At 44.2% G+C, this 144,179-nt stretch overlaps 1 protein-coding gene and 1 long non-coding RNA gene across 2 annotated transcripts; one reads left to right on the top strand and one right to left on the bottom strand.

Moving 5' to 3' along the window:
• Positions 1-70,335: 70,335 nt before the first annotated feature.
• Positions 70,336-124,243, bottom strand: LOC124175665 (iroquois-class homeodomain protein IRX-6). Its single transcript, XM_046556069.1, has 5 exons — positions 122,583-124,243; positions 105,049-105,495; positions 101,229-101,338; positions 73,741-74,045; positions 70,336-73,033 (listed from the first exon to the last, which is right to left on the bottom strand). Exons 1-5 carry the CDS (start codon positions 122,619-122,621, stop codon positions 72,168-72,170), a joined length of 1,767 nt encoding a protein of 588 aa, XP_046412025.1. The 5' UTR covers positions 122,622-124,243; the 3' UTR covers positions 70,336-72,167.
• On the top strand, positions 76,602-77,409 carry LOC124175666. The gene is made up of 3 exons (XR_006869207.1): positions 76,602-76,726; positions 76,792-77,039; positions 77,105-77,409. It is a non-coding gene; the product is annotated as an uncharacterized LOC124175666 (long non-coding RNA).
• Positions 124,244-144,179: the final 19,936 nt, after the last annotated feature.

Genomic DNA, 144,179 nt, shown 5'->3' with positions numbered 1-144,179 from the left:
TTCGCGGGCTTCGACGAGACCTGCGTTCGACGCCGTTTTGCGAGCTTCGTTCGCTTTTTGCGATTCTGTTTCTGTCTGTGATCCTTTTTTTCCTTTGTACAATTCAGCCGATATGGACTCCTCTTCGACCGTCACCGCGTGCATGCTGGACAAGTTTTTACTTCGGCTGTACGTGTATGTGGGTACTATGAAAAATGATCGAACTTATTAAGACTCCTCGATAGCTTCGCACAAACAACACGGGGCTTCATAAGCTGGTGAAGAAGAGAGATCAGAGAACGGACCAGCAGAGGATAGCCAAAAGCGACCGACAAACGAAGTGAAGGTGAAGGTATAGGAAGCGTTGGAAAAAACAATCCTACGAAGTAGCAAACGACCATAACTGGTTCCCCGACTGGGTGCGCCTTTCTCAGGGTTCGTCCTGCACGCACTCGGAACATCCTGCGTGTGTATTACCTCTGAACACGGGGTAGGTCGAGGGTGGCGAAGGAGGCTGAAGGCATAAAAGACTCGACACTCCGTTATAATAAAGTCCACTGCTGGAGGCTTCCCCCTCTCTTTTCTCTCTTTTCCGCCCCATCTTTTCCGTCCACCTTCTTCACCCCCGAGCATTATGCCACCCAACTTACTTTGTTCCTGAACTTTATTAATTTTTCCCTCGGTCTTAGGGGAGCGGCGGCAGGGGGCTCATCCCCCTCGGGTGGCGGGTGTCCGGAGCGAGGGGGTGCGGCGGGTTCCTTGTGACGGGAAATTTTTAAATCTGTCTACGCGTTGTCGAACCACGAAGGAAACTTTATTATTAGCGAGGCCGGGGGCGGGATGAAGGTGGCGATGGTGATGGTGGTGGTCGTAGCTGTGGCTCCGTGGAGGCGGAGAGTGAGAATCCGTGGAGGTTCACTCGCGGAGATATTGCTTTTATAAACTCATTTGCAGCCGCGTTTGGCGAGCGGAAAAGTTTTGATCAACGGTCCCGAGATACCGCGGTATACTCGCCGAGGACGATTTACCCTGCGAACGGCACCACATTTCCAGCCAGTTGACATCGTCGCGGTGATTGATGCGGCCCCCGGACTAAAGACTCACCGATGCCGAATAATTAGGGGCGGTTCTTTGACACTCTGCTCAAGGTGTTTGCCTTTTTTAACTTTTCACGTACACGCACACACGCACACGCGACCCTTGTGGCTACACGTTGTAACCTCGTCACGAACCCTAATGTACAAGTTCAGAAGACGTCCACGGATTTTGGAAAAATACCTTGGATATTTAATTTAATTGTTTACTAAAAATTTTCACGTTCTTTTTCTCGACAACTTTAATATTTTGTTCCTATGTGTGCTCAAATTGTATTCGAGTAGGTTTCAAAGAATCTTTTATCTTGGTAGCCAATCCGAGAGAAAACTCAGTTGAAAAATATCCTGCGACGAAGTCGTGAAATCTTAGCGTCCCGATTTTCCAGAACACCCTGGTCCATCTTTCGAAACAACGAATTACCTTTTCTTTGAAGGTTTTTGTTTGCTTCCCCCTTCCGCAACCGCTATTTTATGGTAGGTACTTTACAAAATGGGACAGTAATCTCTTGTTCAATTGACCACGAACGAATAGCGGATTTGAAGAGAAGTCCCTCTTTGTGTTATACCGTGGACAAATATTGCATATAAACACGGTGATTGTGTCGTAGGAAACGTCCCCTAAGAATTCACCTCTTCTTTGGGTCACTCGGATCGGACGTACGGTCCAGGAATATGGCTACTCCTGCATGAATGGTATTCGGGCCATAAGCCTTGTGGTAGCCGTAAAAGTACCCTCCACTTGTGTCCCCGTCGATAAACTGGCCCCATCAGGACACACCCTTGCAGGCGAGAAATGGCGTACGTGAATTTCGAATCCGCATAGCTCAATATTTGTCGGGCCGATGGTAGAATTAGGAAGGTACACGCGTGGTATCGTTGTAAGTCGGAGTTAGCGTCAGAGTGACAAAGAGCGCGGTGTTAGAATTTGAAAAATCCTCTAGTAGCTGGGAAAAATTGCAAAGAACGAAAGAAAGAAAGGAGGAGATGGTGAAATCCGATTGTGACAATATACGTGTATACCGATTAGCGCCACTCTTTCTTTCTCCTGCGAACCCACCAAGGCAGCATAAATATTTACAACTTATTCACCGAGATAATATAAATGCGATTTAGGCGTTTGCTCTTTTTACCGCTGCACAGAGAGAGAGAGAGACTCTAATCCGATTACCGGCTGAATGCCGGCATCGCTGCATTGTGCGTATTTTCGTACCCTGCATTCGACGATCGGCGCGAGTTCTATTCGCCCGGAGAACCTGGCCGTAGTTGGAAAAGGGGTCGTCCCTCCGTCAAACCGCTGCCTTCAGCGATCCCCGTTCGTTGACGTGGATTTTCTCGCTTTGTGCTTATTGTATCCTACGACGATAAGTTGCCCTACGCTGCTCTTGTGTTGCTCTTGTGTCTGCCATCATGGGCTCGCTGTCCATCCGCTGGGCTGAACACCGTTCACCAGTCAAGCTGGTTATACGCGGTGACAGGCAGGATAAGGCACGAGCACTCGGCTTGCACGCAGGGTTTGGTGCTCCTCGTTACGGTTGCACAATCGGAAAACTCTGGGACGATTACAGGCGATTATTTATACGGCGTGTTGTGTTGAGGATGGGAGGAACGCCCATGCAATCCGAATCGCGTCTGCGGGTGGAATACGAGCAAAACGCGGGTCCGGGTACAGAAATATGGCGAAGCCCTTCTGACCGCGGGTTGGGCCCCGAGGATGCAGGGGGAAAGAGAGAGGAGAGAGACCCGGAAAGAAGAGCGGAGATGGTTCGGAGCCAAAGGCTCCACCTTCTTAATTCAGAGCGAGGCGATAAAAATGACAGAGGCACTGCTTGCCCGCGCTGACTTATGCCCATTTACTACACAACGGGTCTGACAAAAAATAAGAATGGAATAAATAATAGCTCGACGCTCCTCATTCAAAGGATAACAAATGCGTCTCTGAAAAGGCTGTGCCAACAATGAGTAGGGTGGACGAACCAACTCCGTGTCGTCCCGAGTGTCTCTTCTCTGGCTCTTCCTTACTGCCGGGATCACTTTGCAGGCTCTGTGTGAGGAACGAGTCAAACTAAGAATAAGAAAAAGAAGAAGAAGAAGAAGTAGAAGAAGTAGTAGAAGATAAAGAAATGAAGAATACGATGAAAAAAGAGACAACATCCACCGAGCATAGATGGAAGGGGGAAAAGGCGAGTAAATAAAATGAAAATAAAAACGAGATAAGGATAAAAATTCAAGCACCCCGCTATAACACAACCCGCGAAATCTTTTGGAATATTCTATCCCGAGAGTGGAAGGAAAGAGAAATGGAGAGAGATGGAGAGAAAGAGAGAGAGAGAGAGTGAGAGAGGGTTGGCGGGAGGAGGGGGTGGAATCCGGGTGAAGGCGGAATTGTATCACCGGAAATATCCGCGTTATTGTCACCGGGTTTGAACGCGGCTCCTGGAACCGGGTTGAACCGTGTTCTCCTCTCGTCGTCGACGTCTATTTGTGTTCCAGGGGCGGAGAGGTGGTCAAGGTACCGCCGGGAGAGGATGTCCGGCGGTCTAACGTCTTACAGCGATCTCCACTCCGCGGCCTCAATAATAGAAGATCCCCTCGACCGTCTCGGTCCAACCCCTGGTACAACAGTCGACCAGTGTGGTAGCCGCGCTGTTGAAGCGATGTTGCCGGTCGGTGAGTTTTCTTTTTCGCTAAAGTCGACTCGATATCACTCCCTATCCTCCCTCACCCCCCCCCCCCCCTCCCCCCCTTGAGATGGGCGGGGTTTTTCTCCGGGTACCGTGGTGAGACCGCAGGGCTTCGTGTCCTGGACAGGAATCCTGGAAGAAGGTCCCTGTCCAATATCGCGCGCGGAGGATCCAATAACATATTGGACGGGAACGGAATCGGATTGACCGGCTCTCTCCCCTTCGTTCCACCTTCACACCCTTCTTTCTCTCTCTTTTTCTCTCTCCTTACGTTTTCTCGTCGATATCTCCGGGCGCCTTTCGCGGGGTCAGGTCTACCCTTGTCACGGGGATTACGCTCTGGTCAGCTACTAACGTATTTACTCTTTTGCTCGTGGGGTGAGAACACCGCAAAAACCTCTCTCACCAGAGAGACGGAGGTGGAGGAACTTCGCTGGTCGATGCATTTACTCTACAAAATATCCGCGGATTCATCGAACCGTTGCTAAGACGCTATCAATTATCAGGATACTTTGATAAGCTCGTAGTGTAAAGGATACGTATAATGCATATAAACTGCGATCTTAAGTCAACATTCTGAATTATGATTTATTTCTTTTTTTGACGTAAATCCTTTCGATGTCTGTATAATTTTAATTTCTCTTGTAGATCTCAAAGGGGTTTATGTGATATAGTCAACATCAATTTGCCGATTTTTCTTCCCTTGTAGCGAACCCTTACAGTTGAAGTTTGGAAGCTCAGCAAAAAAATTTTATCGAATTGACGATGTAACGTCTGTTAATTCTACACATCGTGCTTAGTTCAAGTTAATCAAAAAAAAAGTTTGAACTGTCCGAATCAACGAGAAACTTTGGCGGTTGACCGCCATTCTGTTGCGGAGAAGTGTGTTGAAATTTACAAGAATTCTCGTAACCCTAGAAATAATTCTAATCTGTCAAAAACAGTTCGTTATATTCTTGACCATACGAAGTCAACTTTCGTAATTCAATTTGGCGAAGAAGCCAAAGAGCCTGTTTAGTCGGCTCCAGTCTGAGAGTCGATCTCTTCTCGCGTTTATCTTCAGCAGGGGGAGGTTGAAGCTGATTCCTCGTAACCGAGGAGGGATTAGCCTCCCGGTAATAACATTCGGGCGCTGTCAGGACCGACGTACCGACGTCGCGATTTCGCACCAGGCTTCAGGACGTCGAAGGAGAGCCGAAAGGCGGTGCATGCAGCGCATCTAGAATCGAGGGATGATTTGGACGCGAAGCGACACACCGCGTCAGCGGTGTAACGCAAAGGGAGAGTCGAGGCAATCGAGTTGATTAAAAGGTGGGGAATCGAGCGAAATAAACGCGGTATTAAACCAGATGAGTCCTCAGCCCCGACTCGACCGGCCGACGCGCATTTTGTCGGATACCTACAAACCAGCAGGCTTTTTCTTCCTTCCCTCCTCTCCGCATATCCGGCGGGATAGCAAGTCGGGGGAATAAATTGATTCCGTCGACTCAACCAGCCGTAACATCGGCATCCCCTGTAGCTCCCCATTTCGCCGTCGTACCAATCCTAAGCTTTGGTTATCTTTATTTAAGCCTCGCGAGAGGATCTCGTCGATGGAGCTGCGGCCGCCTCCGTCGACCGACGCGGTCCTCGCCCTGCGTTTCATGCCGCTGGACCGGAACTCGGTTACCGATATTATCCTGATTTTCGCGTGCAGGCCTGCGAGTTACGACTTCGGACGACGGTCGGAGCGCCGACGACGTCATTAACTCCGTATAGCACCGGGAATAGTGTCGCATAAAACTCGCGAAGTTATTTGGGAAGTTTGGTTATCCGGACACTTGACACCCGTCACCGCACGATCATTGTTAATCCGGTGTGAAAAATAAAGCTGTATGGTTTTGTTATCCAGTTTTCGTTGGTAGAATCCATACAGGTTTGCACTCTTTTCAAAACATCAGACGGAACGTTTTGTGTTTTGTTTTTTTTTTTTTTTATGCAACCACTTCGCGTCGCGCATACCGCGAGTAGTGGCTTAATATATACTTTCGGGTAAGCCGCTAACGTCTGAGTTGAACGTCTTAATCAATACCGTAACGCCACTTCTCCACGCGGTGTCAACCCCTCGTCCCTTCCTCGGTATTCGAAGCTCCACCCGTTGCCACCGCGCTAGTCTTTGCGGAAAGCTCGGGCCACCTTATTTTGTGAGGGAAGTTTGTAACTAACTCCGTGAGCGGAGTGAGAATCTCTAGGAGGAGAAAACGAAACGAGGGAATCAAGAGGCTGATCAAACCTCCGTGATTTATTGGGTGAAAAATAATTACGACGATAGAAGCTAATCAGCGGTAAGTGGCGGGGAGAGAAATAAAGAGAGGGTGCAGAGTACGTGTGACGTGTCCTCGATGCGAGCAGGGCGTGGGCGACGTTCGTAAACTGCAACGATGCTAACGTAGATTTATAATGCGACGGTCACACCCGCGAGTTCGAGGCTTGCGGGACGCTCAGCGTACACAATCAGCGTAACTCCAGGTATTAGCAGGTATTTGCCTCCGTTTGCACTTCGGTCCAACCACCCAGCCGACACGTGTTCCGCGTCGGCACACGTGGACGCGTATAATGTAGGTAGGTGTGCGCTCAAGGAGGTGACAGGTAACGTAGGTATGCAGATATTTGACGCGGTAAACACACTCGCTAACGAGAATATCCAGGTATTACATCTGCTGGATGCTGGAGCGGTCCTGCACCCTTGCCGGGGATGCCGGAGGGGATCTGGAAAATCAGGTTCAACCGGAACCCCACCCGACAATGCGACTTAATTAATTGCACGCTGATCGAGGCTTTGCATCAATGTGTATGTCCGTCGGTGTGACCGTGTGTATGTTCTCCGGACAAAGTTCGCGGGCTAGTTTAAGCCGTTCACTTTAAAATGAAAATTATGCCCCGAAATGCCTTTATTTGAGTGAATAAACTGTTTTTGAACGATTTTAAGATGTTTTGGACATATTTCAGAAATCGATTTTTTTTCTCCAAAATTGGCGCTTTTTTCGCAATGTGAGATCGATTGTACTAAATTAATAGCGGCAATCGATTCGTCAGGAAATTTCACCCCTGTTTTATATACTCGACAATTATTTAATATGCAGTACATCTCGAGGAAATCGTAAAAAAGAAAGTTCAAGATTGTACACTATAGTGGACAAAAAATCTTATTAGATCGTTAGATTTTTTTCTTTTCAAAATCGTGTTTTTCAAACAAGGAAAAAGCATCGGGATATTCTGTTCTGGTCAACATCATTCCTCGTATAATTGCGGAAACTGCAGCTACAATAATGCGCTTCTTTGATCGATAGCCTTGTTGCTGTTGGGCTGTAAAAAAATGCGGTTTGCACTTCTATCTAATATTTTTTTATGCCAATTTAACACTATTGTTTTGATTTTAATCTAATACTACCTGTGGTAAATTTGACACCACCCGACGTTCGAGTTCTGAATTGACCAGAAAAATTGTCCTATAATATTCCACACCGGTCACTTTTGGTCAATTTTACACCGCCAATTTTATACAGTGTGGGTCGTAAAGAAAAACTTTGAGCCCCGTAAAAATATAATTCTCATTTTATAACTGCCAAACTGATCTCGGTAACCAGAAGATCTTGAAGAAACTTCTGCAGTACCTTGAGTTTTATCGATACTTTCTGTTGACTGTCAGTTAAAATCAATTTTTTTAATTGCTCAGGACGGAATGATGTTAGACTTTTTTATAGATTTTTTAAATTATTTGGGTAAAAGTTTGTCCATCTTATAATGAGGTTCTGTTAAGCATAATTAGTACAAAAAAAAAAAAAACGTTTTTAATATCATATCTCTGGTTTGAATATTTAACCTTGTTTGAAACAGAATCATACGAAGGAAGTCAATCTGTGATGCAGTATAAATATAATTTAATATGATTGAAACGATTTTCTTATAAACGAAAAATAGTTATCGTTTGCTGAAAAACCTTGTGAATGTTTTGGGATTCAAGAGGCATACTATTGATAAACTAGACATTCGGTCTTATTTGCGACTTTGGGTATAAATTAAGCGACAAAACATTCCCATATTCATTAGAAAAAATTCAGATCAAACCCAGTTACGATTCTGAAATCCATGACATTGAAGACTCGTGATTTTCGGTGTAATTAAAAATCGATTGCATTCGATTTGACGATGTCTTTACGTAATGACACGATACCCTAATTTCTGGATTCTGATTAAACGATATCGCGCCCCATAACGTGATGAATAAAATAGGAAAGCGTGAGTCGAATACGCGAGAACGTTCATATCCTCGGGGCAATGTTGTATAATATATACGACAGAACGAAGCGGCTGTCATTTCTCAGAGTGTCAACTGCACCAAATTGAAGGACTGGCGGGTGACTAAAAGTGGCAATGTGTGAGTGGTGCGAGTGTGTTCAGTGGGGCGTTGCGGGGTTTGTATACCGGAGTGTTAGCTGCGTCTAACATCCCCGGGGAGTCGTGACCGGGGGTTGTGTAGCTTCATCAACAGATATTAAAGGATTTGCATAAAGTATTGTATTATTATTATTTCGATACCGCACTGCGCCGCTGCAACTCCGGGGATGGGGATGGGGATGGGGATGGGGGTGGAGTTCCCCACCCAGCCTCAAATACGGGGGTGTGAAAATCTCACAGCGATATTATTTCGTTGTAAAACTCCATTCTGACGGCTTCTTTCCCGACTCTTTTCTCCTCTCCTTTCTCCTCCCATCCCTTATATACCTACATAACTACGAACCTGCACCGGTGGCTGTTTGCCGCTCGGTAACGACGGCGGAACCGGAGATAAAATGGAACTCTTTCTTGCTCCGAGGACAGCCGCTCGCCGATCGAGGGAAGAATTGGGGAAGGCGGGGAAATTGATACCGGGATACCTATTTGGACGAAATCCATTACCCACGTCATTGAACCCCCGACGACGAGGACGACGAGGACGAGGACGAAGAGGACGAAGGTCCCCGCGGCAGTTTGAGCCGCGATTCCAACGGATTTTAATATAGGTGGGTATATAATTTAGGCCGACTGGATGAATAACATTAAATTATATAAACCCTCGGCGAAGGTTGGCTGGGCCGCGGGGCTGCTTGAGGGTGAAGGCTTGAAAATAGCAAGCCGCATCTGTGGCCCCGTAGAGGGTGTAGCCGTTATAAGGGCGAGCCGGAGAAGGAGGACGAGGACGAGGGCGAGGACTCGACTACGCGCAAACTTTATTGCGTAGCAATTTGCTTATTAACTCGCAGTTAGTCTCGGCTACGCGTCGATTAATTAATAGGCACCGCCGAGTCGCCAGATGGAGGCATACGCCCCACAGCCCCGAAAAGACCGGGGGAAATTCATCGGGCCGTATTAAACACAGGCCTCGGGTCCCCCCGAACACGCCCAACACCCCGCGAATACTTGATTTCATTTTGTCGCTAAATAAAACACTTGATTTCATTTTGTCGCTAAATAAAACCCGGTGCCATTCGAACCTCGTAAAAGCAAAAGAAAACACCGTCCATCCATTTCCGGCAGCGTATTTATCAGAAAAAATTCTACTCTCATCGCGACTCGTGCCACGGGTGTTCGACTCAAAGAAAACACCCCACACCTACCTCGGGGCGAGAATCGAACTGAGAAGAGATATCAGCGGGGATCCGTTGTAACATAAGGCGCCCGGGAGTTTACAGCCCGTGTCCGAGCCGGCCGGGGGCAGTCGATAAAAAATGTCTCGCGAACGCGGAGATAATAAAAGTGTGAATAAGTGGATGGGTGACCGTTTCCAGGAGGAGGGGGTGGGACTGAATCCACCCTCGGCATCCCCGCCGCCTCGCGCGGTGCTCGGAAATCTTTATTGATTCGAACCCGAACCGACTGTCGGGGTCAGCGCAATTCCTATCCCTTAAATTTACGCGCGCATGAATATAGCCGGGCGGTTTTTCCTCCCCCTTTTTCCGCCTCGGGCCCCGAGGAACAGACCCAGATTTCCCGTCCACCCGATCGGCGGCAGACTGATAAGTTCACCGGTAGACCGAGGTCGGACGTCTTCTTGGCGTATGTCCGTCTGGCCGAGTAATTGAATACTCAGCCCGTGTCCGTCGGGGGTGGAGGAAGAGCCAGTGGAGTCCCGTCGAGTGCCCGGGCGGCCACCCGGGGGACGAGCGAGACATTTGTCAGCGAACCGAGTGCCGAGTGTCCGCTGGTCCACCGCTACGCGGCTGCTGGATACCTACACCTAACCACCTAACCACCTAACCACCTACCCCGCACCCCTTAACCCGCCTCCGCTGCCGTCTATTCCTCCGAGACCTTCCTCCAGGATTAGGTATTATTACCCGGTGTACATGCTCCGCGTTTTATCCGCTCTTCGCGATCAATCTTTCTTCTCTGAACCCAACAAATTCTCCGGCAGACTAGCCGACGACTACCCTCGAGATACTTCTTGTTCCGACGCGAGGAAACCGGCTGGTACTCTACGAGGGTTAACTAATATTAAGCTTCTGCTTATTTAACACTGAAAATACGGAAAGGCTCGTTCTTTTTTCGAAACACTTGCCAACATCGTCATTTTCGCGAGTTCTTTGCATCGCTGATGTTGGTTAAGGTTTGTTTTAGGGCAGTTATTTTTCAATTATCGATCGTAGTTGTGTCAAGATAAAGGAATTATGATTGTTCAGTATACATTCGCTTCGTTATCGTGAGATTAAATTTATTTTTTAATTTAATAGATTTTTGTTACCTAATGGAACGATTCGTATTACCCGATATTGAAACTATTCAAAGTAAACAGCTATAAGTTGTAGAGCAGAAAAACTCGTTGAGCAAATTTTTCGACGAAGATATTCGAAATTCGAATCGAATATTTAAAAATGTTCGATGAAATTCTTGATTTTGATACAACTTATTGATATATGTTTGATTATCAATTAAGTGAAACAAGTTTCAGAAGGACTAAATCTTTATTGGCCGTATTAATACGTCGTTACATTTATTCAAAAGATAAATTTTCTAGTATACATTACTAGTCAAACTGAATTTGACCTATTTTTCAAAGTCCAACCTCGTACTGTGCGATCTTCTTTTTTTTTCGGTGAAATTCAGTTTTTCAATATAATATAAATATGACAAAGAAAAAAATTGCTTTATGCGTACAGGTACAATTCATTATCTGGTAGTAAAATGTTTCAGCACCTCAGTCGAAAAGCTTTTGTGCAGTGACCACCAGCGCTGTGAAAAATAAGTAAACAAGAACTTGAACAACTCCGTAATTTCGAGTGTTGGCATACGGGGTGCTTCGGGCGATCTCGCTCTTCCGCGGAGCTCCAACCCAGAGCACGCTGAAATGGATGTAAATAATGAATTTCAGGATGGTGAGTGGATAGTGACCACGCAAGGGTATTTATACGGCGCCTCGACGCGAGCTCCCGAGCAGCTTGGAGGGGTAAAAGTTGTTACTACGCGTAACAAGGTAGCAGGGTAACAACGTAACAACATATAACAACTCGTAAATTAATTAGTCCCATCCTATCAGAGCCGCTGTTTGTGTTCAGTAAAGCTCCACGCGCCCGCTGAGCGGAGCGGAGACAAACGGCGGTGGTGCGCTATCAGGCCATCTCTCCGTCTCCCCCAAGAATATTCATCAAAACTAAAATAAACAGGGGAAGGAGCGGGGCTCCGAGGACGAAGCGACGCGACGCCGACGTCTCGATCAGGGCAGGCAGTCCTGCCTCTCGTCATCCTCCACCCACCCGCCATGGGAATTTCCTAATCTCTGCATACAGAGGGATAATTTTGGCTCGAGGGTGTCAACGATTCCTCTTACCTCATGTACGCTCACGCTCACGCTTTAGTCTTCGCAGATTCATCTCCTCAATCCCTCCTCCGCTCTCCTGCATGTCACTCACCGACGTTGAGCGAGCCACCGATCGAACCTCGCAAATCGAAGGATTCTTCTTCTTCTTCTATATTTAGACGCTTCCTGTCCAGGATGCGAGGCAGATGCCTGGGAGACTAAATCTGGTACAAGGTCCGGATACAGTGAGAATGACAACTGACAAATAATACATCTAAGTTGGTTATTTTCTTTATTTATTTCTTTTTTGTTCTGATTCTTTTCGTAATGGGTAACAAAACGGTACCAGGTTACCTTCAAATGATAGAGAAACATCCAAGGGAATAGTGTAACTTGTTGCTTTGGGCAATCCCCTGCTCTTCGCGATGAGGTTACAGCAACTTTTTTGAAAAGTGAAAAATGTTTTACGCCAATCAAAGTTGCTCCCAATTTTCCTTACTTGCGACGATTTACAACGGATTTTCCAATACCGAAATGAATATTAATAATGACACAACATATGTATGTACCAACAATCAGTACTTTCCATATGACGCGACCATATTTTCTTTCCCAGTTCTTTGTTTCGCCCTTGCCGAAGAATATTTTCCGGATAGAAGTAATAACACCGGGAAACAAACTGACGACAGTTTCGAAATGCAATTCCGAAGGTTATATCGAACGGTAGGCATGATTTGATAGGATCGAGGTTGCGCGGGTCGGTGGGACGAGGCGGTTCTCGGATCGAGACCCTGCACGTTTACGGCAGGGGTGTGTCCAGGACAAGGAACGGGCGGGTTTCCATTCGTGCTGCTGAGCTGGCTCACCCGCATTCTTCGCTAACATTGTTCCTCCTTTATTTGATTACATCGTATCCGCATACATAGTTTCTCCAAGCGAGCTCAAATTTCCCTCCGTTACATTAAATCGTCTCGCGTTATACGGCCGTGCTACGGGTTTCGCCGTTTAACGGCCGTGCAATACACATACACGCATCCTCGGGGATAAACTGACTGGATATATAAGTCGAGTATCGGAATAGAATTCAGCGAAGACGTACACTCGTCGTTTTGCTTCGTCTAATCAAATTAATCACTTACAATATTGACCTCTGCAAATCCGTCGGCTTTCAAGAATCCTTCCACCTATAATACTTCTTATCAAAATTCAAACTACCCGTAGATATTATACGAATCGCACGTGTTCACTACGTACGCGCGAGATTAACACGTAGGAATCGGTACTGCAGGCATGAGAATATCCGGTCGGTTTATAAATGGAGCGATGTAAGCATACCCCACAGGATCACATACCGGATTCGTAGTGGCAACATATGAGGTATTAGCCGTCGTAATGGCCCGGAGTTCCCGAGGGGTAAAGGGAAAGGATATTTCTACAAATCATTACTTTTAATTTGCTCGTCTCTTTTATCAAGACAAATGTTTGCGGCCGGGCTACTGGTTCAGCCCTGGAGGAGAAGCTTTCCCCGTGCGAATATCGCCGCACATGCAAAGCTCAGAAGCACGCTCGGCATGGGATCAGGCGCGTCTCGTTTACGCGTTTTGCCGGAGCTTACGACGTGCGCTCGAAGGAAGCGAGCATCCAGTGAACGAGGATGAAAACCAGCTGGCTTCGCCGCGGGGTGCATATCTACGTGGCGGTGGGTCGTGTTATAAAATGCATGCTAGTAGGGGTTCGTATAAGGCACGGCGATAATTTTTCAGAGAGCCGAAAGAATGGGGAGGATGTCATTCATTAGCTTCACTTCGGTTGGTTCACACGTTGTTGGTGCTGGCTGTGACACCTCAATAAACGGGCGGTCGGTTGCCACCGCTCCGCTGCCTCCTCTTCGCCATTGTGTGTTGTATTATCCTGATATTTTTGTTATTGCTGAACCCAGCGCGACACCCCGGCGCGCGTTATTATCCACTCCGCGACGGGCATAATACGGTGAAATCTGCTCTCCTTGCGACGAAACGTTTACCATCAAACGCTCGATTCATTCACGGTATTTTTCACTGTTTCATTACGCGCATTTCCAGACGGTTATCCACTCTGGCAGACATCGGAGCACCGGAATGAGGAGAAACCAGAACGCCGACAACTGGCACCGCGTCACGTTGCCTCGGATCCTGGAAGGAGAAGCTCCGCGGGTACCGAGAACCGGAGTATAACATCCCTGTAATAAGCAGGAGAGGTGTTTCTCTTGCAATCAGCAGAACGGAACAGTCCGAGAAGCCAAGGACGGAATAGGCGCGAAGTTTGAACAACCCGGCGAACAGTTATACTCAGCGATGTTGGTAGTGGTAGCAGGCGTCGGGACGGGGCGAGGAGGGGGCCGAGGGATAAGTCAGGGGCGCCCCGTGGAGTGCCATCCGGTAACTCGACACTGTACAGTTTGTAGGAACGAACACAGTCGAACACAAAAACACGCATGAATACGTACGACAATGCCCTGGTCCTGCTCACAATTCAGACCCCCATCAGATAGGTCCGCCGCACTGGTGTGACATTAGATACCATTTAAGGATTAATATCGTCATAAATAAGAGTGACTCCTGGCTTCTGGGCACGAATGAATACCCAACTTCGTTCTCCGGATGCCGTTTCTGGCATGGAAATATTCCCGCAGGTAGGAAGATTGGTTACTTGGTTGGATGGTTGGTTGGCTGGTTCCAGAGTATGCAACACTTAGTTCACGCTCGCTGATTTCGCTCCCTCTTCATGGCCGCTTCTTTCGCGAGATCTCGCTACACGCCTTACAGTCACGCCGATGCTGATATTATTAAATCGGACGAGGAGGCGCCGGGGGTAATATTCGAGAGTTCCTACCGGCTCTTAACACAGTAATAACAAGAGGAACGTGCGAGTCGCATAAAGACGTGAACGCGTAAAACACAGCTGCCGCCACAATCAACGGCGGCGTTTCCCACCCGCCTCCGCCACTTCACCAGTATCGTCACCCGGAGCCCCCCACAGGAATGAGAGACCTGGCGTCGTTCCCCGTTCCTGGAACCAAACCGTTACCCGTTTCGTGCAACTACTTGACACCCGCTCGCTTGTATGCATCCAAGGCACGCCTGCTGATCTTATTATACATACTATTCGACGTACCCTTGTGCTCACGCGGTGTGGCTCGATCGCTAAACATCAACACGGGCCAATTCACTTCCGGTCGAATGTTTCCATCGTCGTTACTGCGACGAAAAGAGGAATGGAAAGAAGCAGTGGTCAATGTTGAGAGATGTAATTGTGTACGAGAGTAGATTAGCCTGCTCCTTGTGTTGTACTTGCGCATGTGTGAATCATAGTTTCATGTAGAGCGCTATAAAGGTGGCGAAGCAACGACTGCGAGAGCGGGCATGTTCCTTATGTAAATCAAGTAAAAAAACGCGCGTGTTTTCAACGAGTTTTAATTATTCAAGCGACAACTTTCCGCAATGAAATTATACCTCGAGGTCGTGACTCTCGACAGCGACTGCTGGTTTTGCTTGGGTCTCTACCCTATCCTTGTACATTATACTCTGGGTACAAGCTCGAAAAAATTTCTCGGAGAAAGAATTGAACAACCTAAAAATTTGTATCATCGTAGTAAACTCGTGACTTTTCAATCGAATTCCACCCCACGATAAAGCGATTGAAAATAACGGTTTCAACTGGCAATGGTGGAGATGGATTCGTTGGATCAAGAACTCGGTTCAGACCTGGCTGGTGTCGCGTATAATCGAGGATCTCGAGGTAACAAAAGTACGGAGGAGTATATCAGCGGGTGACGCGTGTGCTGGGATTACGTGGCAGGGGTATTGTAAACGCGAGCAAAGCAGGTTCGGGAGGTCCGGGAGGTTCGGGTGGGCGTTATGGACGGTCAGAGCGAGCGGTAGGAGATAGCGGCAGTAAGCCGCGGTGATGGATCGGGGCTCCTAAGCGCTAAGTGGAATGAATATAAAATTAAATTGTGTTTATTGTCGAAGTTAATTGGCCATCTGTGACTGCTCGTCCGTAAACAGCCCTCACATCTCTTTCCGTCCAACCCCCGCATGCTTTGGCCTCTTCATCTAGTCCAACGCTGCTGCCGGGTGAATGGCGGAAACGCGGATGATTATGGACCGAATTGTGTCCACCTCGAATCGCTCCCACCGCCAGGGCACCTTCCATGACCCGATCAATCGGAGCCGAGACCACCGCACCGCACGCTCGACCTATTAAATCCTATTATCGGTAGCGTCCCCTGCCCGGCAAGGCTTTAAGTGACCGTACCGATTGTCGCTCGTCGTGCTTACCCGCTGACAAAGGACAGGCCGTCCATGAATTTTCCAAGATTTGCTTATTGATAATTTGGCACAACTGCCAAGTATGATACCTCGTCCCTGCCGAGTCATCGCGACGACGATACGTTGCGACGCGGAAACGGTCTGTTTATTCGAGGTTAATTGGAGCACCGAGTCATCCAGTGTTTGGCAAATTGGTCCATAAAGTGGTCACCGCCGGCCAGACACGCTAGAGTGGAGTTTAACGGTCATCGCGACAGTTGGCTCGGCCTGTCTTCCATTAGACGATAAGAAAAGCGTCTATTAGAGGCCGGGCTGTATTCGTCACAGATTACGGTGCCCGATGCGACGCGTTCCGAGCTTGGAGGTAATTTGCTAAAAGCTGGATGTCGGCGCGACTCGGACCTTATCTGCGGCTCTGGATGCGGTCTGCATCTGTATTATACCTGACCTCTCGAATCGGGAGGGAACTCGGTCTGGTCCGGCGGTTCGGAAGTAGCGAGATTCAATTCGTATACCTCCACCATTCTCTCCACTCCATTCGGCTAACGATGAGTGGTGGACTCCACCGTGGTTCGTCCATCTGGCCAATGAGGCTGCTACGGAGAAACACGCAATCTACATTATCATAATCCTGTATTTCATAACTCCTGAGACGGAGCGAGGTTCTCCTTTTTTATTTCAGCGATATATAATCAGCAGTTAATAACATCAGGTATACGTCGCCATTTCGGAAGCCGACATGTATTAATCCAGCCAACGTTAATCCATCGGCTCCGCTACGCGGCATGCGGTGGTTTATGTTTATTCGCTTTCCGCGCTGTGACAAATGTCGCTTCGTTCAATTACACGCACACGTCGGCCGTTCGATACTCTTCCACATTACACTGCAGCCTCGGCTTCACGGGTATCTCGTTACCTCCGAGTCAAGAATTCAACTTACGTGTCTCACCGATATGTAAGATATGTATGCTGGTATACTGATACCGTGACGTATTACATGGCTGGCTCAATGTACACGAGTCGAACTTTCTCTCCGCTGCTCCGCACCGCGCTAACCGACTTTAACGCTACTATATAGGTACGTCAGTACAATCTTAACGTTCTTGTTCACGAAATGACACAGCGGTCAGTGCCGGTAGAGTATTGCCCTAATCTCCGAGCACGAGAAGAGCCGGACGTTATCCGGCTGGAGCAGCCGCTTACAAACCTCACCTAACAACTTTTTAAGTAAATAATAATCTGTACATTAGAACTAACAGGTTACAGGGGTGAACACACCCAGCGGACTGATACCCAATGCTGAGACAGACCCATCGGACCCGGGCGACGATATACAGCCACCGCCAATCGACCTCATTAGAACCACCAAACACATTAGCTTATCTCGCTCCGAGACGTTCGACGGCTCGACTTTACCACTCGGCTTTACTACCAGACGCCGCTCTGCTGCAGGTAGCGACCATCCAGGGTAAGCTTTTCCGCCGCGCTACCACGATTACTGGTATTATACCAGCGCTCGGCGTCCAAATGCTTTAAATCGAATGTCTCCCCAACACCCGGCAAACGGAATCTCAGGTTGTACCTGACGTGTAACCGGTTTCAGTCTCGTTGAATATGCAATCTACTGTTATTCCTTGATCGTATAACCATCAACAGCAGCTAACGTCGCTTCACGGGGTGATTCAAACCCGCGGTCGAAGGTCGGTGGTCGCAGCTTCCTGTTAATATAATCATTAACAAAGTTCACCGGTTGATTGGAGCGGCGATATAGCCAGTGGTTTCGGCCACCCCGTCCATCCGCCTCAGTCAGTCCGTACTTCCGACATCAATTTCACCCCCGAACTCTGGCCGGGAACGTTAACGATATCAGGTCAGTCTGCAGGCGCCGGGTGAGCGCGAATATACACGAGTGACCACTGGTAGGTCTTCGCGTCCCATTAATATCAATTTCCCATCCAGCAGTAATGGGGGGTGGAGAGAGAATATGTCTGCGAATCAACCCCGCGGTCATTTATCTCGGACTCGCCGTACATTTGCCAGCATTAATACGAATTGACCCGCGCAACGCAAGGCTTCTCCGTCTATCCGCGTCTCGATATAAGAATGCGTCTTGGAAATTCGACTGCCGAGCTGGAAATAACGACGGTCAATCCGATCGGTGACTCCGACGCCCTCCGACGCTAGCTCGAAAACTTAGATCCGTGAACGAGATGGGATGAGCCCGGGTGTCCATCATCGCGATCCCCGGGGATGCTCGCGCGGTCACTTCCGTTTCCCGTTCCCGGTCTTGGTCCCGGTCCAGGACGCCCAAAGCGTAACCACCGACCAGCCTCCGCGCGTTCTGTTCGCCACCGTCTCATCCCCGATGATTAACGGCACCCGGGAGAACGGCTGACCGTCCATTATCCTCCGTTGCCGCAGGACGACCACCGCCGCCGGGCTATTCCACCTTCGGAACGAATATCAAGTGATATCGGTTGTTGGTTATTCAGAAATTTCACACGAGTAATAATACACGCGTGTTATACATGTGTGAAAGCATTCGCGAGTTTCGGGGAGATTGGCAGTTCAAGGAGTGGGGGGACAAAAATGCTCCGAACTCTTGGGTATCGACTTATTGTTGATGGAATCAGTTGGAGGATTTTATTTTTGATCGACGTATAGTGTTCAAAATTATCGCTTTGGCTAAAGTATAACTATTTGTCATAAAAATTAATCAAATTTCGTTGTCAAATGAATAGAAGAAACTTTTCCAACAGACATTTCAACCTCAACTTTAAAATCAAGTTTTGGTATACCCTAGCTTTCATTTTCAAAGCCACGCTAGTTGAATCGTGTTTCTAAAGAATTGTAATTTATTCGTCCAATTACTGACCGTGATTCTGAACGGCTGTATTTTACTTCATGTCAGCAATTTTTCTTCGTTATACTATCAAGAAAATTGAGGCTAAAAACTAGTTTACACGCCATTAATACGTGTGCATTTTCCCCATTAGTCAAAATTAACTCGCAGCGATATCCCCTAACGGAATTGGTATAAAAACAGTAAACTCGGTGAGTTTATGCGGGGTGTAATACGTATGGGGTGTGTGAAGTTGTTCCCAGGATTAGTTTGGTAGGTCGGTTGACAAGGCGGGAGCACGTGTCTACTAATAGGCCTTGAGAGTTCCCCGGGTAGAAATTAGCGGAAATGTGTAGCCAAAACAACGGAAGTGGCCCAGTCTCGAGAAGTCAAACATCGGTGTAGTCTCGGCGGTTTTGAGACCAACTTCGATACCCACTCTGAAAAGTGAAACACGTGTATAAACTTTGACCTTGACTGCAACGTACTCGGGGGAAAATTCCGCCCCGATTTAGCATGCCGGCATCTCGGTTCAACGTTGGCGCTGGATCGTTTCCTGGATAATGGAGTAGCCGACTTTTGTCCGGGCAATTTCCACAAGATGTAGATGCGCATGTTCAGCCCAGCCGGAGCAAGCAGCGCCGGGTGTAAGAGCGTAAAATTAAATATCAGATGTTGACAAATTGAGAGAAGGCGTCGCTTCAACGGATATTAATGGCGCTTCGCGTGCAAAAAAGTGCGTAACCCCCCTCTGCTCGCTTTTTCTTCGGCTTACAGCTGCAGATGAAGAGAAATGACGCGCGGTGTAGCTCCCTCTAAGAAAGAGAACTTCTTCAGGATCCTTTGCCCGAGGATTCCAGGCGGGGTGTCTACTCCGTGCCACCACCACCACCACCACCACCCTTACCGACGTGCCACCACTTCACGGGTAATCCGTCGCTTATGGTTTTGCGGGACCTTCACAACGCCAACATTCCTCACTAATTCTGGCGCTAACTCGTTCGGAAATCAAATCCCGACCTCTGCCATTTCACTTTTACATACGGTGAAATTTTTGTGAATCAAAAATACGGGCTCTTCAAGCATCAGAGTTTCCTTCAAAATACAACTGAGCCGAAAGTGACTACGAAAAATTCGTACTTTTTGGTTTCCTTATTTTCATAAAAGACGACTCTGTCATATATGACGATGTAGAAACGTTTCACATGCCAATTTTCAAGTCATGCAGAACTGATAATGATTGCTTGAAATGAACAAGCTTCAAAATTTGAAGTTAAATTTTTCAGAAGTAGGTAATTTAATTTTCATATAATCAATGTGCCTCCTTTTCCTCTAGAAATTGAGAGCCAGAAAAGCTGTAATCCGAGTTTCTCACAGATTATAAAGGAGTGTATAGTTCTATTGGCTGGTTCTTGATTTGCCTGCAACCCATTCATCTGTCGCAGTGTCATTAACCGAAGAGCGACATTGCCAGAGATAAAGTGAATTCTTATTGGCAATATGTTATCGTCGCTTAATGGGCACGGAGCGTTGTTCTTTTCCGAAGAACTTGAAGCTGAAATGGAGCCTTAAATTTAAACAACACAAAACGAGAGTCTTCCCCGGAGCATGGGATGTCAAACATGCATAGAATCGTCTCGCATGCGACGTTGGTATGGTTATATGAGAGAAGGAAAAGGAACAGTTGAGTAAAGTAAAGGGTGAAGACTCTCGAGGCAGCGAGGTTCGGGCAGCTACCATAGGGTGGGTGAAAACTCTGGAGAAGAAGAGTCTTCATCAATAACGCACGTCCGCGCCTCTCGAGTTGTACGAGAAGACGCGGAAGACCGCAAGATTAATCACCGTTCTTCTGTGTTTTCTTACCTCCTCGGAAGCCGCCTCGTGGCTTTGCCCCGGCAAGACAGCGCGGCACTAAACTCAGGACAGAGCGTGTTCACAGCGAGCACAAATCGGGCGTGGTTTTAGCCGAGGAAATTCATCCGACATTAGCACCGTTGGCTGCGACGACGTTCGACCGAGGTGCGGACATTGGATCAAACGGGCGATCAAAGCCAGCGGGCAATTTATAGCGTGTGTATCCTGGAGGCGCGTCGCGACGCTCGCTTATAAAAGGTCCGACGAAAAACACGCGGTGCGAGGTAAATTTATCGAAGACCCGCAGCCGCCACTCCGACATTGATAGCCCCCGAGTCATGAATAGATAGATCCTCCGTTTTCTGGGGTTGAGGGTAGGGGGGAGCGTTCCGAGTTCCGGATCGTGGCGGCGGTAGCCTACGTCGCTCTGGATAGGTGCGGAATGGCGGCCGGGGGTTAGCCATGAATATTTCGCCACCGCCACTTATTTATGCAATACTTTATCCCGGCAGGTTTACGGCGCGCCCCGGGCTTCATCCCCGGCCGTCGACGTTACCCCATATTCGCCGTGGGCCCGGATAAATACCATAAATACAAGAACAGGGCCATCCGGGGGCCGTCCGAACGAACGGGGCGATATATCGCCTTCAACCGTTTTCGAGTCCTGTTTAGAGTCCCGCTGCTTTCCCAGCTAAACGCCGTCTCTCTCCGTTCGATATCGCGCAATAGTTTCCGAATAAATCCCCGACTCCCGGCTAGAACACGGGGCCATCCGATACCTTCCGACTGGATTTACCCGCCGGGTTGCTTCCACACACAGGGAATCGGGCACGGACGAAACGCTCCGCCGTTCGAGTGCGGTATACGTTACGGGAGGCAGCCATTACCCCGAGTACAACCCCCTCAGCTATTCGGAGCCTTTGTTGCGCCAATTGGGCAAACGGCGGTCGGAGCAAATTACTTTGCGCTGAACGTAAGAGACTCGGTATATATGCGCTTGATATGCCCTCCATCCCGTCCCATCCCATCCCGTATCCCATCTATCCGTACTAGCTGGCGGAAACTTTTTACGAGATTTTGCCAACCTGATGCGGCGGTATAAAAAAGATCGACCGAGGCGGGGGGAAAAATCGGCTCAATGATCGACGCTGGTAAAAAATGTGTATCGGTTCGTTCGCTGTCCAGCCGAGGACGCGTGTTCATCGGACCCGCGATCTCGAGTCAGTTTCATTGCTAATATTATGTTTCATCGACGAAGGCCGCGGAGCCTCGCGACTCGATCGCTGTAGACGCAAAATAACAATGGAGAGAAAAGAAGAAAAAATCGGCGCCATTTCAGCACGCTGATTGATTTTCAGCAAAAGATCTAGCGGGCGGCGGTTTCTCATCGTCGATAATTTTCGCAATGGTCGATGTATATTTCTGGTACGTTCGCGGGCGAAACGACGGAGCAACAGTGATGCCGCGGCTTTGTGCGACGGTTGTGATTGACAGGAGCCAATATAACTATCCAGCGTAAGTCCCCCTTTTGCAAGTTACCCAAGCTGTTGCATCCCGGGTATTTCACGGGATCGCGGGCACTCCACCTCCGCTTTTGCCCATCTGCCCGTTCATGTAAACTCAAACTGTCCGTTATATGCTGCACCGAGTCCCCGATAATCGGCCCCTTCACCCACCCCCCGACCGTCTCCCGGCGTTTTTATTTATTCATTTTTCTTCGTTTTTATTCAGCGATATTTCCGAGATCCGTTATATTTATACAGATTCGGGGTGGGAATTAGACGGTCGCGTCGGTACGGACGCCGAATGCATCGAAAAATAATTACTGTGGCGAAAATCTGTTGACGCGGAGTTCGCGTGGATATTATAGCGTGCGGAGAAAAGCGTTGGACGCTCTGATTGACGGCTCTATTGAGAATGCGCATGAGAAGGTTTGGTTCGAGGTTGAAAGGTGCGAAAATGGAGATATATATATAGAGAGAGAGAAAGAGAGAGAGAGAGAGAGGCGAGAGGGCAGGGCAGGGTCGCTCGTAACTTGCGAATAAATGCGATTTGAGGAGCGAGCGTGGTGGAGAGGAATCTATTCACAAAACCCTCGCCTCGCCTCGTCCCCCGCTTATTCGTTCTACGCGCCACTCGCTATCTTCCAAAGAACCGTGAAGGAAGGAAGGTGGCAAAGAGAGGGGAAAACGGAGGGGAGGGAAGTTCACGGTGAGAAAATACCACCCACACCGCGGGACGTTCTAATGAATAGAGAAGAAGCCCTCTTTTATGGATCGGAACCGTGTCCGTCCGACAGTTTCCATCGGGAGTACGACCCGCCCCTTACAAACCTGATGTTGGTATGCACGACTCTGGATTCGGTGTGTGAAAAACCGAATCGCTCGTCGAGTACTCATCGCCTCTCTCCAGCACGCTGGGCCTCGGAATGAACTATACACAAGGCATTAAGCTCGGAGGTTGAAGTCTAAATTACGAAATGATATTACGGTAAGCGATCCAGGGTTAAAGTCCAACTCCTGTCACACCTCGGTGGGACTGTTTTGTTCGGCTGATACCGCGTCGTATTTCGAACGTAGGTGCAAGCACAAAGAAATACCATAGCTCGCAAGCAGCGGGGACTGATAAATGAACGAAAGAAGATGCCACAGTCTGCCATTGGAGAACGAGAACCTCGGAGTGAAGACATCAGCGCGTAGCAGGTGGTCCACTGGTACCGGCCACGCAACAGTGCGAAGCAACGACCCTTGGCGTTTATGTGACCGTGGACGTACACACGCGCACACTCGCCGTACGTACACGCGTGATACACGTGATGTTTTACTTTTCCTACCGGCTGGTTCCATTCACGTAAAAGTTGAGGTAGCGTCTCACCGCGGTACGACCCCGGTCTTTCTCTCCTCCCCCATTCTCTCTCCTTCGATGTTCTTTCTTCTCCTCCTCGGTGGATGAAAATGTTCAACGACGGTGGACAATCTCAGCTACGGGACTGGGGATATTTTCTACCAGCGCGAGAGAATCGCCACGGTGTGCGGTTCGTGTGCGTGCATCAAGCCGCATAAATCATCCGACGAGCGTCGGGGTGGCCGTCGAGGAGGATTCCGTCCTCGGCTTTATCCCAGCTCGGAGTCACGCACCGGGAGTCGGATCCACAATGCGATGGTTACGCGCAGCACCCAGGTCCAACAGAGTCATCATCGCTGGGCAGGAGTAACCCACGTCCTCGTACCCCACTGGGATGTTTAGTAGCGGGAGCGTCACGGCTGGTCTCATTGTGGCGTCCGGTCACAACAGATACTCCCCTGCTGATCGTCCCTCATTCACCGTCTCCGCACGGGAGTGGGTAGAAATTAAGGTTTTACGGGCAATTATTTCATCCTCTCGGTATAATAACCGAAGAGGGGAGAGCGCGTCTGGATTCCGACTGGTCGGAAGCCGGGAGTGCATACCTGGCCGGGTCATCCTCCTGGAATACCTTGCCTTCGGGACCATCTGTCAAAAAGTCAAAATACACGAAAGGCGCCCATTGTACTCGAGTCCTGTGGGATTGCTACTTAGCGCGCTCGCATCCCGGTCGCATCCAGCCCTATTATGCGCACCATGCACTCCGCCTGTTTTCCGGGACATCTGTATCCCTCGAGTTGTAACGGCGCTACACACGCTTGTCCCACTATCCTACCTACGCTTCCATCTCGCCCTAGTGCCGCGGCAGTGCGACCGGTATCACGGATCCCAGATCCAACCTCCGATCATCTCTCCGCCCGATGAATGGAAAATATTCCACCGCCGGGAAAAAGGGGAGCCCAAATTCAATGGGGTATTTGTCGCTTTGTGTTACCTGACAAATCAGATTTGCTCGAGAACCGATGTTCGCGCGCGTCTGTTCCTCGATCGTCGAATACGTGTGTATACCCGCCTGTACAACACGTGTACACAATACCCATAACAGGACCCCAAATTTCGCACTACCGCGGACCGAATGCTCGCTCGTTTCTAATTCCGTCACCGTTTGGCGTTCACGCACGCGGTGAAATCAGATAAGTCGCCATGCTGAGCACTTTCGGGTCATCACCGTGAGCCAATCAGGAACTGGAGCCGGAGTGGGAAGCCCTTTGCGATGCTTAAAAGGGGGATTGAGTTTTAACTCGCCTGGACTGATCCGGTGTAATTAGCGTCGGTGATCACTGGCGCGGCTAACCCGTCCTTAAGGATGCCCCTCAAATCAGAAACAAAGGCGGGGCCACCGACGTCGGCTCAGACCGAACGAACCGATTACCTTACCCATAGGCTTGCTATTCGGATCAATACGGCGTGCCTGATGCCACGAATTTATCGCAATTCTAATTAATCGAGTTTAACTCTTTGATTCCGTTTCGAAGAATCCCTCAAAGCCCGTTTCGAGTCCCCCTGCGAGGCTGGAAATTGGAAGAAAAGGGTTTCTTTTTTTCCGGATCGGCGAGCCAGGGTTGTCGTTTGGAAACGATCGAGTCGTTGGTCGGCTTCGGCGGGCCCGTCAGGCGCTGGCCAATCGGAAGGCTCGGCCGATCCGCCGCCGCTCGCCCCCACGAATTTTGCGTCAATTTTCAGGCGAGTTGGATCGCGGGGTTATTTAAAACGTGTGCCCCCGTAAAAAGCCCTACCTACCAACCTACCAACCTACCTACCTACACCATTGCCAAGGAGGAGAGATACGGTAGAGGGAGAGTCGCGGTAAGTAGACTGCAGCGAGCGAAGGCCCTAAATCAACATTTTTATAAACTGCTTAGTATTCATAGGCTCGGAGGGGGTGCCGCACCTATAACGCGAAAGTGAGTAGGCTTCGTTCGATCCTTCGCCAACGAAAGTGGCATCTCGCAGCCACCCCCTCGTGCGGATCCGCGTCACCACCCCCGTCGACCGGCTTATAACGACTGTATTATCGAGGAGCTGTTTAAATCGGATAACGGCTGCCATGCCGGATCGATCCCGAGCAATAAGCCCCTAAACGTCCCCGCTACGACACCGTGTCAAACAATATTGGATTTTCAAAAAGTCTCCGGGACGCTGTGCGCGCGGAAATATTTTTCTCTCGCGAAATAAATATATGTATTCGACCGCGAGAAACGCTTTGTGAGAAAACTCACCCGTTTCGTTCACTCGACTGTTAAAGTTGCCAGATCCGTGCCCGGAAAGACAAGCGAAAACGGAGAGAACTGGTGAGTACACCACTTTTCATTTATTTCTGGTCAAACATCGACGTTTACGTTTACGTGTCGAAATAACGCTTGCGAGCGGTATCTGAGAGTGGTCAAAGACTTCGTATAATCACAACTGTACGATTGTAAATAGTATGCAGGACTGTTTTGGGTCACTGCGAGTTATAAATTTCACGTTGGAAATGATAAATTCATAACGGTAGATACCGAATGTCATTCAGGCATATCTGAGCGATTTAGAAATTCAAAGTTTTAGCCTCAAATTAGAAATCAGCTATTCCAAAGACGTGAAAATATTTCATCAACGGAAAGCATTCCGCGTGCAATATCCGGAAAAAAATGGTCTGCGCCATTATGGACCGTTCCTCGATCTTTTTATTCGATATTATTAATGAAATTCGCATTGTTTATCATTCCACTAGTAAAAAATGTTTCACCAATATTTTTATACATATGTATATATTTTTAATACTTAAAAGAACGCGTTCGGTGATACGGGTAAAAATTAGCATCGTTCAACAACAATCGTGGGATCCACAAGGTACGTTTATTGAACTCGAAAGTCATGCAAGACAGATTTCAGCCATGATCACAGCCTGCTCAGATTTCGCTCGTAGGCGGGGATTCGGGTAAAACAATCACGCAGAGCTCATGCATGTTAATGCGTTGTTAGGGTGTCGGAGTGCGTGGGCGCCCAGGGTAGCAAGGGGGGATGGGGGTGCCCAATATCAGCCCCCGGCCCAGTGCCTCAAACCTGGCAGATTCCATTTCATTCCATTTGCCATTCAATCGTCCCAACGACGACGACGACGACGACGACGTTCAGAATCCAATATCAATTGCAGAGGTATAGACGAGTGTACTTGCGGCCACGACCGATGCGCCTTCAACCTGTATACGTATACAGGCAAAAGATACACGCCTATAGATTCGCCGATTCTCCCACCCCCGTTATATCCGAATACACTCACCCTTGATCGCGACCCCCGGGTTATACAAACACAACGCTATTTCGCAATAAGGGCGTTGACGCTAAAGCCTTTATCTACCACTTTTTTCTTGCCCAGCTTCTTTCAATATTTCCCTCTCGGTTACACCATATACGCGCAGCTACACGCACGGTTAGATCCGCCGGTTAATTACTTCCGACTATTCTTTAATTGGCATTTCTTTCCAGCCTTTCCTAGAGTATAATTTTTGTCGCTATACGATAATGAAATTTTGATATCATTGCGACTTGGGCTAAGAAGACTGTTTAAAATGAAGCGACATTTTTTCCATCCAGATTTTATCTCCGATTCAAGTTATCGAATTTCATTTAGTCCGATCTGGTATCTTCAGCTAGAGGGTGCTTTATGCGATTGACAATTGACGCGGTAACTGGTACAGAGAATTTCAACAGACAAGAGAAAAATGGTTCGTTTGAAAAAAGACTCCGGTCCCGCTATTCAATAGCTTGCGTATTTAATGTACATAAGTATTTCGAAAAAATATATACCTATCCATAAAAAATTTCGATCAATTCAGATAAACGAATGGTAAACTCGAGCTAGTCTAGCAGCATCTAGAACAAACTCGATTCTTTCTTATCCTGGGCAGTAGATGGTGGTAACACTAATATTCCGAGCAACGTCATCCTCTTGTAGAACAGATTGGTGGTCACTCCGTAAAACACTGCTAGACACTTTAGTGAATTGATGAAAACGACGAAGCCCAACTCAATGACTATGTCCGACTAAAAACACAGCTCACGTGTTATAAAATTGCTAATTTAGTTTGTAGGAATGACTACTCAAGTTCCTAAGCGGTCGTTAGTGAAACGGTATTGCCGCTTACAGTGGTACGTGATGGACGTGCAGAGAAACGGTTCGCGGTTTTGGCGGGATGACGTCGAGCACACCTTACGTCACGCTAATGCCGGTATAAGCTAGTTTCGCGAGGTCGTCGCGGCGACACGGAGCCCGGGCAGCCGGGTCTGTTTGCTGTTTGAATGGGGCTCGGGGGCGGCGGGGTTAGTGGTACTTACCAAACCGACACGGGCCAACTCTATACATCAAAGACCTTATACCCCCGGTTCCTCTTCCCCTCCTGAGTCGCGCATCCGAGAGAGGACTCAACGACGAGCTACTCACTCCGTTGTTGTAGCCGTTCTCGGTGCGAGACTCAGGCACACGGCGATGCCCATACATAATCATGGCTCGTCTTTGTCCCTCGAAATTGATTTATTATTCAAAGTGACGTGTGTTTCACAATGTGTATTTACCACGCTACGAAACCTCGCCGGCATGCGCTCTTCGTCGTCCTCCTTCCAACGAGTATATCATACATGTAATGTATACTCACGAGTAATTCGTTAAATTTTATCATCGTCAACGGGATTTTATAGAAACGACGAATTTCTAGCGACTGGTATGAAATACGGATGAGCCTGATGGCATTTGCGGTTCTTCCGCGACCAGGCACTTACAAAGACACCATATGAGCGAATCGTTATGTCCGAAGAATTGTTTTACTCGTGACATTTTCTTCTGTGGTTCCTTTCCGATTCATACGGAGCCACGCCTGCAGTGAAATCATGTGCCTGCTTCGAATACCCCAACCGCGATCTAACATTGTAAATGCCACATTCTCTTGAAGCAAGTCCTTTGTAGTTCCCACAATTCAATAGTATTTATATCCAACTTCTATTCTTCCCACACTTTGTGCAATTCAGTCTTTAGAGCCTCTAAATTCATCAAAGCTATTCTAGATGAAGCACTAAATGAGCCCATGATCTAAATACCTACAGTTAAGACGAGTTCATTGACTCGCTGATGCGATAATTTCTTCTTCTTTTCGTCACTGAAAAATCCGAAGCCCGTGTACCGCTTGGATCTTGAGCGTGTTAGGCATGTCTCCACAATCTAGCATCGCAACTTCGACATTCCCTCGAAGAAAGTTCTTTAGCAGTAACAACGCCGTAAAATGTTGACGCCTCCGTAGCCGCTACTTCTTTGGTACCGATAATTGATAGCCTGGAATTACCGTTGAGGAAGATAACTCCTGTGGGTAACTCTAAGGACATCGCCGAAGGCGCGACTTTTCGACGTCGCCATGTACCCGATCAACCTTCAATGACGTTCGACCGCGGTGATGTACGGTGTGAGCAAAACTCCCCTGGCATTGATGGACGTCCTCAAAACATCGCAACGTTGCTCACGATGGACGAAGTCGCGTGTGTCGCGTGGGTGGCGAGCAGCCGACCAGCCGGTCATCAGACACGTAAAAGCCGTTGAAGGGGGTGAAGATATCGATCACGTAATGGGAAGAAAAAAAAAAGAAACATCAGAAATTCCTAACCTGTGGCAATCAATCAACCGCGGCTCTACATCCCTCAAAGATGTAGCCTTCCACAAAAATCTTAATCCGTCTTTCCCTTGGAAGTCATACGGAATTGGAAAACTCCCAAGGAAACGAACTCAGGAGTATAACTCTATCGGCTTCTGTCCTCTTTGCCCGACATTTATACGTTCGTCCATCGTAATTTGGCTCACGCGTTCGCGCGTGAACACGGAGCTGCGGGTGAGGTTGCACAGACTTCCCGGTTTATACCTTCCAGAACGCGGTGGACCTCGTCCTCCGCATCCCCACAGCAAACGGCACTCGGCGTCCCGAGTGACTACGGCATTCTCGACGCATAATCCTGAGATATGAGCGCGTATTATGTGGAATTGTGCGTCTCGTGAGTCCGGGGGGTCTTCGGGGATTCCGGGAGCGGTGTGAACTCGCTTCAGCTACACTACGCAGACCCGCAGCCGCGTTTGAGAAACGGAAAAATCCTCGACGATCGCTCGCTCATCTTCATAATAGTCGCAACACGTGTCGCAACGTTGCCTTTTTTCTCACATTATACAACAGTCCAGCAGGTTAGTACAGGTTTTCCAAAAACTCAGTGAACTTGAGGAGTTGACAATTTTGAAATGAGCCGAACACCCGGGTTCAAGAATTTTAGTGCATTCAATGACTTCGCATGACTTTTCATCGAGCGTGCAATTGAATTGATCGTTATAAGTAATGTTGTTGATGAATTGATTGGACGAGAGAAAGTGGATCGTCTTCGTCAAGATCCAACAGTCCCACTTCATCCCAGTAGTTGTTGTATCATCGCAAAAGGATCAGTGCGACTCACGCAATCGTGGGTGAGTTGTGAACCTTTGAGGAAAATTCCTCTGCGCAGTTGAAGAGATGCAGATATGATTGGCCGTCTTTGTCCGTTGAGAGAGAAGACTGGAACCGGGTGAATGAAATCTGGATAAGAAGAAGGATGGTGGTGCGTGGCGGAGGCGAGCCTGCACCTGGTTCACTATCCTGAGTGAAACTGACTCTCCTCCGGTGTTTGGAGCCCGTGCAGCCTCTTTGGGATGCGGTTTTGAGCCTGCAGGAAGCTGCGGCTCCCCGCGCCTTTCTTACCGGGACGCGAGGTAGATAATACGCGAGATAAAGCATCCTTAGGCTCGGCTTAGGCTGCTACCGTGATGCGCGCCACGCACTTGGACCACCCCGGCAGCCAGTTCCTGGCTGGATCGGCGGCCACGGCTCTCCTCTAGGATTACACCTCGACCGGTCGCGGTATCGCGGGTCCCTGGAATTATCGCCGCACAATAGGGCGCACTCCTACGCCCTTTCGTTATCCTCCCCCTCTGCCCCATCGTCTTCGTTTGCGGACGCGTTTCACGGGCCGCGAGCCCTGCATCTACAGCTTCGAGACAATGCGCCCTGTATCATGCCGGATCAGGGTGGATGGTTGGCGTCACCCCATCTCTGGAACCTCGTAACTCAGACCGCGTGGAGATCCACGTTCTTAAATCTCCCAGGAACACTGCTTTTGACGTCTCGCGACTCGAGATATCCACTCCCAACGACAAACGGACGGAAATGCCTATCGGTATAAGGATACCATGCATTATGCAGTCTTACCGCGACACGGATACCGCGCGGGAACCGCCGCTTCAACGGAGTTACACACTGTGTGTAATATACTCTGTTACATTATGTCACCAAGTCATGATACGTCCCTTGTCGCTCCGAGCGGTGTTTCCTAGGAGATTTGCGTCTCGGTCGAATGTCCCCCGTGATCGAGATCCAGGACTTCGTCTCCTGTGTTCTCTGGAAAATACATGAAATCCCTCGATTGTCGAAACGGGCTTTGTTGTCGCTTGCAGGAAGTACATGATCGAAGAAATATGGAGATCATGACTTGAATACTTCACGTCAAATTTAATTGAAAACTGTTGCTTCATATTTTTTTTATTTTTTTTTCCCAATGAATCAGTGGCAGGAGGAGGAAGTACAATCGAACAATGATCACCCTGTGTTGTAAAAAATTACTTGTTTCATGATTATTAAAATAGAAGATGACCTTAGACGCGTATACTCATGGTTCAGTCTTGGTTAAAAACTGGCAGAGTATTGCCTGAAGTCTCTGTCCGCGACAATATTTCGATATGGATGTAAGTACCGAGGCAGAACTACCGTCGAGCTGTAAGTCGCACTCAAGAGAACATCTTAAAATTGTCCACTCGTCTCGGAGGGACGTAATACACTTTGAGCATCAAGTGGTTCGATAAGACACTCACCCGACCCGGAAGCCGGGGCTCAAGAGCTAGCAGGCAATTTGTAGCCAACTCGCAGTAAAAACGGTGATATCGATGCTGCTGGTGAAGAAGAAGAAAAAAAAAACGTCTCATAAATTGCATCAGAGATTTTTGTTCCGTTCTGTCCTCATCGAGCGGGGTTCGAGTGAACGGCGAGACAATTTCGCGGTTCAGCAGCGACTCGTCGGCTAACATCGTACGGTACCATAAGACAAGTGCCTGTATAACTCTGGTGAAAAATGCTGGTTATACCAGCTGCGGCGAAGAGCGAATAGCTATGCCCGCGAGAGTATGCTTCCACCGTGTTCTCGTGGCAGAACTCGTGACGTGGGGCAAGGCGGCGGCTCGATTACACAGAGGAGAAGAGGAGGCACAGCGGCGCCGAGCTCAGACCTCGCCGCAGAACCTATCCGGCATAATATGTCCCCCTGTCCCCATCTTCCCGGTGGACCCGGTGTCCTCGTGTCCTCGTGTCTCTCCTTCTGACCCGCCGCCCGCCGGGTTAGATTCCTGCACTAGCGTACACAATGCGAGTTATTGCCGCATCGGATCCGAGTCCTGGCGCCAGCGCCGCGAGGCCGCATAAATTCTCAGGACCCGCGGCTCTGCTGCATGGATAACCTTCGCCACCGTCCAACTTCGTCCTTTGGAGCTTGGCTCTACCGCGTTGCCGACAAGTACCTTATACCTTCAGCTTCTTACCCTTCAAACGACGTTCCTGCAGTTCCATGCAGGTGCTCGAGCCTCTAATCACGCCTCACTTCTGTCGTTGCGTAATTATTCCTCGCTTCAACCGTAATCCGAACTGATTTTGTAGACCGAATAATGTTTTATCACTTGTTAGAACATTTGCATGATTTGATGGAATATTGAAGTTTTTTTTTTCAACTAGCACTTTGTCAAACGCATTTTGCGAAGGTCAAGTCTCGCTAAGAATGGATGGGTACAACTATCTGAAATTGAAATCAGGAGTAAGGAAGAAATGTCCAGTAGTATTACTTACCCCAATGATGGTGAACATGAATGAAACAACATCCCTGTACATATCTATGTCATAGGAATGAATTTCAGTAAATTCGAATTATGCAAGCTGAGATATCAATAATTTGACAAACTGTTTTGTAATGAGAACATTCAAAATAATCAAACTCAGGTCTTCTTGATCCGATTCTAATATTTTGGGCTCATTTTGCTCACTGACCAGATCCCCAACAATTGTCTGAAAACATTAGAGAAATCTTACATTACAGCATAGTTATAACGCACAAATATAATTGGTGACGAGCGTTTACTGCACTCGATTTATATAAGTCTATAATTATCCACTATGCAGATAATTATTTGTAAAACTCTCTTGAACCGATCTCTGGAGATTTTCGTGGTAAGTAAGATAAGCCCAAAATATTAAGATGCAATTAAACAGAACACCAGAGTGTAATCATTTTGAACGTAGAAATATAAAACCTTTGCTAATATTCTTGATACCTCTGCTCGTGTTTTAATCAAATTGGCTTAGACTCTCTTCTCTTACATAGCAGGGATGTTGTTTAATTCGCATTCACTATTGCAGGCACAAATAACGTTGGTGGATATTTTTTGAACAGTTGTTTCCCGTTTCGCGACGCTTCTTTCAGGCGATGAATACCATTTATCTACAATTCGAAATCACGGGTTTTCTTCTCGACACGTGAGACCGCGAAGAGGCTACCGAAGGCTGTCTGAGGGCGGATTGGCTGGAACGGTGGTGAAAGGTAATTGAAGAGATCCGAGTCACGGTATCGTACTTACGAAATTGTGCTCCTATCAGACGCGAGGATCGCAGTGATTGTTACGGACGGTGGCAGCGGCGCAAGGCGGCCTCTCCGCAGAAGGAGGAGATAATGAGCGGGTACGCGGATAATGGCGCTTTCGCTATCGCGTTGACATCTGCTCTTAACGAGGGATCGTTGTCACGGGGCTGGAGGCAACACGTGCGTGACACCTCCGGCTGGGCCAGCTACTCCATGTCCCCGTCATAAGGAGAGTCCGTTTCGGGTCGGTAGCGCACCGGATCTCGGCGAGGGTGGCGCCAAGATCAAGCCCTACGATTGCCCTCCGCTTGGCAATTAGCGACCCCTCCTTCACCTCGGACCCAGGCCTCTGGGCCCTTGGGCCCTTCTCACGAGTTCCTACCAGGGTCACCGAAACGTGGAGGCGTATCTCAAAATCTAGGTACCCGTATTATACGCGACCCGAGACCGCGCCCTCTTCTCTTCTCGTCTCGTTTCGTCTCGTCTGCCGCGGACCCTGGTCATTTCTATACCCACCTCGGGCAGTGCCGGCAGCTGAGTTATGGCCGGAAGTATTATCTTTCAACGAACATCAAGTTTTTATCATTTCGAGGCATTAGCCCGGCTTAGATCATGTTAAATTGGTCAAACGGCAGGTTCGTTAAGCGCGGCTTCTTGTTCGAATATCCTTCTCCCAGACCAGGACACGTTAAGCTTAATTCAGATAGTGGATTAGTCATTGGAACAGCTCTCGTGAGAAGTCGTTACCAGCAGCGCAAATTTACAAGTAATACTCCGGTTCGCTCTCTCTGTGTGGTTTTATAGACGAATGTAAGGTTACGGAGAAACGCGCGAGTATCAGGGGTGAATGGAATTGTGAGAGGCGGAAGGAATGCTCCAAGTCGGAAAAGCTTACGAACTCGTCGGCGCGACGAATCCGAGGATGGGAAAGCGCCTCATTTCAATCTGTCGCGATTCCTCCTGCTTCTCTTCTTCCGGAGTACTCCAGGGGTCGTCAAACACAGGCGAGGATATATTAGGATGCATCTCCATAAAAGTTGGAATCGAGCACAGAGTAAACATCAGCTCGGCTTGCACGGATCCAGCGAAGCGACGTCCGGCTCTTTCACGAGACTCAGACGATCGTCTTGCGGCAGCAATCACCGATATTGAGGGTTTCATTTCATCCCACGAAAAGCCGTTCTGGAACGGAGGCAGAGGAGGGGGAGGAGGAGGAGGACACCAATCGCAACCCAGCCCAGCGAACAAAGATAGAAGAGTAGAGTGAAGAGGCTGCAGAAGCGAGAGAATAGGACGAATTTTACTTCTCTCTTGCCGACAGTGTTTCCCGGCTGAGGAGTAAAATCGTCACCGAGGTTCTCGAAGACGAGAACTCAATGTTTAAAACGGGCAGACAAAATTAAGTCAGAGAGGTAACCGACGGTCAGAATTTTCGAGAGGAATGGTTTCTGGGTTCTGGTCATCCTCTGTTTCGCAAAATCTTCTATGACACCTCCCTCTTCCCAAACATTATTGAAAACTTATACCCATTACATCGCACCAAGCTGACTGAGCTGACAAGGTAACAGTTGAGTCGTTCCACAGAGTCGAAAGAGAATACAACCAGTAACATTCAGAGGTAGTCGGTTTATCTCCCATTAATAATTAGTAAGCCGGTGTTAAGTACGACCCGCTGGTCAAGCAGTGGGTCAGCGGGGGTCCAGTTGGAGTCAGACCCGCCCCATGTTAACCTGTGTGAAAATGGCTGCGACTCACCGATCAAGGTGTCCGGCAATGCGAAGGCGTACCAAACGGTCGGACCTTATACTCGGGGTGTAAATATCATGTCAGGTGATTTTTTTATCGTGGCGTTGTGCATAGTATACTTAGGGAAAAGAAACTGACAGACCTAACCGGCGGAATGGGATTATAGCGAGGTTCCACCCTTAGCCAAGTGCAAGACGTCGCGCAGGTGGGATTTTAAAATCAGTTCTTCGTTGGTAGCCGGTTGCGCACACCTAGAGCTTGGCTTAATCCGCATTCATCAGCAGTTATAGACATCCTAGGCACAGGGTTAGAGGATAAGCCGGCTCATCCTAGCTCATCCCCGACGCTCCGCCCAACAGTTCTAGGTCATCCCCAGGCCCGACGGCCTTTCCTGCAGCCACCCAGTTTTTCTCCGCCTCATCGAAGGTTGCGAAATCGCGATCTTCGGTGGCAGATACGCGGCTCTGAATTTCCATCACCGTCAGACAAGCTCGTCCTCCGGAGCTTATTTACTCCGACTCTACATTCGTTCCTGGACTCGAGAAGTATTCCGCGGTACCGCGCGTTCGCCTAGAGACGGGCACTACATGCGGGAGATAAAGGCGGGGAGACGACGCTGTACCGATATATAAATCAAATTGACTGCTGCGACGTCGAGCACAGAGTCCCGGAGGAACGAACGGGTATATATAACCCATACATACGTACATACGTGTGCAACGTGACACAGAACGACGGGACACCGCGCGGCCATATACAACGTGTCCAATCGCAAATCCGTTTAATTCGTTCTTTACAGTATAAGTTTAATCCGAATTAAACTGCGCCAGACGGGCCATAAATCCAACGGTAGCGCGCATTAAGAGGAGCACACCAGCGTGTTTCATCCCCCTCTCGACCCCCCGTCGACCACCGCGGAAACTGACCCACGGAGTACAGACCGAGAATGCATTATACCGACCTAACTAAGCCGCAAGCTCAATTCCTTATCATACAGGTTTTTACTGGTTGTAAATTTAGGGGGGAGGGCGGACGAAATGCACGGGGTGGTTCACTCGCCGTTATTTATCCTGCAGTTCGGCAGTTGCGCCGATGCTGCTGCTGCTCCTGCCCTTCCTGAAAATCTATCGCTGAACGGGCTCCATTACCTACCTTTGCGTTCGATCGTGTCCAATCGCCGCCACAGTGGACAGATAGGTGCTGCTCGGCCACTCCCATTCCGAACTTGATTAACGGCTCCCTATATACGTGCAGGCGGGAACCGTACCGGCAGCTGTCCTTCCTTTTTGATTATACAAGGTGTCTGTCTTTGCCGGAGATAGGATGAAATCGGTTTCCGTGCTCATAGAGCACTTTCTTTTTTCTTTTTTATTACGAATCTTTTGTTATATTACTAGAAAATAACGTGACGATTGTTTGGTTATCTGATTATATAATCAAGGAAGGAAAAATGTAAAGAACGAATAATCGGGTTTGTAGACGGAAACGAGGCGTTCACTTACAGCCAAATAATTGCACGCCTGCCGACTAGGATCGGACATGACGATAGGAAAAAAAAATGAAAGAATGTAACTAAATTGCGTTACACCGGAAGTACAACGGCGTACACTGGTTCTCGTAAACCAGCCGAGAAACAGGAACTGGCGTTGCAACACTAGCGGGAATAATACTTATATTACAACTAGGTAAGCATGTACGCGATCAACTCAATGAACTCGCGGATTGCGAAATCTTTCATTCTTGCGTAGGTCTACACCATGTGCTCGAGCTAGCTAGTATATTTTATGAGTTATGTTTTACCGCGCCGGTGAATTAATTATTGAGCAATAATATTGTGCCTACCTGTGTTTCTCCTATAATTGTACGAAGCTGACGCTGCTTGTCTGTAAAGAAAGTTGATACCTACCTGTGTATATCGTACATCGCATACATACTTAAGAGCAGCTAAAGCGTATATGCTCAGAAGTTGTACTCAAAGCGAGTGTTTCTGTTTGCTAAAAACTCTAAGAAATTGAATTTCAAAAAAGCGATTGATCACTGAGATCACTTTCTTGTTCTTCAAGCTACAGATTAAAACTTAATTGAAAACTGATTTAATTCTGAGGAACAAAATTCAAAAAAATCTGTTCGAAAATATCCACGGTTCAGATACCATGGAGCAGCAATATACTTGCTTCTATTCGTATAAATTGTATCAGAATTCTTCACTTCTGCAAACGTCGAACTTGAGTGTACAAACGTAACAAAAAGGAGTCTCCCCTGATTGCCGAGTATCCGTATCAAAGTGACTACACGAGCATCCAACGTCGAGGATATGATACCGAGTGTAAGTGCAGACACGTGATACATGGAACTGAGAAACGAGGACCTTCAGCGATGCGTAGAGAATGAGTAGCAAACATCGCGTGGCGTTTGCGAATGAGCGTAATGAGGGGCACGCGTGTGGCGGCGGTGAGGAGCCAGCAAAGGGGATGTGAGGGGGCGTTGATACACACGTCCCGTACAGCGACAGAATCGGCATCACGACTGCAGGGGCATTGTGCACTTTATGGGTCCAACGTCCCGTTACAATTATAATTATTCACGGGATTCTGTGTTTTATTGTTCGTCTCGACAATGCCGGGGCGGTTTCGGGGTGCGTCGCTCGGTGCGTGCGCGCGGCACTAAAACCGTATGTAGCACGCACCCAGAAAAACCATCGCCTCCTAGAATCCGGCTCGTGTCGAGTTCACCCCGTGGCCTACACGCCGCCTAGTTCCAAACACCCGATCGGACAAAGCCTGGGTAATTCTGATTTATAACGCTAATTGTTGCGGTAAGTCGACATAAATATTCGACTCGGCGTCCGCCGCGAACCCCCCACTTTGCCCCTGAACTACGGCGCAAAAGCCACGTGTCACCTTGCTTGTCCCTGAACCAGCCACTCTGCGTTTTCTACTACTTCTCTCCTATTCTTCGTTTTTTTCCCGAAGAGGTAGAGCCAGCTACTGAATATTCAATTGCATATCTGAACCACTTAACTACCCAAACACAATTTTTCCTCATTTATGCTCCGAATAATCACAGTCGTTTGATGTCTGGACTTCAAAGTTGGCGGGGTTACCCTGGAGGTCATTTAGTGAACGAATAATCAGGCTCTGGGTGACATTGCTTTAACCCACATTAGACACTTGGTGAGGTCAAATTCAAACAAATCAGGATTGAGAATGCTAAGTTCTTTGCAGAGCTGTTGGGACAGTTCCTGATCAGGTGCAGGAAACCAATTAGTTAATCGTTCGACACGAATCATTAGGATGCATGGTTATAACTACATCATGAGAGTTGATAAAGATGCCAAAGATAGTTTGAACCGTTTTCTCGGAAGCTTTCTCGGCATGGGATCCACGAAGGTGGGTTAATATCGTCTCAGGGTGTGAAACTTGAGGAATTACGAAAGACACGCTTTATTGGGGATATTGGTGCAACGGTGCGATACGGAGTGGCGGACAAACGCGCAATATGTACGGCTGGTCGGTTGGTCGATTCTATGAAACCTGGGGGTCAGGAATGCCGGAATGCGGGACACGCCGAGGCGCGGAGAGCGATAGGAAACTCGGGCGACTCATTCATCGCATATCGCCGATGTCCGGTCCGATATGAGATATCGCCGATATGCGATAATCCGTAGAAGTCACTAGTATATTGCCGCCATACCTCAGCCGCCGTGACATACCAAATGACGCCACTCCCGAGCCATTAGTTTTCCCCGCGGCGTGCCTCCGCTCTATCTACCCCAATACTTCCGTTTCGTTCCGCCGTCTCGATCTCTCTCTTTCTCTTCTTTCATATCACCAATAAAACTCGCGTTTTTCCACCTACGTGATACGTCTTATCGACCAAGTGCTCTCCGCCCTGCACAACGACAGTACGAGTACCACATCTCAACGTCTGTCACATCGCTACACGAGGACTTTCGAACACTAAGGGAGTCGGAGACGGTTTGATGGCAGCTTCTAACTCAATCTCGTCTCCTGTTCGAATTCAGTTTCGCGTATTAATACGGCCATCAGTCAAATTTTATGCCCCCTACCAGAAGCCAGATGGAGAATTGGACTCGATTGACATTTGAATGACCTGCAACGTCGCCTATTTAAGGAAGCTACAAATCTTGGTTACCTCGAGCTTGAGTGATTTCGGGGGATGTTCCTTCGCTCGGTTTGATTACCTACACTACTCACCATGGCTACCTGCTTCCTCTGGACCTCTTTATGTGGTCGGTGTGGTAAATGAAAAAAAGGCGGTCTACCACAGGGTTGGAATTTTTCTTCGTGCTCTCAGAGATTGGCGTGAGTGTATCCAGGTGGGGCTCAACGCCCGGGTTGAAAGCCGGAAACGCTCCTTCACTTGTCAGAGGATGAAACTTGGAAAAAGTACGAATTTCTCGGAAAAACAAGAAGCCTTTCTCCGATGTTTAGACTAGGTACTCGTTATTAGACTTGGACTCGAGGCTTGAGTATTAAAAGTGCGGATCAGGATGCAAAAGTGTAAAACGTGCAGGCATTTGCTCTGGAGGCGGATACAACCGGAATACAATACATTGAGCCAAGTTTCACGAGGTTCAGGGATGCAGGGGCGGCTCGCGCTTGGACGTCGTATTAATATCGCATATCGGACAGCCGGGGACTGGCCGCCACCGCCACAACCACCACCGACGACGAGCATCGACCGCGGCCACCAGCGATATGAAATGATCGCGTCCCCGTCGGGGAGAGCTCCGCAAATAGTGGGAAATAATTGAAATCCCTCGGGCAAACACGATATCCGGGCTCTAATCAATCCGTCACGTCATGCCGAGGCCCGCTTCTTCCTTATCTGTGTTGACTGCTGCTCCTTAACGACGACCGACGAAGAATAATCGAGAAGGAGCTGGAAGAAACCACCTGACGACGAACCCGGAGCAGAGCTAGACGACGGCTAAGACGACGACGACGAAGAGTCATCGCCGAGATTTTCACCCTGGGGTCCGAATCACCCGTAGAAAATTCCTACTTTCTCAGCAATTTCGGAAATTAATAGCGACCTAAGTGGCGGCTAAATTATTACCTCGTAAATATCTCCACACCCTCGCTTATACTCGTTGCAGACACGGCGTGCCCGTCGACGACGAGGGGGATCCGTTCTTTCGGCACCAACGTCGACTTCCAGCGTTCCTTCTTTCCGGGGGTGAAGAAGAGAGTTTTCTGGTCTATTTCACAAATGTGCATGCTTCGCAATTTCACTAATCCCGATGATCGGTGCAGCGAGCTGAAAGTGTAGCGGGTACTTATGGACACGGGAATACGACTTCCTGGTAGCTGAATCACGGATGTCAAAGACGCGTTACCTCAAATCCGACAAAATGATTTCCTCCACAGGGAATAACAACGCTGTGTTTACCTTCGTGTGATTTATCGCGACCCGAGGATTTTCCTGGACCCGATGCCATCGTTCGCCTTCTACTCAGTTCGACGTTCGTACTCAGCCTTGCCTCTTTTACTTATTTCCTCCCATTCTATGAGCGGCTACGTGCTTCTCCGGCACCCTCAGCAATCCCATATTCACGGTCTACGCGGTGATAATCATAGCGCAGATGTCACGCAATCGGGCGATGACTCTTTCGTTTTGACAAGCTTCGCCCTTTTTCGTAAAATATACTGTGTCATTTTGGTGAAGTTCGATCAAAGCTGCGTATTTGATTAACAAAAAAATTATAATAATCGAGAAATCGACATTTGCTATACCCTTAGGCTACGTCAGTTTGAATTCATTATATCTTAAATGAAAAAAATTCCTTGTACAATGCCAAGTTCTGAACTGGTTTATTCTGAAAGTAGATTCCTCGGGACGATTTGAAAACGTGAATAACTTTGAATCAACAGAGAATTTGCAGGGTGTTTTTACCAGACATTGTCATATCCGTCCCGTCTGTTCGTCTCTTCATTGCAATACAATGCACAAAAAGCATCGTTTATAAATCGAGCATACCAAACCATTCACATGATTTCTGGCCTGATTCCATTCAATATCCATGATTCTGAGTAGGTGCCTTTCACCAATTCTCTTAGTAGTTTCACCTTACAATAAGAAATCTCCCGAAAGTTAATTGACCCGATCAAGCATATCTAAAAGAGTATTGTAGCGAGTATAAAATGCGGAACAGGCGACGTTGTCGACGTCGAGAATTCCTCAGTAGGTGAACCAAGCAATGAAGAGCGATCGTTCGCCGGGTTCCCGCGTCGAAGAATTACAAAGTAAAATCAGTTCTTCGTTAGACCATCGCGGCGGCACGAAGAAGAAACCACGCCGCGGGTACTTATATCCCTTTATAGTACCTACTAATAGGTAGGTGGATGCATAATATATCTCATTATCGAGTCTAAGGTCGAAGAAGCGAGTGAATATCCCGAGGAACAATCACGCGTATACCTACACGCCCGGTCTCGCACACATCGACGGTGACGTCGGTCCTCAGCGTCGACGGAAGCCGGGGGCAGCGGGACAATGCGGCCTCGGTGGGCATTGTATTAAGGATAATTCCCGCAGCCGTTCTCCCGACGGTGGCGGCCATTTTCTTAGCGCGTCGAGACAATAATTCGAACAATTAGATCGAGCTCGAAGCGAGCTGCAGGTAGCGGCACTGCATCCACGTTTCTTTCCTCCAGGGGGGGGGGCGGGGGTGGCCGGGAATCGTCAGGGTATGAGGAACATGGCCGCGCGGCCAGGACGTCTCCACCTTTTTATTGTCACGGTGCGACTGCGAGGCACACTTATTCGCCGGTTCTCTCCTCTCTCTCCCTCCCTCCCTCGCCCTCCTCCCTCCTCTCTCTTCTCTCCTCTCCGTGGGGCTTATTTATCGACGGTTGCTCCCGAGTGGCGCTAGCCTGGCATTTTAATTGCGGCTCTTATGCCACACCGACGGGCCCGCTGTCCTCGCGCATTAAAATGACCCCCGACTCCCTCGCTCTGCCACGACGACGCCGCTCTCCTTCACCCTTCGCCACCATGCGCGTAGGTACCTTCGCCGCCCCCTCGTTCGGTGTACCAATAAGGCGGGGGTGGAGACGGCGGAGAGGGCCTCTTCTCTTCTGCCTCCCCCTCTCGCCCCCTCCCCCATCCACGCTTTACCCCGATACCTGTGCGTGATACGTGGGTGTTGCCCCGCCGAGCGCCACCGACCTCTACCCCGGACCCTGAACGCGTATTTCAACGAGTTATCAGCCGCAGATCTACAGGGAGTACGCAAGAAATTATTTATTAACCCGAACCCCCGGTGTAGCACTCGTCGTACCAACCCAAGGAGCGCGTTCTCGGTCTCTGCGAATTTTCCGCTGCTGTAATGGAAATTATCGTTTTGTGGTCCGAGTGACTTTCCGGATCCGTTACCTGGCTGCGGTCAGGATTTCCTTTCGGCACTCTAGTTATATAATTATCGTCTCTTGATTAGTTCACCTCGAATTGTTGATCGGTGTCCAATCTCATAGAATTACTATTCAACACCTCAACCATTACCCTATAGACGCAGGAAAAGGTACAGGAGCATTTTTTACGAGAACGTGAAAATGTAGTTGGTGATTGGTTTCGATATTATTTTTATTGTCGATTATCGTTATTATACAGTATTATCTTTAAGTTCAAGGCTAAAAACGATATAATATTGTACAATGTAGTCATTAATCGGATACTGACTATGGTACCACGTCTGAATCATTATGGAAACGTTGGGAACTTAAGCCAGGCAAGTGTCCAAACAGAAAAATTTTATGAAAATTTAAACCTGAGCCTGATTGGGCGATAAAAACCCTCATGGAAAAAATCTTAACTTGGATGTAAATTCGCACCCCCAATTCATAGATAATCATAATTTCCCATAAGAAAAAAGTCAACGGTACGAATTTACAGCATACAAGATGCAGGAGTTTTTTTTTTTTTTTTTGATGAGGGAAGAAAATCCTAAAACAGGAATGAAACCCCGAATTTCTGTTGCACGAATGGAAGAAGAGAATGATCCAGCTTCGGGAGGGTCTTGAAAATCCTCCGTGACCTGTCGTTGACGGGCCTGACGAAACGCTGGATGCGCCAGGGTGAAGAGGTGACAAGGATTGTTTAAGAGTGCGGTTACAGGGAGGATCGGTATAGGCATACAGAGGCAGGAAGTGAAGGTGTGGTTTGTAACTCGGCGAGCCTCGGCAAAGACCCCGATAATCCTGGTGAGAGCGCATTACCCACCCGTTGAATACCCCTTTAAAATTTTACCAAAGAAAATATTTGTCGGGCGTGTGGGCCATTGTGTATCGACAGATTTTGGGCTGGTCCCTCGACTCCGTATATAGATAGAAGTCGGTGCTGCAGAGGGCAAGGTGTTGGATCCAACAAACCTGAAGGATGCGACGTGTCCGACTCTCTGAATTTAATAGTAAACGTTATTATTAATTCCGTGGTCGTCGGGTTGGCACAATCAATTCCGGGAGTCGATAGTATCGCTTCGCAACTTCCAGGGAAAACAATTACGCCGATAACCGTCGTAATAACCGTAATAACGTTACGCTCGGTACGTTCTCCTTACAGGAACAGGATATCCCTAGATCTCAATCGGATCCTGGTAGAGACCCGCCTGTTCACTCCAGTGATGCAAGGAATCTGTAAGGATTAGTTTTACTGTTGCTTTCACCAATATTTTCAGTGAAAAAAGTTCTTTCAATCTCAGATCAGACACCGAAAATCTGAGCAACTTATATTACCACTCAATTACCACCGAACGTTTAAAGTGATCCTTTTCGCGGTGAAGGATCTAACATTTTATGTATAGTTAGATCTGTTAGCACCACGATCATGACACCACGTTCTCCCTAGAATTATAACTGGTCGTGAATTTCCTCTCACATCGTGATCGATTAGTGATCCATAGTTCTCTTGCTCTTCCTTCTCCTCGGGATCAAGACCAACCTTTCTTTGACGTTCTATTCGATTAAATAACGTCGCTGAAAGAACCTGATCAAAAAAAAATTGTAAACCTTCCGTTTGTTTTTGGTAAGCATTTAAAACTTAATCGTCTATGGATCGCTTCGGATTACGATATGAGAGTGAACGATAACCTTTGTATTTTTTTTTTGTTTTTCTTTCATTAAGAAACTTTTATCTCTGTTACGAGGTTTTACAAGTAGTTAAGTGTGATTGTTACTTTAACATTTTGTATGCAAATGCATATGTCACTGTAACTGTAAGCATGTTACATTTAATAATAACAACATTTCTAGTTGTCTGAAGAGGACCCTCCTCAGGGCCGAAACGTCAAATCTTGACTTTCCATTCTATTGACATTCGGCACCGAGAATCTCTTCGCGTCAGTTTTACTCTTGATAAAATCCGTTGTTATAATTCTTCTCCGAGACTCCAAGACGCGCAATACGCGACGATCATGGCTGCCAGAGTTGCGCCACAATTGCTGAACGCTATCCGCGGATCTCGTCGTTCGTTCGTGGGAGGCGAGAGCGAGGCTGGAACCGACGAAGAAGATCCTCCATGAGGAATGGCGATGAGTCGAGTCACACTCTGGGTGACAACTCGCCCCCTGCGCTCTACCCCCTCCCCCGTCTTCGGATACCGTTGAGAGACCGACTGCACGTTGCCTGTGTTCGTTTAGTTAGCCGGGGGGGCCTCGGAGAGTGATGTCACACCATGCCTGTTCGATCCACTATCGCGAATTTTAATGATGGTGCAAATGTCCCGCGAGACGTCGTGTGTATTATCTCGGCTTAGGCCGGATGCGAGGGGGCCGCCCACGTACCATACACGAACGAACCATCCCGGACCACGCATCGTCTGGATTCGCCATGGCGAAAAATTTATAGACCATCCGATTCTGTCGTTCATATTCGGAAAGGCTTGGACGAGCTTTCTTTTGCACACTGAGAGAAATTTTGAGTTCCAGTTACCGCTCAGTCCTTAGCTATTTTCATTTTTTACCACAATCGACAAAATATAGTTCCAGGTAGAAAATGAAAATTAGTTTTTTAGCTGTTACCGGAAACTCTAGTATCCGTTACTATTCTTTCTCACGACGATCACTCTTACTATATTCTCTTTCAACCAACTTTTTTTTTTTTAAATTTAGAGCAAACCTCAGCAACTGATTTTGCGTTGCAATATTCAAACAGTTTTTTTAACGATACCTGTCTTACTGAATTTTTCTAGTTACTGTGAAAAATGAAATTTTTCTCAGTGGAACGTTTGCCGATTTCTCACCGTTTACGAGAAGTGACGATGATTTTTTGTTTCGTTTGTCAATAAAAACGTATCTGTTATTCCACCGGGTATAAGAAGCCGAGTCTGCATTATACGACGTTAACTAATGCGACAGATTTTTCACCGTCAGATCGTTATCGATCAGAGTAGGTATAGGTATTATAGGTACACAATTGCAAGTGTTCGTTATAACGGTCCGCTACTTGCCCGTCGTACTTTCCAGGTAATGTTATACATTTCGTGTAAGAATAAATTAACGTTCGTTGTTAATACGCGTATCTTTACGGATCTGTGTACAACTCACAGTATCGAATTTTCGATCGACACTTTATTTCATTCGTTTTAACGTCGCGGGTTTACATGGCAGCATATACGAAATACATCATTTATAACCTGATAAACAAAGATGAAAGAAAAAACCAGAAGTATCGCATTTCCGTTAATTTTTCGCAGATGGATGCATAATTTTTATCTTTCGGTTAAGCAGTTATTTGTTTAATATAAGTGAGCTTCATTTATCACTGGTGATTGTAATTATTACTCGTTAATAATACCGAAGTAGTTGAATATATTTACCTATAACTTCCATTCACCGCTTGTAGAGGTCAACTTATCTAAAAACGACTTTTTAATTTTAAAAAGTGACTCACAAGATTCAACTATTCGTCATTTTAATGAAAAAAAAAAACAAATACATTTACCACTATATTCGTTCGAATGAAATCTACATACACTATTTTCGATATCAAATTACGTTATTCGTACGTTAAATTGTCTCGTAAAACTTATTGTTGCAACTTTGCGGTGACTAAGAATATGTTTTGACATTGAAATTGAGAATAACTTTGCAGAATTTGGACTATCGATGTTTTAAAAAAAGTTCTCAGTAAAGGCCTACAAACATTGTAGCTACTAAACTATTTTTGTTCTCGTAACGATAAGGGGAATTAGATGAGGAAGGGTACGTCCATTATATTAATAAAAGAAAGGGATTTTCGCAGCGTCAAATATCTAATTCTTTTACGTCAGGCTACCAAACCATACAAAAAAAGAAGCACTCGCATTGTGGTTTCATTGATCCACTTGAAAAAAGAGACTTAACTGGTACATATGGTGCTGTAAAAGCGTGATAAAAAGTAACAAAAAGTGATACGAGCTGCTATCTTCGATCCGCAAGTACATTTATGGAAGGTTTCACCTTTAGCTGGCACCTTTATCTTGTATAACATTACTGACACCTCGGGGTCGCTGAAGACCCCGACTGAAAATCGCTTCCTTTAACAAAGCAATTTAACATTATTACTTGAATTTTTTTTCTCGGTATTCACTCAAGTTGAGGAGACGCTACACTGGGAAAAAAAGTTTATTTACTGTAAAAAAAAGTGTAAAAAAGTGTTTCTTTACTATTATCAAATTTTACCTGAGCCAAATATGATTTGTTTACTATTAATAAATTTTTATCGATCATTATTTGGCTCGACTAAAATTTGATGATAGTAACGAAATACTTATTTGTTAACAGTAAATAAAATCCTTTCTCAGTAATATACACGATTCCTAGGCAGACTTGGATGTCTTCAAATATCCAAGTCTGTGGATTTTGATCGCAAAAAAAATAAAAAAGATAGAAAGAATAACAGCCAGATTCTACATGCAATTGTGATAAAAAATATACCGTAACAGATTTTAATTTTACACGCAAGAACGAAGATATGGCGGGAAGAAAAAGAAACAGTGGTCATGATTTGATATAAAAACATTGGAACAAGTGTCGAAAAGCGGATGTATAATGTAGGTGTGAAGTATGTATATTTATATGTAATAAGGTGAACAAGGATGCTGCAGTGCAGTAGCCGCATAAGGCATTCGGTGTGTGTCTCGTTTAATCAGAGTTGAATGTTTTACGCTCGGTCATTAAAGCGAAATGGCTCGTGTTATACCTGAATACATAAACCGAACAGTAATATCGAGTTTACGCCGCTTTTATTTAAATAAAGTTGCCCTTGCCCCGCGTGCACGCGGCGTTTCGAGTTAATAGCGCCGGCCGGGATTCGCGCTGACGAAAGCCGGACGAGCAATTCGAGAGTTAAGGTACGCAGGAACACGGATAGGGAGAGGAAAAGAGAGGAGGAAGCGAAAAATAAGGAAAGGGCCTCGCGTTCGACTCGCGCGAATCGCGCGTAGGATGCTGGATAACGAGGTCTGCGGTCGCGGAAGATCTCTTCGCTCTCCTCTCTTTTCGTCCTCATCCTCATCCTCATCCTCTCGTTATCCTTCCAGCCGCCGGCCCGTTAAGCGGCGTTAAGGGTGACTTGATCGCTCTGTCGCGTATTTGGATCCGATAAAGGTGCGATATTACTATGCGAAACGGAAATGAATGATTAGTCATTGACGACAGACCGGAAGCCGACCTCGGCGAGAGTGACTTAGTCTTAGAGAAAACTTAGCATTTAGAATTTAAAAGTGTTGAAAGTCGAAGTATGAAAAAGTGAAATATTGGAAAGGTCAGAACATGGAATTCCAAACTGTAGAATCATCGGAAGCATTCCACTCGATAATGTAGAATCGTATATAGATTATAGATTTTGCTGTTACACGTCCTTTCTATACTTTGTCTTTTTGTATATCGATTTACCATGTTTTCAATTTTTTTTAATTGAACTATCCACATTTTTAAATTCTCCGAATAAAGGTTTCGCGTCTGTGAAATTTGGTTTTCTGGTTCATTTATCGATCAGCAATTCAAGTTTTTTGCTGCTACCCGCAGTTGCAACGTTCAGAAAGTTCACAAGACGTGTGGAAGAGTGTCGGGTTTATGGTTTACGCTCTGTTAACGAGAGTCGCGCCAAGTCATTGTCTCCGCAACTTAAACTCCTCAGACTTCCGGTCGATGGTTATAATCCTGATCAGTGTCTGAAGAGCGTCTTGATTCATGGATTAAACTACAAGTACGGTATACTGGAGCTGAGCAGAGACCGGAACAGGAAGTCCGGAAGACGGAAAATTATAAATAACGATGAGGAATATTCTCCGTCATTTTGTATATAATGGAATCGATCTAGATTATTCTTTCTCCTTGCCTTGGCTCATATTCATCAAGCCATGAAACTCGGACGGTAAATTATACGATCGAAACGAAGTAATTGTTGCGTTATTATACGCGTACATATATAGGGGCTGAACGATCGACTCGAGGTTATAGTTGAGCTTGATTATACACGGTGATAAACAACGCACTGTTTAATACGTTATTATGGCCTGGGAGTGAAATAAACTGGTAATAACAGTGAATTATGTCCGACGTTTTTTCTCCTCTTCTTTTTTGTTTCTTATTATTATTTTCTTTTCCTTCTTCCTCCTTCCTATTCTTCTTCTTCTTCTTCTTCTTCTTCTTCTTCTTCTTCTTCTTGCGTCTGAGATCCAATTACCGATTATAAGCACAATGTTTACTTTCGCTTGGGTCTCATCAGCAGCGAATTGCTTCATCGAATTGCCGGCCCGGCTAACTCGATCGTCGCGTCAGCGATTCACTCCTACGCGGTGTACGTGTACACCAGAGGGAAACAGTCACATCCGGTTGTCTTATCGCGACTTTCGAACCGTTCGCACCCATCTGCCAAATGCCAATGCATCAAATTTTTATCTCACCATTAATGTTCTCGGAATTGTAATTATACCTAACATACATTACAGTACAGTGAAAAATGAATCCTGTCGTGTATCGGCTTCGGCTTATATTATTGTGTCTATAATATATCGACACGTATAAATGCAGCGAGTGATTCGCTGCTCATCTGTTTTAAAATACACCCAACGTCAGCCTGCGTGCATAATATGCGTGCAAACTTGTTAACGAACGCGTCAGCGAAACTGATTTCTTATTGTCAATACGTGCGTGTGTGCGTGTGGGGGGGGGGGGGGGGGGGATAATAAAATATAAGAAGCGAGGCATACGCTCGCGTTCGCAAACTACATCATGTCCGATGTTTCAAAATGTACCACTTTACGTCTTCGCGCATGAGAAAAGTGATTTTACATTAAAGTACAAACGTATTTAGAAATTTTTTTTTGTAATCGACAGATTATTCTCAACGGCGAACAAAAAATTAAAAATATAATAAAAAAAAATCGTTGCAGGAATAATGAAAGAATGAGGATTTTAAAAATTTTTTTTCTTTCTGTACGAAGTAAAATCGTTCGTCTGTTTGGGTCAAAACTTGCAAGTTTTATTTCGAAATATTCATCACTTACGGTAAATAAAAATTTACCTACTCATAGTCTGTGTAACACGTAGTTTACAATTACGATATTTTGATAGATGCTTAAATTGAATTCTGGACTTAATGGCGTGTTTGGATAAAGGTGTAATTTTAAAAAATTCCTCGTACCGAATTTCCACGACTCGATGAAAATCCGAGGAAAATTCGTACGTCATCGAACCTTCACGGCGGGAAATTCTCACTCCGGCCCAATTACATTTCAAATTAGCCAGTTACAACAACCTGCGCAGAGCATCAAGGGGTGTGTTTGTCTGCAGCGGTTTAACGCGATATAATACCGCCACGCGTAATACGGTTTATACGCGCGAGATAACATTGACGAGATAACATTTCCCGCTCTCCCGATCTAATGTAATAATAGTTACACTGTGATACGTACTCAGCACAACATTCGTATCGTTACACGCGTACCAAGGGGATACACGGAATTACATCTAATTGCGAGTTCTCTCCTGCAACAACAGAGCTGGCTGGACGACATTTTAATACGTACTTTTCACCGGGGTTTTTTGTACGAAATTAATCAAAAAATTATCGGAGTTGGGGATTAAAAAAAAGAAAAATCGTCCGCTTATCCGTACTGACAGAAATTTTTAGTTCCGGTTACCGCTCAGTCCTTAACCATTTTCATTTTTTACCACAATCGAAAAATATTGTTCTGGGTAGAAAATGAAAATTAGTTTTCTAGCTGTTACCGGAAAGTCTAGTATCCGTTACTATTCTTTCTCGTTACGATCACTGTTGCTATATTTTCTTGCAACTGTTGCGAAAATTTAATGCTTGTGCAAGAATAAATTGATGTTAAAGCCTTCTTTAACTAAAAAAGTAGAGTAAACCTCAGACACTGATTTTGCGTTGCAATTACCAAAAAAGGATCGACAATAGCGCAAAATGGTTACGCGTACCTCGTTTTTCGTAATCACAACAATATTTAAACAGTTTTTTTAACGATACCTGTTTTACTCAATTTTTCTAGTTACCGTAACAAAGGAAATTGTTGTCAGTGCAGCTTTGATAAAACAATGTAAATTTAAACAGGAATTTAATATCCTAACAAGTCTTTAAACTTCATCGTTCAATAAATTATTACATACACAAGATTACTATTGAAGCAAATATTTTCTGGGATTCAATTTTTCTCTTTCAATTTTTCTCTTTCTGCCATAAAGTGAACATATGACAGGATATGTATACATATATATATAAGTATAGCACATTTCGTAGAGTGTCAGACAAAAGCCCAGCTATTAGTTCCAAGTTTGTGTTATTTTTTTTTCCTTCCTGTTTATCTTCTTATTTTTTTCCTCCTATTTTTACCTGACAGATTAGTACGAGGTTTGGCTTATTACCTGCCTGAGGTCGAAGAGCACAGGTGACGTAACACGTCGCAGGCCTTACCGCCTACGTGGATCGCAGCTTTCTTTTCCCAGGAGACAAATCTTGCCATTTATCCATTTCTGATTTTTTTTTTTTTTACTGTTTTTGCTTTCCATTTTCTGTTTCTCGGGTTCTGTCTCGTTTAAAAATTCATTTCTTCTCGATTGTCGAGACGTTTTCTTTTTCGTCATTTTTTCATTCAGAAGAGCACAGAAGACACGTATATTCATATATATATACCCATACGAATTCAACTGACCGTTGTATCTGAGAAAACAAAAAGAAACTTGAAACAAGTATTCCGGTGGAAGGAGCAAAGAGCAGGATCTCGAAAGTTGTCACCTCGCTAGGATGTCGTGTTCCAGGATCGAGGAATCCCAACCGTGTTCTTGGCGGCTCATTTTTTATTCCCACCCTTTTTCACCTCTCCATCCATTTATTTATTTTATTTTTCTCTATCGCCTTCTTCGTTATCCGTCCGGGATTGATTGCGAACCTAAAGTAGACGGAAGCCGAAAAACGGCTGAAGGACGTCCGGTGCAAAGATGAAATCGAACGAGCTTGTAAGTCCAAAAGGTTAGTTCGACTTTCGTGCGAGAGCGTTTTTCGAATTTTCGTGAAAACGAAAGTTTTCCGCAACCCATGCCGTCCGTAAAAAATGGGCACTCCTCTCGGATTGACGAGAATCCTCCCGCGGTATTCGAGATTCTTGTATCTGTCCCAGGGGACTCGGCGTCGACTATGCGACGAGAGGACGTCGCCGTCGCGGCTCATCAAAAGGCGCCGCCGTCGGGATATAAGGTTACACTTGCGGCCTAATAGCCAAGTATTAGGTGCGCCTTCGGCGAGCTTCGCATGATCGAGGAGCCCGTGTTTCTACCCGAGCAGATCTGGCGCCCAGCTCTTACCTGTGCCGCGGGAGATGAGAGCCATGCACCTCCATTCGGAGTCGCTCGAGCGTTGCCTGTAGACAAGCTACGTGTCGTCGAATTGACAATGGGGACTTGATCGAAGGCGTCTCACAGCCTCCTTACAGGATCCCTATACACGGATCTCGGTCTCGCTGCATCCGCGCAGCGAGTCGCCGTCTTCACTTTTCGTAAATTATCGGTGCTGGATTCTATCGCGTCTTACAGAAATACTCGATCGTATGTGTGCGGTGCACATACATGCGTGGATCCGAGTGGGAAGCTTGCCCGGAATATGATCCCGGCACATCAAACGCGGTTTCGATTTTTTTTTTTTTTTTATTTCGTTAGGGGGGAGACTTTTGCACGCCAATTTTTCATACGCCGATAAAACTATCGTCACTGATCCTTGCGTCCACAAGCGTATTATTTATCGTGTTGTTTTTACAAAAATCTGCGAGTGTCATGAATCGCGGAGAAATCCGCTGCACTTGCCAATTATATTCACAAGTGCTATAGAATGGATGAATTTGGCACCGTCGTAATTTAATGTGAAAATATGATTCGCTATAGAAAACTTCCGATACCTCAGTGTCCAGATGTTTCTGCTTCAGAAAACCATATGTTTGAATCATCTACTAGTTTTTTTCTACATTTTTTGGTCGTTAAACAGTATAATATTTTACATCCATTTAAAATCCTCTCTGTTCTTTCCCATTTTCAAAATAGTTTCAAAAATGTTTGGGCAATTCCATTTACCGATTGCCGACTAATTCGATCACACGGAAGCACAAGCCACCGGTTTCGAAAAGTAGTCAACTCAGAGTATTGGTTTAAAAATATTCAAATTGGCAGGCACAACTCTCGTGATCTGAAAAGTGCGTATTATAAAGATCGAAGATCTGGTCCTCGCCAGAACTGCTGCTGCTGTTGCGGCTCGAAGAAAGGTGGCCAGGCATCGCGCTGGTGTGTTAGAATGACGGATTCCTTCGCCGAGCTATTTAGCTCGGAGATACCGATCTCGATTGCGGACGGAGGATCCTATCTCAGCATCCTGGGATTAGGCAGGTGGCTAAGCCATTTGAATCAGTCCAGCGGAAAGAAGAATCGAAGCATCGCTGGATAGAGACCAAAATCTATCCGCGGAGTATCAACAGCAACGTACATCTTGAAGTTGCAATGTCCGAAACTGGAAGAAGGGCTGACTTAAGTATTTAATAGCGTTTTCTTCTCGAAGTTGAAAGTGTGTTAATGATTGACCGAACTATGGTATAATTGCGAATGAAAACGGAGTGCTGCAGGGTACATTGGAACGGTCATTCGCTTGGAAGTCACTAACGATCATCAATCCAATGCTGAAGGATAGCTTGACTTTCACTGATTTCCAAGTGGTACCTAAACGTTGTCTAATCTCTTCAACTGCTGAGTGATCTCCAAGTGATTTTCACAGTGTACATTGGAACGGTCATTCAGTTGGAAGTCACTAACGATCATCAAGCCAATGTTGAAGGATAGCTAGAGCTTTACTCATTTCCAAGTGATTCCGTAACGTTGTTCAATCCATTCGACTCCCGACTGATTCCCAAGTGATTTCCAACCGATTACTTGACTGAATTGATCATCCCCGATTGATCGTCCTAATGGAGGAAGAAACGGATGCTGATCCGAAGGTCTTCGACCGTCATCGCCGAAGGAAGAACCGAACCAGTGATTGTCGACGGCATGTATCACAAGATGGAAACAGTTTAGTGTGCCTGGGAACAATGCAGAGCCTGGGCTCGAGTCTTGGAGTGAGTGTGCGAAGGGCTCTTTGGCCTGGGTAAGATATTAGCGAGACAAATAGCTCGTCGGTCGCTATTCGCAGGTTGGTAAACACGGTGTCTCTAGACGCGGGGTAGGTGCCCGGCTCTCGTACACCTCTACCCACCTCACGACGGGGCTCAACAACCCGGGTAACTATAACCGCATGAGCGAGCAATATGCATGTACGTGGCTCACGGCAGCTACTGTGGGAATAAACGGGGCTTAGTCCCCATATTAGCATATGAGCGCTGCCTAATTAACACCCCAAACTCTACCCCTCGTTATCCATTGTCTTAGATAAACCCGTTTGTAAAACTTGGGTTAAGCGACTCACCCGGTTCCAGTTTAAGGCGATGCTATAGGTACCTAAACTAAAGTGAGTTACGACCGTTGCAGGTTTCCGGGCTACTCGTGAACAGAGATATCGAAATGAATTCTTTTCGCTGTTTGACAATTTGGATGTCATCGAACGGTGCTTGCGTAGAATCTGCACAATGTTGCATTCCGGTACCATTATACTGACAGAACAAAAGAATGCTCAGAAGCTTTTATCTATCACTGTAAAGTTCCGTTTAGTTGTTGTTTCGAATTACCGAACTATTTTTCAGTCTCCAAACAATCATGATTATATTCCCCAAGATTTTCCAAAGTTTGAAAAGCTATATTCTACCAATCGGAAGAAGAAAACACTGTAAAATAGGATTTTCTCAATTCACCTATGAAAGTTAAGAACCCGTTAACGCCATGTACACGGTTTCTTCTCTCACAATATTGAGTAAAATCAACCCTCGAATCCACTGAAATATTGAAATTTGTCTATCTGTAATTTTGTTCCAAGCCGTAAGCGCCAGAATGTAAGGACCGAAATTAGAATGTGACACTCAGAAAAAATTTCCATTTAAATGCAAATCAATATCAAAAACTTTGCTCATTCAAGAAGATAAAAAAGATGCAAAGGGTTGAAATAAATTTCAATCGAAATAAGTCGGATTAGTTCTGTTACGCCAAGTAAATTATCTAATAGAGGTTCATATTCAAATTGAACGTTTCTGATTCGGACGAATTCTAAAAAATTTACTGCCCGAGTGTATGGGTGTACCGTTCGAAAAGAGAGGAGAGAAAAATAATATAATATAATATAATACACATATATATAAGGCTCGATTAAGAGCCCCGGCGTTAATTTCGGAACGGCACCCCTGCCGAGTGGTTGTGGCAGGCGGTGGCACATCGTCAGCCAATAAAACAACGCCGAAAGAGGCGGTCGAATAAATTTCCAAATGCTGGAACCGGAGGCTGCCCGGCTGCATTCCAAGCGGCTGTGCCCGACACACGGAATTGTCGCCCTCATTAGCGACTGCCCCTTCGGTCCTTCGTTCCTTTAGCTCCTTTACTTTCGTTCGTCGACCGATTGATATGCGGACCGCGAGCCATCACCGGTCCATTTTCAGAACCGATCCACTAATCTCGAACTTTAATGAATTTTAATCGCTACCGTAGACTGCAGCCGGTCTAACGATCCAACCCATATTCACCACGATGTGGTTTCGCATTCGTTGTCAGTTCCAATTGTCCTGATCAATTGTCGCACGATTAAAGCCTGAGATAAAAGCTCCTAGACTCTCACCTAAAGCTTACATGCTTCAAAATAGAAATGGTTCATAGATACTTGTCAATGGTGGTTTTTTTTTTTTTTTTATTCTTAATTCGAAACGAACAATGACAAAATAGCGAATATAGATGAAGCTCGAGTTGACATCTTTCGTAATTTTTATCGATTGATTTGAACGCTACAGAAATTATGATCCAGGTTGCCGAAGCTGACAATTAGGTAGGTCAAATTTTCACTGATGGAATAATTTGATTCTTTATTTTTAAAAATATTTCTTTTTCTTTTTCCTGCGCTTACAAGAAGCCGTCAGCACCGGACTATTTTCCCGACCTAGACTTGAGAGAATTTGGCAATCATCTCATAGCTCGTCAATTGTAGAGTATACAGAGGGAGACGCGTACAACTTGGGGTTTCAATTTGTTCGGGAAAGCAACGTAAACATAGCGATGTTTGATCTCTCCTCGAAAGAATTTCCCGTCACCTTGCGCAAGACGGTAAATCGGCGAGATTTCAACGGACCGTGGAAAAGTGGAGAGTGAGTAGAAACCTATAGCTGGATGGCAAGGATCTCGATGCACGCTCGAGGATTCGAAGCGGTATTCGATCGCCCCCCTGGGACTCGATGAATAAATCGAATATCAAGCTCGCGAACGAAAAGGAAGAGGAATGAGGAGAAAGACGCACGGTTAGAATGAAAGAGAAAGAGAGAGAGAGAGAGAGAGAGTTTTAAAACGCATTTGGTGGCTGGCGTCAGCGGAGAGAGCGCAGAGGGCATCTGCAGAGAAGGAGAGGAGGTGGTGCCAGCACTCGGTAATGACGCGTGTATTAAAAACTCAAAAACGGCAGGGACTCAAAATAAACGCCCGGTTCCTCGGTGATTGATGACTGCGCTCACGCGCCCGCGTTCAACGTACATAGTGCAGTGAAACGGGAGAGCTTTAAAGCTCTGGTATCACCGATTTTCGCAGTCTGAACGACGCCGAGAGTCCGAAATGGCCATTCGGTTCTCCGCCCAGGCCGATCACCGAAATCGACGAAAAGGGACGCGCGGACGATTTGCACCAGATTCTGAGAACTGGCTCGTGACCGTTCTCCAAAAAACCTTAATTTTAGTTCTTTTTTTTCCTATTTTTTTCATCTTAATTGCACCCAGCTATTCGTGCAGACAGAAATGACACGAGTATTTTTGGTACCGTGCCACTTTCAGCAACGGCAATAGCTTGAGCTGTGAGCTTCGAAACGATTAACCAAACGCTTCGAAAAATTACATCGTCAACGAATTTTTGGCGTCCGTTGTAACTGCTCAGTTTAGGAACTGACCGGCCTGAGTTAAACTCTCAAATTTGATCGAACGAAGAAGTCAATGCGGTGATTGTTAACATAGGAAGAAATATGTGCTTCCATGTACGTTGTTTACATTTTTTATCCATCCGGTGTATTTTTTTAGATTGAAAATAGAAAGTACCCTGCAATCTTATGGGAATTCGGTTTCAGTGAAATCGTCTGGACTATTTATACGTTGTATTTATGTTTACAACACCTCCGGAAATTTATTTCAAACACGGTGCCGTTTTTTATACTCTATAATCTCCATTTTCCCATCAGAAAACCAAAAACACCCATTTTCTCCAGGTATAAACGTCATCTGCAGGTAAGGTCTTTGAGGTTGGAGAAGAGGATGAATCCATAGACTTACAATTAAAGTGACCATGTCCGGTTACATGGCTAAGTTAATTTTATAACTTAAGCTAATCACTTATTAGAAATAATTCTTTTTTTCTTAGTGTTTCTTGCATAAAGGAATACTGTGCATAGGACGAACATTTTTCTAGAGCCCTAACTATTCATAGCGGAGGAAGACTTTTTACAGAATCCCACGATCTACACCATATAAAAAATCCAGACGACTTCACCGAAACCCAATTCTCGTAAGATTATTCCCGGGTTCTTCCCATTTCTCGCATGAATGATGTACAAGCTATGAATGGTCTTCATTCACCACGAATATGAGAGGTAACGATAGCGGTGTGAATTAGGTTCGTATCTCATGCGGTTTATTTTTGATACATTTAAACAAATCATACCCATTGCTTAACAACGAAATAAGTATATTCCAGATTTGTTCTTTAGCCTGAAGCATTGCATCGTTACCCCGAAAGCCAATCCGACATATCACGTGCATCGAAAGTGTTGCAATACATTGTTTGCAATTTATCTTACCTCGCGCCATCCCCAAGCCTAACTTCATACATTTCCGGTATAAAGATTTCGCAATTCAGTTGTGATAGACGTGGAAATGGGTACAACAGAGTCGAAGATTGCGACGCAGGCCTGCTTTCGCCGAGTACAAAGTGAATTTGCATTCGTCAACATGTAACTAACCCGTGGCATTACATTGGTGTATAATAATATATGTAGGGTATACGCGACTTGAACTAAGAGAGAGAAAGAGAGAGAGAAAGAGATGTCCTGCAACAAGGCGACGAGTCGATGCGAGGCGGTTATAAATATGTCCTCGTGACTGATGACACTGGAGCATCGTGATCGATGATTGACGAGGATAAGTCCGAGGACGTCCCACGAAGAGCGTCCTGGCCGGACATCGGGACTCAAAGAGTCGTGTGTAGTCGCGCTGCGGGACATGCTTGAGGTAACGAGGTCTCTGCACCGGTTCCCTCGCCCCCCTTTACCACCCCTAAGATCCTTCGAGCTGTCTCCTCTTTTTATGCTTATCCAATCACCCGCCTCTGTTCGCTAAATTTCTAGGACAAAGAAAAAGGAAGAACAAAAAAAAAAAAAAAAAGAACATCCAACGTGTAGTAGAAATTACGAAAAGTAAATCAGAGAACAGACTTGAGATGTATGTATCATAACTCATGAGTCTAACCATCCACTTTGTTCAATTTTTCACTGTCTCATATTTCACTTTCGCCAAATTTTAGGTGGTAACATTTTTTTAAACAGAACGCAAACCGCGGACATTATTAAGCTGAGAACTGTAACGATGTTTTTATTTTTATTTTTTTATTTTACCGATTTCAGTAACGGGGACTGTAAAAACGCCGCAATCTTGTGAATCCCATCTCTCCGCTACATCGTATCGTTAAGGGTTTTACAGGGTCTTATTTTGGCTTCGTTTTTTAATCAAGAATCACACGGGCCAGAAAACTTTTTGCGCAAGTTCCAAAACAGTGATTAAAAAAATAGTTGGAAGGGTAAAAAAAAAAAAAGGGTAAGCTATTCACTTGCGGCGGGATATTTAAATTCACGCGGGGTGTTTTTTCACACCCCGTTACCGTTCTACGGTTAATCCTTTCGGGTCATCGGTAAAGAGTGTCAATTTGTACAATGAATTTTTGTAAAATATATTTCTTTCGAATCACGCAACGGTTTTGCTCGCTGTGTAATTTTTTCCACTCAACTCGACAATTGAGACATTGATTGAAAAAATAACTTTTCAGACATTCCTTTAAATTTGAACACCGTTTTTTTTTTTCTTCATTATCAAAGAACAAGAAAGACTAAGATATCTATCTCACTATTAAGAGTAGAAAGAAAAGAAAACCATTGCCGAACCGGATGCTATGTCTGCTCAATCGTTAACCAAAAGCGTATCATCATCGCCTTATGAATCTTTTTTGAATAAAATAAGTAGCGACGACTAATTGGAATTTGGCGGCTGGAATACAAGAGGCTGTATAAGTGACGCGTGTACAGGCCTACAAGGGATAAGGTACCTACATACATAAGATACAGGGCGACTTCCGGCGGGACCGAAAGACACTCGGATTCGTCAACGTAACGATCTCGGTGACGCGCCGTTTCCTTTCCCGAAAGCAAGCTGAGAAAAGTACAAGACGCGGTTTTCGGTAATACCGACCAAGGCAGGGCGGCGGGGAGGGAAGGGAAGGGAAGGGAAGAAGCATCTTCGTCGGCGTCGGCGTCTGAACAGAGGGACCGAAGTACGTCCCGGTCGTTTGTCTGCCCGCGATCGTTACATCCCCTTGCGCCAAATAATCCCCCTGAAGGTTATATATTCTAACGAATCGCGGTTAATTATTTATAATTAATTACGTCCCTGGCTGCCGGGCGCGTTTTATCTTTTTCTTTTTGCAAGTTGTTTTTTGATTTTTTGGGTGAGTGGTTTTTTGTTTTTTTTTTTTTTCTTGTTTTTTCTCGTACCCCGCGGCGCATGATCGATTATCTAACATTCAGTTTCTCTGTAAATAAGCCACCGTTGCCGTGCAGTTATATCTACTTCTAGCAGTTGACAAAACGATACCGCGCAAGCTCGTCGGCTGATTGAACGTTCGCACGATCAAAAGAGCTCCGCCGATTTGTTTCCGCGAGTCCGAGGCGCGACGGGCGCGAGGAAAAACCGACGTCACTTCAAAGGCGGCCTGGGAGGAGGGCGCGAAAATACCATAAATCCACTTTGACGCTTCGCGCCTCGGCGCTGTTGTGACGTCTGGCCGTGGGGCCACTCGCCACCCCTCTCATAATAAACCTTATTTATTTATATCGCACCTCGTACGTACAAACTCACGAAATTCAACGCCCAACCTCTTTCCTCAAATTTACCGCTTCCCCTCCGCACTTAAACGCCGCTAATAGATCGCCGTTTCTTTCGGGAAGTTTTCACAAGGCTTAAACCCTTCGATGGATGCTGGTGAGAAGATATTTCTGACGAGTGATTTTGACGCTCGGAAGTTATTGGTTGGGGTCAAAAGGGAGGATGATCAGTCGCAAGGAAAGGGTCGGAATAGCGAATTTTCAAAAACACGAGAATCCATTTCACACAATTTCGAAGTGAAGATTGTCCAAGTACGTATAGAAAGGTGAAACATGGAATTTTCAGAATTTGGAGCCGGTACTTTGACTTTTCTACATTCCGTCTTTGCTATGTTTTAACTTCCTAAATTTCAAAGATTGTAGCAATTTTACATTTTCGGTGCTGTGGCCCTTCTTTATTTTAATATTTATACATTTTTATCCTAGCACAGAATAGGATATAAAGTAGAAATACGACAGAAATCTCTTACTAATAAATCGAACTTGAAACTTGTTGAAAAAAAAAACACGGCTGGCGCAGGGTTAATAATTTCACCACACCGTTTCATGGTCATCAATTATTCTTCATCAATTACCTACACTGAGAAAAATTTCAGTTGTTACGGTAACTAGAAAAATTGAGTAAAACAGGTTTCGTTAAAAAAAAACTATATTTTTCGATCGTGGTAAAAAATGAAAATGGTTAAAGACTGAGCGGTAACCGGAACTGAAAATTTCTCCAAGTGTACTGCATCCGGTCAAGTTTGTTAATCGAAAAGTTTCTACACCCCGGTCGATATTTAGCGAAAGCTTTTCTCAAAACCGACTGAACAACGTTGGCAAAGGTATTCGGTGAGTCTTCCGACTGGCCAACCGACATATTCCGGGTTTCGGGCCCCCCGTCGATTACACTCTCCGCTTTTTCCCGATGATCCAAAAGCGGGCGACTCCCCGCTGCCGTAATTAGCATTCGGCACGTTGGTTCGAATTCGGAGGAAGGGGGAAGCTTTTTACCCACGATGCCGATTGAGACGCGGCACGGCCGATTTTCTGGCGATTCGGGGTCACCGCGAGGGCCGATCTGGTATCCACGACACCGATCGCCCTGATTGACTTGTCATCCGACTTGCTTTTTGCCTCGCGAGGAGAAAAGCCGCAGCGCCGCGCCGATTCGCGGTGGTTAATTAAATGCACTTTTTCCCCCGACAGATGACCGGCCGCCGGAGTTCTCGTTCTACACGCCGATCGTCAGGATCGGTTAATAAATCAGCGATATAGGGAGAGAGAGTCCTGCGGCCAAGCCGCCTCGGCTTCCTGGAATCGAACCGATCATCGCCCTCTCGCTGATGTATAATTAGTGGACGCGTGTCGACGAATTACGGCGAAACTTGCTTCCCCTGCTTCGTTGCCGCGGAAATCATAAGCCGGCCATGATGTACGATTTTATCCATTTTATGGAACGCGATGAGAGTGAGACAAAAAAAATAAAATAAATAAACAGCGAAAAACTTACGGATTGGCACGATTCTGTTGTTCAGATTTCTTGTCCGGAAATTAACGATTCGATCGAATAAGATCGAACTTTGGGTGAAGAAATTTTATCTACGATAAATTAAAAATTTAGTCACGTTGTATGTACGTCATAATCGAAATGATTCAATAATTATGTTTCAACTGAATCGAAAATTGTTTGAATCGATGATACTTTGGATGAATTCAGTTTCTAACTTTTCAGAATATAGAACGTATGTTTTTACGGATAGTTGAACTTTTGGTAAAAAAAAAATCTAGCAAAGTTGTGGGATCTTTGGTTGGAAAATCGTAAAATGTGAACAAATCTATGATTTGCCGAAGACATACTTCTGTTAAAAAAAATCCTATCGCTCTTTTTTGGGGGGGATTTATACGATATATATTACAGTGATTCAGTTTTTCTGAACTATCAGAGTGACTCGTTTGACCAAAAAAATTTGTTTATAATGTTTCGATCATTGATTGAATCGACTGAAGTATGAAACGAATTTCCGTCAAGATCAGTTCCAGTTGTAAACTTTCATTCGTGTCGTTGGTCTTTTTTGAATAGAGTTGAAAAAAGCGTGTTTTTCATAAAATGACAACGACAGGAGCGTGACTCCAAATTTCAACAATTTGTAAAAACTGAGACTTGAATTATTGGCTTCGTGTTAATACAGCTCGAAGCATTCGAAACTCGTGTTTCGTCTTCAAGATTTCGATAATCCCCGGTTCGCCTCGTGTCAACGGAGCGCGAGCGGAGAAATTGAATGAGTGTGTGAGCCTATTGAAAAAGGCTCGTGAGTTTGGCGCCCCGCATGGCAAGTTAGCCCCGTTCTCTCCCCTGAAGCGGTTGTCGCGCCGTTTGAAAATAGCTCCGAAAGCATGTCGCGTGCGGCTTTTGGAATTCCTGGCCTCTCGTTAATACCTAATCTATAAATAAAGTTTCTCGCTTCTACTGATTCCATACGACAGCGACACAGAGAACGACCAATCATAAGCCAAGCATTTCTGGCACGCGCTTTCCCGGCTCTCACACCGATCATCTTAAACTCGTTCTTGTTGCGAAGCCTATTAAAGTGGTTCGTTCGCCAATAATCGATACTTTTCATTCATTTTATTACGAAATAATGGGACACTGAGAATTTGTTGAGTTATTACAGGCATTCGGGAGCTCCAAAGATTTGTTTGAAAATACAAAAATATATAATTTACGGGATTTATAATCAAAAGCGTTAATTTCAGATCGATGTTTTATTCAGAATCGCTTCGAAATCGTTGAAGAATCTAAAAATTATAAGTTCATTTTATTCAGAAGAATATTTTTTACGAAGTTATTAACTGAAACACAGGTATTTGTTTTTTCGTGGTTAATTCAACATTGCAAAGTTTAACAATCAACAACGCCAAGATTATGGAGAAAAAAAATCTGTCTCCGTTTCAACCGTGGATCGAAAACCATGTGTTGTGGATTTTTAAGCGGTCAGGAATCGGAGAATTTGCATCATAGTTTGTTGCAATATTTTACAAATTCGTCCTCTTTCAGTCGGCTTCGATCTGAAAAAAGACAAATATAATATAAATTTCTGCACCTTGACATATTTACGACAAACCGTCGAATGATTCAAAATTTACCACCGTCGTGATTCAGTTGGATTTTTCGCGCACAGCTGCATATATTTTTCTCCACCATGGCGAATTGTGTCACAAAGATTATCGTCACGGGGTAGCGACTTAATTAATACACGGCAGAATCTATTCTTAATCAACTTGACACACTGAGACGCTGGGTGTCGTAACAGTTTTGCCACAAGTATCAAAGTGCAGTTTTCCTGGCCGACAAAGTGTGAATTATGTATTCGTGGGTAGTTCTTGATTACAGAATGGTTTGATTCCAGCCACTAGAAGCAGCGAGGGGTTCGTTCGGTCAATTAAATAAGTCATATTGCGAGCGGGTATCATCGTTAGCCTTAACGAACCGAGGTGGCACTTGGCCGCGTCTGTCAGCATCCCTCAGCGCCGCGATGCCCGGCGGCACGACGACACAGAGACCCTCGAAAGTTCCTCCTTCTCCTCTTTTTTCCCTTCTTATTCTTCCTCTCTCTCTCTCTCTCTCTCTCATCTTTTTCTGCCCTCTAAAGCGTCGTATTTATAATCTCTCGTCGAGGAGAAGGCTCGAAAACGAGATCCAACCACCCTGCCGCAGCGAACCCGGCTCCGGCTTCTAAACTGTACGCGACGCTCTTGGCGTGAAAATGGTCGCCAATTAACCAGCTGTGAATTACGCGACGACCCGTCCTCGCTAATTTAGTGTAACTCCGGTGCATCCTACAACGCTCTCATCTCTTCGAGGCCTCTGCGTGCGTCGCGACGCCTGCGCCACGCGAAACGCGTTTCTGCACCACTGCAGAATCGGCTTCTTCTTCTTCTTCTTCTTCTTCTTCTTCTTCTTCTTCTTCTTCTTCTTCTTCTTCTTCTTCTTCTTCTTCTTCTTCTTCTTCTTCTTCTTCTTCTTCTTCGGCACGCATCGACCGGCCCATACTTCTGGTCGCAAGGACGTCACCAGCCGGACATCCGCCTCCTTTGAAGTCTTTGAGTCTGTTCCATCGCGCGCCGCTGTGTCGAATGAAATATTGCCCACGGATCAGACTTGCTCGGCGCAAACGCGTTTACTTTACTTTACTTAACTTTACTTTGGTACTCCAAGGTCGTATTTTCTCTTCGGTTCTCAGACCGTACTCTGATTCTTCTTCTATGGTACATTATACCCTCCGCACGGGAAAAATATATAATGTAGAATTTAGATCTGTGTAGTGAACATATGGACAGCACTTTTTTGGAGTCAGATCTACATCAATTGTGGTGGGTCTACCTGAGCATCTAAGCACGTAACTCTTGCTGGTGGATTTCTGACTTTTATTATCGGATTTGTAAATCTTGCCTCAATTGCTGTAGATTTAATTCGAAAAAAGTTTTAGCCGTATATTCGCCACAGGAGATGTAAAATCTACAATATTTTTCTTTCCCTGCGTGTTTGTCCACCGTGAGCAATCCGTTACTTTTATCTTTCTTCGCTTATTTTTACGTATATAAATAAACTTTTCAATCATTTTATACCGAGATCGTATATCTCATGTTTCATTGTTTGAAATAACTGTGACGTTAAATTATAGCGGTTTGTAGATAATTAGATAATTATTAAACGATGCTGTGCTATAATGAACCATTTCCGTGTAAGATTTTTAACTCAGTTTATGAAAATATATTTTTCACAGGAGACACTAAAACATGAAGTGCAAATGTTTCATCGTGGTTTTGTGTCTTCAAAATAAATTTCGAAGAACCAAATTTTGCATTAAAAAAATATATTTTCATTGCCGCATTTAGACGATGAAATAGCTGACCTTTGTGCGCAGTGCACTAACTTCTTAAATTTCGTCAACATCAATATCAATGAAGCTAAAAAATTTCAAATGTATGTATTAGAAGAACAAAACATAAAAAAAAAATATAGCGTTCCGCCAGAAGTTTTAAATACTTGAAAATTCGGAAATTTATTTGTACGATGTTTTATTTTCTGTAAGTATTATTTTCACAAACTTATTTATTTGAAACACGGTTGAAATGGTGAAATCCGAACTCTCAAAACTTCGGGAAGTTGAAAAGGTTTCCGCGTATTGACGATGAATCGAACGTAATTTTAATTATACACGGGGAAAGATTCAATTACATACAGTCGAACCTTGTTTTCGACAAAGTACCCAGTTGTCCCGGGTCGAGTAAACTCGTCAACAGCAAGTGAGTCGTGAGGATTGAACATTTTCATAAGACGCATCCCCCCGTCAGGATTGAGATACTCGAGTTTGGACTTGAGTCAAGTTTGGAAAGAATCAGGTCACCTCGGCCGAATCGCTGCTGCAGACGGACGTGCAGCGATCTATCATTCATACCTACAAGCTTAAAACTCTTACAACTCGTCAAACTGTAAGCCTCGTTAATTTTTCATATCACGCCAACTGGTTTTCAAGAGTTCGAATACATTGGGCTTCATCCCTTGTTCCCTGCACCAACGATCCGAGTTATCCCGACGTCGTCGCGTTCATTATTCAACTCCGACAAAGCAGCGCGTGGTGCAAGATAAAACTTGGAAAAGCTGCCAGAAATCCGAAGTATAAGAGGGGGAATAAAAAAAACGAACGGGAAATTATCGGGGTATTTAATTTCGGCAAAGGCGAGAATGAAAATATGAGATCTCGATTTTTCACCGAAATTAATATGCACCTTCTGGGTTACGAGCTCAATTAATTTTCTCGAGCTACGGGGTATAATGTAAACGAATAAGCGAATAAGGCCGAAACGGGATCTCCGGTATATTCGCGGATGGGTCCGACGAAAGTTGAATTTACGATGTTACGAACTTTGCTCTACGCGTCCGCAGGTGTTTCAACCTCTATACGCATGCATATACACGCTATCCACACATATATCTCGACTGAAGTATGATTTTACTGCGGTGTTTAAATATGCCTACGTCGTAAAATTAACAGCATATCCATAAAGGAATCCGTTGTTACGTTAAAACTTGATAAAAGCCAATAAAGCACGGTGTTATGGCTGGTTTATGACTCCTTGGAAGTAGCCTGCAAGTGGCTGTGCGGCATAACTTTTCCTCGGACTTCAACCGCACAACGTTTCGCGATTTTTGGTCTGGAATTTGCACCCGGTTTAAAAAAAAAAAAGCGATTCTAGATTCCAGAGTGGGATATTAAAGCACCGAAATCCAGTTGAGATAGTTTAAAATTCGAGACAATTTGGATCGAGATGAAAAGAAAAATAACCGTTCAATTTTAAAACGAGCTGTTTTAGACTGGCCGTGATCTAGCCCTCGAACTTCCCGTTCTCACACTGCAGAACTGAAAAAGATTTCGAACTGCAAATTCAGATTCGTGATTAACGGTTTTAAAGCCCTCGGGCACCATATTGCATGAAAATGTGACGATTTGTTTTATCTTGAACCACTGTAAGGGATCCATCATTACAAATTTTCTAAGTCTGAGCTAGGATTCGCTATCGATGACCCAAAAAACCTCCGCCTACCAATTTCTATTTTTTTCTCACCACCTATAAAACCTCACGGTACCAATTTTCATTCAAATCCATTAAATCGTTCTCAAAAATCATCATTTTTATTTGAATTTTTGGAATTTGGTTACTTAAATAATTGAAAAAGTACCGAACTGATCGAAGCCAAAATCTAATCAATTCCAAGTTTGGAAAAGCAGCGTAGATTGAGACCAAAATCATTGAAATCCGGTAACTTGTTTTTCGAGATATCGTCGGACAAAAAAATTGATCACATACGTGAATACATACACACAACAAACAGACGTAGATCTAAAAATGATTGGCGGTGATTGTCTAAACTTCAAAACGTGTAGATTTAGTGGAAAGTCAATTTTTAATTTCCGACGTGATCACCATAACTTCCTTCTTCCTCTGAAAACAGAGAAACAGGAAGTTAAAAATATTTCACGATCTTCGGCTCTAATGAGAAGTTTTTTCTATGTAGCCTTCGTTGCTAACGTGTCCCGAACTTGTGTTCAAGGTACACTGCAACCTGTACCTTATATACGACCACGGCTGCATTTTATGCGCCTCGTGCCTGCAGCAGAGGAATCAATAAAACGGAAATAAAATGAAGCGACCCTAATGGGTTATGTTAATGCTCCGATGTCTCCTATACATTCCGACTGTCCTACCGATTCGAGTCGTTCCAACTAACCGGCTCTGCGATCGCGACCTGCCAGCATGGCTACAAGATCGACCGCGCTATACGGTCTTGGCTTCCGATAGCGATCTCCAATCTTTCGAGTTGATTCGATTCCACAGGCCGGATCGAGCCTACGGCGTTGATTATCGCGCCAAAGTTAAACGACGACGATTAACTCCGAGGGATCGGTAAATAACTCCCTTCCCGCCGATCGGAGGAATGAGAACTGTCGTTCTTTCGATTTATTTCTCGTTTCACCATTTTATCCGACTTCTTTTGAGCGATATAAAATGACGCTGATGAACGACGATTACTGCACTTAGGTTCTTACTCATTTTTTCATACAGATATGAAAATGTTACTCTAATCCATGTTATAATATACGAAATAATTAACGCTCCAAATTTTGAATCTTTTCTTTTACAGCATGATGTTGAGCAAGATTTTTTACCTACCTCGTATGTAATGGTTTAGTAGATTTGAGAGTGTTTGATCAAAGGATACTCTGCGGAGATGAAGAGAATACTTGCCAATACCTTGTACGATCAATTGAAGTTACTCTACGAAGGTTTTAAATTACGAAAATCTGTTCCAATGACGAATAAGGAATTTATCTTTTCACGTTCAAAATTAAACTGCCGTAAGGTATTGTAAATCAAACTTGAATTTCGTAAAATTCAGCGAATTTCGGAGGCATCTTTTTTATACATTGGCGAATCGGAATAAACATGAGTTTCTCAAATTTGATCGGTATTGGTATTTGATCAGGTATTCTAAATTTGCGAAGAACCATGTACACGGTGATCTGAAAGTGGAGGACAAACTGAACACTTCGAAACTGAAATTTAAAAAAACGTGTATAAAAAACATACAAATATTGATAATATAACTGTATGATCTTAATAAAAATGTGAATAAACAAATATGAGAAATAAATCTATTCGATAAAATGGCATGCCAAATTTTACACAAGAACGCAAAAAACGGTTCCTGAGCGTTGATTTCTGATTTTTCAAACATATTGTCATTTTTTTTTTTTTTGTTTTTTCCAGTTCGTTTTTCTGAAAACACGAAAACGGACCACCCTACTCACCACGGACGGCATCGCGGTTATTCGCTGCAGCGCAGAACAAACTCTAAGGAACAAAAGTCGCGGAGTCGGCCGCAGACTGCGGGAGCAGCTAGTTTCGCATTTCGTCGAAAGTTTATATCATGCGGCAATATTCAGGAACGAGGATCGGTTGATTCATGAAGACGTAGCGGACCCCCAGCCTCCGACGGAGCCGAGCGGCGGCCCCACGCCCCCGGTGGTCCGCGGGCTGATTTCTTGTTAAGTTAAATCCTCGCTGCTGAGGCCGATCCGTCGTCCTCCTCCTCGACTCCTCGACGACGACGTCGCTCGGCGTTCTCCGTCCCTCCGCTCTGCGGATCGCATTCCCCGAGCTACGTCGACGCATTCGGAGGCTGACGGGGCCCGGGGTGGACTCCGTACGCCGAGGATTGTCGATTTAAATGTTTACTAATAACCAGGCTTGTACGGCAACCACCCAGAAGCACTCGCTTTGCATTTTTATAAGTACATCTTCCCGGCCTCATCTCGGTTCCCAGAATCCTTCATATTCATCCCGCGATCTCGATGCCGATGCTTCGCTGCCTCGCCTATTCAGCCCCGTGCCGGATAGGCGACCCCCCATGGATGTTCTTCGATTGGATGCGATTGGACGCTTTGTCGTCTCGGGACGGGGTTCAGGTTCAGGTTCCGAATTTGAAAAGTTCCGGAAATCCCTGATTCGGAATTAGTTGGTGGCGAAAACGGATGCAATCAAACTTTTGAGAAACGACAAGTTTCGAATGGTCGGAAACCAGACGGTTCAAAGTTTTGAAATGCAAGATTCCGAACATTCAAGTTTCGCTAGAATGACATTCCGAAAATTAAAATATACTCACTCGGCGTAGTTTATTCAACGAGTAAATGTGAAATATTAGAAACACCGTAAATCAGAATGACCAGGATTCTTAACATAAAAATATCAAAAATCGAAAGCAAAGAAAGATCAAAGTGGTGAAATTTCACCACGCCAGAACTTTCGCACAACTGAAAATCTTCGATCATTGGGAATTTCAATTTTTCAGATCTTTAGATTTTCGCAATTTTGATGTAACATTGATGTATCGTCAAAGCTTGATATCTTTACTTTAAGTTTCGCCACAAAACATTCGGAATCTGGCACTTTCGGAACTTTTCAAAATCTCTACGGAACTTCGAATTTCACGCGTTACACTTAGCGAAATAAGTTATCGTATTTTTCTACCCGAAAATTAATTGATAACGAATTCGTGACGAAAATGTAACCAAGTGATTCTGCGAATTGTGAAAAATATTTATGAATCTTTCACTTGAAGCGAATATAGTAATCGAGTGCTAACTCAACTGTCGTTGGAAATCGTACGTGCTTCGTAAATAATTCGACAGAATTATGCACCTCTGACCCAAAATAAAATCAATTCTCATCAAACAAAGTCCATTCCATTGACTTGTACACTGATCTGGCATAAAAAAAACAAGCGAAAAAATCACCGGACGACGAACAAAATTCGGAGTGATTTCGGCGATCAGACTAGCCGTAGAGATCGTTTTAGTTTCACATTTCGTTTAAATAGTATTAATAAATCAGCGAAAATTTCCCGTTGCTCAATCGTGAGCATCCTTACTTCAAACGTTCGTCCATGAATCGTCGTGAATAAACGTCATTCTACATCTGAAAGAGAATATTTACAAGTAATAGTAATAGGATGTGAAAAAGATCTTGGGATTTGTTTTATTATATTTAATCGTGCAGGCACGTATAGACGTAAGCAGTTTTATTTTTCGATAATGATTCGTTTATTGCGAAAAGACACAGGCTCACGCATTCAGGCGGCAATGTGACGCTGAACGCGAGTATGTAATTAACCTCAAATTTTTGACACGAATGACTAAAGGGGCGGGTGTATAAATGGCGTTTGATCAATTCTTGACGTGATGACGTATGTAAGTATAATGCAGTATATGTATATATATATATATACATATATATATATATATAACGACGACGCGACATGATATGTGGTTGTTCTCTTCCTTCTTTCTTCCTCTTCAGTAAGACTCGTAGTCTAATCGGCTCTTATAATACGTATGTATTTTAATATATTATTATATTATATGTATATCGTCGTCTGCGGATCGGGGTTTCTTCTTGTCCTATTTCTTTTTTTCTTTTTTGTAAAGTGCGTTCTCGCCAATGCTGCATGCGATGGTGTTATACACAGTATTATTATTTTTACAGTTTTACAATATTCGTCATACGAGTCTGTCTTCTTCCTCACCGACGAGGTTTATTCTTGTTTTTTTTTTTTTTTTTTGGTTTTTTTTTTATTCTTCTGTTATAGTATATAGGTGCATTCTTATATACTATAAAGCTTTTAAAGGCTACGTTTCCGCGCTTCTCAACACTCTCCGACAACTCATCAATGTTTATATAATATAACGATGATTTACACTGGAATTAATAATAATTGCCGATGACTATGGGAATGAACAGTGATGAAAGAGACTATAAACAAAAAAAAAAAAGGGAACAAATTGACGAAAAAAAAAAAATAATCATAATTAATACACGTCTTTGCTTCTTAAACAACGCAACAAAAAATAAACGAAATAACGATGAACAGTACGGTTTATTGTATCCAAAGGCAGATCCCGAACGAGGATGCGAAGCAAGTCTTTCCAAACCGAAAAACAAATCTTTTCGTTAGTATTCATGTAAATAATTCATAAAAATAAAATACGACTCATTTTACCTCCGATGTCTAATTTTTCTTTCGCGCGCCATCGCGATTAAAACTATGTAATGTACGGTTCGATTTCATTGCTGATTTTCAGACTGATTGTTCGTCGTTGTAGATAAATTTCTTACCTCGCACCTGTCCTCACGTATCGCAATCTGCCGCAGTGACTTTTATAATTAACTCATATGCGGGCATGTCTGGGTATGTACTATATATGTACCTCCTCGTCATGATCGATGCAATCAATCACATATATATATATACAAATATATATATATACATATATATAGATAGGTACATAAATATTACAAACATTGCGATAACAATAATAATAATAATAACTAATCATTATGATGCACGAATTATGAATCAAATGTTGTTTTAATAATAATAGTGATAATAATATTAATAATAATAATTGTCATGACAGTAATAATAATAATAATAATAATAATAATAATAGTAATAATAATGATGATAATGTTAGGGGTAATAACAATATTGTTCCTATTCTACATACAATACATATACACTGCTGGATTCTCGACCAGTACTTGCTACTATTTACAAACGCATAAATAATAATATTCATTATGTATAATATTTATATTTATATTTATATATGTATATTTATATTTAATATATATATATATATATATATATGTATGTATAATATTTGTTGTTCAGTGTGAATTTCATTTCGATATTGATAATCGTTATACATATTAATTATATATAACCGCAGCTATAAGTAGTCAGGTATATATTAGGTATATATACGCTAAAATTGTCGTACATTCTTTTTTTTTTTTTTTTTTTTATGCTCGTCCATACCGTTACTTATTATTGTTGTTATTTTAATTATTCTCCTCCCTTTTACATTTCCATGATTATTATAAATTTATTCTCAAGTAGCTGAGATAGATGAACTGACCAGATTAACTGATCGTTTAGGGAAATAGGGGGCGGAGGAAGGAAGGATGAGTACACATTGTGTATTTTGGATGGGGGGTGAAAAATTCTCTCGACGGTCAGTCTCTCTCTGTACACTAATTACAATATTTTGGAGTCTGTTATTGTCAGCCACACACTCTGCAGTCGTAATTGTTAATAATTATTTTTTCTTCCTTTCTTTTTATATGAAAAAGAAGGTAAAAAAGAAGAAAAAAATAAACAAACGAACAACAACAGAAAAAAAAAAGTAACGATCGGTATCATTCGTCGGGACCTCACCGAAAGTTCCTCGCGATCCCGGAAGGTGAATTCCCCTCCAAAAACAAAAAGCTCCTCTCAACGATCGCCGAGACGAGATCTCAACGGGTCTTCGGATCAAACCCTGCCCGGTGACTTGAGTTCCGTCGGGGGGATGCTGTTCCCGGGATGAGGGGACTGGTCGGAGCCTCCGGATGAGGCGGTGGAGGACGAGGACGGCGATACGCCGGATGTCGTCGTAAGGAGAATGCCGGGACCACCGGGGCCCGGGCCCCCATTCATGGGGAAGGACTTTACGGCCCCGGAGGTCGAGGAAGACGAAGTTAGGACACTGGGGGCGCTGACCGCCGGCATGACTCCTCCGAGTCCACCGAGCCTCGAGTAAGTCTCGAGTAACGACATGTCCCCCGATCCAAGGTGCGAGGCGCCGTAAAAGTTCCTGTAGAAGTCCGGATGAGGACGAACGAACTGCGAGCCAGGGTGCATCGGGTGCAACGGATGGTGTGCCGGCATTCTACTCGCCAATGGGCTCACCAGCTTTCCACCCCCACCGTAAGGCGAACCCAGGCCCGGCAACCCCTGCGGCGGGCTCTGCTGGTCCCCGTCTTTACTCGCCATGTCCGCTAGCGACCAGATTCGAGGTTTCGCTGGGCCCCCGGGGCCTTGGGACGAGGCGCTGGTACTTGCGGGGAGGTGGTGACCACTCGGCGAGGTGCTTTCCGGGGAGGGGTGCTGCAGCAAACGACCATGCGCAGACGAGAGGTACGCAGGGTGCTGCAGCTGGAGGGGGTGCCGCGGTTCTCGCTGGTCGTAAAGGCATTCGGGACTGTCCGGACCGCTGTCCGCTCGCGATTCGCTCCATTCGCTCTCCGCTCGTCCACCCTGCAAACCTCCCGACACCCCGCTGCTGCCGTGTAACATGTCCAAACGATGCGCCGGTCGCTCACCGTCCTCGCTTGAACCTGTTCCCGAATCCTTCGAGTCTATGGACAGATAAGAAAGAACCTCTGGGTGATGCTTGTGTCTCGTGACGGAGGAGGGTGAAAGTTTTTACCCCTGAACACTGCGACATCCGGACCTCAAAGTGAGTAAAATTTCAATGTGATCCTGATGGGTTCGCAGGAATCAAACGTCAACTTTGATATCGAAACGCTACTTGTCATTTACTCCTTCCACTACTGTGGTACCTGTGCTTTACTATTTGTGAGCTGTGCAATAAACTTTTCAAGGTCCTTAACGTTGTACCCTTATCTTCCGCGTCAAGTATCATGCTTCGCGAAGACATGACACTCGTCTTTACTCAAACTAACAAAGAGGTTAACTTTGCCACAACGGTACTTTCATTGATACATTTTCCTAAACTCTCTGACCTCGTAGAAAGAATGTCCTGTATCATTCACAGCTTGCATGATTGACTGCAGGAAAATCCGGAATACACCTTCTCTCTCACGTTCGTGGAAAATTAAAGCTGCTATGAGATTGAATGTAACTGAAATCAGCCATGAGAGTAACTGCTTTAATAGAATTCGTTGGAAGAACTAAACCGTGAACGTTACACTAATTTCCGTTCGAACAATACTCGCGATTGATTCACCGGTCATTCACCTCCGCTATTTAGCGAAAAGAAAAGAAACGTTAAGAGTCTATGCCTTCGAATTCCCGTCTTTTCCATGCGCAGTGTATAACTCACCTAGTCGGTCCTTCTCGTCGACGCTTTTCCTGCCGCTGTCATCGTCCTCGTTATTGTTATCCTCGTCCTCTACCCTATTCCTGGGTTCCCAGGTCATTTTATTCTCCTTCTTGAGTCGCCTCCGAGCGTTGGCGAACCACGTCGATACCTGGGTGAGGGTCATCTTGGTGATAATGGCCAGCATGATCTTCTCACCTTTGGTTGGGTAAGGGTTTTTCTTGTGCTCGTTCAGCCACGCCTTGAGGGTACTCGTCGTTTCGCGTGTCGCGTTCTTCCGCCTCGCACCGTTTAGGTCCATGCCATAGCTGAAACAGACCAAAGAGAAGGTGAAAATAAGCGAAAAGAGAAGGGGAAAAAAAACGTGTACGGAATCTCAAGCTGCCTTGAGCTTTTCGGCTTCCACTGCGAACGCAGCGAGGAGAAAAACGGGGAAGGAAAAGTTATCCAATCACAGGGCTCGTAACGACCAGACAGTCGGGCAAAACTCTCGCAGTTCTCTGCAGGACAGAAATGCAGCGACCGCGCAAAGCGAATCAAGGATCACACCACCGAGTTAAAAAGGACGAATCGGACGCTCGTCGTATTCCTGCTCCCGGCTTTCCTTCGGTCCCCGACGCCGCCCGGGAGCTCTCGCCTCCGGAGGCAGATCTCTATCTAACGGTTTAAGCTCCTTCCGCCCTGCGACCCTCGCAGCACCGGAGAGACCCTCTAGGATCCTATTACTAAAAGACTAACCCTTATCAAAGATTAAACTTTGGTATAACTGCTGAATCGACGGGATTGAAATTAAATTTCCTCCCTCCGGACCCGCCTGTGGAGGGAAAAACCACTCTCTCTGTCTCCCTCTCTCTCTCCTTCTCTCTCTCTCTCTCTCTCTCTTTCTCTTTCTTTCTTTCTCTTTTTCTCGCCCTTATTTTCTTCTATTTCTCCCTTATTTTTCCCCCCAACTTTCTTGTTGTTCTCTGCTGGCCAGTGTCTTATTTTCTACTTCGAACCAGAAATTGGAGATACCCAGAATCTGACCTCAGAAAACCGGAAACAAGGAATGATTTTTGTACAGTTAATCATTCTACATCCGAGATCGTATTCAAATTATTGAAGTTCGAATCAATAATACTGTTTTCACAATTACATAGTCTTCAATTATCAATGAGGTTGAAACAGTATAATGGCTGTATGTGATACAGTAGAAGAATTGAAATATCGAATTTCAGCAAATAACAAAATCTAATTTATTGAATTTTAAAACACAGAATATTGCAGTATAAAAGAATCAAGATGTACGCTATTAAGAATAAAAAATTTTTTTTTAATGTACTAAATAGTCGTAATAAATTTTTTTAATATAGAACAAAATATAACCTTCCATACTTTTATATTCTAGATTTTCTAATTACTGACTTTCTACATTTCAGAGTTCAAGTCCGAACGTTCGATGCAGAGACCATAATATCGTTCACGAATGATTCGATAAAATGTTCTCCGTCAGTTTTAGGCGAACTTTGATATACCTAACTTCAGTATGCCTACGCTTGTAACGAGTCTCATTTTCCATCTTTCGAACTGAAAAATACAGAAAGAGTATGTGTATGTGTATCGTTTCTTTTCCAAAATCGTCAAATACACCGTCACTGCTACAGCCTAGTCCATGCAGAGATCGGTTGTCAACAAAAATCGATTCTTCAAACGCATAAGATGTCTAAAGCTGAGCACACTTGGATGTTGGCTTTTATTTCCTCCTTACCGTGGCGCAGCGTCGTCTCCATAGCTACAAATTTGAGCACGCAGGCGTCATTCGGCTGTGTTACATACGTAGATCGTAGGTGGCGAGTGTAGTAACGGAAGGGGGAGGTGAGGGTGGACAGCCCCGGGGGACGCGACGCCAGACGGGAGATGGGAAATTAATAAAACTGTCACTTATCTGCCCTACCGGTGCACGGGGGATCACAGCCGTTGAAACGGAGGCGCTAAACATTTCAATTTGGCGTCGGAGTCGCGAACGGCTTGCATGTGAGTATATCCTCTGTAGGATAGAGTCGCACGTCACTATCCGCCCTATCCAGAACGAGGCGGACGAAATGACGGAGGGATGAGTAGCGAAGGGGTGAGCGAAGGAGGGGGGAGGGCTTAACCCGGTATCCGTTTGCCCGGGGGCAAATGGCCTTCTGCAGTTATTTTAAAATTCAACGTAGCGTTGGAAGGGGATCGGATTAAAAAATCAGAGTGGAAGCTTGTTCCTCGTGATAACGGCCAGCCGCTCGACGCGACGCTCAGACTCCCCGACCCCCGATCCTGGATTCCTTTTCACCGGAGCCGAAATTCCCTCCTCGGCAACGGATGCACATCGACACCCAGAACCCCCTTTTCTCTCATGCGCGAACTGATCGCGCCAAATGGTTGTTTCCATGGCAATTGGCGATCGCCGAGCCTCCCATCGCTACAGGATAACTAACGAATCACTGCCACCGTCGTCATCAACGGAATCGTAAACCCGTTACGCGGCGGTTCACCGAGCTCATCCTGCACCACAGTGCGATGCACTCCGTCTATTTCTGCAGTTGTTATCAGGATTGGAACGAACTCGAATCACCGTGAAGTTCATTCAATGGAATATATCGCTATTATTCTTTCAGGCCATCTGGATTCCTGAATCAGACAACAACCACTCGGCCCCTCCAATCCTACGTGGTTACACCAGTAGCCAGGAGACGGGTAGCAGCCTGATTCTCAGAGAATTTTCTTTCTTTCAGGCACAAGTTGTAGAAGTAGGAGAAGAAAAAACGAAACTATTCCTAAGCGGGGGATTGAATTTCTCGGCAAAAAATGAACCGGTTCGAGAATACGCAGCCTTGAGGTTTCGAGGGTACGCAACGACGTCCAGCCCCCCTAGCTTGACCGGATTTTTCGCCCCTGGTGGCACCGAGCAGACACTCCACGCGATTAAGACCCGCATCCAGTGACCATGGCGAAAATGTCCGCTGGACAGGTGAGAGACTCCGCCTCTCTTACACTTCGCTACACACGGTAACACCCGCTTACACCTCGTTACAGCCAGTTACAATGCGGGACATGATGGGGGGTGATATCTGAGTCGCCCCAGCTACGACCAACCCTCGAGTCACGCACTCCGCCACCTTTTATCGGAACAGCACGAAGGGTGCCACCCTGACTACCTAACGTGCAGCCATTCGATGTACGGTTGGCGCCATCTTTCTAGCGGTTTTCACCCGTAAGAGGACGCCCTAATGCTCGCAATCAGTAGCGGAACGCCTTCTGGCTCTCGGTGTGTTGGCTAAGAGGTAAAGGCTAGTTTGTTACATGATTCCATTGTATTAGAACTTGTATTCAGAGAATTTGTTCGCAGGTTGTACGTATTATGTGACATCAAACATGATTCAGAGATTGCGTCGATGCATCGGGTGGGAAACGTCGATTGGATCAGAGTGCAACGGTTTTCTGAAGCGGATAGTGATTATTGAGTTTTACGGTACTATCGTGTCGTGGTCTTGTTCATGTGTCAACAATTATGTTAGCGTAAGATAGAGCTCGATTGACATAAGGAATGTAAGCTTGTATTAAGGAAAACTTATAGGAGTGCTATAATAGTGATAAAATATATATTGCAATACTTGTCGTTGTGACAAGTCACCTTGACGTATGAAGAGAAATTTATATGAGTGCTGTATGGAAATAAAATATACAGAATGATTATCTAGCGACGGAATGATCCGTCGGCTGCTATGGTTTCATGGTGTTCAGTGGTCCTGGATATGCCTTGAATTTTTCTTGTGTCCTGGAAATTAATCTGTTTTAGTATATTCTTGAATAATCTGAAAATGTTCTGGAAATCTCCTTTAATTTGTAACGGGTTTTTTACTGGACACCATGGGTTGTGCATGCGCTGCAATTTGAGGGCACTTGTTTGCCACGGCGACCAACCGTCGAAAACGTAACCTACTGTCGAAATTTTTGAGGTTGCATACATCGTGGCGACCTGTCATCTGAATTTATGACTGTTGGTCGCCCTGACAAGCAACTGCTCTGCGATTTTAGCGCGTATGCATTAAACTGTAGCAAATGACGTACAATATGATCACTCTGTATATTACGATGCTTATTACTGTGACTAGTTACCTACATGTGTTGAATAAGCTACACTGTTACGGAGACATGATAATTTAGGTAATGATGTATGTTTAGATTCGAAAATTCAAATACAGCTTGTTGTACCGATCCAGGATTTTTATTTTCTATCATATTCATAACCCAGAACAAAAATCAAGTTTAAGAATGAATGTCAGAGTATATGGATATAAACCAATTCTCACATTATTCATAATCATCGAAATTTTTAACAAAAATCTAAAGGGATTAGCCTTGATTTGTTTCGTGATTTACAGAACAAAAAATTTTTCATCTAAAAATCGATTCGTGTGACCTTTTCCAAGGTAATTGTACCATCAGGAACGCAAAATGAACGTCGAAGAGAGGTAAAAACCGGCAGCAGAGAAGTCAGAAGAAATCTTTCGTTTCTTGAGCTGAAAGCTTACTATCTCTTAATTTATTCATACGACTCTTCCTAGACTACTTGGACCTACAGGATTCCAAAATAGGGATTTGAATTGTCGTGGGACGAGAAGTTGGGAAAAGACGAATAAATCATGCGTAAAATCAATTGTTTATTCGTTTTAATCAAGGTTACATAAAATAGTAACAATACAATATGACATGATATATCGTATCTGCTGATGTGCTTTGCTCTGTTGCGCAAGGCATAACTTAAATTACGCTTACTAACTACGACGGAGAAAAATGATCATCTGATACAATATTCTCCACATTCTGCTTATGATGATATTATATATTGCACTCCTTTGTCCTGTTACAATATTCAAAATGAATAAATGAGTTTAGTCGTACTTTCGCATTCATTTTATTTTTCACTTTTGACGCTATTTGTGAAGTTGTTGAATTACTGAACACTGACATCATAGCACTTGGACTGAATTTCAGGCATGTTAAATATACGAGTACAGCTGAACAAGGTGATTTTTTCCCTTACCTTTTGAGAGATCCTAGGCAAATTTTGTACATTTCGATCGTAGCTTCGGATCCACTATTTAACAGTGACGGCGTTCCTTTTTTGTGGGTTTTGAGGTCGGAAATTTTATCGTTTGAAATTTTTCACAATTGCCATAATTTGGAACAAAAATCCGAAGGGTTAGTCTTACTTTTTTTGCGTCAAAAATTCTTTTGTGTCTGAATCAATTGACATAACCCTTCGGGACTACTTGAAGCCCCAGAAAAAACGCATGAAACGAACCAGAAAAACGATGGGACATACAGCGGAGAAGTTACGAATGGAATCTTTCGTTTTTCGCCTGTAACTTGTAATCCGTTGGTCGCAGCGTATTGTGACGGCGCCCAATCGATTTCTCTCGCAATATTACGTCGGAATGGTGCATGAAAGAATTTATTCCAGCACTTTTCAAAATCTCGAAAATTTTCGCCAAAAATGCAAAGGGGTTAGCCTTGCTTTTTTTTTGGCCGAAAAATTTTTGGTCCCCGATTTGATTTGAATGACCGTTTTCTGACTAATTAGACCCCCAGGAACTCAGAAAACGCAGCGAAAACAGCGTGGGATCAACAGGAGAGAAGTTACGGAGGAAAAAGCACCTGCTTAAAAATGTCGAAAACACAGGTTGTCGTTTTTTGGCTGTAACTTTTGATGCGTTGATCGCAGCGTATTGGGACTGCGCCCAATCGATTTCTCTCGCAGAATTACGTCGGAATGGTGCATGAAAGAATTTATTCCAGCACTTTTCAAAATTTCGAAAATTTTCGCCAAAAATGCAAAGGGGTTAGCCTTGCTTTTTTTTTGGCCGAAAAATTTTTGGTCCCCGATTTGATTTAAATGACCCTTTTCTGACTAATTAGACCCCCAGGAACTCAGAAAACGCAGCGAAAACAGCGTGGGATCAACAGGAGAGAAGTTACGAAGGAAAAAGCACCTGCTGAAAAATGTCGAAAACACAGGTTGTCGTTTTTTGGCTGTAACTTTTGATGCGTTGATCGCAGCGTATTGGGACTGCGCCCAATCGATTTCTCTCGCAGAATTACGTCGGAATGGTGCATGAAAGATTTTATTCCAGCACTTTTCAAAATCTCGAAAATTTTCGCCAAAAATGCAAAGGGGTTAGCCTTGCTTTTTTTTTGGCCGAAAAATTTTTGGTCCCCGATTTGATTTAAATGACCGTTTTCTGACTAATTAGACCCCCAGGAACTCAGAAAACGCAGCGTAAACAGCGTGGGATCAACAGGAGAGAAGTTACGGAGGAAAAAGCACCTGCTTAAAAATGTCGAAAACACAGGTTGTCGTTTTTTGGCTGTAACTTTTGATGCGTTGATCGCAGCGTATTGGGACTGCGCCCAATCGATTTCTCTCGCAGAATTACGTCGGAATGGTGCATGAAAGAATTTATTCCAGCACTTATCAAAATCTCGAAAATTTTCGCCAAAAATGCAAAGGGGTTAGCCTTGCTTTTTTTTTGGCCGAAAAATTTTTGGTCCCCGATTTGATTTAAATGACCCTTTTCTGACTAATTAGACCCCCAGGAACTCAGAAAACGCAGCGAAAACAGCGTGGGATCAACAGGAGAGAAGTTACGAAGGAAAAAGCACCTGCTGAAAAATGTCGAAAACACAGGTTGTCGTTTTTTGGCTGTAACTTTTGATGCGTTGATCGCAGCGTATTGGGACTGCACCCAATCGATTTCTCTCGCAGAATTACGTCGGAATGGTGCCTTGCTTTTTTTTTGGCCGAAAAATTTTTGGTCCCCGATTTGATTTAAATGACCCTTTTCTGACTAATTAGACCCCCAGGATCTCAGAAAATGCAGCGAAAACAGCGTGGGATCAACAGGAGAGAAGTTACGGAGGAAAAAGCACCTGCTTAAAAATGTCGAAAACACAGGTTGTCGTTTTTTGGCTGTAACTTTTGATGCGTTGATCGCAGCGTATTGGGACTGCGCCCAATCGATTTCTCTCGCAGAATTACGTCGGAATGGTGCATGAAAGAATTTATTCCAGCACTTTTCAAAATCTCGAAAATTTTCGCCAAAAATGCAAAGGGGTTAGCCTTGCTTTTTTTTTGGCCGAAAAATTTTTGGTCCCCGATTTGATTTAAATGACCCTTTTCTGACTAATTAGACCCCCAGGAACTCAGAAAACGCAGCGAAAACAGCGTGGGATCAACAGGAGAGAAGTTACGAAGGAAAAAGCACCTGCTGAAAAATGTCGAAAACACAGGTTGTCGTTTTTTGGCTGTAACTTTTGATGCGTTGATCGCAGCGTATTGGGACTGCACCCAATCGATTTCTCTCGCAGAATTACGTCGGAATGGTGCATGAAAGAATTTATTCCAGCACTTTTCAAAATCTCGAAAATTTTCGCCAAAAATGCAAAGGGGTTAGCCTTGCTTTTTTTTTGGCCGAAAAATTTTTGGTCCCCGATTTGATTTAAATGACCCTTTTCTGACTAATTAGACCCCCAGGATCTCAGAAAATGCAGCGAAAACAGCGTGGGATCAACAGGAGAGAAGTTACGGAGGAAAAAGCACCTGCTTAAAAATGTCGAAAACACAGGTTGTCGTTTTTTGGCTGTAACTTTTGATGCGTTGATCGCAGCGTATTGGGACTGCGCCCAATCGATTTCTCTCGCAGAATTACGTCGGAATGGTGCATGAAAGAATTTATTCCAGCACTTTTCAAAATCTCGAAAATTTTCGCCAAAAATGCAAAGGGGTTAGCCTTGCTTTTTTTTTGGCCGAAAAATTTTTGGTCCCCGATTTGATTTAAATGACCCTTTTCTGACTAATTAGACCCCCAGGAACTCAGAAAATGCAGCGAAAACAGCGTGGGATCAACAGGAAAGAAGTTACGAAGGAAAAAGCACCTGCTGAAAAATGTCGAAAACACAGGTTGTCGTTTTTTGGCTGTCACTTTTGATGCGTTGTTCGCAGCGTATTGGGACTGCGCCCAATCGATTTCTCTCGCAGAATTACGTCGGAATGGTGCCTGAAATAATTTATTCCAGCACTTTTCAAAATCTCGAAAATTTTCGCCAAAAATACAAAGGGGTTAGCCTTGCTTTTTTTTTGGCCGAAAAATTTTTGGTCCCCGATTTGATTTAAATGACCCTTTTCTGACTAATTAGACCCCCAGGATCTCAGAAAATGCAGCGAAAACAGCGTGGGATCAACAGGAGAGAAGTTACGGAGGAAAAAGCACCTGCTTAAAAATGTCGAAAACACAGGTTGTCGTTTTTTGGCTGTAACTTTTGATGCGTTGATCGCAGCGTATTGGGACTGCGCCCAATCGATTTCTCTCGCAGAATTACGTCGGAATGGTGCATGAAAGAATTTATTCCAGCACTTTTCAAAATCTCGAAAATTTTCGCCAAAAATGCAAAGGGGTTAGCCTTGCTTTTTTTTTGGCCGAAAAATTTTTGGTCCCCGATTTGATTTAAATGACCCTTTTCTGACTAATTAGACCCCCAGGAACTCAGAAAACGCAGCGAAAACAGCGTGGGATCAACAGGAGAGAAGTTACGAAGGAAAAAGCACCTGCTGAAAAATGTCGAAAACACAGGTTGTCGTTTTTTGGCTGTAACTTTTGATGCGTTGATCGCAGCGTATTGGGACTGCACCCAATCGATTTCTCTCGCAGAATTACGTCGGAATGGTGCATGAAAGAATTTATTCCAGCACTTTTCAAAATCTCGAAAATTTTCGCCAAAAATGCAAAGGGGTTAGCCTTGCTTTTTTTTTGGCCGAAAAATTTTTGGTCCCCGATTTGATTTAAATGACCCTTTTCTGACTAATTAGACCCCCAGGATCTCAGAAAATGCAGCGAAAACAGCGTGGGATCAACAGGAGAGAAGTTACGGAGGAAAAAGCACCTGCTTAAAAATGTCGAAAACACAGGTTGTCGTTTTTTGGCTGTAACTTTTGATGCGTTGATCGCAGCGTATTGGGACTGCGCCCAATCGATTTCTCTCGCAGAATTACGTCGGAATGGTGCATGAAAGAATTTATTCCAGCACTTTTCAAAATCTCGAAAATTTTCGCCAAAAATGCAAAGGGGTTAGCCTTGCTTTTTTTTTGGCCGAAAAATTTTTGGTCCCCGATTTGATTTAAATGACCCTTTTCTGACTAATTAGACCCCCAGGAACTCAGAAAATGCAGCGAAAACAGCGTGGGATCAACAGGAAAGAAGTTACGAAGGAAAAAGCACCTGCTGAAAAATGTCGAAAACACAGGTTGTCGTTTTTTGGCTGTCACTTTTGATGCGTTGTTCGCAGCGTATTGGGACTGCGCCCAATCGATTTCTCTCGCAGAATTACGTCGGAATGGTGCCTGAAATAATTTATTCCAGCACTTTTCAAAATCTCGAAAATTTTCGCCAAAAATACAAAGGGGTTAGCCTTGCTTTTTTTTTGGCCGAAAAATTTTTGGTCCCCGATTTGATTTAAATGACCCTTTTCTGACTAATTAGACCCCCAGGATCTCAGAAAATGCAGCGAAAACAGCGTGGGATCAACAGGAGAGAAGTTACGGAGGAAAAAGCACCTGCTTAAAAATGTCGAAAACACAGGTTGTCGTTTTTTGGCTGTAACTTTTGATGCGTTGATCGCAGCGTATTGGGACTGCGCCCAATCGATTTCTCTCGCAGAATTACGTCGGAATGGTGCATGAAAGAATTTATTCCAGCACTTTTCAAAATCTCGAAAATTTTCGCCAAAAATGCAAAGGGGTTAGCCTTGCTTTTTTTTTGGCCGAAAAATTTTTGGTCCCCGATTTGATTTAAATGACCCTTTTCTGACTAATTAGACCCCCAGGAACTCAGAAAACGCAGCGAAAACAGCGTGGGATCAACAGGAGAGAAGTTACGAAGGAAAAAGCACCTGCTGAAAAATGTCGAAAACACAGGTTGTCGTTTTTTGGCTGTAACTTTTGATGCGTTGATCGCAGCGTATTGGGACTGCACCCAATCGATTTCTCTCGCAGAATTACGTCGGAATGGTGCATGAAAGAATTTATTCCAGCACTTTTCAAAATCTCGAAAATTTTCGCCAAAAATGCAAAGGGGTTAGCCTTGCTTTTTTTTTGGCCGAAAAATTTTTGGTCCCCGATTTGATTTAAATGACCCTTTTCTGACTAATTAGACCCCCAGGATCTCAGAAAATGCAGCGAAAACAGCGTGGGATCAACAGGAGAGAAGTTACGGAGGAAAAAGCACCTGCTTAAAAATGTCGAAAACACGGGTTGTCGTTTTTTGGCTGTAACTTTTGATGCGTTGATCGCAGCGTATTGGGACTGCGCCCAATCGATTTCTCTCGCAGAATTACGTCGGAATGGTGCATGAAAGAATTTATTCCAGCACTTTTCAAAATCTCGAAAATTTTCGCCAAAAATGCAAAGGGGTTAGCCTTGCTTTTTTTTTGGCCGAAAAATTTTTGGTCCCCGATTTGATTTAAATGACCCTTTTCTGACTAATTAGACCCCCAGGAACTCAGAAAATGCAGCGAAAACAGCGTGGGATCAACAGGAAAGAAGTTACGAAGGAAAAAGCACCTGCTGAAAAATGTCGAAAACACAGGTTGTCGTTTTTTGGCTGTCACTTTTGATGCGTTGATCGCAGCGTATTGGGACTGCGCCCAATCGATTTCTCTCGCAGAATTACGTCGGAATGGTGCCTGAAATAATTTATTCCAGCACTTTTCAAAATCTCGAAAATTTTCGCCAAAAATACAAAGGGGTTAGCCTTGCTTTTTTTTTGGCCGAAAAATTTTTGGTCCCCGATTTGATTTAAATGACCCTTTTCTGACTAATTAGACCCCCAGGAACTCAGAAAATGCAGCGAAAACAGCGTGGGACCAGCAGGAGAGAAGTTACGAAGGAAAAAGCACCTGCTGAAAAATGTCGAAAACACAGGTTGTCGTTTTTTGGCTGTCACTTTTGATGCGTTGATCGCAGCGTATTGGGACTGCGCCCAATCGATTTCTCTCGCAGAATTACGTCGGAATGGTGCCTGAAATAATTTATTCCAGCACTTTTCAAAATCTCAAAAATTTTCGCCAAAAATGCAAAGGGGTTAGCCTTGCTTTTTTTTTGGCCGAAAAATTTTTGGTCTCCGATTTGATTTAAATGACCGTTTTCTGACTAATTAGACCCCCAGGAACTCAGAAAACGCAGCGTAAACAGCGTGGGATCAACAGGAGAGAAGTTACGGAGGAAAAAGCACCTGCTTAAAAATGTCGAAAACACAGGTTGTCGTTTTTTGGCTGTAACTTTTGATGCGTTGATCGCAGCGTATTGGGACTGCGCCCAATCGATTTCTCTCGCAAAATTACGTCGGAATGGTGCATGAAAGAATTTATTCCAGCACTTTTCAAAATCTCGAAAATTTTCGCCAAAAATGCAAAGGGGTTAGCCTTGCTTTTTTTTTGGCCGAAAAATTTTTGGTCCCCGATTTGATTTAAATGACCGTTTTCTGACTAATTAGACCCCCAGGAACTCAGAAAACGCAGCGTAAACAGCGTGGGATCAACAGGAGAGAAGTTTCGGAGGAAAAAGCACCTGCTTAAAAATGTCGAAAACACAGGTTGTCGTTTTTTGGCTGTAACTTTTGATGCGTTGATCGCAGCGTATTGGGACTGCGCCCAATCGATTTCTCTCGCAGAATTACGTCGGAATGGTGCATGAAAGAATTTATTCCAGCACTTATCAAAATCTCGAAAATTTTCGCCAAAAATGCAAAGGGGTTAGCCTTGCTTTTTTTTTGGCCGAAAAATTTTTGGTCCCCGATTTGATTTAAATGACCCTTTTCTGACTAATTAGACCCCCAGGAACTCAGAAAACGCAGCGAAAACAGCGTGGGATCAACAGGAGAGAAGTTACGAAGGAAAAAGCACCTGCTGAAAAATGTCGAAAACACAGGTTGTCGTTTTTTGGCTGTAACTTTTGATGCGTTGATCGCAGCGTATTGGGACTGCACCCAATCGATTTCTCTCGCAGAATTACGTCGGAATGGTGCATGAAAGAACTTATTCCAGCACTTTTCAAAATCTCGAAAATTTTCGCCAAAAATGCAAAGGGGTTAGCCTTGCTTTTTTTTTGGCCGAAAAATTTTTGGTCCCCGATTTGATTTAAATGACCCTTTTCTGACTAATTAGACCCCCAGGATCTCAGAAAATGCAGCGAAAACAGCGTGGGATCAACAGGAGAGAAGTTACGGAGGAAAAAGCACCTGCTTAAAAATGTCGAAAACACAGGTTGTCGTTTTTTGGCTGTAACTTTTGATGCGTTGATCGCAGCGTATTGGGACTGCGCCCAATCGATTTCTCTCGCAGAATTACGTCGGAATGGTGCATGAAAGAATTTATTCCAGCACTTATCAAAATCTTGAAAATTTTCGCCAAAAATGCAAAGGGGTTAGCCTTGCTTTTTTTTTGGCCGAAAAATTTTTGGTCCCCGATTTGATTTAAATGACCCTTTTCTGACTAATTAGACCCCCAGGAACTCAGAAAACGCAGCGAAAACAGCGTGGGATCAACAGGAGAGAAGTTACGAAGGAAAAAGCACCTGCTGAAAAATGTCGAAAACACAGGTTGTCGTTTTTTGGCTGTAACTTTTGATGCGTTGATCGCAGCGTATTGGGACTGCACCCAATCGATTTCTCTCGCAGAATTACGTCGGAATGGTGCATGAAAGAATTTATTCCAGCACTTTTCAAAATCTCGAAAATTTTCGCCAAAAATGCAAAGGGGTTAGCCTTGCTTTTTTTTTGGCCGAAAAATTTTTGGTCCCCGATTTGATTTAAATGACCCTTTACTGACTACTTAGACCCCCAGGATCTCAGAAAATGCAGCGAAAACAGCGTGGGATCAACAGGAGAGAAGTTACGGAGGAAAAAGCACCTGCTTAAAAATGTCGAAAACACAGGTTGTCGTTTTTTGGCTGTAACTTTTGATGCGTTGATCGCAGCGTATTGGGACTGCGCCCAATCGATTTCTCTCGCAGAATTACGTCGGAATGGTGCATGAAAGAATTTATTCCAGCACTTTTCAAAATCTCGAAAATTTTCGCCAAAAATGCAAAGGGGTTAGCCTTGCTTTTTTTTTGGCCGAAAAATTTTTGGTCCCCGATTTGATTTAAATGACCGTTTTCTGACTAATTAGACCCCCAGGAACTCAGAAAACGCAGCGTAAACAGCGTGGGATCAACAGGAGAGAAGTTACGGAGGAAAAAGCACCTGCTTAAAAATGTCGAAAACACAGGTTGTCGTTTTTTGGCTGTAACTTTTGATGCGTTGATCGCAGCGTATTGGGACTGCGCCCAATCGATTTCTCTCGCAGAATTACGTCGGAATGGTGCATGAAAGAATTTATTCCAGCACTTATCAAAATCTCGAAAATTTTCGCCAAAAATGCAAAGGGGTTAGCCTTGCTTTTTTTTTGGCCGAAAAATTTTTGGTCCCCGATTTGATTTAAATGACCCTTTTCTGACTAATTAGACCCCCAGGAACTCAGAAAACGCAGCGAAAACAGCGTGGGATCAACAGGAGAGAAGTTACGAAGGAAAAAGCACCTGCTGAAAAATGTCGAAAACACAGGTTGTCGTTTTTTGGCTGTCACTTTTGATGCGTTGATCGCAGCGTATTGGGACTGCGCCCAATCGATTTCTCTCGCAGAATTACGTCGGAATGGTGCCTGAAATAATTTATTCCAGCACTTTTCAAAATCTCGAAAATTTTCGCCAAAAATACAAAGGGGTTAGCCTTGCTTTTTTTTTGGCCGAAAAATTTTTGGTCCCCGATTTGATTTAAATGACCCTTTTCTGACTAATTAGACCCCCAGGAACTCAGAAAATGCAGCGAAAACAGCGTGGGACCAGCAGGAGAGAAGTTACGAAGGAAAAAGCACCTGCTGAAAAATGTCGAAAACACAGGTTGTCGTTTTTTGGCTGTAACTTTTGATGCGTTGATCGCAGCGTATTGGGACTGCGCCCAATCGATTTCTCTCGCAGAATTACGTCGGAATGGTGCATGAAAGAATTTATTCCAGCACTTATCAAAATCTCGAAAATTTTCGCCAAAAATGCAAAGGGGTTAGCCTTGCTTTTTTTTTGGCCGAAAAATTTTTGGTCCCCGATTTGATTTAAATGACCCTTTTCTGACTAATTAGACCCCCAGGAACTCAGAAAACGCAGCGAAAACAGCGTGGGATCAACAGGAGAGAAGTTACGAAGGAAAAAGCACCTGCTGAAAAATGTCGAAAACACAGGTTGTCGTTTTTTGGCTGTAACTTTTGATGCGTTGATCGCAGCGTATTGGGACTGCACCCAATCGATTTCTCTCGCAGAATTACGTCGGAATGGTGCATGAAAGAATTTATTCCAGCACTTTTCAAAATCTCGAAAATTTTCGCCAAAAATGCAAAGGGGTTAGCCTTGCTTTTTTTTTGGCCGAAAAATTTTTGGTCCCCGATTTGATTTAAATGACCCTTTTCTGACTAATTAGACCCCCAGGATCTCAGAAAATGCAGCGAAAACAGCGTGGGATCAACAGGAGAGAAGTTACGGAGGAAAAAGCACCTGCTTAAAAATGTCGAAAACACAGGTTGTCGTTTTTTGGCTGTAACTTTTGATGCGTTGATCGCAGCGTATTGGGACTGCGCCCAATCGATTTCTCTCGCAGAATTACGTCGGAATGGTGCATGAAAGAATTTATTCCAGCACTTTTCAAAATCTCGAAAATTTTCGCCAAAAATGCAAAGGGGTTAGCCTTGCTTTTTTTTTGGCCGAAAAATTTTTGGTCCCCGATTTGATTTAAATGACCCTTTTCTGACTAATTAGACCCCCAGGAACTCAGAAAATGCAGCGAAAACAGCGTGGGATCAACAGGAAAGAAGTTACGAAGGAAAAAGCACCTGCTGAAAAATGTCGAAAACACAGGTTGTCGTTTTTTGGCTGTCACTTTTGATGCGTTGATCGCAGCGTATTGGGACTGCGCCCAATCGATTTCTCTCGCAGAATTACGTCGGAATGGTGCCTGAAATAATTTATTCCAGCACTTTTCAAAATCTCGAAAATTTTCGCCAAAAATACAAAGGGGTTAGCCTTGCTTTTTTTTTGGCCGAAAAATTTTTGGTCCCCGATTTGATTTAAATGACCCTTTTCTGACTAATTAGACCCCCAGGAACTCAGAAAATGCAGCGAAAACAGCGTGGGACCAGCAGGAGAGAAGTTACGAAGGAAAAAGCACCTGCTGAAAAATGTCGAAAACACAGGTTGTCGTTTTTTGGCTGTAACTTTTGATGCGTTGATCGCAGCGTATTGGGACTGCGCCCAATCGATTTCTCTCGCAGAATTACGTCGGAATGGTGCATGAAAGAATTTATTCCAGCACTTTTCAAAATCTCGAAAATTTTCGCCAAAAATGCAAAGGGGTTAGCCTTGCTTTTTTTTTGGCCGAAAAATTTTTGGTCCCCGATTTGATTTAAATGACCGTTTTCTGACTAATCAGACCCCCAGGAACTCAGAAAACGCAGCGTAAACAGCGTGGGATCAACAGGAGAGAAGTTACGGAGGAAAAAGCACCTGCTTAAAAATGTCGAAAACACAGGTTGTCGTTTTTTGGCTGTAACTTTTGATGCGTTGATCGCAGCGTATTGGGACTGCGCCTAATCGATTTCTCTCGCAGAATTACGTCGGAATGGTGCATGAAAGAATTTATTCCAGCACTTTTCAAAATCTCGAAAATTTTCGCCAAAAATGCAAAGGAGTTAGCCTTGCTTTTTTTTTGGCCGAAAAATTTTTGGTCCCCGATTTGATTTAAATGACCCTTTTCTGACTAACTAGACCCCCAGGAACTCAGAAAACGCAGCGAAAACAGCGTGGGATCAACAGGAGAGAAGTTACGAAGGAAAAAGCACCTGCTGAAAAATGTCGAAAACACAGGTTGTCGTTTTTTGGCTGTAACTTTTGATGCGTTGATCGCAGCGTATTGGGACTGCACTCAATCGATTTCTCTCGCAGAATTACGTCGGAATGGTGCATGAAAGAATTTATTCCAGCACTTTTCAAAATCTCGAAAATTTTCGCCAAAAATGCAAAGGGGTTAGCCTTGCTTTTTTTTTGGCCGAAAAATTTTTGGTCCCCGATTTGATTTAAATGACCCTTTTCTGACTAATTAGACCCCCAGGAACTCAGAAAACGCAGCGAAAACAGCGTGGGATCAACAGGAGAGAAGTTACGAAGGAAAAAGCACCTGCTGAAAAATGTCGAAAACACAGGTTGTCGTTTTTTGGCTGTAACTTTTGATGCGTTGATCGCAGCGTATTGGGACTGCGCCCAATCGATTTCTCTCGCAGAATTACGTCGGAATGGTGCATGAAAGAATTTATTCCAGCACTTTTCAAAATCTCGAAAATTTTCGCTAAAAATGCAAAGGGGTCAGCCTTGCTTTTTTTTTGGCCGAAAAATTTTTGGTTCCAGATTCGATTTAAATGACCCTTTCCTGACTAATTGGACCCCCAGGAACTCAGAAAACGCAGCGAAAACGGCGTGGGATCAACAGGAGAGAAGTGACGAAGGAAAAAGCACCTGCTGAAAAATGTCGAAAACATAGGTTCTCGTTTTTCGGCTCCAACTTTTCATGCGATGATCGCAGCGCATTGGGACTGCGCCCAATCGATTTCTTTCGCAAAATTACGTCGGGATAGTGCATGAAAGAATTTATTCCAGCACTTTTCGAAATCGCGAAAATTTTCGCCAAAAATGCAAAGGGGTTAGCCTTACGTTTCTTTTTGCGCAAAAAATTCCAAGTCGGGGAATCGATTTGTATGATTTCACTAGGATCATCGGTCCTTCCAAAGCTTAAGAATGATAATAAAACCAGCAAAAGACCGGCCGCATCGAAGTTTCAGAGAAAATCTTCCGTCCTAGATCAACAAACCTACCACTTCTCATAGTCAAGTTATCAGATTAACTTTCACTAGACGAATTGAACCTGATGGCTCCTTAAAAAAGCTCCGAAATCTTCTAGTGAACAACAGCTGAGAAATTACGAAAAAATATGGGAAACTTTAATCATTCATCAATTTTTATTTAGGATACATAAAGCAGTAAGAATACAATATTACATAATATATCTTATATTCTATACGTGCTTTGTGCTCGTACACAACCTGTTACTGTAGCTGTATTTACGAAGTATGAAAATGATTATCTCGTATAATATCTTCGATATTTTGCTTAAGATAATGTATATTGCACTTTTACATCCTCTTACAATAGTTTTAAGCGTCAAACAACATACCTACAATCATACTTGTGCATGTCTTTTAGTCTCTCACTCTTTTACCATTAGCTAACCAGCTACATTAAAACCACACACTGACACTTGACCACTTGTATTAGAGATAAAGCATACTGAATAAACTGTCCTAATTTAGTAGCTATAAATTTGTGGTTCTTCTTTCCCACCTTTTCGGAGACCCTGTGCAAGTCTTGTACATTTTAGCCGCTAATTTTGATCGCTAGTTCAATGGAGTCAACCTAGCTTTTTTCGCAGTTTTTGGACCCAGAAATTTTCCGTCTGAAATCAATTCGAGGAACTCTTATTAGACTGATCGGACACTCAAATGTGTGAAGAAGACATTGAATCAGCGTTCGACCGACAGCTAAAAAAATACTAAAAAATGTCTTCAGTTTTTGACTGTAACACTTGATTCATAGCTCGCAACGTATTCGGGCTGTGCGCAATCGATTTCTGTAACAAACACGTACCTTCCATGTAAACAGCTCATAAAAATTTTCATACAAAAACCATTTAAAATTATTATCTACGACTAAATATTCCCGTATATGATAAAACCCAGCTCACGATCAGCGTGAAACGACGAAGCCACGTAGAAAAAAAAAACACATGTACGCTCAACATGTTCAAGCATAGCTTCGGAGAGAAAAGCAACAAGCACATCGCATTCCACCGTATCCAGTCGCATCGGTTGATACTTTCGTACAATTTAAGTTAGCGGTGATGCCGACACGAAGCGCATCTTTCCCGTTAGTCTGCAAATGCGGCGGCGTAGGGTACCGAACTTCGTTGAGGGGGATGCGACCCCGAAATTAACGTGCGTGCATGCGTGAGTGAGTGAGTGAGTCGTAGAGAAGGTGAAGGACGGAGGTGTATTTGTGGCTAATGACGATACGGCGTCGTCTCGCTCGGGATACATGCATGGGCCGGATCCCCGGGACTCTGACGTCTCCCACGGATGATCTACGGCCGTTTAATGACCCGGTTACAGCAGGGGATGCTTTTTGTACCGGTCCTGGGGAGGCCGCAAGGGTTAACCTCCACGCCCGGTAATGCAGCGGGCGAGCAGTCTAGTCAGTCACTCAGTCACTCGGTCGTTCGAAAAGTCTGTGACACATTTCCGAGGGCGTGGCCGTGGATCCGGGGACATCATCAGGACGCGATGTCAGACCTGCGGATGACAAGCTTCTGACAGCGGGCAGTCCGTAGACAAAACCTCCGAGACTAGACGCAGCGAATGCTTCGCTCTCCGATTTCCATTCGGTTAAAACGAGCCACCCAAAAGTTTCACTCCGTAAGTTCCGATCATCAAGTTTGTCATTAATCTGAACAAAGACAGTCGTCGCTTCGCAAACCTCGTTTCCGACGAGCTCGAAGTTAGTTCAACCATGCATGTACGGAAAAAATCGTTACTCGAACTTGGACGAGTAAATAATAACAAAGAAAACGTGTCCATATTTTTTAAAGTCAAGTCATTGAAACTTGTTCGAAAGTTGTGGAATAACGATTCATTTCATTACATGATGTTTCGTTACGTTAACGTTACTAACTTCAGCCTTCTCATTTCCGTAGCTGTCCAAATGTGGGATGCTTGGATTCCAACACGCCTCGAGTACCTCCGGATCCCATTAGTTCCGAAGGTCATTCCAGCCGGTGCCAACGAACGCTGGATCTTAACGTGCATTGAATCAGCATCACCGAGATGGGATGATCGTCAGGGGATATGCGTAGGGTCAATGAAGAGATCGGCAATGATCACCTACCGCTGTAGTGTCAATCTGCAATTCGATTGACAAAGTTCGAAACAAGTCTGTGCCAAAGAGTTCTCCAAACAATCGGCGTCAGTGAACCATTCACGCACGCGCCACTGCGAATGGGCCTCAACGAAACGACATTCGACAGGCTTAAGAAGTCCAAGATAGGAACAACAATTCCCAACGTATCTTATAATATCATTGTAAACTCGAGTTGGGCAAACATCAGGTTCGCTGCAACGAAGCCCTGCCCATATAGTTAATCAGGCATGTAATCACGCCTACACATGCGTAACATGTATAATATAAGCTGCGGAAGGCATGACGTCGATGCAATAGCTAAGGAGCACGGGTGTCCGAGCTAAAGGCTCACGATTATTACGCGTTGCACATATCGTAAGAGGGACGAACGGCAATTGCCCAAGGTGTGTACGCGTATCATACGACATAACGCTCGCGGTATGTACCGCGCAGGTACAAAGCGTGTATTGCACGTGTAAAAGGAGCTGTCGTGTCGTCGGTTATTGTCTACCCTATATGTCCCCGGAAGTAGGGCCAATCCGCCGGAAAGACGAGACCGTTAACCCGCGCGATCCCGACCTCGCGACCGCGCATGCCGACGTGACTGCTTCCATTTGTCAGTGTGTGTGTGTGTGTGTGTAAAATATACGCGTACACGCTATCCACTCATTTTGCTTTTCCGTCATTGCCTCTTTGCGCGTCTGTATGTTAATCCACCCCCCTCGCCTCTCTTTCTCGCTCGCCCGTCTCGTCGTTACCGGACGTCGGCTATGATACAAGCATTAATATGTGTGCGAATGTGTTTATCGGTGTCCAATTTCTTGTACATCATTTCGCACCGCGAAGTGTCTAAGCGGCGTTGGATTTATTTTACACTCAGCAAAATTTGACCATTTAGTAAACGATGATAGGTGTCCGTACACCGCGGATTGCATACAGCGGATTGTACGCGGAGTCATGAAATTTTTCACCTTTCGTTCAATGAATTCCGATTCATTCAAGAATATTATGTGTTACAATACGATGTAGACTATGACCGGCGCTAATCCACTGCGATTCACTTTTTCAATGTGTAACAGGCTCGTGTTGCTAGCCTCGATAATATCGCGAGACAGCTTAGCGATGCGATTTGTACAGCGTGCGGTAGGTACGATTATAACGAAATTAATACGCTCCGGGTCGAACGATTTTATTGAAACATTCGAGCACAGGAACTGGCCACTCGTAATTAATTCCTTTACCCCAATGTTGCTTCATTTTCACATGTTCAACGAATACAATTGAGTCAAACCTTTCGTAATAGCCAGATAAAAGTCGAATTATTTCTATTTACATTAGGAAGATAATGTTTAAATTGGTAATTGAATAATGAAAATTATTACCTATTATCGTGACGTGATTACGCACTATCTTAGAATGACAAGACTTCAAACTCTGCAGTACTTCAGAGGTAATAATGATATCGCGAAGTTAGCTTGAGTACAATTCAATAAAAACGTTACGAAAATGACGTTTTTAAATGCCAGCTACAAAATTTTAAATCCAAAAAAAGACTTTTTACGAACACTCGAAGAAAATTTGACGCAAAATCAATAAGATTTCTCACAATCCGAAATAATATTTTATTTCTCCACAGTTAAATAAATTCATATTCAATTTAAAATAGCATCTTTTTTATCCTCATTTATTTATCAGGAATAAATTAATTCTAGATTTCAGCAGTACCTGCTAATCATTAACCATAAGTATTTCAATAATATATTTGTTCCAGAGGACAAATCCATTGGGTCGAATCTGAAAACATATTCTTCAATCAATTAAATTCTTCTCTTTTTTTTTTTGCTCGAAGAAAGCTGTTGTTTCTTTGCCAGTATTTTTGCCTGTTAGACAGAAGAAAATGTATTTGAGAAAAAAAAAATGTATTTCGCTAAAATAAATAACATTTTTTCTCCTGTATGTATGTAGAACAATAATATAATAGATTTTTAAAATTAGTAATGAGAAAGAATAGCAACGGATACTAGACTTTCCGGTAACAGCTGGAAAACAAATTTTCATTGTCTACCTAGAACTATATTTTTCGACTGTGGTAAAAAATGAAAATAGTCAAGAACCGAGCGGTAACCGTAACTAAAAATTTCTCTCAGTGAGTTATTTCTTCAAATTTCACGATTTTCTTCAATCAAATTGTTTCTAAACATAATAATTTATCAAAAGTAGCAAAAAATAGCAAAAAAATAATTTTGAAAATGTCTCTAAATATACAAAAAAATAAATATAAAATATGTGGCAAGAAAACTTTACCGCTACGACTCGAAGGGTTAACACAGCGTATCGTCGAATGAAATCGGACCGTCGCACAGTCAGGAATCGGAGGTATTATAACATTGTCGCATTAGTCACCTAGTACCGATTTCAACAAAGGCACGCGTTCGCGGTAGGAGACCTCGTCACTTTGACGTGATACGAATGCCGAAGGTTCGAATCCCTGCTAACGCGTGTCTTCATCGGCGGTAGATTTCGAGGAGGAACGGCTCGTTTCGGACGTCGAGTTCCGGTGTCGGTGCCGTTTCCGAACCGGTGCATGCGTGGAGCAGGTATAACCGGCATGAGGAATAGCCGTGCCGACTAGTTCGACTCGATGATAAGCACCTCCGGACCGCTGTACTACGCGATCGCTTCCTTGCATACGAATCAGTCGTGCCGATCGGCGGAGGAACCCCAGGCAGTTATCCATGCCTACGGAACAACCGGAAGTGCGTCATGTCTCGAACGATTCCTCGAGGCAACCGAACCCAGCCGACGCCACGAAGATACCGGCGACGAATTTCCGACTGCTGCGTTTCCTCCTGATCATCGAATTACGGATTTTCTTACACCTTGGACGGCATTTGCTACCAGAAATTCTCTCTTGACTATCTATATCGTAATTATAATTATTATTATTCTTATTTTTCACGGTTTTACAGCACGATAGTTACGGTATAATTTTTCATTGACGCAGATAACGTATCGAAGAATATTAACAATTTTTTTTCTCTTAATTTCTAATTTCGTCGAGGTAGGTTAATTTTTTACAATTAATAAGTTTGTTAAAGGACGATTCGGTCGAGCATTCGCCGGCCATCTTCGAGCTGAAGAAATTCTCTTTAAAATTTTTAAATTGAAATTGTAGAGAGCTAAAGGATTGACATTTAACTTGCAAGTATGCGTACACCACAAATTTTATATTGGTTTAGACGTGTTGTAGGATTAAAAATTTGCGATGTACACACACTCCAAGTTTAACGTCAATTATTTAGCTTTCGATAATTTCAAGCCAAACATTTCAAAGATATAAGAATAATGTAATTTTTCTAGTCTGAAGGTGACCGGCGGGTGTCCGACCGAAACGTCGTTTAATGAACTTATTATTTAAAAATTGGAAATTATTACAATAACATGGTCACGAACTTATCAACACGAAAAATCTCAACGTTTCAGGTCAGTAAAGATTTATTTTTCAGGTTACTCAAAGGTTCAGGAAAATTGGGACGGTTCAAATTCAATAGAATGTTAAATAAATCATCATCAATCAACGCACGGATGATCCTTATTCGTACGATCATTTTTCACACGTGTTCCCACTTTTTCAACACATTCATCACCATGGCCGAAAATCTTTCGACTTTTACACTGTCACAAAGTTGGAAAAATAAAATAACGGAGCGGATTCCACGTGGAGTCTCTCAACCGTCGTAATCAGTTCCGCTATACGCATGGGCCGGCATCAGGGATGAATAAATAGTGAAAATAGAGTTTGAACAGAAGCCACCGTAAAAAAATATATAATATACACACACATATATACATATACGCACGGTAAAAGTATATTCTGAGGTCAGTCAAGGGTCGATTATCTACTAATTTATTGAAATGTTGACGTTCCCGGTTATACCGCTTATCTTGTACGTAATACGCGTGAATTCATTTTCTTTCGTGTCGTGTACGTATGTATAAGTATCCGTGCGTACGTATACAATACATATAGCGTTATATATTTTTTTAGTCTCTCACGCGAGTTGTACGGCTTGGTAAGTATACATATAACATGAGCAAAAAGCAGCGTGTACAATGCGTGAATGTGAAGGTTTCACGTTCGTCTGCGTGTCGCGCGTACATATACATGCTTTATGGGGCGAGCTGTTGGCGATAACCGAAAGGGATAAAAAAAAAAACAAAAAAGTAAAAAGGAGAGTAAAAGAGAGAGAGAGAGAGAGGGTAAAAAATGGTGTATCGGTGTGTATCACATATGTAAAATAGGCGCCGGGATCCTAACGATCAATTGTATATGCGTATACATATTATGCATAGACACAAGTAACGAGGGAATGAATTATGGCGAGTTAATTATTTCAATACGATTCGAGATAACGTCGTCGAGTCTCCGATAATAACCGAGTCTAGAAACGTATATGTCTTTACCTAATAAAGAATTAGGTGTTTCCACGCTTCCTCAATTCTCCTTGTATTATACAGTCGTTCTGCAACATTCCGCGTGTAATTTTCCGACACGGGCTCATCGAGGCGTCTCATCGGCCTTATTCTAATATCCCTGAGGCTCGCTGCGGCTTTCTAGGAATCTCGAAAGGCTTCGGATAGCGACTCGACGCCTCGACGCCGTCCTCAGCTCGTTGACAAACAACGAAATAATTTAAAACCCGAAGTGACGGCGCCTCATACGTAAATAGAATCGGGTTATAGAGAAGCGGAGGGAAAACCGACCGGGAAACTCGGAGAACTCATTTAGCCCGTTGTCTCTCCTCGAGTGCCCGCCGGCTACTTTTCCTTTTTCCGATTCAAGATCGCTCGAATAATCCTTCCTTTCTTCCGTTATCCACGAACAAGTACCGCCGCTATTTTAAACGACGATTAATCTTGCAAGGAAGTCAAAAACGCTGCTGTCATTTTTTGCAATGCAATTCTGTTATAGCATCGCGTAATGAAGCACGTCGGTCTGACCCAGGATCGAAGTCGCAGGGGTTAAGAAGCCAATCAAGAATCGCATGTAATCACGCGAATCGAGAAGTGCGGTGTCACGGATCGCGCACACCTTAACCTACAAAACTCGTCGTACCTACATCCAATATGGTGGACGAATATTTCAAATTTCATCAAATTCGGTAAAAAAAAAAATAAAATAAAACCCTATACAAGGATTTTCGGGGTCACTAATTGGATTTGCCTTACTGAATTTTCAAAATCTCATTTTCAATTCGTAATCAGCGAGCCCAAAAACCCCTGGACAGAGTTTTTTGTCCATATTCGATCGAATTTGAAATTTTCGTTCGCCGTATGGGATCCGACATCTTGAATTTTTTAATGCAAAATGACATACATGTACGTACTGTCACATTTTGACATTTGAATATGCTAATCGCAGGTATCACATGCTGCAAAAGAATGAAATATCATCGAGGAAAATCGATTCAAACTTGTCGTTGGAGACATTTTTGTGACGAATTTTCAGGGAGAGTAATGAAACTTGCAGCTTTCGATTAGCGACGATATTCCAACTTGTGTTGAGCTTTGGAATACAAGACTTATGTACCTGCTGACAAATTTTTAGTCAAAATGGCGGATGTACGACTTGACGTTTGATTAACGTTCAAGTCGACTAGTTACTGGAGCTGTAACTTGGTTCGAACAAGCGTAGGTATAACTCGGTGACGGGAAGTTGGTTGAGATATTTAGGTTCACCGACTGAACGTTTGATGAATTACTTAGCACCTTAAATTTACCGTACACATTGAGTGAAGATGAAAACATTAATTATTTCTGTCTAGTTATTTCCGAAGTGATTCTTAATTTGGTCATCAGTTTAACATATTATCGCAGGTATTAAACTGTCCATTTGCAATTTGCAAAATAAATTTCGTGATTATTGAGAAGAAATTAGGTCCAAAAGTTCAATTCGAGCATCGACCGAAATCATCTTCAAGGAAATTCGGTCAACATGTCTCATCGATTCTTCGTGCAAACGATAATATCTAAAGTACGTATCTATATGCAAACGATCGAATAGAGTGTATGGAATCAAAGGTCGATATCAGGATGTTGTTTTGAGAATCCGATGCAATGAAGATAAGAAGTATGAATATATCGAATCGATGAAATTAAAATTATCTTCAAAACGACTAAAAGTTTCACGCAAATCGCAACGAGCTCTTTATATTCAAATTGAGCGTAGCTAATGAAGCGTGCAATTAGTCCAAAAACTTGAATACGAATTTAAATCAGCGGGTAAAAGCACCAATCGTTTTTCCGATAAGTAATCAATAGCCTTCCGAATACGCTTTCAGTAACCACAGCTATTCTATAATCAGTAAAAATGATAAGTTAAAAAGACCGTTTGCCAAAGCAAAAATATTTTCCTCATTTTACATAACATGTAATTCAACGATGTATTCAGCCCATTCTCGTATATCCAGATCGCTAGTTCCTTCTACAGACAGTATAAAATGGTAGCCGCGATGCCCTTAAACACCTGGTTTTTCCCCGCGATAAAATTGTGCTTTCTGCCTCGAGGCGGTCACTCGGCGTGCCGGGGCGACAAATTTAATAGGCAAACTCTGGAAACAGGCAGGTATTTTTCAGGGCGATATTGAGGAAACGGGCTGGTTCGGAGATGGAGATAGCCGAGCAGTCAGCAACGACGAACGAGCGGACCCTCGGACTTTGAGGCGAAGCGAGAAAGGAGAGGATAATGGGGAACGGCAGAGGAGAAGGGAGAGGATCCGACTTCCCGAGTATCGGGACGATCTCCGGGTCGAGTTTTTATGGTTTCCTTTCTCCTCGAGTCGGCCCCATCGGGGCATTACCGCGGCCCGATCCGAAACCAAATCCAAACTCCAGAAGGTGATTCTCCCGGCGTTGTACCGATCTGCTCTATTTAACCATCCTAGTCCGGCCGCTTCGAACCGGCGATCAATCGATCCGTCAAACCGAGGAGTGCTCGCTGCACGAATTTACGCATGCACTGCAGGAAACGATAATCCTGTTTCACCCCTTCAGGTGCCTTCCGGTTCGCGCTTCGACTCCGCATCGGTGCAGACCAAAGTCGCATTGGGATACAATGGGAAGGGTTACCGCCTGCCTGCTTGCTCGGGGTGACGCGACGTCTGCAGGACGTTACACAAAGTGGATCAGGCTATTGTCGATTTGCGAAACTCGATGCTCGTACACTCCCTGACGAATTATTAACGCGTCAATGCTCGTCGTTGAGTGCAACTCCTTGTTTGCTTGTTTTCCTTCTTTCGTGTCCCAGAATATATATACCAGGGTGGTCCCTGTTTAGGGTGTTGACGAATTTTCTTCTGGCTGTACCGCAAATCAAAAACAATAGCTTACTTTTCGGATTTTTATATCAACTCCAACCCCTCCAGCCAACAGGTTGAATTTCCTCATTTTAACCCTTTGAGTCACACATTATTATCATGCCCGCGTTAAGGTTTATAACAAGATAGTATTCTATAGTTTTTGGAGTCGCTGAATATCAGAATCTGAAAATTCAAGATGGTGGATCCAATATGGCCGACGAAAAGTTCAAACATAATCGAGTCCGGTCGAAAAACTCTATGCAAGGATTTTTAGGGTCCCGGAAAATATTCATCGACACCCTAAATAAAGACAACTCTAATACATATATATGCACTCGTTTATCAAGAAATATCGGGAATGAAAGTCTGGCCTATAATTTTACTTGCCAATAAAGTACGGCAAGTAACGAGCGGCTGCCTATATATTCCTTTTCAACTCTTGTGTTAATAAATTCACGTTCGTTTCTCACGTCTTTCAGTATAGAAGTTCGAAATTGTTCTTAGGAACTTATCCCATTTCTCAATGACATATATAGACAATTGCGAAATACCCTGCGGTACGGAAAACATACGAAATTATTCGTTGCGTTAGAACGAAGATAGAGGTTGAAAAATTGTTTCGACTACTCAAGAGAGTAGAGGTAGAAATTTTTTTTTTTTTTTCGTGTACGTATCTTTATACGAGATGAAAAGAATCATGTGCCTGGTGATCGAAAAAATATATTACTTTATAAAAAATTGGAACAGATCAAATTGAATTTGTACGAGGTTGGGTAAAAACAATTGATTCGTGATACGGCTTTTCGCTTTACGACCAACTTTTCCGGAACTTATCTATACGCCGTAAAACAAGGTATGGGTGTAATACGAGTCGGACAAAGATCGTGATCGTTACAGCTGCTTCGTTTTGGCGAGGTTAGAAATACCGGGGAGGATAAAAGGCGAGGAGAAGATTATGAGAAAAGTGAAAAACTCACCCGTTGAACGGGTAACCGAAGGCCGCGTCGTAGGGATGATAGACCGAAGGATAGGTCCATGCTGCAGCCGCTCCAGCTCCGAGGTTTTCTTTCAACTCAAGACCAGCGGCCTGAAAGCAGGAAGCATAGAAACGCTGGAAAAATTGGTGAGGATATTTCGCTAAAAAATCAAACGGCCATGGAAACGCTGAGAAGGAAAATGGGGGCGGGTAAGAAATCAGAAAAACCGAAAATCAGAATGGCCAGAATTCCGAATTTAAGAAACTCGAATAACAAATATGAGAGAATAGATGCTATCAGAAATTTTAAGTCTAAAATCTATTTGGTAGAGCTTTTATAATTATCCGAACCCACATACTTCAGAAAACGTTAATCCAAGAATTCAGAAATGCAAAATTTAATAATGTATAGAGTCAATATTCTAGCTAATTAATTTGTAGAAAGTTTCATATCCTCAAGTGTTCAAATATTATAAAAATAAAAGTTAGAACTTCATCGTCTAGAAACGGCGGCAAACAGATATCCAAAATGTAGAAGGATCGTTATTCAGAATCGTACAATTCAGAAGGATCGGTATTCCGAAAGTAACCGTATAGATGGCTTAACACCAGAATTTCACATTCCGAGTTTATCCACCTAATCTATTTTGACTTGTAAAACGTTTTATATACAGAATCGAACAAATTCTTTACTCAATACCTAATAAAGAAGAAAGAACGCAACGCGAATGGACAACTTTGAGTTGTTAAAGCTGTTGGGTTAGGCCTTTAGAGCGTGGCCAACGACGTGCCCGACTCTTCTCATATATTGCGATTCTTCGTTCCGACGATTCTGATATACCGCAATTCTGTATTCCGAGCCTTTTGTGAGATTACTACTCGGAGTTCTAACCGTTCCGATTCTTGATCCTTCGCATTTATGAATTCGAATAGATGAAAATTCTCCTTTATGATCCATCCGAAGATTACTTATTTGTGTTTGCGAGCAATCGCATTTGCCTCATTCCGCTAACGGCCTTTCGGAATTTTCACCAGTTGCGTAGTCTAAATTCTATAACTTCAAATTTCGATGCTTTTAAATTCTATTCCCATTATTCCTGGCTCAATGAAGATTCACCACTTTGTTCATTCGCGATTGTGAGTTTTCGATACATTCATCTTCGGAATTCTGACCATTCCTATTTTAGGTTGTTCTGATTTTTTACCGGTACCCAAACGGGGTCTCGTTTCCGCGTCTGCGGAAACCCCTGAGGTTTGTCTTACGCGTGTTGGTGCGTATACAGAAATGGTAATTACCGTTGTACGAGCGCCGTGTGCGGTGCATGTTTGCTTGTTTAACCCTTGAACCCATCGCGCCTGGATTTATAGGCAGCCGTCGCCTTCGTCGCGCCCGGCGGAATATCTTAGTTACACCGCACGATTATACGGGGCATTCTACACATAATGCGGGAAAAATTATCTCCGAGAAAGTATTTATGTCATGTTTCTATCAGCACGCGCCCGCTCAATGTTATCAATCCTATCGCCTTGCGCCTTCTTCGATTTATAATACCTATGTACCAGTGTAATATCTCGACTAGACTCTGCCCCAGCTATTTGCCCAAAAACTAATTCCAAAAAATCTCGATTTATTCAAACATTTACTTATTTTTTCGACGATATATTTTTGTGGCGAGGCGGAATTCATTGTTCGAGTTAGATCAAATTTAGTTTCAATTTCAAGATCAATGCAGTTTCAAGTTAGGCTTGAAATGAGATTGAATTTAGTTCGATATAAAACTGTCGTATTCAATCTTTACCCCAAACGATAAAAGGTGAACGAATTTTTAAGACTGAGATTTTTTTTTCACTTGTATATTCCATATCTATTTCGAATTATCGCAGATTTTCGCAAACAGAGTATTATATTTTACAATTAGCGTAATTTTTTACGTACTAATTCGACTGGGATTTCATTAAGAGAGGTGTTTTAAAATTACTTGAAATGAGCTCATCGGTAGATATTATTACGTGTGCTGAGAGAATTGATAGACTTATAACAAGTGTAGATTGATTTGAGCGAGTGACGAGGGTATTTTATGCAATATAATATAAGATTATTTAAAGAAAACACCGAAGCTACAATTACTTTATCTCTGTCAGATGTTAACGCGACGATGTGTATTATTTTTACCATTCATTTCCCATCTCCAGCTTACGCCTTTCAATAATCTAATAACAAACGTTTCGTTGTTAATTGCTTTAATGGCCGTATCAAGCCAAGGTCCAAATGTTACAAGCGACGGATATATATATATATATAAATTGTGAATCACTTGCAGCCGATATAACTTTTGCACATAAAACAAGGCGATATAGTGTAATAATAGTATATTTACTATAAAAATAAGCGCCGATTAACGAGTGTCATCGGTTACAGTAATTCTCCTCGACAATCTTTATTCACCGACAGTTTATACGTATTATGTGATGCTGGTAACAAGATAACGGCCACCGTGAAGATCTGCGACGAACGAGTACGCGAATTGCGATTAGAACTGTGAAAGATGGGCCCCGTTCCTGTGGTTCTGCATTATACAGCCGAGGTTATCGGACCACACAACGCGTCTTGACACATGGCAAAACATTGGGTGCCCTGATACATTCAATTCCCGAATCCTTGTTGTTGAGCAAAAATTAATCCTAATCGAAATAAAAAAAAAAATAACTAGCAAATAAGAATAATGCAAAGAAAATCAATTACGATAGAATTTTTACATGTAGTTGGTGAAAGAGATCAATGTGACTCTAGCTTTTGGAAATTCAATTTAGTTGAGGAGTAATCAAAGGAAGAAGAAAAAAAAAGCACCGTGTAAATTAAATCGATCTTGTATTACTCGCGCTGTACCAAATTGTTCAATTGACGATATTAAAATATTCCTACCACCAGGTACTTTTATACAAAGCTTCCTTTGCTCGCATGAACGCTTCTGAAAAGTCAATTTTCTGGCACAGTAAACTGCAGCCGAACCAATTCCCGAAAAATTGAAATCGAGCCAACGATTGAATCGAAACTGTTTTGCCGAAAAACAGTACTTTGTTCAATTTTATACATATACGTATTTTTTCTGATGACCGATGAGATAAAACGAGTTTCGTGAATAGTTGAAACCCTTCCTCACATTGACAATTTTTTCCCTATGCTTCGTGAAAAATTGATTATTGATGAATTTGACGATACCGTTAATTTGAACTATGCTTGAGGTGTCATGTTTTTTTTATTACAATGAACATTTCGCGTATGACAGACAAAGGAAAAAAAATGACTATAGTTTCGCATCAACTGTGATAACTACTGTCCGAAGATAATTTTTGAGTCAAATCTATAAAAGGAATTTAACTAGAATGTAGAAATCAGTAATCAAACTTCGAGCAATGTATTTGCAGGTATTACCGCATAATTGCTGCCATTTCTACCGCAACATACTGTTTGCACAAAGGTCACAAGTTCAAAAAAAAAAAGAAAGTTATTTCTCTTGACCTGTGATTAATTATTATTTTTGAATAAAAATGATCTAAATGCGAAATTGAAGTTTGTTTAATTGATTCACCATAAACGTTTGACTAAATAGGTAAGAAACCGTTCTTAACATCCGTAATATTGTTCTCGTTTCTGCAAAAGGAAACTCTGTCCGATGAAACTGTTCTTTCTTTTCTTGATTACGTGAAATAAAAAATAAATAAAAATATTGAAAATTTGACATCTGGAACCGAGACTCAAAATTCGAGTTTACCGGTGATCTTTTACGAATCGGGGAACAAAGTAGCAGACTTTTACTCACCGTGGGGGTGTAGAACGGCGCCTGGTCAGCACCGAGTCCGGGGAAGTACGCCGCCATACCTTCGGAGGCGGCTGCGGCGGCGGCTGCGGCATAGGGGGCGCTGTACATGGAAAGGGCGGCGGTCGGAAGGGCGCCGAGTCGCTGGTAACCGCCGAGGAGGTCGTACTGGCAGGAACAAACGGTCTGCCCGGTCAAGGGGTCGGTGAATATCGGCCTTCCGGTATCGCAGCATCTTCCGCCGGCGGAAGGTGGCGCGTGAGACGGACTGACGGAGGCGGTCGGACTCCCGGGTGGACGGACCACCGCACTCGTCACCGCCATCCTGGTTTGCAACGACGAATTACCTACCGCACTCCCCAACGAAGATACGCTGCCCCCGCTCAGGACCGGCGCGGATGCCGGCGACGGGGAAGTCGAGGATAGCGAGGGTGTGGCTGTCACAGGGCACTGAAACGGAAAAACACAAACTGCCGTCAACGCGGAATCGACAAATCTCGATTAAAAAAACATTGGAAAATGTCCATTTTATCACCACACAACCTAAGTTTATCATTTTAATGGAGGAAATACTGTTAATTCTTGGGATTTTTTTGAAATTGATTAAACAGAAATCAGTAATATATACGTGTTCTGCTAAAAATACGGTTAACGGTCAGCTGTCAGCCAAATGACGGTGCAAAGTGACGGTCACGATATATTTTGTGACGTCATAAGCACCACGGTGCTCCTGGACTTTCAACGTTTAACTCAATGACAGACTTATAGTGCACGCCAAGTGATTTTGTTGGTCGGATCTAACGAAATAGGACATTAAAATCACTCGGTGTCACGTTGTGCCGAACAATTGACGTAAGAGGAAATCGGACATCGTGAACTGGCATGTCTACGAAAAGCTAACTGATGGAATAAGGTTTTCCTGGATTACGCGTGTGCTTTTATACGTCTCTGATTCCCTGTCGGAAATGAAATAAATTTTGAAATTTTAGAAGAGATGAATACACCAATCGTCCATGTTTGATGTGAGGTGATTTTATTTATTCATCATTATTCGTAATAAACGTTATCGGCGATCTCCGTCAGCGATGACTGATGTGAATTATGATCGGATACTCTTATTCAAGCTACGATTTAAAAATTTTCAGTCAGATTCGTATTCCCGTTTTCGCACACTTTAACGAAGAAATTTCCCCGCTTGTGACGTCACGAAATATACATATAGACAATCAAAAGTTATCGATTTAACATTCCGCTGATGGAATAACGCTTTTTCAATATTTCGTTATGTTATAAATGTTAATAATTTCAACCCGACGACTGTTTCAAGTTTTTCAGAATTCCGGGCTTCGTGACAAAATTACTCTGAAATTGAGGAAAGAAGTTCAATCGAGCTTTCCGCAAGGCTTCGTAAAAATTTTATTTAGTGAGTACATAACCTGTAAGAGCTAGCAAACGTTATAAATGCGAGATCAAAAGACATTGAGAAATAAATTTGTGCGTACGTGATAATCCTTCTTCATTGCAGTTTCTTTACGCTATAATACCGGTGAAGTTTTTACCTCTTTGATTCAGCAAAAACAACTTTCGGCCGAAAATTTATTACGAAAGTATCTCGAGCTGCCAGGAAACATTAACGGAAAGGATCGAGGAAGTGACTCGGATAATCTATGTCGACCGGATGATCACCGAGACCGGTGAAGAACCGTTCATTGATCGATGACTGCGAATCCGAATTCATGGCAGATAATAATCCGCCACGGCATTGCTTGGGAATAGTGAAATTAAAATCAAACTGTTACATCCGGGCCTGAGATCGAATTAGAGAGGGTAATAATTAACGGTTAAGGATCCATTTAAGACGGGGATATAATTGGCTATAATTTAGCATCTTGTCGAAAGTGGCGTAATGCCGTGTCGAGAGCTGATATAATATTATAAATACGTGTGTATATTCGTGCAACTGACGCGCCTTGAGATGTGCCGGCTTGTTATACCGCTGAGATACTAATTTAATCCGATGCTCGGTCAGTCACGATTCGGAGACAGGAAGAAGCCTGGCACTCGGTCGTAATCGACAACATATTATTTATCTACACTCGGTTTGTTGAATTTTCTCGATACCAAATTTGCGTTTTGCATTTAAAAAGCGCTGTGGACAGAATCCAACGATAAAAGTTTACACGTGAAAGTTTGACGATGAGTTTTTTAGTTGAAAATATCTGAAAGCTTTCGCCGCTTATTTTTTCTGCACGTACTGAGAACGTGTTTCTTTAGGATATGTATGTGTTGAAGTTGTTATTTCCTTTGGTGCGTAACAAGGAGGATAAGAAATAACGTTCGATTCCAAGAAAAGTCTTGACACTCTTTTAAACCAAGTCTAATATTAGTGAACTCATATCGAAACTCGTCGTTAAGTCACCGAACGTGTTTTTTCGTTGTTCGTCAAAGGTTTTCAAAACGATTGCTCATTCTTTTTGTAAACTAATCCAAACTCCGAAAATTCATCACGGTATTACGAAATGTATAAATTCGTGAGTCAGGAAAACTGAAACCAGATAATGCGGAATGGAAGAAATGTCTGAGAGTCGTAGAAATTCGATAGACAAAAATTATCGAGATAAGAAACGGAACTAAACGCAAGTTTCAATCATGAATACGAATGAATTTTTAGAAGTTTCTGCAAGATTTGTCAAACAGATGGATCGCCTCCAGTTTAGGCTATTACTCTACAATTCTACAGTTCGAAAAAGAACTTATCGAAAGAACGAATGCCGTTTGCCTTACGAGTTACGCGTTGGTCCCAAAATCCCGCGGGAGCATCTTTTCGTCTCGGCTTGTAGATCTATGCAGTAAAACGTGAAGAGTGATCGGACGGATAATGGGGCTTCATGGGAGTGAAGTTCGAGCGTTGCGTCCAAGAAAGAAGGCTGCGGTGTGCAGGACGCGCGAACGAAATGCAGCTGCTTTTGTAAAAGCTGCACGCTGCAGGCCCACAGTGGTTCCGGAGCGTCGAGGTGACAGGCCCTGGCAACTGTCAGGAAGAACCAAAGTCGGACCCCCTCCCTCCCCAATGGGGTGAACGAGCGTCGGTAAACCTAACCCAACACATAACCTTAAACCCAGGCAAATATAATACCTGGTCTCATTAATTCCATATCAAACACTAGGGATAAATAGATTAGCAGCTTGAGTGCCTTTCGCCTACGGCCTAAACAAACCCCGATCAACCCCGCGGAACGCCCTCTTCCATGGGACACCGGGAAGACAATCCATCCATCCACATCCATCTATCCATCCATCCATCCATCCATCCACATTTGCTCGTTTGTGTTTCCCCCGAACGTATTGTCCGCTGCTTGTGCACACACAGGGCCAGATTCTCGTCCCTCGTTCATAGTGTGTTCGCGTTATAGTTCCGCCGCGTTAATGCGTGTCACTAGCTGTTGGTTCTTGCTTACTGCAAAATTCGAGGACCAACTGTCGGACGAACCGAGCCCCTCGTGTTAGCTTCGAAATTCAGAGACCCCTGACAAAGAAGCAAGCACATCATGTCCTCGATTCCATGGGACATCCACCTTCTAACAACCCTGCAATGGCGGTGATAACACAGTTTCAAAGGTCTAGTGTTATTTTGGTTTATTGCTGATACTGTTTTTTTTTTTTCCTCAATTCCCAGTTACTCATTTACACCGTTTAATGAGTTCAGTAATTCAGATTGCGTAGCTCTTTAATTACAGCCGGCACAGGTTCCAGTCTCATAACCAGAACTTTATTGACATGCTCATGGTGGTGATAAAAAGATTGAACTTTGGTGTGGCCATTGACTCGCAGGAAATCGAGTAGCTATTTAGTGATTTCCAATCGTGTTGAGACGGCTGTTGACAATCGACGGACACAACGTCGCATTAGCTTGTGAATTACTTGTACGCAGGAAGTTGATTGAATTGAATGGAAATGATTAGCATTGCTGGGTGAAGACTGTAGTCGCTTGGAGTGAAAAAACGACGCTAATAATTCACGAGACTAACGATAAGTTATAGAATCTAGATGAACAGTCATCGGGCACAGCACTTGTAACCGAAGATGATCGTATCGGCTCTTCGAAATTCAACATCCTCAGAATGTCTTCGAGTAAAAAAAAAACCAGGGGTCTGCGTTGAATCAACGCCGGGACAATTAGCGTCTAAAATCGTGCGGCGTGCCTAAAAGCATTTATCTACATCTCAACTTGTCATTATACAGACCTCAATATTTTCGTATCGATACGGACGTATAAAAATCGTCCGTAAATACTGTACATAGATTACACATCAATTCTCCCCGCGACTCTACAAGAGATGGATACGTTCGATTACCGCAGCATGATCCGAGGCGTTTTTTTCTTGTTCCGTCCATCGTCGCTCCGTTTTCGTATTTCTTTTTCCTCGGTCCATTTCGAAGAAGCTTTTTATTGTCCGACAGCGATCATCACCTCGACGATGTAAATTGGTTTCGGTTAAGAAATAGAATTCGTTAAATTGATCGCTGCTTTCAGTGACAGAAATGTAATCGCGGTTAAAAAATGACGATCGAGTTCATAATCATCGCTAATACTCCAGTCAGCATTGCGAAAACAGCGAATAGGTATCAGGCGTCGCTTTATACGTACCTACACATGTTGTATGCATAAAAACTAAAATAAAATTAATAGGCTTAACGGGTTTCACTTTATCGCGAGTTTTGTAATGTATGCGCATACCGTATAATGTCACAGGTACATATATAATCAGGCGTCCATACACGTACACGTACAAGAAGAGTAGAGACGCATAAGAGATCTCCCGTGATTCTCTGCAGCAGCTACGCGGTGACTCGAGTTAGTCGGTCGGATTATAAGCTCGTCCGTCTCGCACGTATAACGCGCGGAATATCATTCTATCCCCGCTCTCTGTGGGATATCTGTAACTGTGTGGCGATTACTACACACAATCGTCGTGCGTTAACCCGGGCCTTGTACGTGCATGCGTGCACGCTGCAGCGTGAAGGCGAGAGACGGGAGCTTTAGCGGCGGGCCGCGAGGTAGCGCTGCCGGAGATAAGGCCCAACGCGGCTACGTCACGCAGCGCGCCGAGTTACACCTATGCGATCGCACTAGCCACCAGCTAAGTAAGAAAAGCAATAATTATTGTAATGAGCGTGTATACGGCGCGAGTCGTAGTGCGGCGACGTATAATCGACGCTAATATTAGCCGCCATTTTTTACATCAGCTACATCTTTTCTTCTTCTTCTTTTAAATCATTTATTTATTTATTTTTTTTTTTTGTTTTCAATCATCTCATTCTTGCACAGGCTGCTACTAATTGCTCCTTGCCTCGGCTGTGTATAATCTGATCAGACCGCGTACATTTACGTGACTTTGCTCGCAACGCAACGAATTTCTTCTTCTTCTTCTTCTTCTTCTTCATTTTCTGTAGATGTAGAGGTACCGTGTACGTATAATGAACTTGGAAATGTCACTGGTGCAGCTGCTGTCATCGCCTGCAGCTACTTATATTGGAATAATGTGAAACGAGCAGCGGACTCGACATATTACAACGACATATGTGTGTCTGTGTGTATATATATGTATGTATGTAGAAACTGCGTGATGCGCTCACCTTTAGCGTGTTACCTATGCCCATACCTATTTCAGTTATTTCCGAGGACCGATATCAACCGGTGATCTTTAGCAAATGAGCCTCGCCTCGTCCTGGTCACTCTGAGGAGTGCTTCTTTCAACGGCTGATATACAGGGTGATTTAGCTACAACGGAAACATTTTTCGTATCTGAGAATTCCATACTGGGAATCTGAGTAACTTAGAGTTATCTTTGGATAATTAATCGAAGCTTTTTTTTTTCTTTTTGTCGAATATACACGATAAACGGAGAGTTGAAACGTCGAAGTTGTTTTTAGACGGTGGTTTAATTAAGTATTAAAAAAAAATTATGATCACTCTTGGCGCAGGTTATTTTGTTCAATCGTTTGTTAATTTAGTTCAATTCAGTCTTTGCGAACGATATTTAATTAATATTAGATCTTATGGAGCCGTAAAAACCTTTCCGTTTAGTACGAATCACCCGGTAGATGAATCAGCTAAAACCTCGACTAAAACAGACAACCGAAATTTATACCCACCATTGCCGATGCCCACCGCAGTTTGACCTAACCTGATCTAACCTGACCCAAACTATCACATGGATCTAAGAACCTCCAACGCCGATTTAAGGATTTAGAGCAAGCTGTTAAAAGCCAGATCGTTGAAAACTTGTGTCTCTAGAAAAACAGCTGCTGGGAAGTTCACGAAGCCGGCCACTGCGGAGAAACTTATTTCCACAGCTTTACGTTTATTTGACTTCCATTTTTTGTCACCCATTTCCGTCTCTGAATATTGTTGCATAATATTTTCCAATACCGGCACGCAGGTGTAATAAATATCATTTGCATAATGTGTTATAATATTCCTTCATTAACACCTACCGAAAAGTAATGTACAGAGTTCGATAAAGATTTTATTTCTCACGATGTTTTGTTCTAGGTTAAAACAGACAGCGATCAGATTTTAGCGAAGAACCGAAAACGCAGAGGGGGAAAAAATATTGGTTCGAGAACGAGATCGAGGTATAAAAATCCCACGATAGTCGATCAATCATGTTTTCCAGTTGCATTTATATACCGCGTAAAGCATGCATGACATTTCAAAAATCCGAGCATTTCCGTTGTCGAATAAACGAAGAACCGGTAAAGCGTTGAATAATTCCACCCCGAAGGCTGAGAAGGAACGTTTCTTTTTTTTCTCTTCTCCAACATCCCGAGTATACACATGTAGACAAACTGAATTCTGTACCGAAACGGGTGTCACACACGGGGCATTATAACCAGCGTTACGCTAACATCAACATCGATTAATAATCCCGCGAAATGGGTCCTGGGCCCCGTTCGCGCAGGGTCATCTGTGCACACAGACGGAAGAATAAGCGGTGTTTGCCCTCGAGGCATTTGTCACGCGTGTCCCGGACCCGGAACCAAGTGGGGCCCGATCGATCCTTCTTCGGGAATTATGCACACGCACGAAGCGCGCGCAGAGTGTGAGCGAGGCCCCGATGCGGTGGGCCTCATCACCCCACCACCATCACCACCAATAATACACCAGGGTGAGCCACCCGGTTACCGTACCGACCGAGTCAATATTTACTCGAGGCCAGATTGATGGACCCCCTAGATTCGTTGTGCTTTTCGCCGAACTTCGGCTCCCTGACTCTTTCTCTATCTTTCTCTCTCTACTCTCTCTCTCTCTCTCTCTCTTCCTCTTTCTCTTTTGGGACCTCAGAGGAAGCGACGCCACTCACCGATTTCCCGTAAAAACTTCTGAATAGAAAACGAGTTTCGAAGTATACGGAGAGCCGCTTACGGTAAGCTGGATCATCAATTTTAGGAGATATTTTAAGGTTTTTGTTTGACCAACTAATCGCGTAAGTGCCACCGCGGCTTCGAGTTTTTTATTCTCTGCTCATTGCTGCGCGTTTTCAACTACTCCTGGTCATAATTATTCATTATCATTCACGAAATAACTTATGAGATCCATTTCATCACGAAGTTGAAGTTAATAACGTTATCGCGCGTGACAGAAGCATTGAACTGAAAAATGAACTATTTTGGAAACTATAAAATGTCGGAGAAAGTTTGCGTTACAAAATATGAGCACGTCAATTTCATATAATTTCAAACAATAAATCAACGATTTTTCCTGAAATAGCATCGTTACATTAACCTTACGAACTTCAACCTCATATTCTAACACGATGTGTAAAATTTACCGGGTTGCTTCTATTTTATACGTGTACAGTTTAGGTTTGACTACTATGATAAGGTTAAAAAAATGTTTATTATACTTTCTCCGTAAAGTAAATTCTCATCGACGCAACAAACACACCTATATTACAAGTATATAATGCACATAAAACTACGATTTCGCATTTACCGGCAAAATAACGACAGGTTATATAAAATAATTTTCATTCTCTTTGCGTTGACTTTCCTGTAAAAATTAAGCTTTCAACGCACGCGAGCAGAGAATAAGAAGGTGAACAATCCTTGTACAATGAGGATAATTACAACGGCTTGAATGACGGTAGAACGCAAAGTGCAGCAGCTCTGAAACATTTGATACGACTATTTCCGAGTATAATTTATACGGGAGTAGTATTCATCAGCGAAGAATAAGAGAGAAGAACAAGGTGGAGCGACTGCAGGTTTTTATCAGCAGTTAGTACAAAGTCATATCCGGTATGGATTGAAATCCGAGAGCAACGCGTAGGTACCTACGCCTATCTTCATTGTTGCATCGTTCAATGTGTCGCATGTCCAATGACTGTGCGCAGTGTGCGCAACGTTTTAGCATTTGGCGCACGGGTATAAAGACGTGTTTACGCTCAACGGCTACCGGACCCCGACACGTTGGTACGTCTGCATTTATATCAATGCGTAGCACGTAGCTGCCCGCTTCTTTTTCCTTCTCACGTTACGTTTTAGCGTCACTTGCGAATTTTTAGACAGAATTCGCCGAATTCGTCCGAGCTTAGAGTTTAGCTGTCTGACGCAATTTCGCTGCCGAGAGTTCCGATTTCACACTTCTGTCGTCCGCCATTTTGGATCGACCATTTGGTGAGATCCACTTTTTAGCCGATATATTCTCGTGTGGTATGTTTAAGAGGTTAACTCGCCCGTCTGACCCAAACAAAATGTCCGAGGAATTCATATCACAACGAATAATATTTATTAATTAGTAAATGGCTCTTGCGTTTCTTCATTACGTGGCTATTTAGAGGATGTCTCGTACACAAATGTGTCTAACTTGTCCGCCGGACCTTGGCCTAACTATTTTTTCATTCAGGTCACGACACTTGGCTCAGGTTCTTCTATTCTACCGTGCGCTCCTGGCGGTTGAAATTTGGATATAAAAAGAATGATCGAATTCGTCGAAACGAGTCGATCCAAGCATCGAACCAAAGATATTGGAAAGGCTTAGCTGATTGTCAGTTCACCGCGGACTAATAGCCAGGCCCTTGACTCAAAAGCGATTCCTCGTTTTTTGCCGGTTCAAGAGCCAGCCGGCGGACTTGTCCAAGATAGTGGAACGAAGACAAAGGAGAAAAAAGAGGGATAAAAAATGTAAAAAAAAAAAAGGAAGAAAATATGCGCGCACATGTGTGTATAACATACGTCTCAAGAAGGTTCGACCACTCGCACGTCGAGAGCTGGGATTCTCCTCTGATACGCACCACGCTGACCGCGCAGCGCTTGGCTCTTGGCTTTCGACCCGCAAGCAGTCGCTGAGCAGCACGGAACGGGGGCCCGAAGGGAGCTTGCAGGATGAAATTGGAGTGCCGGAAGTCCTCCGTGCGGCTCGGAGTCGCGCAACCGTCAACAAACAGGCAAGAAATCTCGGTACTGCGGCCCCGGACCGCCTGCAGCGCGTGCAGAAGACGATGATACATTTATAACATTGTTACATTTCGCACATGTGGCTTATACACCAACTCCGTTTTCCCCTGAAGGCGGCAACGCCGCGTGCAGGATTAGGAATAACGCTAGTCTACTCTGATTTTGGGACCGGGATTTGTTTACGTGATTATCGTAGGTTTAGCGATACTAAACAGGAGGAAGGAAGGAAAATTAATATTATTTGTCGGAAACTTAAGAGAGTGAAGTTCGTAACGTTGAATTAACGATTCGATTTTAGGAAAAATCATTGTTTTGAAACTGTAGGATCGTCTCGAATTGAGTAATTTATTCAAATTTTGGAAATTAAACTCCTTTAAAGTCGTTCTAAACGTTTGAAACAATGATTCTAGTTTCAATATTTCGTTACAGTATCGTTACTAACTTCAATCCGATGAAGAAGTTTGCTTTTGCGGCCAGGAGAGTGCTATTTCAAATTTTAAGAGAAAGAAAATTTATGATTTTTATCAGCTGAATAATTAAAACCACTGATTTTTAAAAATTCTGAAATATAATATATACAATTGCAATTCAGGTTAATGACAAGAATATGCAAAATATTTGTTCCGGTTTTTTTATCAGCTAAACGAATAAAATCATAAATTATCTTGAATTCAGAAGTAGCATTCTCCTGGCTGGAAAATCAAACTTCTTCGACAAATAATAATTTTCCTCTATTTAGTATTGCTGCACCTATAATAATGGCATATACAAAATTCCAGGCAAATCCCAGTTGTGCTATCAGAACTATAAAATCCTTATTATTTCTCTCAAAATTACGAAAGCAAACTTTGACGGGGGTGTACATATTTTTCCATTGTTTTGATGCATGGCAAATATACAAACAACAAACCGCGAGGGAATAAAAATGCAGAAGAATGACGATATCGAATGTTCAAAAACGAAAATGTATTTCACAATCAGTTATACAAGATTTCAAAACGTGAAAAGTAAAGCATAGAAGACCAAGATATAAGAATCGTCAGTCTTGACGACGAAGTTGAAATTCTATAAACCAGATTTTACAGCGCTGCTGAAAATTCCCAATTTACCTATAATTGTTATGAATGAACCATTTCTATTTTCTAATTTTTTTATATTTTCATCGCCACTTTTTTTTTTATCGTGATTTTACTGCGGTATGTTTTTCAACGGAGTATTTCACATGCCATGTTTCAGTAAAAACAGAAGTGTTAATTCGATAACATGACTGATACGTTAGCTTTTCATTGATTCGATAAATTATACAAATCCTTTCTCTGATGGAACAAAAACCCATGGCAATTCGATACAGGAATAAAAAGAAATTTGGAATACATTCCACGCTAAAATTCCCGTCAAAATTTCCGTAAATTTTGCACCATAAAACAGACAGTGAATAAAATTTTTCAATCTAAATCGATTATGGATGTTCCGATGGAAGTTAGTAATGTTATCGTAACGAAAGGTTGAGAAAAATATCACTATTTTCCTATTTTTACAATGATTTTGAAGAAACTAATTGTAAGACGGCGAAAAATTAGTAAATTTCATTCTATTACGATATACTGAATTTAAAAAAGTTCCAAAATTACGAAATAACGCTTTTTCCTCATCTTAAATCGTTACGATAACGTTACCAACTCGAACACGATGAGAATACCATGTTCGAGCTTCCATTACACAAGTGCGCTGTAAATCGGCAATCCGGGGTTAATTTTCGCGCCAAATTCGACGACCCTTTTGGGTCAGAAGGAGCGTCACGTCGGTCACGTACAAAACGCAGCGCGTTTCACGCAGGCACGCACGTATTTTCGCGCCAGCGGATCTGACTCAGCGCAGCCGACTCAGCGACCGCCTTCGCGGATTTCTTCGCACTCCCTCCGCGATAACGTAACGCTGTGCGAATAGTGCGAATGTGTGCGTGTAACGTCTCACTGCATGCGTAGCCTGCGCAATTGCAAATTGCTAAATACTATCAGCGGCTCGTTGGTAGTTGAGCGGGTAAGTTGTTGCAGGAGCCCACACAATGACACCAAACCACTTTAGACGACTAGGTTCGCGCATTCCGCAACCCACGGACTGCGATATGCCATTCATAATTCCGAATGAACTGATCGCGGCGTGTATTGACAGGGTGGCCGCTAAATCTCCGTCACGAAATTCCCTACCTGAGAGAAATTTTTAGTTCCGGTTACCGCTCGGTCCTTAACTATTTTCAGTTTTTACCACAATCGAAAAATATAGTTCTAGGTAAAAAATGAAAGTTAGTTTTCTAGCTGTTACCGGAAAGTCCAGTATCCGTTACTATTCTTTCTCATTACGATCACTGTTACTATACTTTCTTGTAACTGTTGCAAAAATTTAATGAACTGATTTTGCACTGCAATTACCAAAAACGGATCGACAATAGCGCAAAAAGGTTAGACGTACCTCGTTTTTCGTCATTCCAACAATATTCAAACATTTTTTCTTAACGATACCTGTTTTAGTGAATTTTTAAAGTTACTGTAAGAAATGAAATTTTGCTCAGTGCTCAATTTTACCGGCTTTCCAGTGAAAATCTTATAATTTTCACTAACCAATTCGAATAAATTGGTTATAACAAATCGAATAAAATATACGTATTTTCCATATAATTGTTTGTTTTTTACGATCCAGCCGATCCGCATACTAGTTTGTAAGATAATATTTAGTAATATTCAAGCTTTGAAGAGAATTCGATCTAAGTTATCTAAAGCTTAAAATAAATTTTGGGACGTATTTGTATGAAAAAAAAGTATAGCAAACGATTCCCTGAATTACTGCAAATACCCCTGACACTTTCCCGACTATTCCAGGATGTTAGAATTCCATAACTAGCGACCACCCTGTAATAAAACACGAGAAATTTACATCAAGTGTTTTAATCTCTCGATCCTTGTACGGGTTTATTATAAATCAAAATCTACGGTTTCACCCTCTTGCCAAATTTTTCGTTATTTAACAATTTCTACAAATTAACGAATACAAAATTTCGTCACGCGAGCTATTGGAATACCAAGTAGGGACCTAAAACTGATTTCCTGAATTTTTTGAAAATCTACGAAAAGCCCAAAGTGGAGGAAAAAGAGACCAGGGAAAATTCGCCCATGTTGACCGAAAACGTCGATAAAAAAACCACATGGCCGACGGAGGGTTGAATAATTGCTTATATGTATATGTTCATTTTCAAACGTAAAAGAAACTCCTCAACCAATCGAGTCGCATGTAAGAAACAGAATTAATAAAAAAGAAAAAAAAAAGGAATGTAAAACGACTAAAATTACCGGACCGTCTGTTATTTTTGCGATAAATTTTAAAGCGTGAAAAATTCCGGGATATTTCTTATGCGAGTACAAGTTTTCTTGTGACAGAAAAAAAAACATCCTGTTAACATCTAATACCTGTCATGAAAAAACAAGAAGTAGATATCTAATATGTGTTATCAATTTTTTTTTCTTTTTCTTCAAAATTTTTTCATCTTGTGATTTAGATCGAAACTGCTCTATATTGAGAAGGCTTGTTTTGAAACGTTTTACAACAAGCGAAATTTTATCAGGGATATAACACTCGACGTTATAATCGAGAATATACATCTCTGCACCCCGTTATTAATTGAAATTGAATTTTAACACGAAGAGTATATCAGTGACAATAATAAAAAAAATAACAAGGCGACGTATCGTTGAGGAAAGAAATGACATAACTGAAGAGTTATGATTAAAATTCGATTCTCGGCTTTTAATTGGACCGTTATAAAGCGAAGCGATTAAACCGCTTGCGGCAGTCTCGTAGAGCGGCGTGTAAACTCGGGGACGCAAACTCTCCCCGAATTGGTGCTATTTCGAAACACTTGCAATAACGTATAATATCATGCTCGGGGACGATACGAGCGTTACAGAAATTCCCGGGCAACAAGCATGTGTAACACCGATGTGCAGGGTAGGAACTAAGCGCACACAAAATTGTCTCCCGTACCGTCTGCGGTAATGGAAAATGCGTGTTAGAACGCTGCTCGTACGTACTTGAGTGTCGTACGCGGGTTAACTTTCAATTACACACAAGGAAATTGTTGATCGACCGACTCTGATCGGCCGTAGTCGCCGTCGTTCTGGCAAATAAATAAAATTTCGAGGGGGGGAAAAATGGAAAAAATTGGGCGAAATAAAAAAATGATGAGAAACGTACGTACGAGCTACAACGCTTTTTCAACGCGAGTGTCGATTATTGTAAGACACGTTTCTTCGTTTCTCATTTACATTCGGCGACCGTTCGAAACGGCTTTCTGTACAAATACAGAGTTTCGTGAACGATTATCGGAATCGAAAAAAAGTAAAATACACGAAACACCAGTTTCTTATTATTTCCAATTTTATCCAATATCTTTTAACGCAAAGTCAAGAATCCATACGTCCGGTTTATAATTGCCAAGTGGATGACGAGCGATGCTTTTTATAACTCCTTAATTCGGTAGAGTTACATGTATCGTCGTCGGTGTTTCCAAATTCGAGCCAGCAAAATAGTTGAGGATTAATTTCAACAGCGGGTGTTGAAAAATTTGTTTTTACATTCTTTTTCAAATACTGGTAGTACCATTTCAAATACGATATTCGAAATTGAAGGAATGCTTTTCTGCTAATAAGAAGTATAAAGGTATAAAAAGCATTTATATACCACGTTCATATATTTTTACAATTTATACGTATATAAACAAATGTGACCGTGTGTATACAGCAATAAAAGAATATTTACTACGTAATATCGATGTAAGAGTGTACCAATAATTAACTTATTTCACTTTGATATTGTTTTCATTGAAAAATTTTGAAATTAAGAAACGCATGAATTTAGTACACACTTATACTTTGGTAATGTTACAAACGAAATTCTCGACTTTATTGGACTTTACGTACAACAAATTTATGTCGCATATTTTTCAGTAATTGCACATAAATTTTTTTGGCATATAACTGCGTCATATTTCTTTTCATCCAGAGTCTAAATACCGATGCCTAATCTATTTACGTAATTAACCTACATGCCAAGTAATCGAATCGCAGTTGATTTTCGAAAGTGGACTTTAACCTAGAATTGTCAACCTCTTGCACGGAAAAAAGACTTTTTACAACTGAGACTGAAGTTGTTTCGGTGTAACTACCCGGTAATGCGTGTCTGTTGTATAAATTTGAACAAATTTTATCCGAGGTTGAAGTTCGCAACGTTTACGTAACGAAACATTGAAAAAGGTCACCATTTTGCAACTTTCGAATTAATTTAACCGTATACAGAATATAAAGTATCCTCCGTTTCAATTGCACTGCAATATAAAGAATTCACTGCAAATTCCACACGATTTTTTTTTTTTTTTTTTTTTACAACGAACGCGTGATTCTATTATTTGAAAAGGAATCGACCAGTGCGGAGCAAAAGCGTTGCAGATTACACGATCAACGTAATTGTAGGCATCGACGCCGTTTATCGTCGATTAAAATACGCTGTTACGACCCTGAAATTTTCATCGCACGCACAGGCTTCAATTATTCATTTTCGAATGCAACTTTCGACATCAACAACCCAGCTGTTCTTTGGCTCTGGTTCCTTACTCACCGCTGCTGCAGCCTCTCGGCTCAACATCACGCACGCACGTGTGATGCGTTGGCGCAATCTCTGTATATCATCTCGAGCCGGACTGATGACAGATAAACTGTAATCTCCACGTCCAATTTGAAACGCGTGTATAACCCATAACTATAACTCACTCGCTCCTTCCCTCACTGAGAAAAATTTCATTTGTTATACAGAGGTATCGTTAAAAAAAACTGTTTGAATATCGTTGGGATTACAAATATCCGCAACAGTTACAAGAAAATATAGCAACAGTGATCGTAATGAGAAAGAATAGCAACGGATACTAGAGTTTCCGGTAACAGCTAGAAAACTAACTGTCATTTTGTACCTGGAACTATATTTTTCGATTCCGGTAAAAAATGAAAATAGTTCAAGACTGAGCGGTAAGCGGAACCAAAAATTTCTCAGTGCTCGCTTTCCATCCCTCCTGAAGCTCTAGGATAGGGAATGACTCGATTTGCCAAGTTGTTGATTAGACAGAAATTTTCGACAAGCATCGGTCCTTTTCTCTTTTCCCGATCTCCGAATTCGTCGGTGACGCGAATCCGGCGTCGCTCAATCATTATTTCCGTGAGATAAAGTCGGTGAGACGAATTTAAGGAACTGTATGTAGAACAGCGATTTGGAGGAACACTGACGAATTGACTGTAAGAACACTTGGAGAGCCGTATAGGTCAGAACTAAAAGTGGGAATAGATTTTTCGACCGCCGCAAGCATGATGCATATCAATTATAAATGTCGCAATTGGAAACCGATGACCTGATCCCTAGACTTTGTCGTGAAGAACTACGGCGGCGTTACGAGGTTGGAATTTTTTTTCCTCCTCGTTATAACACTCCAGAATACGAGACACCACCGAGTCTCTCGATGATAAAAGCGTGAATTTATGATACACATTTAATGACTAGATATCGTCGCGTCCAGGGAAAGTATGTTGGGCATGTTGCATAAACAACAAGCTTTCTATAGATACGACGAGAAAGTCTACAGGCTATTATATTTTTAAGATAACAAGGAAAAATTTTCAATACCGTTACACCCTAAACTTCCCACATTGGAATGATTCGCAGGTGCACAGTAAAGTCCGACAGAAGTCCGTTTGTTTCAAACTGTAGCAGAATGTACGAGACTAGAGTACAAGATAGTTGTCTAGTATTCACAAAATGAGGATGAAGTTAGCAACGTTACTTCAACCACGCATGTTTAGGAAAAATCGTCACTCGCACCCTTAGCAATGTCCAAATTTTAGTGACATACTCTTATGTTGAAAAACCAACTCCTTGAAAGTGATTTGAAAATTGAGAAATAATCAGTTTTTCCTCGTATTTGGTTACGTTAACGTTACTAACTTCAGCCTCATGCGCCAATCGAGTGGCTGAAAGATCGCATGAGCGTGCTTAAGATGCGCTTCGACGCATTGCGTGCACGTGCGACACTGAATTCCTACAATTTAGGCCTACCATTAAGCAAATTCGATGAAAGTGTTTCCCTCGATCGTCGCTTTTTGCAGAAATGCACTTCGGGCGAATCTCGATGTAATAGCGACGACCAGAGCTTTTTTTATCTTCCATGTAACCCCCGGTAATTCCAACGTAAGCTTCGGGTTTTATAATCGTCATTCGCCGAATTCAGGTTAACAGAAAATGAACCCAAAACTGTGTACCGGATAAGCAAATCACGAATACGAACTTCACTTAGCTTTCGATTCTTTTGCCCTCAACTCCGATGTGAAATAAATTTGTCCTAATCATACCAAGTACACCGAAGTTGCTAATTCTTATTCGCAACTATTGACAGTAAAATTGATTCGTTTTTTTTTTTTTTTTCTTTTAGAAAAAAGATCATTAATAATCCGTTAAATAATACGAAATGTGGAAATTCCTCGAAAATTATGCCGGATAAACGAAACTCACTAAAAGTCAACCCTCGAGTGACAGGTCGAATAACGATCGTTGTTCATCGAATTTCCGGCTTGTTTCGCGCCTCCTGCACTCCGCAGCATGCATTCTGCATCTCGCTCGCACCTGCACCATAATATTTTGCGTGGGTGTGATCACGTGGCGTTGGAGATTGTCTGGCAGCGAAGCCCTGGAGAAGAAGGACGATTTCTAGGATCGGTACGTTCGTAAGGAATTGAAAGTGGACCGGATCAAGATTTGTCCGACGAAACTTTATCCGATTTCTCATAAATTTTCGCAAGCTTCGAGCTTCACGACTCGAGGGAACGATCGTCCCGACTACGATTGAACCGTTGTAAATTGGTCCGATCATTCGGGGGTCCGAAGGTGAGTCACGTGCGTGCGCATTGGCCGGGGGTGGTATACATACATACCTATGCATGGTGAAACTACGCGTGCTCGCGGTGCATAACCAAGTCACTCTGACTCACCTGCAAATTGGGTGATCCTCTGAAGGAGAACTGTGACATGTTGTGTCGGCCGACTATGGGCCGTAAGTAGTGAAACTCCGCTAGGCTAGCGTCATTCTTTTTTCACTTCGCGGTCGTCATTGCACAGTCCACTGATTACAGATATATGAGTATTAATCACACTTCACACACTGCGGTAACCAACCCCCCGTTTTTCCACCTTGTATACGTAATAATAAGAACGTTGCACCTTTGTTTTCTGTATACGTATATATATGTATAAATATATGTATAGGTATGTACGTGTAAGTACGTAGACTCTTTGACGAATTGACGAAAATGCACAAGGTTGCGACGCACCTCTCGGATTGATCCAAAAAACGGACACTGTCAATACGTCATCGTGTATCTGCGGTCGGCCAAGTTTCGCCGCTCGTACAATTTGTCAACATTCACATCCGAACCGTGATCGGCGACGATAAAATTCTCAAAAACTGTGTCATCGTGTCAAACATTGAAGTTCACTGTACAAACTGCACTGCGTCGATCACTGTACGAACTCGGATAAAAGCATCCGTCCCTTCGCTAGGCGTTGCGTGTAACAAACGCACGGTGGCACTTGATTAGAAAAACGAAAACCAAAAAACAGTGAAAAAAAATAAACAAAGAAACAACGAGAAACCGATCTTTTTATCTCCACCCTGATCGACGACCGCTCGCAGCAGTGGAAACGGCACTGACGTGCAGACCAGCTGTTGGGGCCGGGCGGCTGGCTGCTGCTCCAAGCGTGGTTCGTTGCCGGGGATAAACTGGCCGGAGGCGATGATTCGTGGAGCGCGTAAGTCGGGTGGCACTTTTAACGCGAGTCCCGAGTCGAATTGGTGTTGAGCAGGGCGGCGGGCACCGATGTGCTTGCACCGGTGGCTGAGGTGCGAGCCGCGATGGATGGCTGGGTGGCTAGCGCTCTCCTCTCTCTCTCTCTTTCTCTCTCCCTCTCCCTCTCTCTCTCTCGCTCTCTTTCTCTCCGTCGCAGAGAGCCTAGCGGTGGCACGGCTGCTGAGCGTCCCGTGCGTCCCGTGCGTCCCGTGCTACCGCCACGCGTGTCGCCGGACTCGGGACAAGATAGGCAGGTAGTGCGGTGTAGCGTAACTCCGGAGCACCGGGTGACGTTCGACGTAAGGTTACGGCGAGGCGGTGGAACCTGCAGGAGCGAGCGGCGAGCGAGCTTCTTGCCCACCTTTCAGCTCTCTCCTCTCTCTCCTCTTTCTCGTTCTCGTTCTCGTTCTCGTTCGCGTCCCCACAGTGCGCGGCGGTGGTGTCACGGTGGTAGTGGCCAGGTCGCGCTGTCGGAGGGCAGTTGTCGCCGTGGTTCTTTTCTTCCTCAAAAGGGGGCGATTTTTCCCCACCCCCGACGAAGCGAGCGAGAGAATCCGATAAAGCGAGAGCGCGAAACGGCCGCTCGGCCTTTCCCACCTCCTCGTCCGGTAGGAGGGGCCTCAGCGTTTCGCCCCCGGTGGTGGGGGGTCGGTGCCACCTCCGCTGTCCCGAGCGATATATCCCGTCCCTCGACGCGGCGTGCAGGAGTAGATGGGTCGTCGGGTGGCGAGCAGGTAGCCTTGAGCCGACGGTGCGACTCCGACTCGTCAGCCTCCGACGGTTAGCGCTGGCTAACGTGCGACGGTGAAATATGGACGAGGGTCGCCGAGCCACCCCACCCGCCCCACCCCACCCGATCCTCCTCTTCTTATCGTCGGACGAACCTCGCGCGGTCTCGGGAACTGACGCGAAGCTCAGCGAGCGAGCGGCAGCTTCGACGGCGAGGTGCTGTTGTCGTTGCTGCTGCTGCTGCTGCTGCTGCTGCCGGTGATGCAGCTGGTGCCGCGCTGAGTCGAGCCGATCTTCTTCCCTCTTCGTTCAGTTTCGTTTTGAGCGAGGCGGCGGTGGGGATGCAGTTGTCGGTTCGGGACGCGCGACGAATGGTGGGGGAAAAACTACACGACAATTTTAGTTCGACGTATAGCCGAGCCGAGTTTCAACCTCGGCGGCGCTGCTTCCTTGCCGCCTCTGACTTCTTGCCGGTAGTTTGTACACCGTCGGTGTCCCCCCGCTTCATCCTCCTCCACCGCCACCCGCCCCCGCCCCTACCACCACCTACTTCTCGCCGACAAACGCGACACCTCCCACCTACGACGAACCTCTCGCCTCTCGGACACGACCGCACACTCCGACAAATCCTTTCCCCTCTCGCCCCCGCCGCGTTTCTCGATCCCCCGCGCCACCGACACTTGACTACCCACGACCCACTCACCCCACCCTCCCACCTTCGAGCAAAACGTATGATTGCCGCCGACGGTGCGTGTGCTCTCGCAGCTCCTGCAGTGACGACGAAAATGACGACGAGGCGCACGAACCACTAACTTATTTTAGCTGCGTTCGCGGTGATTTATCGCAAATTTTCTCTATGTTATTCCTCTGTTTTCGCTGAGGGAAGAAATTAATTCCTTTCCACAATGTTTGAACCTACTAGTTATAAGTTCGTCGGTGATTCCCGAAGTTAAAGACCGGCGAAACCAAATGTGCGTTTGTCAAAAATAAATCCTTGTAGCCGCTCGCGTGTACCGGAAGCGGCGTGCTTAGATGTGCAGTATGTACGAATAGCGATCCCGGGATGGGTGCGAATGCGACAAAGACTTCGGAGTCACTAAATAACACGCGGGGTCGCAGTTAGGCGGCAAGCGGTGGGCGAGCCCTGGTGGTGCGGGTCCGCGGGTGTCGGGAGAGGCGGCGATTCGAGAACGTTTGTACAGAGAGAGAAACGCGGATCCAGTGGCAAAAGCGACGGAGACACCGACGGCGGGTAGGTAGGAAGGTGAGAGGTATAAGGTAGGTACGGTAGCGCAGCAGTCGACACTTTCAACAACGCCGTGAAAAAGTGTTGCGCAGTTCTTTCGCTATCGTGCCCAGGTTCGCGTTCGCTTGTCCGACGAGCGATCAACGTTTCCGCGGGGGCGGTAAGGGGAATTTGCCCAACGGTGGGGTTGAAAAACAGTCGGGCTGCGAAACGTAAGCGCTATTTTTCTCCTTCCGATGGGTCGCGGAGCTGGTCTGGGGGTGGAGGGAGAGAAGCGGCGGGAAGATCTCTCGCCTGCACCCCCTGATGTGTGATATCCTCTCCCCCCCGCCGCCCCTCCCTCACTCCCTTTCCTTAGCGATTTATCGTTGTTATTATTATTTCCTTTTCTTCCACCTAGCAGCGGCGCGTATGGGTGAAGGGAGAAAGGGGCACGGGGGGGGGGGGGAGGGGAGAGAGGGGATGACAAACGAACCGACGAACTCGGGACCGAACGGATAAATAATCGGGGTTCCCTTTTCTCCTCCCTTCCCCCCCTTCCGCGAACCGTGATTCTTTCGCCGTCCCCCCTCCTCACCGTTCGTAGGTTCGGTTTTCAGCGTTTTTTCCCCTCCGTGGGCGCGGACAAAGTTTGCCTCGCCCCGCCCCCTCGCGCCCCTCCCCCCGCACCCTTGACGATGAGGAGTAACTCTCCCTCCTCCGAGCCGCCGTTCGGTCGCGCGATTCCCTTTCGAGGGACGTGCTTACACTCCCGCGTATATACGCTGCCGGATGGCGAGACACGAATACACACGGATGGATCCTTGCTAGGAGGCGAGGAACTCGAGACGGAACTCACCGAGATGTGAAACATCGGTGTCCCGTTTGTTAACACCAACCCGTTACATACACACGCTTATACCCCGCTCGTGTTAAACTCCAACCTCGGTACCAACTCGACGCTCGTGTTACGACGGTGTATCGTATCCACCAAGCCTCGTTCGCGTATGCTACGTGTAGCTACACGGGGCCCCCGCTATGTACCATGTGTATAACTCCCGACGGTGCGATGATAGCTACACCGTATCGCTATACGTCTATACCCGAGTATCATACGTATGGCGGTGAGTACTTGTGGCTTGCCGAAAACCATAGACGAGGTACATGCCGATATACCGAATCTGCATAACGATCAGTTGCAATTTCTCACACGTTTGTACAGCGATATGACATACTCTGTGTACTGTACCTGCAATTCGACCAAAATAACGACTATACACGTTTATTTACAAGGTACGCTTTTCTAGCAATTATTGTACAGAATATCGGTGTACATACTGAGAAAAAATTCTACCACCACCCCCGGCGACCACGAAGCTCTGCAAAGTATATACCTACCAACCATTGAAAAAAGATTCCCGATATTCCGAATCTCTTATAGCTCGAAGTACGACGCATCGTCATCTGAGAAACAATGACTAATCGTATAGATGTGACGAGAATCAACCAGCCGGGGGAGTAAGTCACTCCCATGGCCACAGCACGCGCTGGAATAAAGAGTCTCGCAGGTGGCAGCACGGGTCGACATAGTTGATCGTTAAAACCTCGTTGGCACCGTCGCGTCGACGGGTGGGGATGGGCGGTGGGTTGGCACCGGTGGTGGGGGCACGTTGGTTTGGTGGGGGTGTCGTTGGACCTTCGACGACTGAGGGGGGTCAGGGGAAGCGGAGTCTCATTGTCAGGTTGTGTGCGCCACTGCTCCTCTGACTTTGAATACACATGCGTGTGACGGCGATTCGACAGGTCAGCCGGAGTGAGACGTTTTTTCATAATTCGGAGGAGCGACCGAGAAGAGGTGCTTTCGTTACTGTTCACGAAGAGGTTCGAGGTGCTTTCGACAGAGTGCGCTACCGACCGTCACCGTCAGCACGATTGCGCACCATTTTTTAAACATTTTTGTGTTTTATGCAAATGCCTTCCCAATTCCGAGTCTTCTTGGGTCCACTTGGGAGGATTCGTTCGATTGAACACCGCTCAACGGAGTTTGCCGAATACCAGTGAGAAAGTAGGTTCATGGTAGAGACTGTGTGGATATCTGGTATTATTTTTGGGAAGAATCGTTTGATGAAAGCTGTTGAAAAGATTGTGTGAGAATCCAGAGTTTGTTTGAACTTCCGTCACTTTCAGCCGCGCTTCGCGCCACACTGAGTTTGCGCCTGCGACTGCGCTTTTGCTTCTTTTCAACCCTCTCACACATTCGCCAACTCGCGCACCTTACACGTCGGAAGTAGGTATTACTAAACGCACACGTACAGCCGAGAGTAGGGCAAGTTCGACTGCCAACTAGTGCAGGCATCTCCACTTCAACAAGGTTCATGATCACGGTTTATCGCTCGTGTTTTCACGTACGTTACGTCGAACGTCGCGGTTTCTTGATTATTCTTCATGTTGAAGTCATTCTTCCGCACGGCTGGTGGTACAAAATCTGTTATCGTTCTAGCTGAAAATACGAAGTCACCTCGATTACTAAAAAACTTCAGTGTTTTTCATCGTTGTACCAAATGAGTAAAACCCGTAATTGGTAACTGGTATGAGTATATAAGCCTAATAATAACAATCTAGACTTTTATTATACTGCCGTTACTGAATAAGACAGTAACTATTTTAATCCCTGTAAACAATTATTCACGATTTTCCTCAACTTTCTTTCCGCTTGAAAAAGCTCATTCCGTAAGAAAGCATTTTTCGACTCCTCCAAAGCGAAGGTACATGCACCGATATCAGCTAGCTTCGATACTCATCTTCGACGCATTGTTCTTCCCCTGAGTGCCCGCAGTCATGACGTTAGCGATATAACCGGGGCGGCTCATAAATCAACTCTCCCATGTTAGAAACGAAGTGGGCCAAGAAAGGGGTTGGCTTATACGGAGTGAAGTGGACGGAGGAGGTGCGTGTAAGGCACGAAGTTAAGGCGTAAGGTAAAGGGGTAAACTTGAGTGATTAATCTCGGCGGATTGATAGGGGATGGGGAAGTCGCGGCTCCACCCGGCTGGTTATATGCTTCCATAAATTACACCCAGGTATATATTAAGACCCTCGGGGTAATTAATATAATTAATACACCCCGCATGTAACTCGGCACCACCGAGCGTGTATCAAGTTGTTGTCGCCACGTTTACACCGCCGGATTTTCGCCGCTGGTATGTCTACGTATCCCTAATTTACCCGCCTGGCGTACACCAATCACGGTACCTCGGCTGATATGACAAGAGTTGGAAATACAGCGAGCGCCGACGGATCGTCAGGGAAGAATCATTGGCGAACTATTTATTTTCTTCCGATTTCCCGTCGCGATGTAGGTACGCGTTAGGAGAGTGAAAAGGTGTGCTTGCTCACCAATCCAAACTATCCGTAGCTACGCCTCTGTCCAAATTAAATATGTACTCAGATCGGTTCGATACGCATGCCGAACCTGTCCTATTATCTTCAAAGCGCCAAGCCGCGGTTCGATAAGAGGTTCGAACAGAACAGCTCAATCAGGTTGTTACTATCGTCGTCTATTATTACGAGATATGTTGGGAGAGCGAGTCGCTCGTGTCGATTTGACACTGATTGTTGCTCAACGATCCGGCCCCTGATTACTCGCCAATTTAATAACGCACAGACTTTTCTAAGATGCTGATCTGGACTGCATCTACTACGCATATTGAAAACGAATCTCATCCGTTATTATACTTCTCAGATTTATCGTATCTATTCACCTCCCCTTCCACAGCTGCTCTTTCACCTTCGAGTCAGCGCTCGATACACAAATCACTCGATACATTGGCGTCCTTGGTGCGCCGATAAGACTCATTGAAATCTAAAGATACCATCGAGTCGCGCCGATGGTCACACCACCACTTGACTCAACCGTTGCTACTTTTTTTTTTCTTTTTTTTGTCTCTTATCATTCCTGAAATAGAAGTATAGTAAACCAGTTTAGATTTTCGCGTATTATTTTGTAACCTTGGTGTTGAATGGATGAAAAGATTTTTTGTACCTACCCGAAAGGGCAATCGGTTAATTTCCGAAGTTCATCTATCTATATTTAGGAGGGTGCAAAAACACTCTGCTGATGGACACACTATCGATAACTATTCACACTGAGAACCATGAAGCGCGTCCTTGATGATTTGACGGATAAACGGGCATCATGAGGGATAAGGTACATTGTGTTAGTAAGACAAGTAAACGACGAGTTGTGACGAACAGCCGAAACATCTCGGTAACAAATATCTTGAAGTAACGGGACGCGGCAACATGAAAGATCGAATTCAGCGTCTCGTGGTCGTCGAAAGGAAGTGTTCGATCCGGTGCTGGCGGTATATCGCACTAGAAAAAGGCGATCGAGCCCCGCTTCGGCGTTCATTAATTAACCGAAGCGTGAGATTTCCATCCCTTCACTCCGGCCGGCTCCCCGAGAATCTCGCCCCTTCTTCCCCGCTCCGTTAGATCTGAAGAGACGCCGACGCCGACTGACGAGATGCGAGTTGACGAGGCCGCGTCCCTGCGCCGAACCGACGACGCCGACTGGATGCGCCATTCGCCCTAAAACTCAATAACGCGTCCAAGAGTCTTTCGCTGCCCGATCGATTCATAGATCGAGAACGTTCGTTACGCGCGGCGATTTTGCTCAAAGCCAAAATCGATAAAGGGGTAATCCGAGCGATCCAGCCTCGCGACTAGCGCCGCCATCTTGACCTCGCTTCGCATGTTCCCCGGATATCTATATTTATGTACAGGACCCAGAGCTGCACGTTCGTATTTGATGATCGCCTTATCGCGCCGACTGATATAATATACTTACACCTCAAAACCCGGGCGAAGCTTTTTTTATTGCTTATACCACTGACGCGTAGATGCTTACATTCACCAATGTACGTACACGTCGAGTCGTCTCGGTGGCGAGATCGGCGGTGTCCTCTGTCTAAGATGTGTGAATACGTTTGGACCCAATGGTTTCCATCGCAGGTTATCGCTTCCAACGAATAAATACCCCCCTCCCTTCCGTCTTGCCGAGAAAACGAATCACCCGCTGTTTCATTCTCGGACTAAATCACTGCTCATCACCGCAGATTCGGTCCTTTCATCGAGCCAATCCACTGCGCCCCTTGGTAAGTATTCCCGATATCTGACATAGGTTCTGGAAGTGACTTTACTCGGGGTGAAAGGGCTCGCGGTAACCGAGTTACCCCGCGCAGAGGGTAGAGCGTACGTATTTATACCCGAACAGTGCAGGCATCGATCACAGACGGAGAACGAATTACCCCGGTCCGCTGGTTTTAGAAACTTTTCGTGGTAGTATGAGCCGGTAACGTGCAAAGGTACAATTAACATTAACGCAAGGCAGGCGCGCGGTATCACTAACGTACGTACACCATGCCCCTGGGAACGGAGCGGCTGATAGCGATAATTACTCGGACTGCAAGGACGGAACGTACGCGAGTTCTGAAAAGGAAAAGGAATTGAAAAATTTTATACGTTACTTGAAACACTGTCAATAGTCAAATAGTCAACAAAAGTTAACAGAGCACCCAGAAGCTTGGTCTACGAAATTTTTCCCCAAACGATCTGTCCGTTATCAATCGGTTGTATACATAAACCAGATTGTACTCCCAACTACAACGTGTATCGCACGACATTTGTTCCGATCTTTAGATTGATTTCCACGAAACTTATCCGTACGTGCGTGCGCGATATGTACGTATATAATTGATTCAACGTCGCAAGGTTGAAACGGATCTACCGACCATTATCACTTCATTCGGAATTGAACCACAATCTCGTCCCATTTTTGATATCTTTAAATAGGATTGATGTGAAATTGCGAAGAAGAGCACTTGTTCATGCTCAAACTGCGGCATATTGAGGTGGTGGCGAATCATCAAATATAAGGGTTGAAGATCACGTCTTTGGAAACCTTTCCAAAGGTCATTCTCCTCCAGATGTGGAAATTTGTGGATATAACTGATCGTGCGACAATGGTTGGATACTCTGATGGCGTCACCCCAGACTACAGAGTCGTATTATGGACGGAAATAGATTCCCAAAAAACCAAGTTTCGAGCTCTCTGTGGGGACATAGTTTACAGAAATTACACCATCATATTAAGTACCATTTCCTCAGTTTGGTAGTAATAAAATGGTAACCTAGTTTTCTTCAATGGTTCCGCCCTTACTCCGAATGGATTAGTAATCGTTGTCAGCGTTGGTGCAGGATCCATCACGCAATCCTACAGTTACAAAAAATGCCCACGTGCCACCATTCCCTGATTCTATTCTATAATCGGTTTGTATTTTATAAGCCGCTAGATACATAATTTGGCACTAGGGTGTGAATCAGGACCGAACTGTCTTCACTGATGTCGCTAATTATAGTAAACAATAAAAATATTTTTCACAGACTGTCTAACGACCTACAACAAACATTCTGTAAAATGTCATCGACATAAAATAACTCGAAACTATATAATCCTATCCAACATTTGTCAATCTGGAACCATCATACCTACTTTCCAACTACCCCCATCTTCCATAAATATCTTGTTTCATCAATCGGCGTACTCACGACGACAGAATAACGTGTGTGCCGAGCAATCGTGAGCGGTTTCACTGTCTGTCACATCGGTAAATCCGTATAACGCGACCCCTAAAGCAGCAAGAATCCTCCATCACAGTCCGCAGTTCCACTCTGCGGTGAGTATAAGCGAAGCACCACACGTAGAGGGTACCGTGACTTAGGCGCGAGCAAGAAGAAGAAGAAGAAGAAGAAGAAGAAGAATAAGGAGGAGGAGGATGAGGAGGAGTGGCGTGGTCCCCGTTGACGAGGATGGCCGCGGCGTGATTACGCCGTACGCGTCACCTACCCTCGCCACCCTCGCCTTGGCCGATCGGACGCGTTCCAGTCTTCGGCCTTTTTCTCACCTGGCCCGAGTACCGGGGGGCCAATCGGGCCGTTCGAGATCCGAGCCACGGCCAATCCCCGCTGATGAATCCCTGGGTCCAGTCCAGAGCACAACCTCCTTTCTCTCGGGAGCCTCATTAGATGGCGAGCCCTCCTCCCCTGGCCTCATTCGGCGCTCTAAAGTCCTCCTCCCTCGATCTTATTACCTTCTTCTTATACCGTGCGGTACGCAGTGTCGCCTGGTGCATGGTCTACGGAGAACCGCAAGGTCCGCCTCTTTCCGATACCTAGTCATGTTTCATTATTTCCCTGGAATCATTAAACGCCTCGAGCCACCTCCCACCTCCACCCCCAGCTGCACCAACACTTCTTGAAACAAAGTATCTGCTTCCTCGCCTGAGCTTTCCGTGGCCAACCGATGTACACCGGTATTTGTGAGTTCCCGCCTTCCCCCCCTTCCGATGGATCCTCCGTCTCCCTCCGAGAGCCTCGCTCGCTCCTTTTAATTCAACTCTCGACGGCAGTCCTGTGCTGCCCCCCTGAAGCCAGCGGATCAAACCGTAAGCCGCAACAATTTTCATGCCGCGTTCAAATGCCGAGCATCTTTTATCCGACGTCGAATCTTTTTTATCTGCAATAATATAATTACGACTTAGGGTTGGTTACGGCGGGTTGGGTACGAAAGCTCGTCAAGAGGGTTGCAGGTCAGAATACCGTCCAACTATCTAAAGTTTTGTCTTCTTCGCCTCGAATTTCAACTTCGATAAACACCCGCCGAAAGCTCAAACCCTCGATCTTGTATACGAGAAAAGCTCCGGCTCGTGTCTGGCATATTTTACCGACTGTCACGCGTGTAAGAAAATTAATATACACGCAACTCCGTGATTTGTCAGTGAATATCATACATACATACATATATACATATACACGCAACAATCGGGATTGACACGAGGGAGGATATTGTCAGGCGCTAAGTGCGACGGGCTGCTCCTTGCGAGGCAGGATCTCCAATTACTCGTTATTGTCCGACGGCGCGGGCGGATCCGCTGGCGCTTCTCTCCACGTGTCTGGCTATATACGCAGGCACAACTACTTCGCGCTAATTGGAAGATTGTCAGCTCTGGGGCACACCAAGCCTGTCACCGTAAGTGAATTCCCTCGGGACAATCCAACCTGTGGCTCTCGTCTCTCTCGCTCACCACCCCCTCCCCCTCCCTTCAACCCAGTCGCACCTCGATGCATTTATTCAGAGGATATGCATATTCCAAAGTGTCGCTATTATAATTGTAAGGAAACGATGTGAAACTCTCAAAGTTCCAACTGCATCTTATCCCTTCTTATCGAGTTCCATCCGCACTCGAAAATCGTAAGTCTATCTCGCTCGGAGATCTTGTCGCTTGTAGCCCGGGCACCTGTTTATCACCGACAAAGAAAATACGCGAAGGGTAAAAAAAAAAAACAAACAAACAGAAAAACTAATCCATTAACGAACAATCGTTGTCGTTATTACCGTGACACGATGAGAATCAGATAAAATAATTACGTGCTGAATCTCACGGTAAGATGTAGAAAATTCGGTAGATTAGAACTTTAAAGTGAAAAATGAACATGAAAAAAAAAAAAAAAAAACACAAACGTCGATGGTACAATGTATGCGATACGTAATACCGAGGGCTGTTTCGAAACTTGGATTTCACGATAGATTTTCGTCAAGGATTCAGCCCGATTGCACATCGCGAGTCAAATTTACTGATTTATACAGGATAACGATTTATCGCAAGTCTGAGATTAAAATCGAGGCTTTACCAAACGATGCATGACCGTCGGGCGAACGGAGCGTCGCATAGTTATAACTCAAAACTCGCGCACCGTAAATATATATACCGGTATAATAATAATCCGGAATAATCGCGGTACCGTATGATAATTAGCGTCCAAGTGTTTATTTTCGAATAAACGACTACACGAGTTTTGTACCGAAAAGAAATATGGCATCGCGTCCAGCGTCGCCAACTCGTACTTTATGCCTTACGCGCCTCCGCAGCTCCGTATAGTAATTAAGAATTATTGGACGGAACGCGTCGCGACGCCGAGAGACCTGAACGGCGTACATCACGCGAATTTACCCACACATAACTGACTTTACTGCTTGGAATCGGACACGGACACCGTAGTGATTCGGTTTTAATATTATTCCGATGCAGATTGCGTCGCACTGGCCGAGAAACGCGTAACTCGAGTACATTTCGATGTATCGCTCGACGCGTTTTCACTGGTAATTTTGAGCCACTCGCCTCCCTGAAACAGAGCGAAAAGCAGTCTATATTACTGAAAAAATTATTTACCCAATTTATGATTATACTTATAGGTACAATTGCTGGGTGACATACGCGAGAGTAGGAAAATATTTACTACGATCACCTAGAATAAGTAAAACTATAGCTATTAAAGTATTCAATAGCCTGGTCAACGAACTTAAAACTTTGATTGTTGGTAAAGACATTATTAAAATAAAAAAGATTCACCAAAGGTATAACGTTTTATTTATTAGCTTCAGCAATAAATTTAATAAATGTTGTACTCGTGAAATTTTATCTGGTGTTGAATAGTGTTAGGTAGTATGATAAGTGTGTTATTAGTTTTTAAATTCAATGTAAGATATCATGGCAGTTTATGTACAGTTTATAGATAATAATGTTACCTTTATAGGATTTTACCTGTTGTAGTTTCAACATTTTTAAATTACTGGTATCAATAAATTGCAAAAAAAAAAAAATTACAAATATGTTAATACCAGTCTAACCTTGGATAAAACTTTATGTCGACTTACGTAAGAAAACAAATTATCGTTACTAGTCTACGAATACACAATTATACTATTGTAAATCATTGTAAGTTGCTTTCAAGAGTTTGAAAACCCCGATTAGTACCACTAGATTCTCTCTTTTTCCTCATACGTGATAACCGAACTTAAAACCTTAAGTTATCGACAGTTCACAGGCAGCAAGGGAGGAGATATTGCCAGTGAAATGATTACGAATACTGTAAAATGATTTTAAATTGTATTTGAGAATAAAATGCAGAAAAACTAATTAATAAACTGTATCAGCGAAGGAATATATTATTGAGAAAACGATTTCCTTAGATCCAACAGTTCTCTTTTCTAGTGTTTAGTCATATGTTGAATAGATGACTAACTAACGAGATTAAATCTTCAAACTTTCGTCTCGCAGTTTTTGTCGAATGTCATATTTCCAGGTAAATCCGTGAACCCAGTTTTGAAATTGGCTCTGTCTTGACCTAATGGTTTTAGAATAACTTCAATCATGATATTCTTCCGTAATATAATTCGATGAGATGCCGCGAAGAATGTCTAATTTGTTCAACAAACTTGCAACTTTTGCAGACTTTGCCATCTCAAATTACATGCAACAGCGTTTGCGTGGGCTGGGCGAGTTAAACTCGTTGAAAACTAAATTAAGTATACTTAGACATGTAACACAGGAGCAAGACTGGTTTCCACCAGACGTATGGAATCCAGAATCTAGATATTACTTTACTCAGAGTTGTGCAAAACCGTGCGACTTGGTATTTCCACGAGAAAGTTTAGCTCGCGCATTAAATCGAGAACTTGAATTTAACTCTCTTCCACGTGTAGGTACGTAGTCCGTGTCCCGAATTTCCCTCCACGAAATTGAATTCAAAATTCTTTCCCTGTTTTGAAATTGAAATCACGAAGGTTTCCAAAATTTCCCACGTACAAAAGATTCGCGAGTGTAGCTAAAACGATAAATTAAAAAAAATATCCAACGTCATTTTTTCCCCAAAAATCCCTGGGATATGCGGCACGCAAATCTGACAACTTGCTTTTTTCACCCCCCGAAGAGGATTAAAAACGTTTTCGATGTCCCCGCGGGAGAAATACGCGTATATGCCTAAGTAGACCGGCGCGTATCCGAACGGGGCGAAAACCGTGCACAAAAAATACGCCTCCTAAACACGTAGATTCGGTTTTAATGTTCCACACTGCAGAGAACAGCGGCGTGTTCTGCATCTCGCGAAGCATGTTTTGCTCGGCTTATGAATTTATCGAGGGGGACCATTCGTTAGACATTAGAGACGGGGAGGCGGGCGTGTCAGCGTCGGAAAAAGCATGTATTTCGCATGCGGTATTCGTGCCTCGGAACATCCGGTCCTTGCCTCCTCGTTCCGTGACCTCTGCAGAAAAATTAGGGAAAAGCTGCGGAGAAGAGGAGGTGACGAGAAGGAAGCGCGGAAAATTTTACAAGGTGAAGGCTGAAGGGTTGATTCTTAATAAAAGTGGAAAATAACATCGCTTCAAATGTGAGACGGTCGCACAAATCGGCTCATCACGGATGAAACAGCGATACTTTTAGAATAAGTAATTTTGTTTGTCTACTGTTGTTGACGTGACTAATCAGGTTCGTTTCGCCGAATATATGTTGGTATGTTACGGATAAATTAAGTCCACTTTAACACGGTCCGAGTGAATTCAATGTGATGTAAAAGCTATTAAAATAATTCAAATTTGTTGAATGAAACAAGTATATTCGTAGTTAATTTAATACTCAATGAAATTGACAAATATTTATTTGCCAGTAAGGTGTTAAGTATTGAAACAAACTATAGTAAGAAGATATTTATTACAGTCGCTGGATATAACGACATTAAAGCCAATGAAATTACAGGTGTATTGAATTGAATGAATTTGTCAGTTATTTAGGCGGATTTTATTCCAAGCAAATATATTGCTTGTGTGGACGAAGTGGGTAAGATTAGCTGTGATTAGGAATCATCTTCTCAGCCGAAATATACGATGCGGAAATTGAAGGAACCCGATTTCCGAAAGTGCAAAATTCCGAAAGAGCGTAACTCCAACCTGTCAAAGTTCCGAAATTGCAAAAGTGAGAAAATTAAAAAATTTGAAACATCGAAATTGCGAATTATCGAAGGTATTCAGATTCTGGCTTCGTGAAATTTTACCACTTTGATCTTTTTTGTGCTGGATTTTTGATAATTTCACGTTCGTAATCGTGATCATTCCGATTTTCGGTGTTTCTCTTTTTTTACACCCACTCGTTGAGTAAACTACGCCGTGTGAGTATATTTTAATTCTCGGAATTTTACTCTACCGAAACTTTATTTTTCGGAATTTTACTCCATCGGAACTTTGCTTTATCCTAACTTGAATTTTCGGAATCTTGCATTTCGGAACTTTGAGCCATCGACTTCCCGACCATTCGAAACTTCGTTGTTTCTTCATAGTTCGATTTCTTTACTTCAAGTTCTGATACGAAATAATTCCGAATTAAGTGCCTTCGGAACTTCTCAAATTCGGAATTTCAACTCCGCCCCAACTGGAACTTGCGGTGCTTATAAGCTGCGCGTCGCACGTCCGTCCGAATAGCGGCCGGGCGCCAGGGATGAATGAATCGCGTTCCATGGCGAATCGAGCTTGCGAACCCCACGGGCCCATCGGGCCCCGCAGGCTCTGTACAGCTAGTCGAACACACGCCGTGAACGGCGCCGTTGCCCGCCGCCCGCTATGCGAACCCCTAAATCAAATTTTGGGCTCTCACACACCAGGCTCAAAACGCGAGTGCGTGTAAAAGCACGCGCGTTTGTGCAGACGACGCCTGAACTTTAAGGTTGGTGAGCGAAACCGACGTGTTTTGCCGTATATGTGTTGGGTAGGATCTGCGCCTCGTTCCTCGTGCAGGCATCTGCAGATTCGTATTTTTCAAGTCGCGCGTATTTCTCTTTACCGACCATCTGAACCTGTTGTGATTTTATTAGCCGATGTACAAACCGCGAACAAACACCAAACCACAACTTGTATAAATAACGGACGCTGTGTGGTGATCGATGTCGATCCTCGGGTATATCGCGGCGTAGGTAGTATAGTCAATTTCTTCCTCTTTACGAACACTTTTTGGTTCTACGTGACTCTAAATCCAATTACAGCGTCTTGCATCGAATCAATATCTGAAAGTTTCCGTAGTTGTTATTTTGCTTTTTCAATTTTTATCGAATTCTTCATCAAGTGTGTCGCGAGGAATGCGAAATCATCTATATTATTGCACGTCTCTTGGGAACTGTTTACTGCGAAGCAGCTAGTTCTCAGCTTTCTGCAAAGTGTCATAAAAACCAATTTCAAGAAATCACTGCAAAAAAGAGTAATAATAATAATATATTCACTATGTTTCTGCGCGTCGATTCAAAAATCGGTAAATTTTTATACTACCCTGTTCTCGTCGAGAGTATTTCGGATTGTTGAGGCTTTTACGATGCGAACTGGCAAAATCCTCAAACAACCACCGATCAAATAAATCAATGACATCCTTTTTTCTCAAATTCCACTCAATCAGGTATTTTTGTTTTCTTTTTAGTAAATTCACGCGACGTCCAGACATCCAAATAGCTACGACAGTCGACTACTGAAAAATTCCCGTTGTGACGGAAATTTGAATAAAAGTAAACGAATTCGAGTAACGAGAAGCGGTCGGAGAATTGCATGCTCTAAAAAGTAACAATAGCAAGAAAAGCCCAGTGGTAAATGAAAGCCGAGGGCAGGGCGAAAGAGGTTTCGGAATTTTCTACGTAGGATGAATATCGGTGGAACAGAGCGCGATATCACGCAGGCTGGCCGCATGTGACGTGGCAGCGCCAAGGGGCATCCGGGGCCCCGACTCGTGCGGGTAACGTAAATAATATATTAATATAAGATACGAGTGGCGGTGGTTGGCAGGGCACCGGGAGGTAATGGATGCGAGGGCCTGCTGGAAGTGACGGCCCTCGCTGTTCCGCGCTGTTCCTCGGCCCTTCACGGTTAAATTCCTGGTTCCTCTCGCCGGACCCCTGGGGGCCCTGGCCGCTGTCACCACCCCCCGCCAAGACTCCGGGGCCCTAGGACCCCCGCGAGACTCGCCCCCCTCTTGCCTCGAAACGCCGCGCCTCGCGTCTCCGAACCGCGTCGCTGAATGCGCAGCGTATCGGTATGCTTCGAGTGCGTCGACCATCTCCGCACGAGGCGACGTCGTCACGTGACGGCTAAATTAACCCTTCGATTGTGTCACACGCTAATTCGAATGACGTGGGGATTTTACCGATCCTTGATATAATTTTGTGTCGCAATATCTGGCCCCTAGTTAACACCAGAGTATATAAATATTCTTACAGACAACTAGGGTATTATCAATAAATCCGTGATCATTCTCCCTGGCTCATATTGGGTTATAGAAGTAGGTCTGTGTATTCACGTGCAAAGCGTGCTTATCCGGAGCTTGGAGAGGATGAATCGATCGGGAAAAACTGAAGTTCCTTGGAGTGTAAGAGCATCGGTGGATACCGATGGATACCGTGAGCTATTATGATGTTCCTGTTTCGTTGGTTGCAAGCAGACGAGAGACAACCCGCACCGAGAGAAGCATATTGAACACCATTCGACACTCGCCTGAGTTTGTCATGTAACTGTAAGGACAACTGTTTCACGAAAAACGTACTAGAACTGTGATGTAGAATGCAGTATTTGTAAAATAATAAACCTCTTTACAAACTGAACGCGAACAGTGAATGGTCGACAAAACAAGCTGTGCGTTATGAAAGTTGGTGCAATACTGCTCGTCCGCAATAAGAGCTGTTGTACTCTCTGAACTCTAAAGATGTCGATAGTTGTGATACACATGCTCACAGAGCGAGCAGGAATCGCGAAATGAACGGTCAAAGTCAATTCGTAAGTCAACGATCATCTTCTCTACGTAATATGTGAAAGGAAAAATGATGGATTTGACATCACACAGGCGTTCACAGCTTTTACACTATGCCAATTATATGATTGGAGGCTCGTAACGATAGGAAGACACACCAACCTCGACGATATCCAAAAGAATAATTGAGTGATTGGCAGTAAAACAGTTAAAAGCGTTTTTATGTAGTTTGTTCGTCTATCTGTCCGTTCAGCAAAAGCTCCGAAACTGTCCGACCAATTTGAATAACATATCCCGCAGTGTCTATATTCTTTCTAAATTTGAATCTGTAAAAATCCACTGCTTCCCAGTTATAAGTACACCACTAAAAAGACCCGGTACATATAGACTGACGATTCGATGACTTTTCACTGATATTTCACTAATTTCCAGCGTATATGCACTGATTTTCTCCAATAGTGTACTTGTAACCGATTCACATTCAGAGAGTTTGAGTATACTACGACTTCGGCTGAAGCACACTGATGGACCTTCAGGGTGATCAAAGTTAGTCGGGCCTAGCCCCTTGTTGATTACGAAGTGGAGAAACGCAATTCGGATCTTGAATAACGTAGGCGATCCGAGCCATTCCTATGCTTGTAGAATTGTCAAAACGTCAGAGAAACCTTTGACTCAATCCAGAGATCCATAGAGGAAGTGAAACGTCAAGGGTACAAGAAGAGAAACCGATCGGTTTGGACACATCTGTAGAAGCAAAGCACCGGTACGCTTGTACCTGTAGAACGAGGCGTGAAAAATAAATAGAGTAGGTATACCGAAGGCTGGGGAGGCGTAGATCGATCCGAACGACAAAGGTAGTTCGGTGACAATGAGTGATCTCCGTCACTCCAAAAATCAACACGATTAGTTTCTGATCACCGAACGATCCGTGCCTCCGGGTCCGTTCTGACTGCCATTGGAGAAACTAGCGGGATGTATAAATTGGGCTCAGGTAAGGACGAAGGGAACCAGGTCCGGGTTTATCTGGAAATAATTACGAGGACAAAGATCGATAGTCGGAGCAGTTTCGAAGGAAGAAGCTGCAGCGGTTGGGTCCGTCGTGCACGCGCGCTGATAGAATCGCTCGGATAGTTGAATGGTGCTGAATGGAGGGTCCATTGACGAAGGCCGGGCAATTCGGCCCCGACTTCTTCTCCTCTTCCTCTTCCTCTCTCCTCTCGCTTTCTCGCCCTCTTCTCCGGCCGGGAGGACACGCCACTATCACCGCTCTGGTAGTTCTTCTGACCGCGGACCGAGGAGAGGATACAAGACCCAAAAGACAGGCACCAAATCGTCCCCGGTTCTGTTCCAAGAAATCAAACGGCCTTTCCGGGACGAATTCCGAGATAAAAAGGGACTGAATGAATCAGGATCAGCGTCCCGCTTAACCTCACCTCGCTTTCGTCATTGGGATACCTCGCCTCAGCTTCCTCAGGAACGGATCATCAATTATCCGTACCGTCCAAATTACTGTACACATCAATTTCAACCTACATCCATTCTCTCCGAACATCGGTATAGCATACTCTGCCTTCTCCGCCACTTTCATTCCTCGATTTTCGTTAAGGATATGATAAATACATCATCCAGATTCAGGATACATGTTCCGGCGTATCACCGGGATTAATTAATCGACGATGTCACACTCGGTCAATTATCGCATCGCATCGCAAGTCGTATGATAATGACGAAATCGTTTGAGACTCGACTCTGCACGTTGTTTCTAGTATGGTAAAACCGCCGTATTCAAACGTACAAGGATCCAACAAAGTTTATCGATAGAAATTCTCTCTCTCTATAGTTCGCGTAGGCTCGTCCACCCGAAGTTGAATACAAAATACGGATTACTATTCGTCGCACGATCTAAGAACTTTTCTTACGAACTATCGCTTGTTAATTAGAGAAGCTCGTGACTTTAGGACCATCACGTCGTGTTAATACCAGCGATTGGGACAATGAGTCCAGGGGTTTTCCTTTTGTCGCGAGAACGCCAAGTGGATGTTGTACCCACGCACGATGCACGTGTCTGAGTCATTCCTTCTCTCGGTCCGCACGGTGACCATACCGCACACACTTCAGCGTGCGATTAATATTCCGGTCTTTCCGCACCTCCGCGGCGCACGCCACTGTCTGCAGCTGTAATATGGTTGAGGTAAGTGGCATAAGTGACGGAAAAAGAGGAACAAGAAGTAAGAGGCTTGAGATCAACCCGGAGCAAAAAAGCCGCTACTGGCTCTTGTGATATAATAATATCCAAACACGGTTTACGCGACGCCAGAGTCCTGCACATTTGTCTATCTGACCATCGGAGAGGGACGACGCTTTGCAGTCGAAGAAGACGGAGACGAGGATGGAGAAGCGGAGTATATCTCGCCGATCTACGTGACAGGATGTCGACGACGCCACGTGCCGTCAGCGGGGGCGAGTTGACACGTGCCACCATGAGTAGTTAGAACGTAGGTACAGGTACCTACTGTTCATAGGTTCATTATGCTTCATCTCGAGCTGCCCGGCAACAATACAGACAATGCATCAAGGGGAGTATTTGAAACACCTGCTAAACGTGCACGCCGAACGAACAATAGAAGTGCGTCGCGACGCGGCGACGTCTAGGAGACGCAATCCTTCTTTCGTACTGACCACGCCGAGGGAAAACAGTCTGACAATGAATCGTGGAACGGATCGGGAATGCCAAGTGAGGAATACAATTTTTGGGACTGGCACGTATTTTGCTTCACGTTTTATCGGACACGAGGTATCCGCTGAATTTATAAACCAATGCAAAGTCCGCGAATCGCCATCGCGTTGTCTCCGACATGCGAGGAGGGTGTTTATCCGTGAGGCCAGGTCCAATTCGTCGATTCGAAAAATGGCCGTCCATTCCACCGGCAATCGTCACCTTTCAACATCCACCAAAGAGAAGAGGCGTCTTATTAATGCCGTCGAATCCACTTCGCACGAAGCACGATTACTTTCGCTGAATACAAATTAGGTTTCTGCCGAAATATGGACAGTCTGCAAGTTTCACCATCGCGAAATTACGAACGAAGAAGTCTGCCTGCGAGGCTCTACTCAATGATTGCAGTCGTTCACATGGTAAAACACTCAGCTTTCACTCCGAGCAATCGTCAAATTGAAGTCCGCTTTGACAATATAGCTTCGCCACGGACACATGCCTAGAGATTTTATGAACAGCGCGAAAGAATGTCGAGATCCTTTCATCGGCAAAACGAGCTGATAAGTTGTCGTCGCGCGAAGAAGAAAGGAAATGATGTTTATAGTTCAAGGACTGCATCGTCCGATCAAACAGAGGGACCAGTATCGTTTCGTCTGGTAAAAATTTTTTATTCAAAACACCTCTGACAACAATCACGGTGTAAAATCAGCCCGTCTGTCGGGAATGCGCATTTATTTGTTTAATTTTTTTGTCATCCTCGTTAACCCGCGAATGATCGTCCCGAGGCAAAAACTGACGATAAAACGTGTTCTGGTAGTTATTTAGGCAACGCGGCGAGGCCTCGAAGAGACGAAAAACGAGCGGTCAGTAAAGAAACGCGGGGACGAGAATTGGGGACCACCCAAACGGACCTGGACAAGCGACCAGGGTCACCCTACTACTCGTTATGCATCTTAGATCTCAGTCCGGCTGGTCTCACCTCGGTTAATCTATACGAGCTTTTATTTAATTAAACGCCACCTTCGACTGCAGTGCCTCCAGCCCTTTGGCTTTTATTTTCATCGGCCTCTGGTCTTACAAGACGCCTGTGTCTCTCCGGTAATCATTGCTTATATACGATAAAAATTAACCAAAATCAAATCCGCTCGCGAACACGATGAGAAGGAGAAAGAATTTCGCTTCAATTGCTTTATCGCAAAGCCGCGCGGAATTCCCTAACAGCAGTTGAGGTAATAATTATTGGGGGGGTAATAAAAGGTGAAAAGAATCGGAGCCCGAATCCCGCGACAACCTGTTGAAGTTTCGTCGCCTCGCCTCGCTTCGGTTGTAATTTCATCGGATGTAACCCACGAGCTTGGGACGACAGAAACGGTAATGACATTTCAAGAGGAAGAAAAAGA

This window comes from Neodiprion fabricii, chromosome 2 (genome assembly GCF_021155785.1).
Source record: "Neodiprion fabricii isolate iyNeoFabr1 chromosome 2, iyNeoFabr1.1, whole genome shotgun sequence".
In the NCBI taxonomy this organism is placed as follows: domain Eukaryota; kingdom Metazoa; phylum Arthropoda; class Insecta; order Hymenoptera; family Diprionidae; genus Neodiprion; species Neodiprion fabricii.
The sequence above is the reverse complement of the archived record's forward strand: the minus strand, read 5'-3'. Positions and strand labels throughout refer to the sequence as shown.

What these genes read in the sequence shown, in the direction of transcription:
- LOC124175665 (XM_046556069.1), bottom strand. Translation starts at nt 122,621, where the DNA reads ATGTCACAGTTCTCCTTCAGAGGATCACCCAATTTGCAG. An exon ending in TTCGGTTACCCGTTCAACGG is followed by an intron (nt 74,046 to 101,228) that starts GTGAGTTTTTCA and finishes GGTCTGTTTCAG; the next exon opens with CTATGGCATGGACCTAAACG. An exon ending in CGACGAGAAGGACCGACTAG is followed by an intron (nt 73,034 to 73,740) that starts GTGAGTTATACA and finishes ATCTGTCCATAG; the next exon opens with ACTCGAAGGATTCGGGAACA.